The 103,148-nt window shown below is 35.7% G+C and overlaps 11 protein-coding genes across 12 annotated transcripts; 5 read left to right on the forward strand and 6 right to left on the reverse strand.

Moving 5' to 3' along the window:
- Nucleotides 1-594: 594 nt before the first annotated feature.
- LOC110795436 (cell division control protein 2 homolog) lies at nucleotides 595-7,281 on the forward strand. Its single transcript, XM_022000478.2, has 9 exons — nucleotides 595-752; nucleotides 1,561-1,601; nucleotides 1,692-1,876; nucleotides 2,659-2,779; nucleotides 3,346-3,519; nucleotides 4,103-4,266; nucleotides 4,591-4,678; nucleotides 4,793-4,846; nucleotides 6,917-7,281. The coding sequence occupies exons 2-9, from the start codon at nucleotides 1,593-1,595 to the stop codon at nucleotides 7,004-7,006; spliced, it is 885 nt and encodes a 294-aa protein (XP_021856170.1). The 5' UTR covers nucleotides 595-752; nucleotides 1,561-1,592; the 3' UTR covers nucleotides 7,007-7,281.
- A 1,375-nt stretch (nucleotides 7,282-8,656) lies between these two features.
- Nucleotides 8,657-14,159, reverse strand: LOC110795358 (uncharacterized). The gene is made up of 10 exons (XM_022000390.2): nucleotides 13,996-14,159; nucleotides 12,460-12,555; nucleotides 12,181-12,363; nucleotides 11,789-11,918; nucleotides 11,624-11,704; nucleotides 11,330-11,529; nucleotides 10,999-11,094; nucleotides 10,813-10,906; nucleotides 10,296-10,409; nucleotides 8,657-9,266 (listed from the first exon to the last, which is right to left on the reverse strand). Exons 2-10 carry the CDS (start codon nucleotides 12,529-12,531, stop codon nucleotides 9,163-9,165), a joined length of 1,074 nt encoding a protein of 357 aa, XP_021856082.1. The 5' UTR covers nucleotides 12,532-12,555; nucleotides 13,996-14,159; the 3' UTR covers nucleotides 8,657-9,162.
- Nucleotides 14,160-16,034: 1,875 nt separating this feature from the next.
- LOC110795272 (uncharacterized) lies at nucleotides 16,035-20,143 on the forward strand. The gene is made up of 2 exons (XM_022000306.2): nucleotides 16,035-16,382; nucleotides 19,926-20,143. Exons 1-2 carry the CDS (start codon nucleotides 16,082-16,084, stop codon nucleotides 19,967-19,969), a joined length of 345 nt encoding a protein of 114 aa, XP_021855998.1. The 5' UTR covers nucleotides 16,035-16,081; the 3' UTR covers nucleotides 19,970-20,143.
- A 1,072-nt stretch (nucleotides 20,144-21,215) lies between these two features.
- LOC110795182 (O-fucosyltransferase 31) lies at nucleotides 21,216-27,761 on the forward strand. Its single transcript, XM_022000203.2, has 11 exons — nucleotides 21,216-21,549; nucleotides 22,857-22,919; nucleotides 23,047-23,125; nucleotides 23,208-23,278; nucleotides 23,413-23,501; nucleotides 23,871-24,074; nucleotides 24,637-24,856; nucleotides 25,608-25,835; nucleotides 26,134-26,331; nucleotides 27,060-27,270; nucleotides 27,455-27,761. The coding sequence occupies exons 1-10, from the start codon at nucleotides 21,409-21,411 to the stop codon at nucleotides 27,267-27,269; spliced, it is 1,503 nt and encodes a 500-aa protein (XP_021855895.1). The 5' UTR covers nucleotides 21,216-21,408; the 3' UTR covers nucleotide 27,270; nucleotides 27,455-27,761.
- A 296-nt stretch (nucleotides 27,762-28,057) lies between these two features.
- Nucleotides 28,058-42,184, reverse strand: LOC110795090 (mechanosensitive ion channel protein 2, chloroplastic). 2 transcript variants are annotated; one of them, XM_056837907.1, is made up of 15 exons: nucleotides 41,836-42,184; nucleotides 41,502-41,623; nucleotides 34,148-34,382; nucleotides 33,986-34,045; nucleotides 33,583-33,740; nucleotides 32,815-32,935; nucleotides 32,600-32,697; nucleotides 32,377-32,490; nucleotides 31,844-31,904; nucleotides 31,393-31,542; nucleotides 31,183-31,293; nucleotides 30,559-30,726; nucleotides 30,333-30,446; nucleotides 29,482-29,538; nucleotides 28,058-29,201 (listed from the first exon to the last, which is right to left on the reverse strand). In XM_056837907.1, the coding sequence occupies exons 3-15, from the start codon at nucleotides 34,223-34,225 to the stop codon at nucleotides 28,608-28,610; spliced, it is 1,884 nt and encodes a 627-aa protein (XP_056693885.1). In that variant the 5' UTR covers nucleotides 34,226-34,382; nucleotides 41,502-41,623; nucleotides 41,836-42,184; the 3' UTR covers nucleotides 28,058-28,607. The 2 variants fall into 2 exon arrangements, with proteins under 2 accessions (XP_056693885.1, XP_021855795.1); XM_022000103.2 differs by lacking the exons at nucleotides 41,502-41,623; nucleotides 41,836-42,184 and adding an exon at nucleotides 35,953-36,149.
- A 3,144-nt stretch (nucleotides 42,185-45,328) lies between these two features.
- LOC110795010 (kinesin-like protein KIN-4C) lies at nucleotides 45,329-54,079 on the forward strand. The gene is made up of 27 exons (XM_022000007.2): nucleotides 45,329-45,738; nucleotides 45,832-45,978; nucleotides 46,254-46,406; nucleotides 46,506-46,750; nucleotides 46,976-47,151; nucleotides 47,240-47,364; nucleotides 47,512-47,548; nucleotides 47,661-47,752; nucleotides 47,831-47,947; nucleotides 48,023-48,136; nucleotides 48,224-48,307; nucleotides 48,401-48,587; nucleotides 48,736-48,833; nucleotides 49,040-49,138; nucleotides 49,218-49,331; nucleotides 49,404-49,520; nucleotides 49,604-49,684; nucleotides 50,167-50,238; nucleotides 50,311-50,404; nucleotides 50,506-50,525; nucleotides 50,658-50,743; nucleotides 50,976-51,047; nucleotides 51,142-51,369; nucleotides 51,638-51,779; nucleotides 51,872-51,916; nucleotides 52,068-52,655; nucleotides 53,305-54,079. The coding sequence occupies exons 1-27, from the start codon at nucleotides 45,586-45,588 to the stop codon at nucleotides 53,737-53,739; spliced, it is 3,921 nt and encodes a 1,306-aa protein (XP_021855699.2). The 5' UTR covers nucleotides 45,329-45,585; the 3' UTR covers nucleotides 53,740-54,079.
- Nucleotides 54,080-54,679: 600 nt separating this feature from the next.
- Nucleotides 54,680-64,805, reverse strand: LOC110794923 (pre-mRNA-splicing factor ATP-dependent RNA helicase DEAH10). Its single transcript, XM_021999917.2, has 13 exons — nucleotides 64,635-64,805; nucleotides 64,514-64,560; nucleotides 64,314-64,394; nucleotides 63,174-63,390; nucleotides 61,528-61,939; nucleotides 60,412-60,615; nucleotides 59,618-59,778; nucleotides 59,035-59,220; nucleotides 58,323-58,554; nucleotides 57,574-57,773; nucleotides 56,445-56,579; nucleotides 55,827-56,032; nucleotides 54,680-55,284 (listed from the first exon to the last, which is right to left on the reverse strand). Exons 1-12 carry the CDS (start codon nucleotides 64,697-64,699, stop codon nucleotides 55,849-55,851), a joined length of 2,124 nt encoding a protein of 707 aa, XP_021855609.2. The 5' UTR covers nucleotides 64,700-64,805; the 3' UTR covers nucleotides 54,680-55,284; nucleotides 55,827-55,848.
- Nucleotides 64,806-67,531: 2,726 nt separating this feature from the next.
- On the forward strand, nucleotides 67,532-71,725 carry LOC110783737 (protein NETWORKED 2A). Its single transcript, XM_021988139.2, has 2 exons — nucleotides 67,532-67,669; nucleotides 69,054-71,725. Exons 1-2 carry the CDS (start codon nucleotides 67,576-67,578, stop codon nucleotides 71,723-71,725), a joined length of 2,766 nt encoding a protein of 921 aa, XP_021843831.1. The 5' UTR covers nucleotides 67,532-67,575.
- Nucleotides 71,726-72,322: 597 nt separating this feature from the next.
- Nucleotides 72,323-79,366, reverse strand: LOC110794833 (uncharacterized protein PB18E9.04c). The gene is made up of 6 exons (XM_021999826.2): nucleotides 79,026-79,366; nucleotides 78,737-78,929; nucleotides 76,775-76,861; nucleotides 75,486-75,782; nucleotides 74,333-74,477; nucleotides 72,323-73,727 (listed from the first exon to the last, which is right to left on the reverse strand). Exons 1-6 carry the CDS (start codon nucleotides 79,097-79,099, stop codon nucleotides 72,613-72,615), a joined length of 1,911 nt encoding a protein of 636 aa, XP_021855518.1. The 5' UTR covers nucleotides 79,100-79,366; the 3' UTR covers nucleotides 72,323-72,612.
- A 2,128-nt stretch (nucleotides 79,367-81,494) lies between these two features.
- LOC110794744 (NADPH--cytochrome P450 reductase) lies at nucleotides 81,495-92,953 on the reverse strand. The gene is made up of 18 exons (XM_021999727.2): nucleotides 92,337-92,953; nucleotides 88,770-88,829; nucleotides 88,560-88,636; nucleotides 88,424-88,481; nucleotides 88,219-88,302; nucleotides 88,105-88,141; nucleotides 86,886-86,955; nucleotides 86,589-86,783; nucleotides 86,049-86,141; nucleotides 84,470-84,695; nucleotides 84,283-84,366; nucleotides 84,005-84,156; nucleotides 83,817-83,913; nucleotides 83,492-83,641; nucleotides 83,328-83,405; nucleotides 83,131-83,253; nucleotides 82,939-83,052; nucleotides 81,495-82,020 (listed from the first exon to the last, which is right to left on the reverse strand). The coding sequence occupies exons 1-18, from the start codon at nucleotides 92,640-92,642 to the stop codon at nucleotides 81,940-81,942; spliced, it is 2,085 nt and encodes a 694-aa protein (XP_021855419.1). The 5' UTR covers nucleotides 92,643-92,953; the 3' UTR covers nucleotides 81,495-81,939.
- A 3,182-nt stretch (nucleotides 92,954-96,135) lies between these two features.
- Nucleotides 96,136-100,161, reverse strand: LOC110794653 (protein ECERIFERUM 2). The gene is made up of 2 exons (XM_021999652.2): nucleotides 99,625-100,161; nucleotides 96,136-97,666 (listed from the first exon to the last, which is right to left on the reverse strand). Exons 1-2 carry the CDS (start codon nucleotides 100,054-100,056, stop codon nucleotides 96,788-96,790), a joined length of 1,311 nt encoding a protein of 436 aa, XP_021855344.2. The 5' UTR covers nucleotides 100,057-100,161; the 3' UTR covers nucleotides 96,136-96,787.
- Nucleotides 100,162-103,148: the final 2,987 nt, after the last annotated feature.

Below are 103,148 nucleotides of genomic sequence, written 5' to 3' on the forward strand. Positions count from 1 at the left end.
CTTACCTCGAGCTTAAAAATCCTTATCGAGCCAGACTTGATAAAAAAAAAATGAGTTCAAACCGAGTTTCGAGCTTTAACTCGATAAACTGATAATCCATATTCTACCAACATGTACAATACTATATTAATAATTTTCTTAATATAACATTATTATACTCCGTTGTATTTTTCTTGGACAAGTTATGTAAATATTATGCTCTATTTGTCATTCAATTGATAGTTTAGACAATGGTATTAAACAATATATAAAAATCTCACAAATATACATTACTATCCTTAAAGTAACGAACTCGTGAGCTTTTGAGCCGAACACCATTGAGTTTGAGTTTAGTTCGTTTAGTTATCGAACCTTAAATTTAAGTTCAAGCTTGATTCATTTACAAACGAATCGAGGCTCGAGCCGAACTTTTATCGAACCGATTCCCAGCTGTTCACGAATCGATTCCGAAATGTTCATAAACAGTATTATTTGTGTCCACCCCTAGTTGTACCCAAACGAAAATGATTAGTTTTAGGTCATGAAAATTAGCTTAAACTTCGTACTTTGCTTAAACCACTCTTTGATTCTTAGTAATTACTTACATAATTAGGATAGCAAAAACCCTAGATCGATTTTTGTATTATTTCCCTCCTAAGAAACTCACATTGACGCAGCACACTACTTTTTCTTCCACTCATCTTCTCAACACCTTTGCTCTCAATTCTCCGCTGATAGTACTGGACACAAATTCAAGCTTCATGTCAACCTAGGTATGCGCGCCACTCTCTAGATTTTCTCTCTCCTCATTTTTCTCTTGAAAAATGTTCAAGTAGGTCGAGAATTTCCGATTGAGTTCATCCGATGCTGTAGAGTGTAGATTATCAAATTTGTCGGTAGAAAACTTGTTTTGATTGCAGATCTCGACGTATTGTTAATTGTTTCATGTTTTTTGGCGTCGATTAGTTCATACATTTGCATTTCACTGATTCTAAGTTAATTTGGGATGATTAATTGCATTTTACTGTAATCGGATTGCTAATTGATGCTGAAATCACTTTAGTTTAGTTTGGATACTGGAGGTGTTGTTAATTGTTTCATGTTTTTTGGCGTCGATTAATTCATACATTTGCATTTCACTGATTCTAAGTTAATTTGGGATGATTACTCGCATTTTGCTGTATTTGGATTGCTAATTGATGCTGAAATCACTTTAGTTTAGTTTGGATACTGGTGGTATTGTTAATTGTTTCATGTTTACTAGCATCGGTTAATTCATACATTGCGTTTCACTGATTCTCAGCTAATTTGGGATGATTAATCAGTTTACGGTAATCGGATTGCTAATTAATGCTGAAATCAGTTTAGTTTAGTTTGGATACTGGAGTTATTGTTAATTGTTTCATGTTTTCTAGCATCGATTAATTCATACATTGCATTTCACTGATTCTAAGCTAATTTGGGATGATTACTCGCAGTTTACTGTAATCGGATTGCTAATTAATGCTGAAATCAATTTAGTCTTTCGTTTGGAGACAGGAGGTATTGTTAATTGTTAAATTTTGGCTGTTTTTTGTGCAGTTTTTTTCCAGTGGTGAAGATACTGGAGCGAAATGGATCAGGTTTGTTGTAATTTGATGCTGATTATTATGATTTTTTGATAATTTGTGGAGGTTTTTGTATGAATTGTGAATTGATGTTAATGTGGACAGTATGAGAAAGTGGAGAAGATAGGGGAAGGAACCTATGGAGTGGTTTATAAGGCGCGGGACAGGGTTACGAACGAGACTATTGCTTTGAAGAAAATCCGGTTGGAGCAGGAGGATGAGGGAGTGCCGAGCACGGCGATCAGAGAAATCTCGCTCTTGAAGGAGATGCAGCATGGCAACATTGTCAGGTATAGATTTGTCGCTGTATCATTTATGCAACTCTTACTTAACTGTTCACGCAGATGTTGAAGTAGTTGAATTTCGGTATGTTGTGCTCTTGTGCTGCTTCTAGCTACGAGCCCCGTGCTTTTTGTTTAGTTTTAAGATGTGGAAGAGTATGTTTATCCCAGTTAATTGATACGCATATGCAACTTTGGTGACAGTTAAGAGATTACCAGATTCATGTAAAGATTCATGCCGACTGGGATATACCAACTGTAATCTTGTTTGCTTCAATCACTTTCAATCACCAATATTGACTTACAATCTCATATGTCAATCAAATGCCACATAACCTAACTAATCCGTCTCACTTCCATGTCATGAAACTTAAATCTGATTCCCTTGGCTTAGCAAAGGTAAAGCTCACTCTATTCATCTTCAATTTTCTCACAGCCTACACTGGAATAAACAAATAGCTAAGAAAACGTTGGGTATGAATGTAAAGAGTACCAGATTCATGCCAGCTGGGATGTACCAAGTGTAATCTACATTAGCTCATCTTGTCCTATCACGATACAACTGGTTCTTCCAGCATGATGTTAATATTAACATCATCCATTCATCCCTAACGGTGCATGTTTCATCTGTTCCATCACAGGTCCTAATCCGGTGACTAATTTTGAGTTTTGGTTGATGTCGTATGTAGAATAAAGAGCATAGTTTGATTTTTATTTGTTGTACGTTCGTTTTTATTTGATTGCGGCATGGGTCTATCCAGTAACTGGTGAAAATTGGTGAAATTGGACAGGTTACAGGATGTGGTGCACAGTGAGAAGCGCCTATATCTTGTTTTTGAGTATTTGGACCTTGATTTGAAGAAACACATGGATTCGTGCCCTGATTTTGCAAAGGATCCACGCATGATAAAAGTAAGATATTTTGACTGGTTGGAAATTTCTGAATACAGTGCTCGCTTTAGTTAGTTTTATTTTTGCCTGGCTGCTTACTTATTCATTAGACTTTTGTTCCATCAATTCTGGGGAAATGGGAATGGTCTTTGTCCATTATTTGTTTTGTTTCTCTGACAAGATAACTTATCCTTTCGCCTGTTGCTTTACTTGCAAATCTCCCTTTGTTTTGTATTTGATCTCTTAAGAGTAAGATGTCATGTTTTCTGTTTTCAACTTTTCATACCTCTATTATGGGTATATGGGATGCGTGTGAGCAGTGTTACCTAATTCTCTAATCACCTCACGAACCGTGAACCAAAAAAGCGAATTTTAACATGAAAATGGTACAATTTAGGTCTAATTTAGCAAATTAGGTAGAGAATTGCGTGCCCAGTCTCATACTAGCGAATCAGGTAACAGTGTGTGTGAGACAAGGTTTCTCTATTGGGTTAGCAACATTACTTAACATTTTTCATGTGCTAGAGTGTTGCATCGAATTCTTTTCTGCTTTCACTGACATGGGAAATTGCCTTTATTTTCTGCAGAGGTTTCTTTATCAAATTCTCCGTGGAATAGCGTATTGTCACTCACACAGGGTTTTGCACCGTGATCTGAAGCCGCAGAATTTGTTGATAGATCGCCAAACTAATGCACTAAAGCTTGCAGACTTTGGATTGGCGAGGGCCTTTGGTATTCCCGTGAGGACTTTTACACATGAGGTAGGGTAGGGCCAGAGTATGAGAATGCTGGATTCTCTGAACTTGTACTAGTTAGATTGACAAGCATTGGCAAGTACATTGTTCTGTCCTTATATCCATAGAGATCAGCATTAATAATTTTCACTTATTTAGTTATTTTTAAGTCTTTACACCAGCTGCATTAACTATGGGCTCAGTGTAGATAGATATAATTTCCCATCTTAAACAGCTTAGGCTCCTCTCAACTCTCAACGTGCATAGCTACTTATACAAAATCAATATTTTGTGGTTTATATTTATTCAAGTCACTTGTTGACAACAAACTCGCCCAACATCAATCCCTTTAAAAAGAAGGCCTATTAGGGGTAGAAAAATATTTGTGAATACGTGAAGGAGGGATGTTTTTTGTCCTTTTCTTATGGGTGGGGGCCAATATACTGTTAGCTCTTCCCATTCTCAACTCCAGTCATGAGCTAACTAAGTGATGACTAACATGCATTCATGCTGTTGGCTGTTGCTGGCGAGATGGAATATGGATGCTTTGCAAATTGTGATTGGTTGAACTGTCTTCATGTCAGTTTAAATGTTTAGTGGTTCTCTCTAGGTGGTGACATTGTGGTACAGAGCTCCTGAAATATTGCTCGGATCTCGTCATTACTCTACTCCTGTGGATGTTTGGTCTGTGGGTTGTATCTTTGCTGAGATGGTGAATCAGAAGCCATTATTCCCTGGAGATTCCGAGATTGATGAACTTTTCAAGATATTCAGGTCTCCTTTTTTCCTCCGCTTGCAATAGTAATATTTTATATGTACAAACAATGTCCGCATTGATGCTATATCATGACTTGCATTTGTTGGAAGTTGTAATTATTTTCTTTTGGAGATGTTATCAGCTTGCTTCATTTGATTACGAGTAATCACCTAAAATTATGGCAATCTTTCTTCTATTATAATCCATCTCGATGCCAAGGCAGAAACGTTTTCACTTTAACCCGTTGACACCTCTGTTTTTGATGTCTTTTGTTGTCTCCTTTATCTTTTCTTATAGCACTGGGATTTCGTGCTTTAATATGACACTGTTTCTGTACACAGGACCTTGGGTACACCAACTGAGGAGACATGGCCTGGGGTGACCTCCCTTCCTGATTTCAAATCTTCATTTCCTAAATGGATCTCCAAGGTTTTGCCTACTTTTTGTTTCTTAGCTTTTCTTTTTTCAGCTTGTCTGCTATTACTTCTGTTAGGAGTTACTCTTTTTTTTTTTTTTTTTTTTTTTTTTTTTTTTGTGTTGTAGGATTTGTCAGATATAGTACCAAATCTTGATCCAGCTGGTATTGATCTTTTATATGTAAGTACATTTATATCGTTCTCTACTTTGTTGAATTAAATTTCATTTTTTTCAGTACTAGGACCACTTTTCACTGCTGAGTAGTGACTTAATGCATAAACTTGGTTTACTTCAGATAATTGTTTTCCCTACTCTATGGTCCATGAGAATGGAACACATACTTTGTTGAGCAATTCCAATTGTTTTCCCAATTTTGTTTTCTTTTACTCTCTTGTTTGAACATTCATATTGTAGGATTTGCTCCATTAACCTCAAACCTGTTTCTATCAAGGGATATATTGTTGTACCTCCTATAAGCCTAGCCTTACTAGTTTCTATCAATTCTGGAAGAGAGTTTTTCACGTCTTTGTGTCTTCAAGAGTGTGTTAACACATTTGCTTGCCTCGTGTATACAAGTTTGAGATCTCTTCTTGTAACAAAATACCCGAGTTGGTGATAAACTTAGTTTCTATTCCTTGGTTTATCTTTGCAAGGCCCCACGTCGCCCCCTATCCATCCCCGTGAGGACGGAGTTCTTTGCCCCACCCCAAATAAACAAACTGTTCACCTTTATTGGCGCTACAAAGCTCCAGCCTCACCCTACCTCTTGAATCTTGAAATTGTACCTCTTAGTATATCCGGAACACCAAAAATCAAAAAACTCGGAAACATTTCTCTAGTTAGTAAAGAAAATTAATAGGGAGAGGAGAATGTTTTGTAGTTTCTCCGTCATTCTGAGGCTGCACTCTTACTGGGGGGGTTGGAAGTTGAAGAAATAACCTCTTGGTCTTATGTACTTCCTTCGTTTTTTTACTTGCACCATTTTCCTTTTATGGAAGTTGCATATTAGTTGCACCATTTCTTTTCATGGTATGTTTTCACACTAAATACCCACTTTACCATTACATTTACCATTACTCCCTCTCTTTTGTTTGTTTATCATATGACCAATTTTGACATCTATAATTTTTCTTAATCTTTGTGCCCAACCCAAATGGTGCAAGTAAAAAATAACGGAGGAAGTATCTGTTTTCAGGTTCAATTGATCCATTTTATTTTAAATAGGACAGGAATGTTATTATTCTTTGCATTGTTAATATTTGCATTATTTGAGGCATTGCTTTTGCTGTGAGAACTAGCTAACTTAAATAACAGTCATAAGATTGCTTTTGGTATGTTCACACACTAAATACCTACTTTACCCTTACTCACATTTTACATTTACCATTGTTACCTAACCTTTTCCCTGTCTTTTGTTCGTTATCATATGGGCAACTCTGATATTTACAATTTTTCTTAATCTTTGTGCCCAACCGAAAATGGTGCAAGTAAAAAAACAGAGGAAATATCTGTTTTCTTGTTCAGTTGATCCATTTTATTTTACATAGGGAACGAATGTTATTATCCTTTGCATTTTTTTTTATATTGCATTCTTCGAGGCATTGCTTTTGCTGTGATAACTAGCTAAACTTAAATAACAGTCATAAGAATCAAAGTATTTGCAACAGGTCCCTTTCTTAATACTTTTTGGTATTTTATTCCAGAAAATCCTTTGCTCGGATCCGAGCAAAAGAAATAACCTTCATCTGCTCTCATTTCCTCGTGGTCTTATGTACTCCTGCGTTTTTTTTTCACTTGCACCATTTTCCTTTTCTAGATATTGCATATTAGTTGCACCATTTCTTTTTTTTTATTATGGTATGATTTCACATACTTTTTGGTGCATTCACACACTAAATACCCACTTTACCCTTATTCACATTTTACATTTACCATTGTTACCTAACCTTTTTCCCTCTCTTTTGTTTGTTATCATATGGGCAACTTTGATATTTACAATTTTTCTTATCTTTGTGCCCAACCCGATGCAAGTAAAAAGAACCCGGAGGAGGTGTTTGTTTTCTGGTTCAGTTGATCCATTTTATTTTTAATAGGAAAGGAATGTTATTATTTTTCTTTGCATTTTTAATATTTGCATTATTTGAGGCATTGCTTTGCTGTGAGAATTCTGAGAACTAGCTTACTTACTTAAATACCAGTCATAAAGTTAAAAGGATGTCACTTTCTTATATATTTGGTATTTTGTTACAGAAAATGCTTTGCTTGGATCCGAGCAAAAGAATTACAGCAAGGAGTGCTCTAGAACATGAATACTTCAAGGACATTGGTTTTGTACCCTGATTTGAAGTCGAAGTCGAAGTCGCCTTCTTCTAGGGTTTATGTCGTGTGAATATTGGAAGTTAAGGAAGAAGAAAAAAACTGTTGATTTTATGTTATTTATTCGCGGGTGAAAAATGAGTGCTACTATTGTTGTAGATCTTTATGTCAAGCTATGCTTTTCATTGGTCTTTTTTTTACCAGGACTTCATATCGTGTAAAATTGACTGTTTCTGCATTTGGGATTGAGGACTTGTGCAAGCCCCATTGTTATATGCAAATTATCCCCGTCTTCCATATATTCTACAAAAGATGGCTGTGGGTTGGGCCGGCCCGAAGTCCGACCTGACTCTGTACGAAAAAAGCCTGGCCTGGTCCGACCATGAAAAAAAGCCGGACCGGCACGGGCACGAAGTTGTGGGTCGGGTCTGAGCCTTAATTTTTTTGGAAAAAACACGACAAGTCATTACTCGGCCCGGCACGGTGCGAAAAAGCACGCTAAATTTAGTAAAACTAGCCTTAGGCACGACGTCGGCCTGGCCCGACATGAAAGCCCGTGGACTTGGGCTAGGCCTGGTCCTTGTTTTGAACTTTTCGGACCGTCCTGTCCTGATACAATGTGGGTCTGTCATGGGCCCGACCCACGGCATGTGGTCTTGGCACGAAGCCCGACCAGGCCCATAACCATCTTTATATTCTACATTCGTTTCGAAATAACAGAGAAACTTTGACTTTTGACACTATTCACAAATTTCAATTTGACTATCATTTGTGATTTAAGAGTTAGGAAAAAAGTATAGTCGTGTCACTCGTGTGAGGTCTTGTTTGATTTGTCGCTCCCTCCGTTTCGAAATAATGGGGACATTTTACCTTTTTACACTCGCCAATGTAATTGTCTGGACATTAATATCACTAAATTTGTATTTGTAAAAATTATAAAAAGTTGATATTTCGAAAGTACATATCGAGACGAATCAATAAAATCATACACGACTATATTTTTCCTTACCTACAGATCACAAAAAAAAAAAAATCAAATTGAAATTTATGAATAATGTCAAAAGTCAAGTGTCCTATTATTTCGAAACGGAGGTAGTAACTCGTAAATTGCTTGGATGCGACTAATACAGAGTGGACACCGTACAGCAAGAAGCTGGCATTTTGGCTAGGGCATGATGAATGAGACCGCAGATTTTTGGATTTTGTTAAATTTTTGTTTTTTCATTTACATCGTGTTTATTAATTGTTCAATCTAGATTGAGATTTTTTTATTCACTTTATCGTTACAAATACTTTAATTACAATGTTTTTCTTAGAAGGTTAACCTAAAATAATATAAAGTTTGCTAATATATTATTCTTAAGAAGGTTTAACAAGTTATGAAGTAATTTGAAAGAGAAGCCAATAGTACCATATGTCCATATGCATCCACATCCTCTAGTCTCGATTGACTATGCTTGACTATTACACTGAGTAGGGTGCTAACGAGTCGAATCGAGCTGAGATCATCGAGCTCGAATTTCTTGGGATCGGCTTGAACTCGCCGAGCATGGAAAATTAAGCTCGACCTCGAGCTCAAAACATTAGAATTGAGTTGGTTTGGCTCAAAGCTTGATAAGCTCGGTTGAGGCTCGATAAACTCAGTTGAGACTCGACAGCCTCGTTCATCAAATGTTTAATTAAGAAACATGTTTATTAAAAAAAATGTTTTATAAGTTCAAAATAAGGATATTCACTCTTTTACAACCTAAAAAAACACCAATTTAATTTTACAACCTACGAATTCAAAAGTTTTGATTTTACCGCCTAAAAGAATATGGATTTTACTACCTTTTAACGGAAAAATTTGACAGAATTGCTTTTTGGGCTTGGGCCACTATAACGGGATAATTTACGGTTTGCTTGTAAATTGTCCTGGTTTCACATCAATAATCTTGCTTATTTTACATATGTAAGGAACTAAGGACTAAACACTTGACCAGAACAAAGCCACACAAAATCAACCCAAATTACTGGTCCCGAAAATCCCTAATCCCGAAAATCCCGAATTGTCTTTCTACTTTGATTGGTGACCATGACGATCTCCTACGACGATTCATGTTAGCCAGACCCCAAAACGTTTTGGGACTAAGGCTTTGTTGTTGTTGTTGTTGTTGTACCTTTCCACCAGCTAATTGATATTATGACAGTTCGGTTATGATACGTTCGCACTTGTCTTCCAAGATCTTCACAGCTTCAGTAAATAGCACCTCAGGAGGCAATGCTCCGGTTGATTCAACAGTGACTGGGAACCATAACAACAAATAAGGTTAATTCCCAAACCATAATGACAATGTACAAACTTCAAGGCATTGAATCTAGGTTCGTTTGGTTTGGCGGAAACCATTATCAATGACAAATATGATTTTCCATGAAAAAACTCAATTCCAAATTAGTTTTCTTTTGTTTGGTTCTTTACAAGAAAATTCATAAAGAAAAGGGAAATGCGGAATAGATAGGTGAGGATTGATGGGAAGAGAGAAGAGGGAGGTGAAGAGGAAAACTGATTTCCCTTTATTTCAAATGGAAAATGTTTTACACCCTTGCTATAACAATTAACAAACGTAAAATGATTTTAGAAGGGGAAAAAAACATTTTTCAGGAAAACGTCTTACACCAAACCAAACCAAACACTCCCCTAAAGTAAAAGGATCCAGTACATCCACACAAGAGATATGACAACATATAATGTAAAGAAACCTACCACAGTGACAAGTATGCAATTCTTTAGTAGAGTAAAATATACAGTTGCCCACGCGATGTGAACTTTCTTTGAACTTTTCATATCGTATATTCTCAAGCTAAAACAGTACCCCTCGAAAAAACACTTCAACGAGAAGTAAAAGACACAAAGAGTCAAAGATGAAACCTTTGGCTCCAACTAGACCTGATCAAAAGGCAGGCCGGGCCGGTTTTGGGCCGGGTCGAGGGAATAAAAATCTGTCATTATGTCGGAACGGGTCGTGCCAAGCTTCGGGCCAATTTTGTGTGCACAAAACCCGCTATTTCGGGCCAAAATTAGCGGTCATTTTGGGCCGGGTCAAACTTACAACTAAAAAGGTTGTTTTACGTTGACCAAAGCCCGCAATTTTTTAACAGCTTGGGTCGGGCCGGGCCCATGATGATCTGCTCTAGCTCCAACTATATACGGAGTGGAGTACAAGATTTTTCGGTACACAAAGGAAGTTACTGAATGAAGATGCATTAGAAAAATAACAGGAAGCAACTTTTTCAAAGCACATAAACATTTTATAATTGGATGAGCAAAACTTACATATAAAATGATCTTTCTTCCGTCGCAGAGCAATCTTTTCGTCCCATCCTTCCTCTCGAATGCATTCTCTGCAAAGGGTGCAGGCCCTTGGTCGTGGGGCTGTTGCTTTTTTACCTGTTCAGGCACAAGTTTCGATAAAGAAGCAACAAAAGGTATGTACTTTCAAAGTTTCCAAGTAAAAAAGCAAAAATCATAGACCTGATCAAGATCAGACCGGCCCGAAATTTGTCGGGTTTGGGTTTTCGGGCCAGGTCCAATTTTTTTATAAAAATGACGGGTTTGGAAAACGTAAAAACTACATATTTTTTGTTAAAATTTTGGCCCGGCCCGGCAATCCCAATGTTTAGGCCCGAAATAGCGGGGTTGGGCATGGAAAACCGGCCCGGATTTTGACCCGGCCCGAGATAAGGGTTGATTTTTAAAGCTTTGACCCGGCCCGAACCCGGCCTGCCTTTTGATCATGTCTAGAAAATCATCACAGTTAATGTGCAGTGATTTAAAATGAAGAGCACAATACCAGTTGGAGTGTCTTCTATGTCAAAAACATTCGCTGGACATTTTGCAACCAGTTTTTCTGCTTCCTCGTCACAAATATCTTGCAAGAGAACAACCTATACATAAAAAATAAACGTATAAGCATATTCACATAGGAAAACCCCCATCGGGAGGGGGGGGTCCACGTAGCGGTGTAGCCATTGTTTACCTCAGGAAGCATCCGGTACCAAGCAGTGGCAACTGGAGACCACTTTGCGTGTTCTTTGCCAACACCTTTAACAGCATGTGCTTCAAGTTCGATTTCCTGCACAGATGACATGAATGCCGTTTGTTGATATTTAACTTCAAAACTTTGCAAAGGAGTTTAACAAAGGAAAAAAAACATAAGCCCAGAGATACAAGGCACGTGAATCACTCAATCAGAGAACTTCCATCTATCATTATACAACCCTAGTAATTTTAAGTATCAAGCTTCTAAACTTGATGATAAAAATAGACGGTTAAACAAATATGTAAAAAGAAAAACACATGAAATTTACCTGCCCTGGCCCAATTCTAGCAATAGTGATATCAGGATGCTTAGGATGAATTGGATTTTCAGATAGTTCAGGTTGCGTTTCTTGGCTAGACTTAAAATTAGTATAAGTTCTGGGTGTTGTAGTTGAACTTGACACTTTATTTTCTATCTCCAACAAGAACATACTCCCATTTGGCAGCCACTTTAGTTCTTCTGACTTGACTGCAACAAAATGATAGCAATTATTATTCAAACGCACCATAAGCAAGTGAAACAATGGAGGTGAACATGCCAAGGGAATGAAGTGAAGTTGTACCTGAACGCCGTGGTTCACCTCGGTTACACTGAGCATGAAGTCCAAAAACAATGGTATTTTTCTCATTTGGTTCATCCTTTTCTAATAAAAAGTAAAAATAATCCGTTAAAGCACAATCTTATTTGGTAAACTCATGTATCGGCGTCAAACACCAGTAGATCATACCTGACTTATAAGAAAACATCCTTGGATCAACTCTCAAGGGAATAAGCCCCAATCTGTGCGCAAGAACCTCATCTTGAACCACTGATGTATTTTTTGCTATAAAAACCTTCTCAAAGGCCATTGTCGGAACCTGAAACACGAGTTCAAAGCTAAATATGACTATTATTTATCCATACGTCCCATGATAGTAAATGTGACTATTATTTCCGAACTTAACGAATATACATTTCTGCAAATCCAAGGCCGTTTTTCTCAAAAACCCATTGGCTTACACTAAAATTAAAATCCACATAGAAAAATGCATAGAAAAGAAGTAAAAGTTGAATTCAAAACCAAATTAAATTCACAAAACAGATGAAATATGCATCAAACCAACATCAAAGTTATTTTACCTCGGAAATGAGAATTCGTCGAAAAGCATTAGCCAAAGCAGCATCAATACCAATCATATCAAATTCAATATCATCTTCACTAAGACGATTAACTACGACATTGAATTCCTTGAAAAAACTCTCCAAACTCGAATTATCAACGCCCATTGAAGCGTATGCTCCAGAGTATAGAACTGACTCAGTCTGAAATAAAAATTCACAAAAATAAAATAAAAATTCAAGCAAATGAAAAGACAATTAATCGCAGAAATTGAACGAAGAACGGGAGAGAGAAAGCACGTCATTAGGAGCATCGAGTTTGCAGGAGACACGAGTGCGCTTGAGCTCGAGGTGCTCTGGTAGTTTTGGCATCGTAGATTCTCCCCAAATTATTATCTGCGTATATTTAGCCGTCAGGTAGAGAGACAAGCACTCAAAATTGAAAATCAATTGACAAATTTTTCAACTCAATACAAGCCGTTCAAATTTTCTACCATTTTCCTCACCCCTACTCGGCTATTTACCAAGTGGGTCGGGTACCCGTGTTTATGTACGTAGTGAGTAGTAGGGGTGTTCATTATCGGGTACCCGCACTTGCGGGTAGTCAAAATGTTGCCCCGTGACCTGACCCGCCGCTTAACAGGTACCCGATTATAACGCGTCGGGTAAAAGGGTACTCGGTTTGTTTAACTCGTTATTTTTAATTTCGAAATTCAGCTCTTTTAACATTATCCATAATATTTGACGAACTCCCTGTATAGCATATAGCATATAACCGACTCCCTGTATACAACAATAAAAACTGCCATTTATATTTAACAAGTACTCAAGTTGACCGCCATATTTCTGAGATGCATGGCAGAAACAATTATAAGAGGGGCTACACCATCAATTTCAACAAACAAACAAGCAGCCCCAACTCACAAGTCCAACATTTTCATCTAAAGTTCAAATAAAAACAAATCCAAACATAGTTCTTGAGAGCTACGCATCCAATCTTGGCTACAAATAAGTGCTTCCACCATTTTAGAACTCAAAGAGGTACGAAAGTTATCTAGCACACGTCCTCCCGTACTAAAAGCAGACTCCGAAGCAACACTTTAAACCGGAATAACAAGAATATCACGAGCCATTGCCATAAGGATTGGATACGTCTTTCCTTTTTTTGGTCAGTAGTAAGACTAGGGATTAATTACTACGTCTTTGTACTCTTTTTGTACTCTTTTTCTTTAGGCAGTGTATTCAATAAGCATATTACTTCTTATTCAATAAACATAGTGTATACTGAGTAATATTTAGGGATGAAAGTACTAAAATAACACATATAATTATAAATTCTGATAAGACTAAGTTTGTATTCTCTTAAAACTACTCCTGTTATATATTCAAACTATGAATACTTGAATTTATAAAATAATAAACCAATGACTTTGAATTTTGACTCCTAAATCCTAATGATTCAGTTTATATGTACAATCATCAGTACAAAGAAAGTCCTTACAATCTGGAAACAATCATTATTATATAAAATTTAATGTCAAAATCCTATGTTAACATCATTTTATATGTACTCAACTTTCAAATTTCTGAGTTTTATCTGCTTTATTATGTTAAAATGTCAAAATATTTACAATTAAGCTACTCTATCAAATATTTAGCAACAAAGCACCAAATCACTAAATCAACAACTCAAAACCTAAAACTAATCTCAACGTCATTCGTTCGGATTTAGCATAGTTAAACCAAAACATTCATATTCATATATGACAACATCTTAATTGATTCCTTCTATTAATTTACTTATACGACTTAAAATTGCTGTACAAAATAACTCACCTTAAAGGATGTTACAGAAGGAATAGAGAAGAAGACAGGTACGGCGGAGGAGAGGCGGCGAGCCGGCGAGCGACACCGTTTGAGGAGGAGGTTGGCTCACTTGGCTGCCGTTTGAGAGTGGAAAAAACCTAATAATGAGTAAGAGTAAAGGAGTGTATACAGAGATTTCACCTTAACAAATTCTAACCGGGAATACGGGTACCCATTACTCCATTAGTGAGAAATCTTAACCCGTACCCGACCCCCGTACCCGCATCTTTTAACGGATGGGTAAAGATGTCTGTGGGTCGGGTCGGGTCGGGCTGGGTCGGGACCGTGTTGTATAGTGTCGGGCCGGGTCGGGCAGTTAAAAACAGGGCTCAACCCAACCCACGTGTTTTCGTGTCGGGTCTGCCCGTCGCTTAAGGCTAATTTTACTAAATTTAGCGTGCTTTGTTGAGTCGTGTCGTGCCTTGTCATGCTTTTTCCAAAAAATTAAGGCTCAGGTCCGGTCCATGGCCCACAACTTCGTGCCAGTGCCGGGCCGTGCTTTTTTCGTGTCGGCACAACCATCTTTAGGGATGGGTACCCGACCCTCAAATTCCAAATATTTTTATTAAAAACAACCGGATAATCTGAAGCGGCTTAGCGGGTCAGGTATTTTTTAACATCCCTACTCCCTAGTCCCTACTGTAGTGTAGGCTCACAAAGCCACCATTGTATCTTGCCAAAGAACAATAGTGGAATTTTTGGACCTTTGTGCGGGTTTAAATTATTCAATTTAATTACTAAAATTACCACTTGAGTTAGATTCAAACAGTCTCACATGGGAGGTTTTGTTAGATTCATTTCAAACGTTTTAAAACCTCAACGTATAAGTTTCAATCTATATAATATATTAAAAGGCGTTGTGAAAAATGTATATGTGCCACATAGTAATCTCCCCTTCACGCCACATCATCCACTCACCAAGTGTTATGCCATGTCATAGACAACCAAAACTATTGCAATGAGACTCGAACACAAGACCTCATGTGTAGAAGATAAGTTTCATTACCATCTTAACCAACCACCAATTGTGGTTTATATATTCACATTAATTTATAAATAAATGTTAACATAAGTCTTAACACAACTAAATTTTTACATGACATTTTATTTTCTTTGGACTATTTTGAAAAAAAGTAATGACAATTATAGCATTAAAACATGAAAAACATGTTGACGTAAATTATATATATATATATATATATATATATATATATATAATTTGGTGTTTAATAATTTGAAGCACTTAGTTCCACTAGAAAACAAATTATACAAATGGTAAAATGATCTAATTGAAAAATTACTTAGCATGATAAATGACGTAGTGTGTCTTTGTAATTGACGAACCTCATGGATGTTTTCACTTTATGAAATACATGTATTTTGGTCAAATATTGAGCTCAAGAAAAATCTAAAATCTTAAGTATTGAATGTAGCAACCGGGGCATCGCCCGGGTCACACACTAGTTTTATTACTAAAACGCTGCGTGTTCGGCAGTAGCGTTTGAGGTAGCGGGTATCATTTTGACCTAGTCAAGACGTTACATGTAAAATTTGTAAGCGGCCGGCAAGGTAGCGTTTTAGGTAGCGGTTAGCGGGAGAGGTATCGTTTGGTAACTTTTGTCAAACGTTAAAATGAGTAGCTTTTAAGGTTACGGGTAGCTTTTGACAAATTTATAATAAAGTTTAAAACAATATTCTACCTTTTATTTTATTTTATTTTAGGATATCAACCGCTATTTTTACCGAACACACGTATCAATTAGCCGCTACTTTGACAGCTAACTGTTACTCGCTACCATTCACCACTACCCGCTATTCGAACCGCTATTCGCTACTCAACCGCCGACCGTTACCCGCTACCGCTAGTTTTACCGAACAGGACCTTATAGGTTAATATTGAAAGCTTGTATACGAAAGGTCTCGTGTTCGAATCTATCATTCACCTTTGTAATTAAACTACTCCATAATTAAAAATAAAAAAACTAATTAAACTTCCATATAAAAAACCAGATGCTCATCATCATCGTCGTTTCAACTTCCAAGGAGAGAGAGAGAGATGGATTTAGCAAGCAAAGCGATGAACATAGTGAACAAATTGGTAAACAGCAACACATTCGTCAACATATGCTTAGTGGGTTCATTCACAGCTCTTGGAATCAGATCATTGAATCAAGAAAACCTAATTGCAGCCCTTGAATCAGAGAGACAAACTCTTTCCAACACCAACAAAGCTATGAAGAAATCAATTTGGGATTGGAAACAGAAGCTTTACGCTGAAGCTTCTTCCTCTGAAACCGCCATTGTTCCTCTTTCTCGGCTTAAAGCCATCTATGGCGAAGTTGTCACTGCCCCTTCTGGTAATTCCAGTCTTTTTTAATTTTAATTTTCTGGATTTTATTGTTTTTTTTTGCTGTGTTGGGTTGATTTGTTTGTTTGTTGGGGAATTGTGACTATTTGAAGTTGGGGTTTTGTGTGGATTGTGAAAGGGTTTATGGTATTTTTGTAGAATTTGTGAAAATGGAGATTTTTTGCGGAATCAAAAGATTGAAGTTGTTTGATCTTGTCAAGGGCTAGTAGCTGGATATTATTCTGTGTATTGTGTTGATTGAATTTTGAAAATTGAGAATGTTGAGGATCATGATTGTACTTTTTAGGGGAGATGGCGAGGCGAAGCGTTGATTATTGAGAAAAGTAGTGAGTAATGATGTAGCTGGTTTCCGAGTGGAGCTGTTAAATTAACTGTTGAACAAAAAAAAATGTTGGCTTTGCGCTCTATGCCTGCTGCTAGGTGTTACATTGGACCATGTAATAAGCCTCGAAACGATTTCTAGGGTTTTCGTGTGAAAAGGGGTGAGAATTTTGAATAATTTCTGAAATGAACTTAGATGTGCAGCCCGATTTTTAGGGGAGATGGCGAGGCAAAGGCTTGATTATTGAGTAATTTATTGAGTAAGCTAATGACTAATGATGTAGCTAGTTTCCGAGTGGAGCTGTTAAATTAACTGTTGAACAAAAATATGTTGGCTTTGAGCTCTATGCCTTCTGCTAGGTGTTATATTGGAGCATGTAAGTAGGCCTCAAAGGATTTCTAGGGTTTTCGTGTGAAAAAGGGGTGAGAATTCCAAATTAATTTCTGAAATGAACTTAGATGTGCAACCCGATTTAAGAGCTAACCTGATCAAATTCAACTCAAGTATTGATCAATAAAGCGTAATAGTCACTAACATAGTTTAGAAAGGAGGGTATTCCATGAGACTTTCTTACAGATGGAGACAAGAGACAGATCTTTCTTTGCATATCACCCAAACATAATGACGGTTTTATGGCTCAGCATATAACCAGAGTCAACTCCGTAGAGATGTACATCTTCATGTTTACACTAAGCTTATTTGCTAGAACAGAATGACCATGGCTGTGAGCATGGCCAGGTTGATCTGGTTTTTGTCCAACTTACTTCAAAATGCTCTACAGGGTCAGCTGTGGTATGCTAGAGTATGTCATATTTGGCCTATCCCGCCGTTTTCAGGCTTTCAGCCACTTGCAAGTTGCAAGTCTTCTTGTAGCCTTGATTGTCCGCCAAACCACTCAGCTGCCAGCCTGCCATATTCATAGCTACTAGGCTCATTTTCTAGGATGGTTGAGTCAAACTCCCCTAGGAGTTGCCTTTAGACACACCGCACTAGCCTAATAAACTATCCATGCCCACAAATGAATTTTCTTAAGTCTCCTCAAAAACTTCTTCACCATCCAAAAAAGATACTCACATTTATATATTTTGGAATTTGGAGACATATGATAATGTAAAGTTTATAGATCTGTGTTCTGATTCTGAAATTCTGTGAGGGACTAGATACTGCTGGAAAGGGGCTATAATGGTTTATAAATGATTCACCCTCCCGTTTGAACAACATGAATGAAAAGGCATCTAATATACACAACAGCTTCTTAGGATTTATTATGTCTCCTCAATGTGCTATGTGGTTCAGTCTACAATGTTCTACGGCAGTGGTGAGAAATATCCATTTTCACTTATTTATCCGCTTTCCGCTACAATGGGATAGGACCCAGCTTGTTTTCTTGGAAGTTTGTTTATCAGAATAGGCTTTTTTTTTTGTTGTGGCTTGAATTAGTGCATGCGCTGCATGGCAGTTGAAGGATTACTATATCCTGATTAGTGGATTCTAATGAAAGAATATTTGAACTCTACCCTAATACTCCGTATTTACTAGTGGATAAAATATAAATTGTTTTAATGTGAAATCTCAAGCATGGGAATACCAGATCACAATCCTATCATTTGGAGGAAGAGGGATACTTAAAGGGTCTGTCATCGAAAAATCTATAGCATGATGACTTTCGTTACGTATGACCTGAAGATTGAAGTTTCTAAAGTTTGTTTACAGTTTGGGGCATACAATATCAGTGGTTCACTAGTTCTACACTTCTACGTACATATTGACAACTAGAATTCTATTTGTATGAATTCAACTCCGCTGAAATAGGCTCTATCTGAATCAGAATTTTAGTGCAACATACTGAATAGAATTTTAATGCATTGTGTCAACATACTGAATCATAACTTTCAAGCTTAGTTATAACATACTGAATCAGAATTTTAGTGCATTGTGTTCCACATTTTAATTCTTGTGAACTAGCAGAGAATTCACTAGCTTGTTGACCGGTAGATATTCCTTTATTGTTTACCTCCGAAGTACGATGGTGCAGCATATTGCTCTTCCTTTTTAAGCCAAGAATTCGTTGAACTTCCACAACTTTATCGAAGATGGAATTTGATTTTATCACATCCAGAAAACAACTACTCTAGGTCTCTAGGTTACATGAAACTGACCCCATTTTGGACCACAGGCACGAGTCTTATGATACACTAGGGTAATAACTTAGAGAATTGATAACTTGAGAATGTTTGAGGAGAGCAAAAGGTTTTAAATGATAAGATCTCCCCTTGTTCAAGTTTATTGATTCGGGTATTACTTTGGCATCTAATATTTAATGTTTGCTGAACTAATTGTGTAGTTTCCATGGGTTCTAGGCTGCTAGTCCGTATATTGTCCTGTTTTAATTCTAAATTAAGAAGTAATATGTCCTTGAATGATTTTCTACATAATATTGGTGATAGATTTCACATTGTTCTTGTTTCATTGGTTATGCGGGAAGCGTAGAGGTAAAATACAGATTATCTTTTGGGTTAAGAACTGGTGCTGTGGCCATTTTCTACTGGTCATTTATCTCACCCATTTCTTTTAACAAACCTTATAAGCATCTGCAAGAAAGGTCATTTTGTGAGTGCTTGGTGCAGAATCATGCTTTTGTGGTTGACCAAGCCCGCCAAGGCATTTGTTGACTCTTAAGGATAATTGACTAATTGCAAGGATTTATCCATCTAGTTTTATGTAATGTAATATGAAGTTACTACCGGATTTTAGAGCACTGAATTTAGAAATTCATAATATAAGGCCGAACAATTTTGCTGTCATGGAATATTTTGTATACAATGCGCTATGGTGGCACCTGAGTGGAATTGTTGTTAATAATAGTCCCTCTATCTCAGGCCTTGTTCTTTTTACCTGATCTGGTCTGATGGTGTGGTGTTGGTCCGGTCTCTGTGAGTGTTTTTTGTTGTTTCTGATCTGATCTGATCTGATATGATTTTTCTGGTCTGATTTAATAAATAATAATAATAATGTGAAGAGAACAAAACCTAAATCTTGCGAGGCACAATGACCCAAGTTCATTGATGCACATTTTTAACAAGATGAACTACGAAAACAATAATGAGCCATTTCTTGATTTCTGCACTTCTGTATGTTTCGTTTCGTTCCCCTGTTAAAATTTCTGCTTATTTGATTTTGAATTGACTTCTTTCATCCAAACCTTTGCAGATGAGGAGAAAACTGCAGAATCATCGACTAAGCTTCTTATTTGATGTTGTCTTTGTAATGACAAATGCTACCTTAGTTTCAGGAGCGACATTTTGTTCTATAGAAGATTAGATATAGAAATCCTGTAATTGGTGCTGCCATGAATTTCTGAAGGGCTTGATACTTTGATATGAAAGGAAACTTGTATGCCAAAATAAGGAAATTTTGACAGATTACAATGGTGTTGTTGCCACAAGCTGGGCTAGACATGATCCTCAGCCATAAACAAACAAATAATTCTCTATATAAATCCAATTTAAGCTAATTACCGAAACCGATACGAGACCAACATGAAATTACTGAGAGAAAATATGAAGTTGACATGACACAACGTGAATAAAATTGAACACAATCCGCTTGGATCAATGTGTAATATTATGTAGTGCATAACTGCACATTACAATTATTTAATAAAAATGAATGAGAATAAAGACAAGCATGACACGACACGCTTGTCCGCTCTACTTGAGACTAATTTCTTTAGATTCTATAAGATTAATGCTATTAGATTAGAGCGTTTGATTTAGAGGTTTGTTGATACTCCGTAAGATAATACACTGCAATATCAATTTAAAAAATTTCGAACTGGTTGAATTTCAGATTAACTTTCAAACATAAAATTTATGTCAATTTATCCTTATAGATTTATGAGTTGGTAAAACTTATGTTAGGGACGCTTTTGTGATCAATTATCAATTTTGTTTACATGAGTACATTTGGTGATTTTCTTACACCGATAGGTCCGTCACCGGTCACCACCAGCACCACTCCTTCCTTTACCTCGCTCCATCTTTGAGACTTTCACTACAACTTTGTCATTTGATTACCATCGACATGTAAAAAGAGTGAAAAAAGCGCAAGACTAAACATGATAGTAATGACACTAATTCAAATAGATTAGACCTAAAATTTTTAAGATCATTTTTTAGCTCCTCTCAATTTCGAGTTATTAGGATTATCAAATCAATCCTTCTTCCATTTCAAATCACTTGTTATGTTTTGTTTTAAAGTTTTCCTCACTAGTTTTCATATAAAGTTAGGCCTCACACCTATCCACATACGTATTTATTTCTAATTTTTCTTTCCTCGTAAATGACATAAAAACAGAGCGAATAAATCGAAATAATAATATGTTGGACCGAACTTGTGATAATTATCCCCTAATTTTTTTTCTTGTGATTTAGAAAAAGATTAGTCCAAAATGTCCAATCCTAGCACTCTCATAAATGATATAAACTGATTTAAAATTTAGAAAGTCGCTCACACTCTTCCAAATTGGTCTAGAAGACTAGAACACAACCACCCAAGATCTTGCTCTAGCTTTCAAAAGAATCAACATCACTACATAGATTGTTCATAATATTCCGTACCATTTTTTGTTCATCCCGAATTAATTGCAAATGTAAAAAACAAGTGCACAAATTAGCAGTTCTTGAATTCCCAGATGATGAAGGTGCCACAGTGTCATCGAAGTTACTATTCCCAGAAATCACCGGCATTTATATCTCTGATTCTGCTCCTTCTCCCCATCTTTTCTCCTGATCTCTTCTCTCCCTTATCTCGCTCATACCCTTCTCTTTTCTCTGTAAGTTTCACTCTAATTCATCTCCAATTTTTGCTTTTTTGAGAAATTTGACATTTATTTACTCATTGATTATGTTAATTTTTTTGGGTATTTGGTAATTGTGGTGGTACATCAATTTGGTGTTGGATTCTTCGTTTAAGTAGTAAAGATTCTAGCTTGAACTTTTGTAGGTCGATGATGAAATTGATTGAAGTTGTTATTTTTGTTTTGAGAAATTTGACATTTGTCTACTCATTGATTATGGTTATTGCCACTATTTTACTGTTAATTTTTCTGGGTAGTTGGTAATTTTGGTGGGTACATCAATTTGATGCTGGATTATTCGTTTTGAATAGTAAAGATTCTACCTTGAACTTTGTGGGTTGATGATGAAATTGATTAAAGTTTACAAGTTCTTTTATTTAATAAATTAGCAAAATTATCTGATGGGAAATAATGCTATTATGTCTTATAGAACTATCTTTTTGATTTATAATGAAAGTATTTAGTGGGATTTTACTTTGAGTTTATATAATTTGGTTGAAGATGATTGTATTAGCATACTTTATAGGAGATGATGTTAAAAATAATGTTAGGAATCAGGATTCATATAGTTTTCCCCTCTGTTACATACATGGACTCTTCATTTTACCTCAAATACCCGTGCCGGATCCTCAACACTCGGACATAGATATGGACATTTTGACACATCATTTTAGACCAAAATCATGCATTTTTCCCCCAAAATAGCTGTTTAGGACACTTGGATACGTACCCGTGTCCGGTATGGGTATCCGAGTCCGGGTAACGTAGGTTTTCACCATTTATTGAAGTTGGAGGTATTGATGGAGTAAGTGATGGACACATCAAAGATTTATGGTTTTGGTGGGATTTTACTTTGAGTTTATATAATTTGGTTGAAGATGATTGTATTAGCATATACTTTATAGGAGATGATGTTAAAAATAATGTTAGGAATCAGGGTTCATATAGTTTTGCCCATTTATGAAGTTGGAGGTATTGATGGAGTAGTGATGGTCTGATGGACACATCAAAAAATTTGGTTTTAGTGGGATTTTACTTAGTTTATATAACTTGGTTGAAGATGATTGTATTAGCATATACTTTATTGGGAGATGATGTTAAAAATAATGTTAGGGATCATGATTCACATAGTTTGCCCATTTATTGAAGTTGAAGGTATTGATGGATAAATAGTGATGCATCAAAGATTTATGGTTTTTGGTGGTCTATGGTTTGACTGATGTGCATTTTCATGTGATGGATCATAATTCTATTGTTTTTAACTATTCTTTTCCAAATGTTAGGAATGGAACGCGCCCCAACCAAGACATATGCGTCTCTTGCAGGGTGCATTACAATGTAAAACTGTGAGTATGTGCTTATTAGCCATGAATCATTGTGATTTTCTCTTACCGTATGCAAATTGTAGTAGTAAACAATAGTTGTTTACTTGCTGAGTTGCTGGTTTTAATAAAACTCTTTGCGTTGTTTCAGCCGATTAGACAGCAGCTTGAGTTGTGGTCTCCTTTGCCCCACCAAGGATGGAAATCATGTCATGATTCTAAAAACACTCGTACGTACTAGAAACTATAATGTGTGTTATTGTTACACAGGGTTCAACGTAACTGTATTGTTCCTGATTTTTTTTTTGGCAGCATTGCCCGAGAAGTCGGGTGGTTATATCCAAGTGTTTCTTGATGGAGGATTAAACCAGCAGAGAATGGGGGTATTTTTTTTATTTTTCTTGACTTGCTCCTGGAGTATTAGCAATCATTTCTTCGGCTTTTTTCTTTTTCCTGTCACTAAATTGTGTTGGTGTCATGCTTGATTGATCCAGTTTGATGGTACTTCTTGTTTCAGATTTGTGATGCCGTTGCTGTTGCTAAAATTTTAAATGCAACTCTTGTAATCCCACATCTGGAAGTTAACACTGTATGGCAGGATGCAAGGTACCTCCTCACAAGATTGATTTTTTTAGTTTAAAACTTTTTTTTTTTTAGACATAGGCTTAATTTGCATAAATAAAAAATAGTTTACATATTACAGCATACTAACCTACTAGGGTCATTAGAACCCCTTACATAGATTACACAACAAACTTCCAACAAAATATTAGAAACAGACGGGATAGCATGTTCTTCATTTTCCGACCCTTGATTGCTGCCATAACTCTGTTTCCCACGCCTTACATAGGTCACCGAGCTAGAGCCATTTTTGCTATTAATCTCCTTATTGAAGATTGAATTGCAGCGTGTTTGGTAAACATTGAGAGAAACCTTTGAAAACCTGTGGCTAATATTGCTATATGTGTTTTGCAGTTCATTCACAGAAGTATTTGATTTGGATCACTTTATCAATAGCCTGAGTGATGAAATCTCCATAGTTACAGAGTTGCCTGTTGAATACTCTTGGAGCACTAGGGAGTACTATGCTACAGGTATACGAGAAACCCGAGTTAAGACTGCTCCTGTCCATGCTTCGGCTGAGTGGTATCTGGAAAATGTATTACCTGTATTGCTTAGGTAAGTTTCTCTTTCTCATGTTCTTATGTAATCCAAAACACCCGATGCACTATAGTTGAGTAAATAAATCGAGTCATTTTAGACTGAAATGATACAAACAGGCGGAGCAAAGGTGCTGGGGTGGAAATTCGGGTCAATGGGTCTGGTTCGTTCGGGTTTGGTTTCAGGTCGATTTCAGGTTGTGTCAAAAAATATTAGAAATATTGTAAAACTTAATATTACTACAAAAATGATACATGGGTCAAATTAGGTCGATTTCAGGTCATTCGGGTTCTGTTCAGGTCGGGTTTGGGTTTCCCTCATTAACTTCATGTCAGGTTCGATTTGGGTTATCGGGTCGGGTCAGGTCAGGGATTACCAACCCTAGTGCTGAGCTGTTTACTGACATATACAACTATTTAATGCTCTTCTCTTTAATACTACATGCCTTATGCTTTTCTTTTACTCTTTGCCCGAAACTTGCATTCTTTCATTTCTTTCTTTTAGGTTTTCTCTGATAATCTTGCATTCTTTCATTACCATTAACGAGCTCTTAGATTAAAATCTTCTTAAACTGTTGTAGGTATGGAGTTGCTGCGATTTCCCCTTTCTCCCACCGCTTGGCTTTTGACAACTTGCCTAAAAGCATTCAACAGCTTCGTTGCAAGGTCAACTTTGAAGCATTACTCTTTGTTCCTCATATAAGAGAATTGGGTGACACCCTTGTCAGCCGACTGCGCTCTTCTGGTGAATTTTCTCAACAGAGGGAAAAGTATGTTGTTTTGCATCTCCGGTTTGATAAAGTAAGATTCTCTCTAAGTTTTGTCCTTCTCACTATCCTGTTATATAATTGGCTTCTTGTAGCTTTGTGTTTTTCTTTCTCTTTTCTGAGATAAGGAATTCTACTAAGTATAAAGATTTAAGGGAAAATATACAAACTATAGTCCACGAATTTCACAACCGTTTAGACTTTAGACAACTCATTTCTAATTTTCTATTAGGAAAGCCATATCTCTCCATATTTACATTTACATGCTCTATTCTATCTTTTCACTTGCTAAAAACCACAATTTTCTGCCTCCTTATCTCTCGAAGTTAATTGGCCAACCTGTTGAATAGGTTTAGACCGGTTTAGAGATTCCATACCCGTTTTTCCAATATAACTAACCAATACACTGCCTAGAGTTGTCTACTTTAACACTTTTTTTTTTTGGGGAAAGGAATAGGAAAATTATCATTTAGTAAATCGTCATACGGCATCTACAACATAATTATCCTTAAACAACATATAATCTAAAACATCAATATGAAATTCTTCATCCAATTTACTAGTATGAACGCTTCGGAACTGCTTCTTTGATATGGTAGTATTCCAACCATAATCGTTTTTCGATGACTCAACAGTTTTAACTTTATGTCCCTGGATTTTATGTTTGAAACCCGTATTTTAAGTTAGGTTCACATTCTAGCACAATGTATTGTAACTTCTTGCTTGATCATTCGTTTCCGAACGGTTTTCTGAATAACGGTTGGCTTCCAATTATATTATCTCAGGATATGGCTGCACATTCAGCTTGTGATTTTGGTGGGGGGAGAGCTGAAAAACTGGCTCTTGCAAAATACCGTCAAGTCATCTGGCAAGGAAGAGTTATGAAAACTCAGTTTTCTAACGAGGAATTGAGAAACCAAGGACGTTGTCCTTTGACCCCGGAAGAGATTGGATTGTTGCTGTCAGCTTTAGGCTTCACTAATAACACTCGCCTTTACCTGGCTTCTCACAAGGTTTGTGTCATGACATCATAATTAACCCTTAATTATAATTAGAGCTGAATATTAGGCTGTTTGTTCAGGTACAATGGCGGATCTTCCCTTTGCCTTGTGTGGGCCCGCCACCCCCACCCCCCCCCCGGCGGAAAATCCCTTAGTTTTTTAGTTACGGCAATCCCCTAAAATTTGTGTATAATTGTTTATACTTTATACTATATTGCTTAACTCTTCTATTGTCCCCCCCTCGTAAAACTGTTTAAGATTCGCCACTGTTTAGGTAGGTATTATACAGTAATAAGTCTATTTCATTCAGGTATATGGTGGTGAAGCAAGAATATCAACTCTACGTAAGTTGTTTCCTCGTATAGAAGACAAAAGGAGTCTTGCAACTGCTGATGAGCGCGGAAAGGTCGAAGGCAAAGCTTCATTGTTAGCTGCAGTGGATTATTATGTGAGTATGCACAGTGATATTTTCATCTCTGCTTCACCAGGAAACATGCATAATGCAATGGTAAGTAACTCAATTGTCCACTTTAACCTCATAAGTCATATTCCCCATGTTTTTAAATGACTGTCATTTTTTATGTTGCTCAGACACGGTTTTAAGTATCATGTCTGACACCGATGTCGGAGGATCCAACATTTCACTCCAAAATTTTACAGACACGGCAACACGGTCAAAAGAGTGTCTTGACTAGTTCTTTTGACATGGTTATCATATAAAGTGTCTGAAAATTTCCCACCCGGTATTATTTTTAATGTTATAAAAACCCCGACGGGGAATTTCTTGGGAAAGGGAGCTCGAGCCGAAAAAAGTGATCCAAAAATGGATTTGACCTAAAGTTAAAAAAGAAAAAGAAGAGGAAGGCACTATGTTAACCTAACTTTTTAGTTTTATAGAGCTTTTTAGTCCGGATAACATCTGGTAAGACTAATTTATTCGCTGATGATGCTTATTTTCATCGTGGCTACCAAAAATTGAACTTTTTAATTCTTTTTTTTTCCGCTTCTCCTCCGATCACGAGACTTGATTTCATATCCTTTTCCAACATGGGTGTTGAACTTCCTCGGACACCTTCAGAGTGTCATGTCGTGTCGACACCCCAAGTCAACTAAGGTGTCGAAGTAACATAGGTCATTTTCCCTTTCTAAGTCGATCTTTGAATAAGTTTCTCTCAAAATATAACTACCGTTATTTTGTTACAATGTTACCTGATGTGAAATTTATCGTATTTACAGTTGGGACATCGAGCCTATCAGAATCTGAAGACTATAAGACCAAACATGGCACTTCTAGGCCAGCTTTTCCTGAATGAGAGTATAAGTTGGCCTGATTTTCAGAATGCTGTTGCAGCCGCGCATAAAAATAGGCAAGGACAAATTAGAGTGAGAAAGGAGCAGCAATCCATATATACTTACCCTGTTCCTGATTGTATGTGCCAAACCTAATGTAAGTAAGACTTGAGCATTTCCTGTCTCATTCTGTCATTCACTTTGTTCTTCCTCATTGATAGTTTAGCAATGAAAAAAAAGCTGAGTGTCATTTATCAAATCAGACTGTTTTTAGTGCATTTCTGAGTGATAGTTCATAGTACTCTGGAAAATGTCTGGGTCACTCTTTTTCGACATGACAGGTTATGTACAAACCATGCCAAGTCGGTGGAGTTGGTGGGGAACTCGTCTTGTGACTTGGAGGTCACACGGTCGAGCTCCATCAGCTGCGAAATGCTTGGGAGAGGCTCAAGCATGTACATGTGTACAATAATTGTTGTATGTCGGAGTAATAGTTAAGCGAGTGTCATTTATCAAATCAGTTTTATAATGTATTTTTGTATGATAGTTCATAGTACTTTGGAAATATCCAGGTCACTCCTCTTCAACATGACAGGTTATGTACGGAATACATTATCACAAATTTTTATTTAGAGGTGGTGCAACAAATATTGTACAGCGGAGTAAAAGTTAAGTAAAAATGTTTATAAGTTACCCACTTACCCCATTATAGTGTAAAAGTTATCTTTTTTTTTCTTTTTTTTTTAAAAAAATAAAACATAGGATCAAAGTGCAACTAAAAGAAAAGAAAACACTAATCAAGGCCCAAAGGATGGGAATGGGTCTCTAGGGGCCTGAACGAGGGCAACCCAAAGAAATTCTTCTTACCTTTAAAAAAAAAAAAAAAACGACACGACCTTTTATCGCATTATACATCTATAACTATTATATAAGGAAACAAATAGTTAAAGAGTTGCCTTTTCTCAAGGCAAAATCCTAGTTTATATTGAAAAATATGATCTAATTACAATATTAACCTAAGCTAATCTCCCTATGGTTAGGTCTGAGATCAGCTACAGCTGCGGGAAAATCTGCAACTCTATTAGCTTCTCAGTAGACATGATAATATGATATACACTAATCATTGGAGCTGTATTCACTATAAACTTGGCAACAATTGCCTAATTCCTACACATTTCTCTCTATTAACATACAAAAACTAACATCTGTAAATCTGTAATATACAACACTCTGGAAGTAAGGTACCCTGCAATATGCCATCCCTGAGAAAAACAGACAGCAACCTATTCTGTATTTCCTTCGCAGAGTTATCTGAACAAATTGTGACAACCTATGTTACTCCAACTTTTCATTTTACCTCAAGTACCCGTGTCGGATCCTCGACACTCCAACACTTCATTTTCGACTTAAATCCTGGAAACTTTTCACACTTTAGCCGAGTCAGGCACTTCAACACTAGTACCCGAGTCCAAGTAACATAGGTGACAACAATGTTTACCCACTGGTCTTCTCGCGGCTATCCCCTGTGTTCGTGTTTCCAACTGATGAAACCTGATCATCTTTCTTGTCTTCCAAACTTGATGAAGAAGATCCGATTCCATTTCTAGATGCAGTCGCCAATTCCTTTGATTCCCCGTTTGATGGAGAAGATGGTGAAATTTCTTCATCTTCAATTGGTAGGGTTCGCTTTGAGCCCTCTAAAGCAACACCAAGAACAATATTGTCATCTAATGTTGTTTTTACTGTTGGTGAAGTAGCTTGGCTTTCTTTATCAGTGACTTCAATCTTATTATCTTGCTCATCGAGTTTGGCATCTACCTTGGAAGAATCGGATTTTGGGGTTATATCGGACTTTTCATCTTTCCGGGGTGAAGTTTTGGATTTGGGGTCACTGTTTATTTTGTAAGAAGGTTCAATTAGTAGGAAAGGGTGGTTGTTAACAGAATTGGGATTATTGTAGACAGTTTCAGAAAATGGAACATTGTTAACATCTGTTTCAGTGTACACTTTTCTTATGGTTCGAATGGGGGTGGCGAGTCGAGCTCGGTGGTGGCTGATTACTCTTAGAAGATCTAAGAGTATGGCTTCCTGTTCCAAGAAAAAACGATATTCATAAGCATGCTAGTTAAACACTTAAACTACACAATAATTGACGGTTGATTATGATATTGATTAGTGACTAATTGTCCGGAATATGGATTAAGGTAGTAATTGACAACAAACCTAGGTAGTAATTGACAATTTTTAACAAGCTAGGTAGTAATTTGCAAATTTACCGAAAGCCTAATCATAAACCATCAATATTTCAAGAAATGTTCAAATATCAAACAAACAGGCATACGTTATTCTGACAGTGATGAAATCGTACCTTAACACAAAGGTACTCTTCAAAGCGAGAAGTCTTCACAAAGCAGGATATCATAATCTGCAAATTGAGATGAAATAACTGTTAGATCAAAACCCATGTTGCTGCTCATAGAGGACTTGAAAGTTAACTAATTCAAGATCCACCCAAAAAATTAACCAAAGGGAAAAGATTTCAAAACGTGGAGGGGGGATGAAGGCAGTTTCCAACAGTCAGTCCAAAACTTTCCAAAAAGACTCTCGCAAACTGGTTGGGTTTCTTTCACAAACAATTATGCAGTGATGCAAAAACGATAACATCATTGAAGGATAACAAGATAAAATTTGTTGTTTTCACTGTCCACTAATCTCGATAAGTATAGATTACTGTTAATGTACACAAAAATAAGGAGGCTTCATTCAACTTTGGACTTTGGAGCAAGAAAAGATGCCCTAATCTCAACTCATTAATGTTCTCCAAGAAGAAATAAACAGCGATATTTTTTTGCTGACAGGTTGCTATGAATTAGCATAGATAACAGACCAAAATAACAAGAGACTAATGAAGATTTGATTAATAAACTGAAAGTACAAGAAGTAACCAATATTCAAGCATTGAGAGGCTTGATTTCTCTACCAATGAGCTCTTAAAAGCTCAACCAAATTACTCCACAATATTCAACATGCCTTTCTCTCTCTAATTATCCGTATATATAGTGTAATTTCCTTAGCACACTTACCTAGCTTATTCCCCAAGGTACTAATTAAGATAATATCTAAATTACCCTCCCCCATAGTATCAGTTCATAGCAACGGGCTCCTAGCTTAGCAGGGAAGCAGGGTTACAATAAATCAGCGATTCAGCGTTATACTAACCAGAAGTGCCTGATTCTCATGATGGATGTTGTCCAGGAATATTCTCCTATGCAACTTCTGCTGCTCTATTTGGGGGTTTTTAGCTAAAACCTTGCGCATATCAGCTACAATATTCTGCAAGAAGGAAAAAATAGAAAATTATATGAATTGCAAGAACAGATTAGCAAATACTGACTTGGTTTCGAACTAGATCAATAGAATGCAGATCAAGTTTAGTTGTACACACATTAATCTTGTTGACATCCAGGTGACTAATAGCAAGATGGGTCTTGATTCGCCAGTGAGTCTTTTGGGTCAGATTTCTCACAATACTAACAGTGAACTTGTGGTTTGGAATGTAAACTGCTTCACGATCATCTCCTCTGATGATTGTTGGTGACCACCATCCTACATGCTGAAATGATAACAAAACCATTTAACTAACATATATGTTCAAACAACAGGTAAATATCCACCGACCACCACTAAGGGCCCGTTTGGTAGCCGGTAATAAATGGTGGGAATGGGAATAAATCTAAGTGTTAATTTGACAAGAAAATAACATCATGATGTCCATGGTAATGAAATTTTGACACAAACTTGGTGTTTTTCTTCATAAATTTGCAATCCCATCTAATACCACTCCCCAAATAGTAATGGATGGTAATGGAAATTTATAAAGAAGAAGAGATAATATTGAGTAAACAAGCATTACCATGGGAATAGATATTGATTTTCCTTACAAATTTGCATACAAATTCATTCCCATTAACACCATTTATGGCCAAATCCATTTTCTGAAAGTGAGTATACGGAGCTTATACAAGATATGGTGATTAAATACTTCTTATATCATCAGAGAAATATGCACCTCAACTGTACCAGACACTTCATAACCTTCAATCTTTGTTTGAATCCATTCATTCAAAATAAATGGCCGTGTTGCATGTATCATCACACTTGACAGGAAGTTTGTGAATATCTGTTTCAATAAAATAAGAATAGGTCAGATTGAAAAGGTTTGTTGAAACATGCATTGAGTTACTGATGATTAAATAAGAACAAAGAAAACACGCAGCACCTCACGTCCGGCAAGGGTAAGCAACACTGTTCCAAGACCCCCGGCAGTTAACCACTTCTGGGTAGAGAAACCCAACAGTTCCATGAACAGTGAAACCGATGCCACCCATACAGCTGTATAGATAGCCTTCCCAGCAAATTGAAAGCCCATCTGCTCAGAATTCAATTAAAATGAAAAGAAATAATTTAAATTTCAGAGGCAAAGTTCTCCAATCAAAAGGAAACTGGAACGATCTATAAAACCTGCCAACTTGTACTCAGTTCATCAAATTTTATGCACATTGACTATAAGGGATTATGGAAGTGACACACACAATACCGGAAAACAGACTCAATGATTTTGAAAGTAAGTATACGAACAAGAAAACCGCTTTTTGTTTTCATACAACAAACTATATAAGGAAAAATGGATGCTACCAAAAAGAAAAAGAAAAAGGGAACCTCGTACATACACTTCTTGTGTCATTAGAGTCGCTAGCTTCCGAAAAGTATTTTTGCACTTGTTGAATCAAGCTGCCCAGAAAAAGGGGAAGAAGGCAAAAACAACCATTGTAAAAAACATGATGAAGCCAAATCCCTATACCAGATATGTCACAAGAATCCTGAACGACAGAATCATGGCAAATAATCACAGCTAGCAACAGAAATCAGTGTGATACAGCAGAAACGAGACATGCTATCAATTGAATTCTGCAGGCATATATTCAAGTTTTTACAAAAAGAAACAGTATGTAAATATGAATACATAATAAAAACTATAATTACAAGAAACCATGCTAACATAATTACATGAATACGTTCTTGAATCCTAAAGTACCAATATGAATAACTATTTTCTATCAGGATTCAGGAAACCAAGTTACTCCAATGTGTAAAGACTAGTTGCGCATAACTACATACATTTCACACATATTTCCAAGAGTCAAAAAAGAAATCCAGCTTCTTTTAGCACTAAATCAAAGATTAAGATAGGATCGAAGCTTACCAAGATAGACAATAGGCAAAGGCTACCGTCGTCGAAAATAATCGTACAAAATGCAAAAGCCGCTGCTTAACAGCCTGGCTTGCTTCTGTAGGCAAAATCATAGGATCCAATGCTCTGGAAAAGACAACATTGGCTGTTATTACCAGTTGATTTTCCAGTGAGACATAATTTGAAAGAAGTCAAAAGAAAGAAGATCAATGCTAAAAAATCATGCTCCATGCACCTGCAAATAAGCAGAGCTCCAGACCATATTAGCAATGGCTGAACATATGAGGTTGCAAAAAAGTAAGTGCTACTCTTTTTCCAGTTGCCACCATTTTTCTGGACGGGAAAGGCATGGAGAAAAGGAATTCAGAAATGAAGATTTAGTAAATACAAGAAGTCGCCAACTTAAAATGAAATCATGAGGCGGACAAAGAGTAAAACAAAGATAAATACATGAAGGAAAACACTCCAGCCAAGACGCATAAGTGGCAGAAGTCCCCATGCTAAAGCAATGACACCAATGGCTGGGATTAACTGATATACAAGCGACTTTGAAGAAAAACTGTCACACACCCTGCATATACACACAAATCTGAGTAAAACTATCCATAATGAACACATGAGAAACCATAAAAGGGGGAAAATGAAAGAAAGCGGAATATATTGTGGCATTATTTGGATCTCAACAAAGAAGTTGAACCTCTAAGTCAATTGCATTAACAGTTGATATAAAGTTATGAACTATAGGCAATGACCCAAGTACCCAACACAACTTAATAAATAGTAAAATCTGATGTTCAATTCCACAACTCTAGTTGAGTAGTTTCTTTTCATATAAGGCCATCAAGAAGGGGAGAAAAACAAAACAAAGGGGCATAGATACACACAAAACAATTGTAATAATAATTTGAATACAACTTGCCATCATATTCGAGCCACAATGACCTTGACTAATAGCTCTTTGTTTCCAGAGAGCAAACGAAATAAGATAGGGTGGCTCCTGAATTTCTAGGCATGTCAATTGGATTATAACAAAAACTCACAAGATTCAACTCGATTGTAGGTAAATTATAGAAGGATAGTAGTAATCAACCACAAGTCCACAAATGAGTTGTATAATACTTTGATGGCACAGTTAGCAATTTTGTAACAAATAAATAAATAAACAAATGATTAAATGAGGAAGGTAAAAAAGACAAAACCCAACACCAATGTCGATACCTCTTCAAAACAACAGGAGCATTTTGCATTAGAGGAGAAGAATTTCCTCCATTTGGTAAGAGAAAGGATCTGCACAGAAACACCCTATGTTTGGAGGAGGCAGGGATTTTCTTATTGATTGTTCTGCTTAAATAATGAAAATTCCAAGCATCCTTTACCTGACAAGAGAATCAAGTGAGCTTTTAATCCTTACAAAAATGCGACGGGAAATTCATTCATCCACGTAAGAAAAATAGAAGATACAACATTGACATATTAAAATAACCATTTGCTTTTTTCCCACTCGGGAGTGGGAACCTCTCAGTAATACTGTAATACATGGCCGCTACAGATAAGTTATACTTGCTTCAAAAACAACTAATGACATAAAAATCAAGTTTTTGTTTTCCATAGGTAAGCTTACCACATTATTCGCTGAAACGGTACTGACGGAGAAAGGAAATCGACCATTCTGCATTATGGGCTGAAATAGATGTGTTTTAGTAATAGAACTGAGGCCACAGTAAGACACAACTTCCGATAAAGAATTGCAATGTCATATTATCCATCCAGTAAAAGTTTGTACCTTAGACGGATATGGTAGTCCATATGAACTGTACGTTCTGAATTCATGGGCAAATTGTAAAGAAGAAGCAACCACCATTTTTCAAAAAAATTACGAGTGACAACACTTTTTAAATGCTATCAAGGCTGTTAGCAATCAACTCCCAGCTTCAGAAGAAAACCCCATACACTTAAAAATAGGGCAAAGTGAATCAGTATACAAATCGTAGGTATACACCGTGCCGACGTCACAATACCTGCCATTTAAAAAAATAAAGTTAGTACATGACTAAATGAGTGCTGAGTACATGTTAGTTCTTCAATTTTGTGATCCTAGACAACCAGAAACAACCCACAATCACAATTAACCCCAAATGACAAATCAAATAGTACCACGTTGCGATCTTTGCTAACACTAGTGAACATGGTAAAGAACCATCTGATGATTGATAATTTGACATAATAAATGAAAGCATTTAGGATACAAGTTGTTGACGGTTATACGACATTATCCATCCTAAACCGGTAATGCTACCTCCATTCAATACTCAATCCTTTCTAAGATTCAACAAGAAATCCTTCTCAGTCTTAGTGAGTAGTTAAATAAAAACTTAACAATAATCCACTCTTCTAAATCTCGACCTAAAATATAAGTATCGATTACTAAAACAAGACAAATTCTAACAAATTTTTAATTTCCAAAAACATTACAATAAATCTGAGCTCATCTAAACAGTATTTCACGAATCACAACATCAAGTTATCCACTTATCCAAATTTTTCACCAATAATTTATTTTATCATAATATTAACTTAATTCAAGTAAACCAAAAGAAAATTGGCAAGAAATAATTTCCACTTCCACGGTTCCAATAGAAAGTGCAAAATAATACGACTAAGTTTTTTTCTCCCATAACATCTAATACGCACCCGGGCACACCTAGTTGTAGATGCACCCTTTCACGTTTGAGAGTGCACCTTAATTCCCGGGAGCATATAAGTAATTTCAATTTGATTGACATGAACTTCAATAGAAATTTTGTGAAATACCCGCAAAATTATACTATGTACTAATTACCTCAAGATATAAGTAACATGGCTAACCAATTAACAAAATTAAGCAACATAGATAATAAATTAACGAAATTAAACAACATAGATAATAAATTAACGAAATTAAGCAACATAGTTAATCAATGGACATAATTAAGCTACATAACTAATCAATCAACAGAATTAAGCAGCATATATAATAAACGAAAATGATAAAGGTCGCAACATGCGACCTTTAAGCCGTGTCACAATAATGACATGACATGCTTATGTGTCATGATTTCAATTGGAATCTAAAATATTTAACTTATATATCCTATTATACATGTTTAAAATAAAGGTAGGAAAATGTTAATATTCTAATTTGTTTCTTTTTTTATATCGATTACCTTATTTATATATTTTCATAGTAAATTTTTTGCATTGATAGTAAAAATATTATGATGACTCATAGCCTACGTGGCGCCTATATGTACCAATTAAACTCCGACACATAAGATTGCGACAACTAAATGTTATCGCAACTTGCTACCTTTATCATCACCCATAAACTATAATAAATTAACGAAATTAAGCAACATGACTAATCAATGAACGAAATTAAGCAACGCGGATGATAATTTAACGAAATTAAGTAAAATAGTTAATCAATTAGCGAAATTAGGCACTGATTGATCATAATTCACACTCATGTACAATTCTACTTCAATAATCACTAGTTTTAACTTTAAATTCAAAAACCAAGCAGTAACTACAGAGAAAGGAACAACGAACTTGAAGATTATCGAGGAGAGAAGAAAAGCGAACTCCTGTTGAATCAAATCCAAACCAACAGTGGCAAGCAATCAAACTTTTCGCTTTTCTGGGTTTGCAATTGCAGTTGAAGGAGGAGGAGAGAGAAAGTGGGAAAAGATGAAAATAATCGTAAAAGTTTATTTGGATAAAATGATCGATAAAACGCAGCGTTTTGGTATGTTCGATGAATTAAAAACGTTATCTTTTTTATTTATTATATTCTTTTTATTAGTTTGTGGATGCTTACGTGGCAAAGTCCGGTCCAAGTTCCAATCTACGGGGAGGATGTTTTGGTTTCTTTTCCCGCTGCTTCGAGACGCTGCGTTTTGTGATCTTGGCCGTTAAAAGTGGGACCCACAATTTGGTTAAATTTTCACTCTTTTTTTCCTTTTTTTTTTGGGTTGATAACTGAAGAAAAGGCAAAAAAATGTCATTGTTATTATCTTGTGAATGTTGTGATGTTTTGAATTGTCAATCTTTTCTTTTGTGAATTCGTGACGGAATGAAAAGCCATGTGAATGTTATGTGTAAAACACTCTCTTTCTTTATAATATTTACTAGTATAGTACCCGTGCGATGCACGATTTGTGATATGAATATTAAATTTGCATATCTAAACGTTTACTAAACTATAACTATAGACAATTATCATCAAAATAGAGCTTATAGATAATCTTATTATTGAAACTAATGATGGATAGATTTGTTACTGCCTCATTTCTTATCTTATTTATTTAACAAATTCAAAATAAAATAAAATAATGGTACATAGATAAATTTACGTTTTTCCCCTTTCATAACCCATGTCAAACATAAATTTATTCTCATTCGTTCTTTACTTTGATAGTCATACCCACTTAATACTCCCCTACCATCTACATCATTATCCGATCATTTAACACTCACCCCACCATATACCTTATTCATCTAGAGATAACTTCGAAGCGGGGTGGGTTAGTCCCTCAACACCTGTTTCTGCCTAAAATTATCATCCCCATGCTCGTCACCACGATAGGTATGATACTCATCCCCGTCTAAGCCCCGCCTCACGGACGGAAAATAAATTAACCCCCATTCATCACCCGTATGTGCACCCACGCCCGACTCAAGCCAAGCCCTAGACAACTGAATTCGGCATTATTTTTTGACAAGAGAGTTTTGACCTTTAAAACTTTAAAGTATTTCACAATTTGTTTCTCTGATTACATTATACTTTGGACACATATAAGTTATTGTTAGGTTATGATACATATGACATTTACATAAATCATGCGGAAACAACCATTAACCCAGGAAACATATTATTTACACATAATCATTTAGCATAGTTTAGATGCATACTCTTTGTTGCGTGCCTTCCCTAGCTGCGCCCGAACCGAACAAGAACAAGTCTTTTAGGACTCCAAGTGTCGTCCCTCCGTAGAAAGTCCACAGCACGTCCGGATCCGCCTTAAGATTGACCAACTAGAATCGCCCTTAAGGTACTCAGAAAATTCGGCACTTTTGGGGCAAGATGGGTTTTAATTTTCTCTCAAAAAACTCACTTTTGAATACTTTGAAACTTGTATATAAATTATGACCCCTAGGCCTTTATTTATAGAGTTATGGAAAGGAATCGTAATCCTAGTAGGATGCGAATTAATTGGAATTAGAATCCTATATGAATTCTATTTAATTAATTTATCCAATTAGGAATAGACATTTAATCATACACTGACTCTTGCAGATTCAGGAATCACGCATGAGCACAAACTCACACACACACGGCAGCCACAAGGACTGCCCATGCGTGCGAGCTGCAGCCCACGCAGCAAGGCCCACGCATCCGTGGCCTTGGCGCGCGCTGGGCTTGTGGCGTGCGTGCTTGCTGGGCGACGGCCTGGCTTCGTGCTGGGCCTTCGTCCGGCAGGCCTCGTCCGATGCTAATTCGTACGATACGCTTCCGATTAAATTTCCATTTCCGGAATCTATTTCCGATACGAACAATATTTAATATTTCCGATTCCGGAATTAATTTCCGTTTCGAACAAATATTTAATATTTCCGTTTCCGGAATTATTTTCCGATTCCGGTAATATTTCCGATTCTGACAATATTTCCGTTTCCGGCAATATTTCCGATTCTGGTAATATTTCCATTTCCAACAATATTTTCCGATACGTACCATGTTTCCGTTTCCGGCAACATCTACGACTTGGATAATATTCATATTTCCGATACGATCCATATTTCCGTTTCCGGCAATATCATCGTTTCCGGAGTATTCATTTCTTGCCTGTGACGATCTTAGCTCCCACTGAAACCAAGATCCGTCGGTTCCGAATATTCATAGATGGAGTATTTAATGCCATTAAATACTTGATCCGTTTACGTACTATTTGTGTGACCCTACGGGTTCAGTCAAGAGTAAGCTGTGGATTAATATCATTAATTCCACTTGAACTGAAGCGGCCTCTAGCTAGGCATTCAGCTCACTTGATCTCACTGAATTATTAACTTGTTAATTAATACTGAACCGCATTTATTAGACTTAACATAGAATGCATACTTGGACCAAGGGCATTATTTCCTTCAGTTATAACGTATAAATATTTTCCTAATTAAAACTAATGATGGATAAATTTGTTATTGCCTCATTCGGTGTCTTTTTTATTAAAAACAGAAAACAAATAAAGGTACATAGACAAAGTTATTTTCATTCTCACTCATCACATGTGTAAAACCTAGCCCTAGAAAGCTGAACTCGACATTATTTTCTGGTAAGAAATATTTTAATTTTAAAACTCTATTCTAGAGTATTTGACAATTTGGTTGTCTGATTAGATTATACTTTGGACACATATAGCTTAAAGATATTCTCCTAATTAAAACTAATGATGGATAAAATTTATTATTACCGAATTTGGTGTTTTGTTTATTAAAAATAGAAAACAAATAAGGGTACATAGACAAAATTATTTTCATCCTCATGCATCACATGTGTCAAACCTTGCCCTAGACGGTTGGACCCGGCATTAATTTTTGGTAAGAGAGTTTTTAATTTTAAAACTCTTTTCATAATTTGATAATCACTTACTACACTATACTTTGGACACATGTACCTTATGGATATCCCCCCAATTAAAATTAATGATGGATAAATTTTTTATTACCCCATACGATGTCTTATTTATTAAAAAAGGAAAAACAAATAAAGGTAATAAATAAAATTATTTTCATCTATTCAACACATGTGTCAATCATAGTGTTATTCTCATCAACCTTTCACTTCGATAGTCACACCTATTTAATCATTTTATATTTACACCATTACCCGATCACTTAACACATACTCTACCATTGCCTTTATTCATCTAGTCATGACTTCGAGGCTGGTCGATGCCTCCGCACTCGTAATTGTCTAAAATTCTCATCCATATCACTGTCACACACAATGGGAAAGATACTCACCCTTACGAATCTCCTCATTAAAGGGTAAAAAATAAAACTCATCCTCGATCTATCACCGACATGTGTATCCATTCTCGCCCCACACTCACCCCTGGACTAACATATTTATTTTTGTTTTGGTAAGAGAGTTTTGAATTTTAAAATTCTACTATAGAGTCTTCTACAATGTAAATGTCTTATTATAATAATTGAGTAAATAAACAAAGCGTTATATTATGTACTCTCTCCGTCCAAATTTAATCGTTGCAATAGTCTTTTCATGGAGTTTTATGCGATAAGTTATTGTAATCTTATATATTATAATTTAATAGAAAAATAGGCATGTTGAGAGAGAGTGGAATTCCTTTTATAGAATCAAGTATAAGAACGACAAATCAGAGAGCGACATAGCTCCACATCGATTTCGTTATCCAAAATTACGCGCAAATATTTTTTATTAGATTACAATGTAAAATAAAGGCAAACATATTACCCATCAAATAATCAAATACAAATAAACTAATAATATAAAATGAAACTAAAAAGCTCTTAAAAATATTTTTCGTTTAAACGATTAAGGAACTATTAAATAAAAGGATACATAGAAATTTAAATTTCGAGAAAAAAAAATACAAAGTTATTAAACAATTGTTTTTTTAATAAGCATATTTTACACAACATTGATAAATGCTACTTCAAATATTAAAGTAAAGGTAAATATTTGTTATACATATCCGCAGTCAATATAAGACACATATTTTAAATAAAAATTGACAATACATGCAATTAATCATTAATAAATTTAAATTCAATATTTTAATACATGCTAAGAGATGTTAAAATATTTTAAATAAAACGATATTTTGGACAACCTAGTTAAAATATTTTTATTTTAAATAGATTATTGTCATATTGTAAATAAGTCTATTTTTTTAGTTAATAATCTTGATTTATACATATTATATTTCAAGAATTAGCCATTATCGATCAAATTTAGCATTTTTAATATTAGAACTCTGAAATAATGAATTTGCCATTAATTAGCCATTATCGATCAACTGTTAACATTTTTTTCAAAACAATCTCATACTTTATTCCAATACCACTTATTATTAGTATATTAGGAGTTAGAATTCATAGAATATGTTATTAGTATATCCGAACCCAAAATTTAGAGATTTAGGTTGGTAAATCATAAGCGTTGTTGAAGATCATAATTTTGAATAAATCATAATATATAATAAGGGTTGGGTGCAGATGTCCAATATCGATACGGCTAGTAATACTTTAACAAATTATTCTCTCTTATTTGGAAAATGAATTATACTGGTATGTTATTATTTCATTATTAAATTTTGAATAAGAATTTTGAACAATACTACGATATAAGATCGTTCTATACTTAGGTGTAAAAAAATAAAAATAAAATATTAGCAATCTTCGCATATGAAATTTATTGTGATGAGATTAAATACTTAGGCAATAGGGATACATATCATTTTGCAGTTAGTGTTCTAACAAAAAATATGTACTTCGTATAATTTAATATATAAGTTAAAAAATTCTTTATGGGTCATACTTTTGCGATGAGTTTATATTATTTTCTATTTAAAATATACTAACTTACTAAATTATATAACTTGTAAAATATTATTTTTCCGATGAGATTATTTTTTGTGATGAGATTATTTTTTGTTCTTAGTATATACTAACTAAGTTATATAACTTAGTTTAATTTTCTAACTTGCGTAGTAAATATATACTAAATTGTATATAGATATACCAATTTCCTAAATTATATCATTCTTTATGTAAATTTTTTTATGGATTTTTCCATATTAGTAATTGTTACCATAAAATTCATTAAATTAAATATGACAAAATATTATCTACTCAATTAGTTTTATATTAAAAGAGAGGTGAATCAATGAGTGACATTGGTCATCACCACATTGATTTCCTCTCTTTTAGTATATTATATAGATATAGATTAGCCATTATTAAAAAAATATCAACAATAATAATTTACACAAACCATAAAAAGACAAAATCGACAAAAATAAGAAAACAAAAAAAATTAGAATTTTGGAGTTATTTACCTTTTCATCCACCAAAATCAATTCATGAGTGCCGATTATTGTATGGTCCTTGAAATCCGGTTGTTCCCAAAACCTAACAATCCTCACCTTCAATCTCCATGATTCTTTGAGGGGAGTGATGTCTTTTTATCATAGTGAATGCCATAATATTTAGTGTTAGTACTGATAATAGTTGTGTAGAAATTGATAATTTAACCCGGAAATGTGAGTCATTTATATAGGGCTTATAATAATGTAGCATATTCTGTATATTATTATTATGGAATGTATTTTTTGCTTGAAGGTGAATTATGAGTAAATATCTATATAATAATAATCATCTAATATTTCATACCTTATATGTTGAAGAAGTTGAAAAGATGTCGTATAAATTTCATCTCTGGAATATTCTTTGCTGACAAACTTTTGAAGAGCCGAAGATTTTAATGAAAATTTCACAATATTATACCTAGTGTCACTACAACATAAACGATCAAAAGCAACGCCTAATAACCGTTGCAAAAAGGTAAAAACCCGTTGCAATATGTCTATTGCGCGCAACGGTCTTCCAACCGTTGTTGTTGCTCGCGTTGCATTAGGTCAAATGTAACGGTTCTTTTCACCTATTGCAATGGTCTTCCACACTACACTATTGACCGTTGCAATAGTTCTATTTCAACGGCGTTTTACTCATAATGCAACGGCCTTTGCATTTCACCAAGAACCGTTGCATTACATTTATGCAACCATCATTCAGACCTAATGCAAAGGTCTTTCTATTTGCTAGAAACCATTGCATTATATAGGTTTAGCAATTACTCTTTTGTGATAATGCAACGCCTATATTTAGCACAGGTCAAATCCCTGAAATTTCAAATTTGATTTAATTCTAATTATAATAAGAAAAAACAAAAATTAATGACCATAAAAATTTAATTTCATTAAAAATATCAATAATATCTACATGTCCAATGGTTTTGCAATATACAAAAAGTAGTACTACGGTAGTACCTATATAAATACAAAAGGTCTTGCGCGCACAAGGTGTACAATAAATTTATTGTACACCAAGATAACTTTAACCCTTTTTTTTATAACTTTAACCTAGTTTTGATTAACTTTTATATTAGTGAAAAAAATTGATAGATAAATATTTTAAAGGGTTAAATGATTAATTTTATACATTATTAGTGATTTTGAATAAATAAGTTATACTAAAATGAAAAAATCTATCACTTAAAAATAGATAACTTTTACATATATAAGCTTAACTTTTAAGCATTATGACTTAACTTTTATTCCGGTGTACAATATTTATTGTACACCCATTGTAAATAAGAATTTGTGATATAAATAACCTAAAAAAGAATATTATATACTCTCATTTTACATGTGATATATTTTCAGCCTTATTAATATTTTGTTTTAGGTTGTTTCCATTATTATAGCCTAAAATATAGAATAATAGGGATATAAAATAGAATATTAGCCTTTATTTTAACATGCCTATTATCCTCACGTTTGACTAAGATGTGAATTTAATATGTTGCTTAATTTTGTTTCCATTGTTTTAAGGTTTAGGGTTGTATATTTTTGCTCATGCGTTTTGTATGGGCTGCATCCGTTAATTACTTATGGGTTCTATATTTTATTAAACAATCTGATATATCTATATGGGCCCTTTATGAGTTATGTTTTTGGTAAAAAGATACACGTCGTTGGATATGGCCCCATATATTTTTGGATAATTAACATAAATTGTGTTATATTAGCCGGCTGTGAAATATTACTTGCTTTTAAAAAAAAAAATTATTCTATATAATATATTAAAAGAGAGCCAATCAATGAATGACAAATGTCATCACCACATTGATTTCCTCTCTTCTAGTATATTATATAGATGTTGATTAGGAAATTTACGATATAATTAGGGAAAATCTCGTAGAGCCATATTTACCACATTAAAGGGTTTGCCTCAGTGGCTCAATGGTAAAAGAGTTGACATGTGTTCTATTGGACTTATTTGTATGAGCTTATATTATTTGAATTTAACTAAATTTATCTGAACTTAACTTTAACTTATTTAAATTTATCTTAGTTTTTGAAAAAAAACTTATTTGTCTAAAATTAATTTAATTTTGTGTAAAAATGCTAAAAACTTACTTTTTTATGAACTTATCTGAATTTAACTTAACAGCTGAATTGAACTTATCTAAACTTATTAAAATAAGTCGAACAAAATAGAGTCTTAGTGTTGTCTTTGTGCATCGATTTGAGATCTAAGGTTTCACATACCATACTTAAATTAATGTCTACCTTTCAACCGACAACATTTTCTATTGCAAAAGTGGATGTTTTTATTTTAATTTGTTTATAGGTACTCCATAAGTAAATATTTACTTAGTTTTGAATAGAATTTTGTAACTTAATTAGACATTTTGGTCATTTAATTAAAACTTTAACAATTAAATATTACTCATTTTAGTCCGAATATACTCTTAACTTTATATCACGGTCACCGTCATATCATTTAGCACTTGAAAGTTGGTATTATTTGCAGCAAAATACTTAAGGTTGTATTATTTAGTAAAAATTGGCCAGATTTTGGACAGCCTAAAATGTGAATTTGAGTTATGAATTTGTTCCTGCTCGAAAATGGCCCCAAAAGATTATTGTTTTGCAGCACATAAAAAGTGGCCCTCTAGCCTCGCCCGACATATTCGGATGCAAAATGTATTGTGGCTTGGAAAGACCTGTCATTTGATTAGGTCTACTACTATATTGTGCTTTAATAAGAAAACAAATATGTCACCCTACTGCGTACCTAATGAAGAATTAAGCAAAGAACAAGAGCTAATGTGGTGCTATTTTGCCTCGTCAACTAAACCTGGATTATCTAACCCGTACCCAATTACTTGACCCGAATTACCTTACCAAGACTCGAACTGTAGCCGGACCGACCTTGACCCGATCGACATGACAAAAAAGCATCCAATAATGATTCTTGTATCATAATAATCCTATTGGAAATTAACCTTATTTATTTTTCACCCAAATTGACCCGAACTGAATGGGATCGAACCACACCAATCCAATCGACCCAGTTGCCGACCACCTTTACCGTCAACGTAGGTGCATTATGATGTGTGTTTGTGTTTATTTGTTGGTGCGAATGAACCACAATGACAATGCAAATTACGAACCCAGTGAGAAAATTTAACACGTGACCTACTTCATACCTCGCAGTTTAACAAATTTTACCACTAGGTCAATACGATTTTGTTCTCTTCGTCTGGTCTGATTTTTCTAGTTTCTGGTATGATCTGTACTTTCTGTGAGTTTTTTTTTTTTTTTTTGGTATGATCTGGTGTTAGTTTTTAGATCTCATCTAATAAGCAACAACAATAAAATGAAAAGAACAGAGCTGTACCTAGGGCTGTCAAATCGGATCATCAGTCAGTTACGAATCGAGTATTATTAGTTCGGGTATAATTGGATAATGTAGTTGTGCGGGGTCATTGTGCTTATGCGGATTGAATAAGTGATTTTTTTTCCGGGTTACTTTAATTTTTGTCGGATATCTGTTGGATCCAGTCAGTTTTTATTGGTGTATTTTGTAACAGACGGGCCAACTAGAAGAAGCCCATTATCCCATTTGCCCATTGGGCTACCCACACAATGACACAAGGACACAATTACAATTTACAAAGTCAACTCACGTGACATACAACACTTTAGTACTTAACCGTTGTAAAAGCACGTGACCACTTCCCCCACAAAATTTGAATTCGAACGTACCCAATTAAAAATAATTAAAAACAAAAAAACCTAATTTCAAAATCAGAAACATTTTCCCCCAAAATCATACAAACTCCATTAATTCAAATTTCTCCATACTGCCAATTTCAAATCCCTCTCCATTCCTTTCTCTCTCTCTCTAAAATTCGCCGTTTTACCCCCTTTCTCTCTCCTCCCCAGCTCAAATTCCAACGATCCAATTGGATGTTCTTCGTCTCCGTTTCACTTTCGCCTTCGCCGTAACCATTTCGTCATCGGAAAATTCCATTTTTAATTTCTAGGTTTTAATTTCAATCGCCAATTTTACATGGAGAACAACAATGGCGACGGAGGAAAGAATGGATCGTCGCCGAACGACAAAGAATGCGTTCGTGTCGCCGTTAATGTTCGTCCGTTAATCACTCCCGAGCTTCTTCTTGGTTGTACCGATTGCATTTCCGTCTCTCCTGGTGAACCTCAGGTCAATAACTAAAGACCTTTTCATTTGATTTCTTTTCATTGGATAACATTTCGAAAATTAGGGTTAATTTTATATGATTCTTTGTGGAATTAGGTGCAAATTGGTTCACATTCTTTCACGTTTGATTACGTGTTTGGAAATGGGGGAACGCCGTGTTCTAGGATTTTTGACGAATCGGTTGCCCCTTTGGTAGATGCTTTATGCAAGGGCTATAATGGAACAGTCCTTGCTTATGGGCAGGTTAGTTCTTTTGTAATTGCAGCTCAATTATTGGATTCATGGTGTTTTGGATGAAATATGTTAGCTGATTGTCATGTTTAATTTCCCAATTTTGCATATTTTTATTGATTTTTGGTGTTGTGATAAGCTGAATGTATAGTTTGTAGGCTTGTAATGATTCTTGCTCGAATTATCAGCTGGTTGTGATCTTTTGGTCTGAATGTTGCATATTGTTTGTCTTTTTTGAGTGTAGAGGGTAAGCTAATTGTAATTTGTATTTCTTTTTGTTACTGAAGACGGGATCAGGGAAAACTTACACCATGGGAACGAACTATAATGGGGAAGACAATGCTACTGGAATTATCCCTCAAGTTATGCAGACAATTTACTCTCGAGTTGAATCGATGAAGGGTTCAACCGAGTTTCTAATTCGAGTGTCATTTATAGAGGTAAACTTAGTAGGGTATTACATTCTTCTTTGTTTTTCATATTGTCTGAATAATAAATTATGCTGTATGAGTATGTTAGTAAGCAAGTGTTTGAAACAGATTTTCAAAGAGGAAGTGTTTGATCTTCTTGAAGCAAGCCCACCTGCAATATCTAAAGGCGACACAGCTAAGCCATGTGGGCCTGCTAGAGTTCCCATACAAATTAGAGAAACTGTTAATGGTGGCATTACATTAGCTGGTGTCACAGAGGCTGAGGTGAGGTCAAAAGAGGAGATGGCATCATACTTGAAGCGTGGGTCCATTGCTCGTGCTACTGGAAGCACTAATATGAATAGCCAGTCAAGGTACTTGCACATTAGAATTTAGTTGATACTTGTGAAAACAATGACCTGAAGATGTTTATTTGGTTGATACTTCTCCATTCAAGGACTTGTTTTGTTTTAGGATAACCTAGTTTTGTATTCAACTTTTTCAATTGTGCAATCTTCTGCTCAAAATGAGCTGCTATTTCTTGCATCAATCAATGTTAATATTGATGATTCTCATGAAAAGTTTTCCTTTGGTTTCAGTCGATCCCATGCAATCTTTACAATTTCCATGGAGCAAAAGAAGACCGCCAAATGTGCAGAAGGGTCAAATGGCTACAGCACTGATGACATTCTGAGCGCGAAGCTTCATTTGGTGGACCTTGCTGGTTCTGAACGAGCCAAACGGACAGGTGCAGATGGAATGCGTCTAAAAGAAGGTATGAAGAATTGACTTCCATTCCTATTTACAGCAATGTGATAAAAATGTGCTCAAATTGAATTTTCTTTTGCCATGGGCTATTGTAGGCATTCATATCAATAAGGGATTACTGTCCCTTGGGAATGTGATTAGTGCACTTGGAGATGAAAAGAAAAGGAAAGAAGGAGGGCATGTTCCATACCGAGATAGCAAGCTCACCCGCCTACTACAGGTTGATATTAAAATATACTTGTACCTTTTGAACTAGTTTCTATTATTCCTTACCATTTTCGTTGTCGTGTTTAAAGAATGCTGTATGTTATTTACTTCTTTGATTCACAATTTTATGTTCATGGTGATTGTTCTTTCAATCTTCTAGGATTCGCTGGGAGGAAATAGCAAAACCGTAATGATTGGTATGTTGGTCTCCTTATGCCATTTTGTTAAATAAACCAAATAAAAATGAACCTAGACTATTATTTGTGCTTACTTTTTAAAATAATACCTATTGCTGCTTCTTCGCTCCAGCTTGTGTTAGCCCTGCTGATACTAATGCAGAGGAGACTCTCAACACTCTGAAGTATGCAAATCGTGCTCGTAATATTCAAAATAAGGCAGTGGTAAGCTTTTGTTCTGTTAGCATCCTTGCTTTCCATCACTCTGCTGGACTTTTTATCCAATTTACTTTCATCTTGCAGATAAACCGTGATCCCATTGCAGCTCAAATGCAAACAATGCGCAGTCAAATCGAGCAGCTTCAGACAGAGCTGCTTTTTTATCGTGGTGACTCGGGTGTATCTTTTGACGAGCTTCAGGTACAGCAATGAGTTCTACACTTGTACAGTTGTACTCTATGATGACAAATTAACTCACCCTCTTTGGATATCTAGATTTTGAAGCATAAAATATCATTACTTGAACAAAGCAATGCTGAACTGCAACGTGAACTTCAAGAACGCCACATTAGTTGTGAGCATTTTGCTCAACGTGCTCTTGATGCTCAGGTTTGTCCTAAATACAACACCTTGAAATCGTAACATATATACGTTGTTTGATTTTGGCATTTGATGATGTGCAATTCTCTGATTTAGGTCGAAAAAGATCAACTTATCCTGAAACTTGAAGCAGCAAGGAGTGGAAAACCGTGGGATGAGATTGAATCTCTGGGGAGTCAGGTATGGACCTCTAGTTTACTTTAAAGTGATTTGTAAATCTGTTCATGTTAAAGACATAGATCTCCATTTTGAGATTCCTAAAACGTTTTACAGGAAATTGATATGGTCAAGAGTTATGTGTCAAAAATTCAAGAACTCGAGAGGGAGTTGGTGCGACTACAACATTTGAATAGCATGAAACGACAGCGTTTTCCTGATTCCTTAGACACAGAAGATGAAGTACTCCCTTTAGCCAATCTCAGTGATCTCTCATCTATTTCAGAAGCAAAGGATATGCAAGGTAAGTTGGAGATACATTGATGTCGATACTTTATACAAGTTCATGCCTGCTGTTAAAATGTGTGGTTTTTATGCTACTTGATTTTTTTGTTATTTTCTGTCTAAAGTTGAACGTTTCAATTATGGTTTTCTTTTCTTTTTCATTACAGGTGATGAGATTGAGGAGAAGGAGCAAGAGCATTCCTCTCTACAAGAAAGACTAGACATGGAACTAAAAGAATTAGACAAGAAGCTTCAGCAAAAGGAGGTATTTTTGATCTCACCCTTTTCCTTTCACTCTCTTTCTTTGTCTTATTTTGTGTGGGGGATGCTTGATGGTAGACCTGAGATAGTGGATACTGAATGGAGCTGAATTCTATCCTTGCTTAATTGTGTGTGTATTTGTGTATAACAACTTGTGTACTCGTTTTCTACTGCTATTTAACAAAATTGATCCTTGCTTATGCTACTCAGGCTGAGATGAAGCGGTTTTCTGGTGCTGATTCTTCTGTTCTGAAACAACATTATGAAAAGAAAGTTCACGAATTGGAATATGAAAAGAAGACATTGCAGGTGAGTATGAAATACTCCGTATCTGTTGTAGATTCCTTATTTGAATATTTATTTTTCTGAGTCCTTACATTGTTAACAGAAAGAAATTGAGGAGTTGAGGCATAAACTTGGTGGTATTTCATCCACCTCTGATGATGGTGCTCAAAGACTCAAGGAAGAGTACCTTCAGAAGCTAAACGTTCTAGAAGCTCAGGTATGTTCTCTAGGCTGTAAGTCTTGTTATAGTAACTGTGTTTTCCTTGAGCTAAACTTCTCTGCCTTTCAGGTTTCTGAGTTGAAAAAGAAGCAAGAAGCTCAAGCCCAGATTTTAAGACAGAAACAGAAAAGTGATGATGCAGCTAGGAGGTTGCAGGATGAGATACATCGAATAAAAACTCAGAAGGTTAATTGGTGGTTTACAAAAAAAAATTCCTAATTTCATTCACCATGAATATACTTTCCTTTTCTGACTTGGCACCCAAACAGGTTCAATTGCAAAACAAGATTAAGCAAGAGTCAGAACAATTTAGGGCATGGAAGGCAATGCGGGAAAAAGAAGTGCTTCAGGTATATAAAATGTATTAATTTATGTTTTTTTATGAAGTTAGGAAGTTTTGAATTGAAGTGTAAGGATTGCCTCTTTTATTTGTTTTTTTTTTCACTTCAACACGATTCAAAATTTGTTCAAGGGCTTGGCTGAGTTGGGTTTTACTTTTGAGCCGTGGGGTATTTGTGGGTGATAAGCCCAGTGATGAGCCTTTTCTCATTTGCTTCAACATTTGCTCTCAAGTAATGCCATTATGGGCTATAATAAATGAATAAGATTTTAAATATCGTGCGAACATGCACCAATTTGGCAAATTATTTTGTAGAATGTAAATGATCCATATGTTTTTGATAAATGACTCCACAAAATGATTTTATTTTTGTATTTCTTTATCCATTCTAAAACTTCTCTGGGCTTTGCATACATTTTCAACTTTTAAGTCTGAAAGTTTTATGAATTTGAGAAAGGGATTAATTCATTTGTATGACTTATTGTCCCACAGCTTAAGAAAGAGGGAAGGAGGAATGAGTATGAGATGCACAAACTATTGGCATTGAATCAGAGGCAAAAGATGGTAAGCTGAAATATTCTCCCTCTGCATAGATGTGATGGAATTTTCTTGCTGAAGTTCATGTCTATGTGCCAGGTTCTGCAACGTAAGACAGAAGAAGCATCTATGGCGACAAAAAGACTGAAAGAGCTCCTTGAGTCTCGAAAGGCTGCTTCTCGAGACACCTCTGGTGAGAACAAAACCTTGTATAATTAAGTACCACTATGAACATAATAATCTTCTAACTTGTGTTTAATTTTTGTCTGTTTATATCACTTGGTGCTGGTACAGCCAATGGTCCGGGAGCGCAGGTTAGCTTTTTCTGGATTTTAATATCCTGGATGTTCATTTTCTGGTTGATTTGTTTCGTGTTTTTTTCAATGAAATTTCTTTTACCCGTAAATTGCTGCTAGCCTGCTAACATGCTTCTCTATCTTGTGAAGGCTTTAATACAAGGAATTGAACATGAGTTAGAAGTCACTGTTCGGGTACATGAAGTCCGCTCTCAATATGAGCGCCAAATGGAGGAGTGAGTTACTATTTTCTTTTATCCTGTTTGGTAAATTTACCAAATTTCTTGTATGATGAACTTTGGAAAGGTTGCATTAGTGGCTTGGAGATTTGCCATTCTGATGTGTAGCTAGTGGCTTTAAGTTTGTTTGCTTTATATGAACTAGGAAGAACATTTTACTAGATTTCCCTATTCAGGTTCCAACCCTCCTATCACATTTGACCCAATCAAACCTGTTTTGATATCCCAGGAGAACCAAGATGGCACAAGAGATTGCAAAGCTGAAAGAAGAAGCAGACCGTCTAAAGCAGAATATTTTGAGGTGCAGCATACTTTTCTTTGCTTTTGGAAGTTTGATTTTCTGATTTTTGATAAATCTCTCAGCCATATTATCAACACTTCAACTTTTGATGCAGTGAATGCCCCGAAACCATGTCCCCTGGTGCAAGAAACTCAAGGATCTATGCACTTGAAAATATGCTTGCAACTTCTTCTAGCACCTTAGTCTCAATGGCTTCACAACTATCTGAGGCGGAAGAACGTGAGCGTGTATTTAATGGTAGAGGACGTTGGAACCAAGTTCGTTCTCTCGCTGAAGCCAAAAGTTTGATGAATTATCTATTCAATTTGGCTTCATCCTCCAGGTACTGATTCCTTTAATGTCAGTGTTGATTTTGTGAAACTTGGAGGGAATGATGTATTCAATTTGATACATGGGATATGTGAAGTGAGCTAATGATTGATCTTCCATCACTTCTGTAGGAAATATTATTTGAAAAAAGCTTTGATTATGTCCCATTAAATTTGCTCCCATATTCTATTAGATTATTGATATGGTTTTTGCTGATAACAATGAAACAGTTATCATGATGCTTGTTTGTCCAATGACTAATTTTATGGTTTCAATTGAAGATGCATGGTACGTGATAGGGAACTTGATTGTAGAGAAAAGGACTCTGAGATAAAGGACTTGAAAGAGAAGGTAGTCAAGCTCAATGGTTTTGTGAGACAATTGGAAAAGCAAAATGCAGAAGTCAAGCAGCAAATGCAACAGGTGCATACTTCACAATTCCCTACTTTTTCACATAATTGTTGGCATTAAGCTTGAACAAATTGTCATTTGCTTCCATTTTCTTGCTGACACAGGCACTTGCAACTCGTGGTGAAGTGCGAACGTATGACTTACGACAGGTATAATGCTTCCAATCTCATACTTTCATTACTACTTGGCCTTTCTGTTATTCTGAAAATTCCTTTGCAAAATTGGAGAATACCCGGTTGTAGTGCTGCCTACTTTGGCATTTCATATGCTTATAAGGGACTTTTCCGTGGTTGATTTTAGGGTCCTAGAAGTTCAGCATTTTTCAAGTTTCCTGGTAGCAGCGTGGAGCTATTAGAGGACATGGATACAGATGAATCAGAACATTCTTGCTCTGACGAGGAGTCTGCTGATGATGATTGGGTGCATCCCATGTTAATGCTAAGGAAGAGAAACTCTGGGAATGAGAAAGGAGGTCGATCAGGGTCTGATTCTCGCTCATTGGTGGAAAATGATGGTGTTGATAGTTTGAAAAAAGAACAAGATCCAGTTGTTGATACTACTGTCAGTAACAGCTCTTTAAAAGAGAATCAGACAACTACTACTACTGTTTGCTGTTCATGTAGTAGACAGTCATTTTGCAAGACCATGAAATGCGAATGCCGTGCATCTGGTGGGAACTGCTCAGCTTCATGTGGCTGTTCCTCTAAGAAATGCAGTAACAGGGAAGGTGGGGTGTCTGATGAAGCGGCGGAGCACAGTTGTGATCTTGCCTCTCAAGGTGCAACATTACTTCAGAGTGCATTAGCTGAAAGAAGGCCTGCTGAGCAACATGAAGAAGGAAATGATGCTGCCAAAAGGAAGCCTTTGGCTGATATTGGAAATACAGCAGTATGTTGTTTTCTCACTACAATTTCTTTCCCCTATAATAGACCTGATCATCATGAGCCCGACCCCAAAAATAGTGGGTTTTGGGCAGAATGCTTAGACCTGTTTGACGGGCCTGGCCCCGTCTGATTTTTTAATTTTTTGATGGGTTTTGGGAAACTCAAATTTACAATTTTAGTTATAAATCTGGCCAGGTCCGAAAAGCCCGCTATGTTGGCCCGAAATATATCGGGTTTGGGTAGAAACTTTCGCCCCAAAGTCCTCCCCAGCCCTACATATTTGGCAGAATTTTAAGCCATGACACGGCCCGAAATAGTGGGTTTGGGCAGAATGTTTAGGTCCGGTTTTCGGACCCGACCCGGTCCGATATTCAATTTTTTTGATGGGTTTTGGGCAACTCAAAATTGCAATTTTAGTTATAAATCTGACCAGGCCTGAAAAACCTTCTATATTTGAAACGAAACGTAACGGGATTTGGGTAGAAATTTTTGCCCCAAAGTCCGGTCGGCCCGACATAATGGGCAGAATTTTAAGTCGTGACCCGACCTGAACACGAACCCGACCCACAAAAATTGATCAGGTCTACCCTATAATCCTTTCAAGATATATCTGTATTTTCATTTCATTGTTAACTTGAACTTGTGTGTTGCAGGGAAAATCAAATGCACCAAGACCAATCCAGAGGAAAAAATGGCGTAAATCCACCATTCAGCTTGTTCCAGTAACCCCAGCTCCAGTACAAGGTGAGAATACTGAACTACCACCAGTAAAGGTAGAAACTGCAGTTGAAAATGTAGCAGCAGTAAATAAAAACACAGACAGCAGTGAAAACATAACAGTAGGTAAAAAGACAGGGAACAGCAGCAGCAGTACAGCTGAAACAAACATCCCATTGAAGTTACCAAGGGCCATGCGATCTGTTGCTTCCTCGAACAGCAACAGCAACAGCAACCTTTTGAGAGTCAGAAACTCTGAACATGGTGAAGAACCTGTTGTCGTACAACACAAGGAATCTGGTGAACCTGCTCGTAGAAGTCCTCTACGCAGACCGAAGAAATCAGAGGAAAAAGAAAATTTCGGGGTTTGATTAATGTTAAGTGCTGATTTTCCTAACTTAAAATGTAGGTAAATTGTAGAGAGAATTTGTTATTTTGATGCTATGTTTGTCAAGCTTTTGCTAATGGGGTAAAGTTTGGAAGAAGAAAAGGGATCGATCGATCCTTGTATGATTGGTATTCTTTTGGGCACCTGTTGTTGCATAAGGGTTATGTTAAGCTGTAGTCTGTAGAGTAATTTGTTATTTTGATTTCCATCGCGCAAGTCAGTGTGACACATACAGTTATATTTTGATTTATCTCATTGTTGTATGTAAGAGATTTATTCAAAAGGAAAGAGGTTTGCTTGTTCTACAATTTCAACACAGAAAATCTGAGTTTCTACATTTTGTTGATAGAATGTTGGTTGTACTGTAAAGGAGTGGAAAAAATGGTGCTAAGAACAGCTGTGTCTGTGGATGCAGTGAAGTTTAAACAAAAGTGGTGTATGCTGCAGTATAAATTTAGACATACAGACTTGTACACCAATTTAACTGCTTTGATAAGTGTCAGAAATGAAATGAGACAGAATCACGGATCCCTGTGTGCTGGCCCGGCCAAGCCCGACCTGAAAATTAGCGGGTTTGGACAGAATTTTAAGGCCTGTTTTCGACCGCCTGATTTTTAAGTTTTTTTGACGGGTTTTGGGCAACGTTAAACTACACTTTTAGTTATAAATTTGGCGCGAAAATCCCCCTACTTTTGTCCCGAAATAGTGGGTTTTGGGCACACAATGGGCCCGACATAATGGGCTGATGTTTTATGTCGATGTCCGGCACAAACCCAATCCGGCCTGCCTTTTGGTCAGGTCTAGGCCATACGAAATGATCATCCTTCTTTCTCTATTTCTCAACAACTTCAAGGTAAAGCACAAGAGATATCAAATAAATGCTCTTATTGGTTAAAAAAAAGAAAGAAAAAAAACGAGGTGACTAAAGACAATAACTTTTTTTTTTTGCTACCATTGAGAAAGTGTAATATTACAGGGTTACCATTGAGAATTTCCCCAATCTTACATATAAACTCTCATTAGTAATTAATACCCTAGTTCCTATAAATAAATAACACGAGGTTATCAAAGACAATATATAGTTTTTTTTCCTATAATTGAGGAAGTCTAGTAGTACAGGGTAACCATTGAAAATTTCCCTAAAAAATATTATGCTTCCGAAGGAACAAATAACCTTGGATACGTCGGCAGTCATTGATGACGTCGTGAAGGGATCGCCCTGCTTCCATCCTGAATCCTCAATATTCTTACCAAAGTTCGGTAGTTTTAACCATCATCATAATACTCTCCTTTTGAACTGCTTTTTGATGAAACTGTGCAAGTGAATGCACCCTCAGCACCTTCAAACAAAACACGGCTTGAGAAATGCGCAGATTCAACCCCCATTAAGGCATTAGCACCCAACCATATCGATTTTCACACGAGTTTTGAGTGAATAGATCATGTCATGTCCCATAAGTGCAAAAACAGGCAAATGTGTAGGCTACAGCCACTTAAATTGTCTGATGCAGTATAATCTACAGCTGCTCTGCATGAAGGAAGAAGCAAATGTAGGTGAGTTCAGATGTGAATAAATCTCCAACTCTCTCTCCCTACACTTTTGACAGAAGGAGAACTAATATTGGACACAATGCGAAAATATTTCAGGAGAACAAACAGCTTCAGTGCTAGGTAAAACATTGAAAAGGTAGAAATCAGATTTTAAGCAACACCATCAACAGAAACCTAAATATGCAAAAGATTATTTCATCAGCACAGATCGTCTGTAATTCAGCCACCATAAATCGTTTGTAATTTCAAAGTAAATTCAGTCAACCATCGTAAATCGACAGGGCCTCCAATTGCAACGAGAAAAATAAGCTGAGTTTTTTGGCTTATTCCTTAATCAAAACAGAGGACAATTGTACATTAGATCATGCTTCAATTGAGTTTAGGGGAGCAAGTTAAGCCCGTTACTAAGAATATTAAGACCCAGCAACGTTTTTCAGACCAGGGAAGGGATCAAAGAATGTATAGGAACAAGACAACAAGAAGAAAAGGTATTCAATATGCAATAGTTATAGTTCTGACCTCTTTGTACGTGTACGGAATGTTAATCTTGTCTGGCATAGAAATGAGGAGCCAACTCTGTCAACCACATAGGATCAATTCTAGTAACATCACGGATGTAGTTCTGGTTCGTTCTGACCAGTTCATTGAATACTATGCAGTCTGGCTTTGCCCGAAACAACACAGAAGTTGGGTGGATTTGCACTATCTGACTGCTTGCCAAAGCCCTATACCCAGAATGATACAAAAAAAGCAAGATACCAATACTCAGGATTGTTATATTGTATAAATTAGATAGCATTATTTAGAAGAAGACAACCTATAAAGATTTTAAGAAAAGCTACAAAAAATACTTACAAAAAATTAACAAACAGAATAACTAAGGATTCGTTCGGTATCACAGTTTTTGGTTTTACTTTTTAGGTTTTGTAAGGCATATGATTTATATTGAATCATGAACTAAAAAATAAGCATATTTTGGGTTTTGAAAACTGGCAACAAAAAACTGGAAACTACTTTTTGCGGGCTTCATATTTTGGTTTTTAGTTTTGTAAAAAACAGAAAACTGGAAACAACAAACGATACCAAACGGGCCCTAAGATAAAGCGATAGGTTCAGAAAACTTGTCAAGAGAAATACCTATATGTACCATCAGGCTGTCTCAAAGCAGCATTGAGGAAAAAGGAAGCTGCAAGGCATCTGCGAAATAGAATCATATCTTCTCCACATGAAGCAATACGAAGGCCCATTTGTTCGACATGTCTTCTAATTTGACTGCAAACCATAGCAAAGGGTAAGAAGCCATGAAACCATAATATTCTGTAGTACAAGGTAGTGAGGATGATTTCCATATCACAGACATCAATACCATCAAATTGTTCTATAACAACTATGACAAGAAGATTGACTGCAATAAGACATGTGAAGAGCATATAAGCAATCGTTGGGTTTCTCATTCCAAAATTGAAAAAAGTAAAGATAAGCATTCTACTTATTTGTAAAAGAGGGTATAGCAAATAGTATAGCACCTACAGTTGGCCAAGGTTAAACAACCATGATCTAAATAATCAAGCACTGATCAATTGGGAGTTTTAAGAATGTTAAAGTTTTTCTATTAAATATTTAGGTAGAGTTGTACAAAATAAGTTAAAATATAAAAAATAAAAGAGATTTTAAGGTGGTGACAAGTGGCATGCAAATCTTCCTACTTTAAAATATTAAGATAGATGTGACACGATCCACACTGAATGGTGTTATTGCTGTAAGGTTCACAAATCAAAATGCAAAAACATCTTATTGTAGATCCTAAAAGCACGAAGGTACACGGACAATCAACATATTCTCAGGGCCAGACCAGATTAACAAGGAAGCAGTTTGGAAAAGACCTATAAATTAACTGATTACCAATACCTTAAGCAGCTAATTTTAAGATTTAAAGGACCTAGATACTCCCTCCATATTTAATTAAAAGATACACTTTCTAAAATCAGCCGTATTTAATTAAAAGATACACTTTCCTTTTTTGGCATTTCATGGTCTCCACTTCCAATTATATTAATATTTCTCTCCTTCCTTGTGGTCCCCACACTTACTCACATCATCTTTTTACTACAATAAATAATTCATCCACTATCCCACTTTCATGTTATTTTAATAAAATCAACTCATTCTCCTAAAAATACGTGCCGGTCAAAGTGTATCTTTTAATTAAATACTAAGGGAGTAGTTCATCTCTCTTCTGACAAATGCTTCGAGAGAAGAGCCATACCTGTGTACATCACGAGCATGTCTGAGTGAGCGGCCATTTACAAAGTTATCTTTGCACCATTTCTTCATATTCTTGAAAATTTTGTCCTTGCTGTTATTAGCATTGCCACTCTCCAAGAACTCATCGCATGATCTATACACGTTAATCAGGGTTATGTGGTCTCCTTCAGTACTAGAAAATCGCTTGATTGCAGTCCTAGCCTGGCCATTGGAGGATCAAGAAATAAACAGTGACATAAAGTTTACAAAAGTGAAGAAATATGTCAAAAGGCAACATACAACACCAATAAGATACCGTGAAGACCTGTTGGGATTTTAAACCTCTACTAACCCCATTAAGCAGCAATTCTAGAGATCTAAACATTTAATTAAATTTATTCAGTCTCATGTATGCTGTTTCAGACACAACCCTTTAAAAAGCTGTAATTCCGACCTATTCAGACCCCAACTCAGAAATAAGCCACACTGCACAAGGTGAACACATTTTATTTTAAAAAGATAACTAGTATAGCTGTAGATTACCCTAACATTTAGTATCAGAACAATAAATACGGAGTTGGCTACATGTTATAATATCTTAGGGATATGAATGTAAAAGAGAGATGAACAAGGAAAAAATTCAGTTTATTAACATAAAGCCTCCACAACCACAGCAGTGGGGCTATTCACTATGCCAGACCTGAACTATTATACTTCGTATTAAAACTCAAAAAAACACAATAATGTTTCAAACTAGTTTAACATTCACACCTCTTCTTGCTTTTCACGTGGTGTAAAAAAAATTGATTCAACAGAGAGCATTGCGACGGCTATTAGCATTTCCTCCAAGCAGTTGAATTGGCTAGACAGAATAAGGGCCTTGGAATAAATTGGGTCTAAAGGAAGTCTAGCCATTTGCTTGCCAATAGGATCTGAAAGCTTATAATCCTCTGTTAAAGCGCCGAGCAAGAACAATTCTTCCAGAGACTTCACAATTGCCATACTGCCCAAATGTAAAAAGACCATAAATAACCGAAAGGCTCACTGATTCCTCAAACAGATACACAGAAAAGTAATATGCAGATTGCAGAAACAAAAATAACTCTATCACATTTCATACATCCCATACAGACTTTAGAAACTCCGATTGATATTATCTTAAGCTACATACGGAATCTCAATGTAAAAACAATATTGTAAGTTTTGAGCAATCAACTTTTAGTAGTATAAACATGCAATTGCCAAAGTTTGGTGTTGATTCATGCAAATAATATAACGGGACAGACAAGTTACCCCTCTGGCAAGTTTTTTTATGTTTTTATATGTACATATTCTTTTTTTTTTTTTTTTTTTTTTTGTGAGAAGAGCATATATGAATTGAAGATCCCCTAAAATAAGAGTAAACATATCAGATTACATAATCCAGCAGGGACAACCAATGAATACAAAATCAATAATTCACTTCATATCTTTCATTCCTTACCGTGAAGGTTTTTCCATGAAGTCAAAGCCAATAATATCATCAACTCCTAGAGCTTTGAGTTGTAAAATGACATTTGAAAGGTTGCATCGCTTTATTTCTGGCACCGTGGAGTCCGCAAGTTTCTCAAATTCCCTCTCTGTATAAAGGCGGAAGCATTTTCCTGCTCCTTCACGCCCTGCACGTCCACTGGAAAAAGTAAAACTACCATTTCAGATGACTGTTCCTGAAACCGCTGTTTACTAATTTGTCTATTTGAGAAGGAGTCCATATAGATCAGTGACTAGTCAAACTACGCAGATACTCTGCAAATCAAGGAAAGGACCCCCACCAAATCTTAGTCCTTTGAACAGTAAAAGAAACTGATATGGTTTGGCCCTGATCAGGCAATAAACTGAGATGGCATAATTTGTCCCTAATTTCTGGCATGAGGCCCATCAGTGTATAGGCTATGCTTAGGCCGGAATTTTGGGTAGGAGGCATGAAACAACCCATAAATTACAGTAGCTTCTTTACCAAGAGCAAAGTTAAAAGAGTAATTACTTCTTGGAATGCATTGAAACAAATACAACTTAGGTATCCTTACCTCCTTTGAAGAGCTTGTGCTTTTGAAGTAGGAATAACGTTTAATGACTCTATCCCTGTACGAGGATTATAGTTCCGGGCTTTCACCACTCCAGGGTCTACAACATACTTAATTCCCGGTATTGTCACTGATGTCTCAGCAATGTTTGTTGCCAGTATTACCTAAATAAGAAAGTCGAATCAACTTATGATTTATAACACAAGGTGTCAGAAATCTAGATATAACAGGGGATTATTGCACAAACAATGCATAATAACAAATATACACACACAACAACTTCATTATTTATGACTTCACATAGCTACAGTATATGCCTCTATGGACTAAAATTTTGGCTAGATTTGCAGCCTAACCAAATCATCCTACATTGACGTATGTACCATTGTACCAATAGTGCTTCGATTGATTTATTCTGCAGCAGATACATGGGAATCATGTATTCATGTGCGTGCTTTCCATTTGCAGTCTTGAGAAATGTAAGCCAATGCAGTTATCATGTTCTAATTCTTATACATACCTTTTCAAGGAATACTCTTTCATTACACAAGCATTAAACAACAGAATTCTGCATTACGTTTAAAGTTTTTTATACAAGTGAAAGCCCTACAACTGAAGCTGTGCAGCTGAAGATTAGCAGCCAACTATATCTATATTAGCAATGCTTCATCAATTCACTAACACGCTATAATGGTCTACTTTAGTTAAATTCCAGCACAACATCCTTAAAAATCTTTAGGCAAGAAGTTACAAATGCTTCTATCTAAAACAAACCTTAGAAGGAAATCTGGATGTACCTTACGAAATCCAGCTGGGGCAGGCATGAAAGCTTTCATTTGCTGTTCTGAGGGAAGAGATGCATAAATAGGAACAGTTACAATATTTCGATTGCCTTCAGGTAATTGTGGCAATTTGTCTCTCACAAGCCCTTCTACAGATTCAATCTCTTCTTGACCAGTTAAAAACACAAGTATATCACCAGGAGCCTCCTCTGAATGAATCTAAAAAAACAAAAGATATTCATCATTATCATCATTATCATTACCCCATTGCCTCAAAGAGGCTCCCGCAAGAAGCGGGGTAAGGGGGGGTCGGACGTACGCAACCTTACCCCTGCAATTGCAGAGAGGTTGTTTCCAATTGACCCAAAAGCGATAACGGGACAACAACGGGACGACCATCTTCTACTTCAAGGAAAGGAAGCGAAGAGGTATTAAGAGCCATTTTGATTTAGTCCATCACATCCCACAGCCAAAAGAACAAATGAATCTTTGGCTCCATCGGAAATGGACAAAAGATATAAAAGACATAAAAGATATAACAAAAGATATAAAAGACATAAAAGATATAACCCCATGGAATACATAGCAACTAAGAAAGATAACCACTTGGAGTTAACATTCTTGAATATGCACAAACAAGTAGAACACGGAAAACTGAAAGTCGACCAAAGTATGAAACTATAACTGAAAATATTGTGGAATGATCTGAAATTTCATACAAAGCATAGCAACTGAACACACCAGCAGATATCACAACAGGCATATTCCAAACCACAAAGAAAATCTGATTAACATGCCACCAAACATACATTTAAAAAAGTAGGAAAAAAGGAAAAGAAAAGAAAAAGAAATGACAACTGGATTCATCTTTAGAATCATCATCCACCGTCACAATTTAAAATAGCATTCATATTCACTCGCCATCATATAAAGCATTGTGCTTTTTTCATAATATGATAGTTCACTCTGTTAAATCAACACGAATAAACATCTGCATGAATCCAGTTACGACAAAACTAAACACAGACGTGACAGAACATCTGGGCCGATTGACATTATTTGTAAAATTCATTGGCGGTTGACCAGAATCCAAAATAACTTACAGCTTGATATAGAAAACCAATTTTCTACCTGAAATATTGTCACCATTGCTGCCTCAACATAATCTGTCTCAGCATGCAGAGTATAAAATATATCAACAGGGAACTGTCTTCCCTGAACATGAACAGCCTTTGCACCACCAAAGTACTCGGAGAATATTTGTGCGTCTAAGCTGGCAGACATAATTACCAGCCGTAGAGGAGGAAATTTTGCACCCTGGCCTTTCTTGAGTGGGCCAGTCGTTTGAGCTTCTTTGCCTTTCTCCAAATTTGCGTCATTACTTGAGTTTTCTCTACCAACCAACTCATTTGCAGTCTGAGATCTAGCTTTCTGAACACTTTTCAGCAAGGCAAGTAACACATCAGTGTGAACAGTTCTCTCATGAGCTTCATCAACAACAATAACTGAATACTTAGATAGATAAGGATCCAGTAATGCTTCCCTGGACATAAGCAAGGATCACATCATCAAATAGGAAGACAAAGCTGAGAAATAAACTTGCATAACAAATAAGCAGCAGGACCACTCACAGCTATCTCAAAGATGTGATTCTGTGATATACAGAAATCACGCCACTAGATGCTAAACTGCACAAAGTTTACTTATAATCCACTAGGTTATCTATATCTCTTTCTTAAATCTTTGGTAAATAGGAGATATTTATCAACTTTATAGCAGAGGTGGAGCCATAAAGAGGACTTTACAACTATAGCCCCTTAAGTATTCAAACCACAGTCTGACTTGTAGAACATAGTCACTGAGTGACCTATAGTCAGCTCCTACATTTTCTTTTATTTTCTTTCTCCTCTGAAAATAAAATCTACACTTAAGCATATCATATCACACTTTCCCTTCAAGAACATCATCTGTTTACTAACAAATCTTTCTCATTCCATATTATTTGCACTTAATTATCAATGACCAATTACTTAACATTTTTTAAATGCCAGCGTAAAACTCTGTAACTTCTTAATATGTGTAATGTGTGCATATCCTTAAAGACAACTCAAATGGAGGGAGTATTATCCAATATACATTGCTTCAAGGGAGACACATTCAAGGCTTCAAGGGTAAGGAGGATCAACAATTCAACATCCGCATCCTGAACCCTGTGACTTGTCAAGGGAAAGTGGTTATTTATGTTATAAACTCAACATAGAGGCTTGTCCATTTTGAACGTAGTTGAACTTGAGAGTCATTATCCGCAAACTTTTAATTACTGAATTATAAGTTTATAATGGACTGTATTAGGCATTCCCCAACATGTGCTATATTTATCACTTCTTCGTGAAGTTGTATGGAATTGAAATGCAATCAAAAGGTCAGTTTGTAGCCTAGGCATAAGCCTCAGTGAGAGCATTTGGTAAACGAATGGTATGGCATGCTCCTTAAAAGCAAAGGTAGACAATTTATAAACTTTGGCCAACACCCAAATTAAACATACAATTAAGTAAAAAAATGAATACGAAGTATTACAAAAATTTCGGAAAATATAAATTTTATTATTTGATTTTGACAATTTAGCCCCATACGACAATTTTCTGGCCCCTCCACTTTCTGCCACATTAACAGTAATAGACAAGTACACTCAAATAAGTCATTCTCAATTCTCGGTAGTCAGTGCAATCAAATGCACACATAAACAGGAAACTTAATCAAATAAGAAAAGAACTTACCTCAATAATAGCCCATCTGTCATGTACTTGATCCTAGTTGATCCAGAAGTCATGTCATCAAATCTAACTGAATATCCAACCCTTTGTCCTAATTGCACACCACACTCCTCCGCCACTCTTTTCGCCACAGTAACAGCAGCAACACGCCTAGGTTGAGTAACTCCAACCAATTTTCCATCGTGGCAGAAGCCGGCTTTGAACAAATATTGGGGTAACTCTGTTGAAAACATATTTCTTCAAATAACAACACAAAACTAAGCTACAAACAACTATAACTAGAACATTTCATTTTCCAAACACAGTAATCGCTTATGATATTGGAGCGTAAAACACTAGCAAAAAAAGAAGAAGGTTCTTTTCTACAGATTTCTGTTCCTGACAACCTAAATCAAGAAAACTCAAACGTTCCTCACATGAGTATGTGAGCTTTTCTACACCCGGGTGTGACGGAAATTGCCTTCTTCGATATCTCTCGAATATCAAAGACGGGAATAGGGTTGATAAATTATTCCAATAGCGAATATGAAAGACATGAATAACTGGAACATTCCATTCTCGAAACACGGTAATCACTTATGAGTTATGATGTTCGAGGGTAAAACCATTCAAGCAAAAAGAAAGGTTCTTTTCCACAGATTTCTGTTCCTGATAACCTAAATCAAGAAAACTCAAATGCTCCTCACATGAGTACGTGAGCTTTTCTATACTCGGGTGTGATGGAAATTTCCTTCTTTCGATATCTCTAGAATATCAAACACGGGAAGCTTCAAAATCAATAACTGCCTTTTGCCAATAGTACAAATCACATGACAGAATCGTAAATAAATTGAATTTCAAGTTGAACCAAGTTATTCATTTGTCACAAACTTTTATCCATTTAAGCTCCAATCTTATTCATTTAAGTTCAAATTCATTCATTCAAGCTTAAACTGTATTCATGTAATTCACTTCTTTCTTTCTTCTTGTTTATTATCATCTCTTTCATCATTTTCTTACCTGTTTAACTAAGAAAAAGGCATGTAATTTGCACTTATTCACAAATAACAGTTATTGATTTTCAATTTCCCAACCGTAATAGGGTTGATAAATTATTCCGATAGCTCGAAAATCAAAGACATGAATAGGGTTGAATAAACTTACGAGTAGTCTTGCCACTTCCAGTTTCACCAACAATAATCAGAATGTGATTATTGCGAATCTCCTCCACTAATCGTTTCTCAACTACAATCACAATTCAGTCAATTTCCCTATTAATTTCTCAATATTTTCTCAACAAAGTTCAAAAATTAAATTGAAAAAAACTGAGAAATATGTATATATAGAGAGAGATTAAAGCGTACCAGTAGCAATGGGAAGGGATTTTCTCTGCTGCAAAAGCTTTTGCCTCCTGCAACAAAAATTAAATTAGAACTCAATTTTTTTTCCAGAAAATTGAAATTAGGAAATAGTGAGAGAGAAAACCTGGAATCATTGTTGGAAACTGTGCCGTTGGGTTGTTTGAAGTGTGAATTAGCCATTGTCGGCATCTCCCACCGCAAGCCGGGAGGGTTTTGAGAGGAGGAGGAAAGCACAGTTGCAGAGCACAATAGAAGAAAAACGAAGTACTCCGTTCTAAAGACGGTACAAAAAATACTAATGCATGATCGCTTCTGTAACCCGGGCCGGGTCACAAATTATTAGGTACACCCGGTTGTATGTAGCTCTACATGCAACCGGATCGTTTTGTATTTTCTAATCCCTCAAAAAAAAAAAGCACATTTTTCAGTTTAAAAGCACATTTTTCAGTTTAAAATCACATTTTTACAATTTTAATGCACATTTGTTTTTCAAATATTATGATTGAACATCTTCTTCCAATTGGGAAAAAAAAATCTAAACTTAAAAGGTGAGCAACCAACATCAGTTTACATATCCTCTCAAATTTTTCGCGCTCGTATGTTGTTTTGTACTAACAATGTGTTATTTTGAAATATATCTGCTTTTAAGCTATAAAAAATGTACTTTAACCTGTAAAAATGTGCTTTAAACTATAAAATTGTGCTTTTTGAGGGGTTAAAAATCATAACTACCCGGTTGCATGTAGAGCTACATACAACCGGGTGTACCATTTACCAATTAGGGTTAACCCGTGCATGATTTTGGCCCCATAAAGATAAAGATGGCTGTGGGCCTTACTGGGCTTCGGGTCGTGAGTCTGGACGGGTCTGGTCCATGTCAAGCCACTATGTATCGGGTCGGGCTGAAAAATTTAAATGTGGCCTAGGCGCACGATTTGTCGGGTTGGCCTAGGCTTAAAATTTTTAAAAAATATGGCTCAGGTGGGTCGAGTTGTCGTGTCTAATCTTAATTTTACTAATTTAGTGTGTTTTGTCGTGTGGGGGTGGGTCGGGTCGTGTCGTGTATTGTCGTGTTTTTTCCATAAACATGTGGCCCGGTTTGAGCCCAGACTTCGTTCTTTTATCGGGGTGGACTTTTTTCGTGCCAGGCTGGTCGGACAACAACCATCTTTAGGTAAGGCTCTTCGCCTTAAAAAGGGAAAAAAGTTGTTTTGACTTTTAGTTTTTAGTTTTATTCGTCCTAAATAATAGTCCGGCAAAAATATTGGACAAAAAATAAAGACTTTTTAGAGTTGTTAATTTACAAGTCATTAAATAGTATAGTGATTATATAGTTTTTGGATGGAAAAATGTTTAGATTAGAAGAAGGGCAGTTTAAGATAAGAGCATCATCATTGGTGAGCCTTCCCTGAAGGCTCAAAAAACTTTTATAATTGCTTCTTTTTTTTTCTCTTCTGCGATGGTGAGTCTTTGTTTTTTAAACCCGTTTCGGAGACTCAAGCATACAATAGTGAGACTATTAAAAAGTACTCCATAAGTTTTCATGTATTAAAACCGACTATAATTAAAAAAGACTCTAGATTTAACGTAGGAAATAAAAACACTCTCAACATCCCAATCCCGATTGCTGACTCATTACTTCAACTCTGAATAATCTTCTCTTTAATAACCACCAAAATTGTGTGCGCAAAGATGAGTCGTCTTACGGTCATTAAGGAATAGGGCATGAACAAAGACAAAAAAACACGTAATTAACAAATTCGAGTTTATATACACTAATAGGAGTAACTAAAAACTAATCATGCATCACTCTAAACAACATTGGTCACATGCAAAAGCCACTTCCTTAAATTACACGACATGAAATACAATTCAATGTCAATACTTGACTCTAGACACCAACTCTTGACGCAAAACTTTGAATGTACTTCCTTGGCTTGGATTCAGCATCGAACGAGTTTCTGCCTCATTGTGTTTAAATATGGGTAACAATGAGCGTTATCTAAGCTAAATAAAAATAAACCTAATCACCTATTACCGAGGGAGTACATACTTTTACATATACTTGTTCTGTTTCGGAAATATCGCACCATGGTTGACTTTTACTCCTTTAACCATTACTTTGAATCTTAATATCTCAAATTGTGTGCAAATAAAAATTATAAAAAATTAATGTTTAGAAAATATATATCGATACGAATCTAACATGACCCCACCTGACTAAAATTTTCTTACGTACGAATCACAAAAAATGGACAAAGTCGTAGTGTGAATAGTGTAAAAAATAAATGGTTATTAGGAGTGGCTTAAGGCTTCATTTTCTTCGCCGAATAAAACTTGGACTTATCTGAACATGGAATTGAACTAGTTAAACTTGATTAACCTGATAGGGCCTGATTGAAACTTATTGGACCTGCTCAGTCCGATTATAAGAGAGTAAACTTGATAGAGTGTACTATAGAACATGATTGAAACTTATTAACCTGATAGGACCTGATTGCTACTTATCTGAACTTACTAGATATAAAACTTATTTTTTAAAGGTGAAGAGAACGCACAATAAATTTGCAACGAGGCGTCTTACTTGTAAATATAAACCGGTAAAAAAAAAGACAATGTCATGTTTTCCTTTTATAGATCATCTTGACAACAATTTTATAACTAGCCTAATTAAGGATCAATTTTTTCAAAACAAAAAATTAAATAAAAAAAGAAGCCAAAAGGGAATTCAAGTGTAATATTGTGGCACTAACAGAATTAACTCCCTAAAAATAAGGCGGTATGTCCTCTTTTCCAAATTCAATGCAAAATCTAGGAGCACACAAAATTTGTGCATTTCCCCCCCCCCAATTTTTTTTTTCTTTGATAGGTAAAAAATATTGCTTCTTTTCCGCCCTAGAAAATCCACAAAAGTTGTCTTAATTTGTATCAAAAAAACAAACAAAAGAAAATGTTGGTTTAGAATTATATTCATATCTTGCTTGGTTAACATTAATAATTTTGTCATTTGTTCATAAAAAGCACAAGCATACGAGAAAACAAAAAGGAAGTAAGAGAAGGGAAAGATGCTGCATAGGGCAGCAACAAGTGCATATTCATGGTGGTGGGCTAGCCATATTCGAACGAAACAGTCGAAATGGCTCGAGCAGAACCTCCAAGGTTTGTTTCTTCTTTTCTTTTATTGTCTTCCTCACTTTCAAAATCAAGTCGCTTATGAAACATCCATACGCATAAAACCGCTGATGTCAGCGATAAAAAGTTTGCAAAAAATTAATTGGATCTTGTCATATCACAAAGTTCGAAAATGATAAAGGTCGCAACATGCGACCTTTAAGCCGTGTCACAATAATGACATGGCATGCTTATGTGTCATGATTTAAATTGGAAATTAAAATATTTAACTTATATTATCTATTATACTTGTTATAAAAAAAAAGTAGGAAAATCTTAATATTCTAATTTGTTTCTTTATTCATATCGACTACCTTATTTACATATATTTCATAGTAGAAATATTGCATTGATAGTAAAAATATTATAATGACGTGTATCCTACGTGGCGCCTATATGTACCAATTAAACTGCGACACGTAAGATTGCGACAACTAAATGTTGTCGCAACTTGCGACCTTTATCATCGCCCCACAAAGTTATACTCAGTCATTTTAGATCATAGATCATATACAAAGCATTTTGAATGTCTTAGGGTTAATGACCAATGCACATTTACAAACTAATTGGATCTTGTCATTTGTCATAAAGTTATATTGTATTGTGTAATTTATTATACTCAGTATTTATATTGAGTAATTGAATATCATATTATCATCTTTCATTAAATAACGAGATAAAACATTAAAAAAACATTTATGTATTTCCTTACATGCTACTTCGTATTCCACAAATTCAAAATAACTTAGAATTTTTTGGTATTTACTTCCTTAAAAACACATCATTCTTATATTAACCTTGTTCTGAATTTTTATAAGTTTTACTACCTTGTATGTTTTTGTTTTAGAATCAATACCGGTGTTCTCATTTTAAAATTAAGACATCTTTTTGAATCGTTTTAAGTGATTCATATAACTTAAACTTTCCAATTCTCTACACGTTTCTTAAAAAACTTAAAGATATCGTGACATTAAATTTTTTAGGACATCTTATTTTTCTTCATTTTTCGTTCTGGTAATGAATTTATGCATGGAACTATACATCAAAAATTACAATTATAGAATAAGGGGTTACACTTTTAATTTTGTTGATATCAACCTTCTTAGTTCTTACGCGTATGAAGGTCTCATAGGAGACCTGCTCAAGACGCTACATACTACATCGTATTCCACAAAATTCAATATAACTTATGTATGCATGGAAATACATCTTAGTTTCATATGTATGCATGGAAACATACATCAAAAGTCACAACTATAGAAAAAAGGTATTAAAACATATTGACAATTTCAATTTTGTTTCTCATTTTAAAACTAAGACATCTTTTCCGTTTCTGAATCGTTTTAAGTAATTCAAAATAACGTTATTGCAGATATGGAGGGGAAAGTACAGTTCATGTTAAAGATCATAGAACAAGAAGGAGACTCATTTGCAAAAAGGGCAGAAATGTATTACAAAAAAAGACCAGAACTCATACAATCAGTAGAAGAATCATACAGAGCATACAGAGCACTAGCAGAAAGATTTGATCACATATCAAAAGACTTACAGTCTGCTAACAGAGCAATTGCTGCTGTTTTTCCTGAACAAGTTCAAATGTCTGTTGAAAGTGATGAAGAAGACAGTTTAACAGGCTCAACTTCTTCACCTTCACCATCACCTGATCGTTTAACTACGAAGAACACGTCCCCTAAAAACTTCCCGAAAGCTCCAAAACCTCCAACTCCTAGGTCAAAGAACGCGAAAGCACAAGCTATGTTAGCTTCTAGAAGAGAACAACTCAGGAAAAATCTGAGTACTACTGGTACTGTATTGACAGCAAATTCAGGGTTAAGTAAAAAGGAAGCATTTAAGGAAATTGATAACTTTGAAAAAGAGATTTTGGTGATGCAGACTGAGAAGGAGTTTATGAAGAGTAAATATGAGAGTTCATTGGCTAAGTTTTTGGAGTTGGAGAGTAAGATTACTGAATCACAGACAAAAGTTTGTAATTTGCAGGATGAGTTTGGGTTTGGTGCTGTGATTGAGGATTATGAGGCGCGTACTTTGATGGAGGGTTCTGCGTTGAGTTCATGCGCGAAGGTGTTGGCCAATTTGCAGGAGGAACAAGAAAGGTCTATATTTGAGGTTAAGGAAGAGTATAAAAGGATTAAAGAAGCTCATGATAGGATTGAAGATCTGAAAAAACAGTGTGGGAGTAATAATAATAATGATGCAGAGAATTGTGAAGAAGATTTGGTTTGGGGTTCGGGTTTTAAAGAAACGCTTGCTGGAATCGAGGGAACGGGAAATGTAGATGAATTAAGGGAGAAAATTAAAGAACAGTTGAAGTATAACTCTAGTAAAGCTTTGACTGAACCAGAAATGGCAGAAAATATTGATAATTTGGTGGATAAAGTTGTTTGTTTGGAGTCAACAGTTTGTTCACAGAACGCGTTGGTGAAGAGGTTGAGAGATGAGATTGATGGACTTTTTCGGCATATTAAGAGTTTTGAAGAACAGAAAGAAGAATTACAGGAAGATTCTGTTATGAGAAAAAGGTTGAGAGAATTGGAAGATGAACTTGTGAAAATTAAAAGCTATAACAAAGAAGTTGCTGATAAAAAGAACAGTATTGTTTTAGAAATTACTGGTGCTAGTTGTAATCTTGATCATTTACAGGAAAAACTACATGATGTTAAGCCATTTGAAGGGGTTGTTAAATCTGAACAAGAAGTTGCAGAGATAATTCAGAAAGAACAACAGAATCATTCAGAAAAAGAAAATAGTTCAGAAAAGGAGAATTATTGCAGTGATTCTGAGAATCATCAAAATGAGGTGATGATGAAAGAGGTAGCAGAAGAAGAGGAAAGCACAATTGAGACTGAATTGCAATTAGGGGGGGAAGAAGATGGGATTAATTGGAGGCAACTTTACATGAACAATATGGAGGAAAGAGAGAGGATTTTAGTAGAGGAATATACCGTGATTCTTAGGGATTATAAGGATATGAAGGTGAAACTTAGTGAAATGGAGAAGAAAAGTAGGGATAATGTTTTTGAATTGGCAACTCTTGTGAAGGATTTAAGGGATACAAATGATGCGAAAGATGAGGAAATTCAAGTTCTGCGGAAAAAACTTAGTGCTTTTGAAGGAAATGGTGATGATGAAGTTACACGTTCGGTGGAAAAATGTGATATCAAACCAGAAGAAGAAGAAGATAGGAGTGACAACAAAGAGATCATCAAAAGTAGTAGCAGTGATCCAGAAAGGAAGCCGCTTTTCCATCATTTGTATGGTCCAGACGGGTTAATCAATGAAAACGAAGATGAAAATGAAAATGAGAAAGAAAATGAGAATAAGGTTACTGAAAGTAGAGTAAAGATAAAGGAAGTTTCTAGAACTGAAAACAGGTTTAGAGCAGAACTTGATAATTTACTAGAAGCAAACCTTGATTTTTGGTTAAGGTTCAGTACTGCGTTTCACCAGATTAGAAAGTTTCAGACTTCGATCAAAGACCTGCAAACAGAGTTATCAAAGTTAAAGAAACAAGGAACTGATCATCTGTTACAATATCAAGTGAAATCTGATGCAAGACCTTTATACAAACATTTAAGAGAAATTCAGACTGAACTTACATTATGGTTAGAACACAGTGGAGTATTTCAGGAGGAATTAAGAGGTAGATTTTCATCATTAAACAACATACAGAAGGAAATTACACAATTATGGAGCACTAATACTAAACAAGAATTGAGTGATTATCAATCAGCAAAGTTTCAAGGTGAGATTCTGAACATGAAGCATGAAAACAGTAAAGTTGCTGAGGAATTACAGGCCGGTGTTCAGCGTGTTAAAGCACTTAAATTTGAGACAGGAAAGGCTTTGATGAGGTTAGATAAAGAGTTTGGTGTTTCTGACTTGAAGTTTTGTTTGATGAATCCTTCTGTAAAGCCAAGAATTCCGTTGCATACTTTTTTGTTTGGAATTAAGCTTAAAAAGCAGAAGAAATCACCAGCACAGTCGATATTCTCATGTGTCACCAGCCGAACATTGTCAACGTAGCCTTTGAATAATCCTAGAGTTCCTCTGCAAGAAGCAATGAAGAGTTTGATCAGCACGTAATACTTCCTCCGTTCTTATTTACATGACACGGTTTCCTTTCAGGGAAGTTTCTTTTTAGTTGACACAATTCTATTATGGAAATTTTGTATGGTGAATTGTCATATTTACCCTCACTTTTCTAGTGATCTGGTGAAAGTGATGGTTGGTTGTTGTTAAGGGGTACTTTTGTCCTTTAACTTTCTCTTTTACCTGTCCTTAATACGTGTGCCAAAATCAATTGTGTCATGTAAATAAGAACAGGGAAAGTACGCAATAGTGAGGCGGTGTTTATGCTTCCAGGAAAAAACTTCGAATTGAGAGGGCGATTCTCCTCCCGGTGAACTGGCCCTACCCCAAACCTACGGCAAAAATCAAATCTAGGTCAAAGGACCATTTGTATCACTAGATAAGCCACAATAGATTGTTGTCTTGTTTTTTTTTTCTTATTGTTTAGTTTGTGGACAATTAATGTATTTTTTTTTCAATCTTTAGACATGTTCTCTTGTAATGTTTGAACTAGCAGGGTAAGTACATCAAATGATTTGAACAGAAGAAAAATAAAGGTAGAATAGCTATATCAATTATGTTTTTTTTTCCCAAAACAAGTCTTGAATAAGTTACAAAACGCAGTTTCTTGCATAACAAAAAAAGGAAGTGGGGGTGTTTGATTTCTTTACAATGAGAGGGATTAGAACAAAGGAAAAACAGATCATGCACAAATTGACTTCCAATGTCATATTTCACATGGAACCCTAACAGAATATCGATCACGATCAATAAACACAAAGACAGAAAAAAAAAACAGAGAAAGATAAAAGACATTTACATAATTTGACCTGACAGCAGTACTATAACCTAGTTTGGTTAGATATTTTGATATTTCTCGAATCATTCATCTTTTCAGCAACCCCGTCAACCTCTGTTGTTGGATCTTCATGTGTACCATTCACATTTTCAGCAACCCCATCAACCCCGGTTGTTGGAACTGTTGTACTCTGAAGAGTCTGAACAACAACAGAGAGATTCTCATTAACAATTTTAACAACTGCATTATCTGAAACCTGTTTGCAACCATCATCTTTCTGTTCATTCCTGGCAACAGTCTTAATAGTTTCACATTGAGAACTGCCAACATCAGCAATTTGTTTACCAACACTCACAACATCTGCATCAGAAGTTGTTGCCTGACACTTATCAAGTTGTGTTTTTGGCAAACATTGAGGAAGAGAAGGATTTTTATCTTCTTGTAGTCTAGTTGCTGGTTTAGTGTCTGAACTTTGAACTTTAACAACAGTTGAAGTTCTATTTTCCATCTGTTGGGCAGCATTAATTCGCTCCATTCCTGCAGCAGACGTGGTTTTTGCCGGAACGGGAGGCTGAGACACTGCAGCTGGAGGAACGGGAGGCTGAGACACCACTGCAGCTGGAGGAACGGGAGACACTGCAGCTGGAGGAACGGGAGGCTGAGACACCACTGCAGCTGGAGGAACGGGGGGGCTTAATACAGAACTACCCTTGGCTTGTTGACCTGCACTTAAGGATGCAGTTGCAGTAGAAGTAGATGTTGAAGCTAACCCAGTTCGTATGAAATGTACATTAGGAGGTAGAGGACTTGAACTTTTTGCAGCAGAAGTCTTGATTAAAGAACTACCTCCTCTAATATGAACTGCATTTTTAGACTGTACAGCCATGAATAGAGATGCAGCATCTGAGGGACTGGCAATTCGGGCCCCAGCAGCTACTGCAGCAGCATGAATGGAATCTGCACTGATATTGGGTTGTGCTGCCTTTTTCTGAGGACGAGACTTGGGCGTGGAAGCCAGTGGTGCCGATTTCAGTGCTGATGTGGAGGTGAGTGGCGAGGGATGTTGTTTTGAAGGTGGGACAGTAGCTCCAGAAACTGGCAATTCTGATTTCGGCGCAATTGTTTTGGGTGTCTTAGTACCGGTAGTTTCGTTACCAACTGCAAAATGATGATATGTGTGCAAGCTATCAGCAGTCAGAAACTAAGAATATGTGATAAGAAAGACAAAAGGTAGGCTATAAAAAAAAAACAGAGCATTTTTAAGGTTTTTTAAATCATCATGTTAGAGGCAAGTTAACCTAAACTAACTTCAATAAGGCCCTAGGCCAGTGAACACCAAAAAGGAATTGAGCATGCCTTTCCAAAGTTGGAAAAAAAATTGGTAAAATAATCTATTTTATGAAATGCTAAAGCATTTTCCCATTTCCTAAAATATAAAGAGTATGTAAGTAATGAAACACCTTGAGAAGACATTGGAAGAGGGAAGGAGACATCAAACAACAACAAAAATGGTAAGGAAACATAACTTACTATCTAAACGAACTAACATGATAGCTGAATAAGGCTAAAGGGGACTTCAAATACGTAGACAAGATGTTAAAAATCTTACATGATTATGGTGTCAACAAAATGAACACGGGGTAGGGATGCTGAAGTAAATGCTACTTAAAATCATAGGAAAAAAAACAATTTTCTTAAAAAACAAAAAATCGGGAGCTCCACATACTTGAGCAAAAATAAGATGCATAAAAAAGAGAGCATACCAGTGCCGCAACCAGTTGATATGTCCTTGAAAGCCATGTCAAGTGCATGACGAGTAGCCAGCTGAGCCTCCGTAAGTTGTGGGATAGCTATTTTGGTCCCTCCAATATTCAAGCTCCCCTGTCTCTTCCTAATAACACTCCACCTCTGCATATGGAGAATAAGTCAGTAATAAAGCACGTGAAGCAGATATCTGCGTATTTTTACAAGAGAAGAGGCATACGACAACAATATGAAACCTTGTTTGAATTATAAAACTAATGTAAACATTTTTCAGCAATAGATTTCAGTGAAGGTGCGAACTTCCGTTGCCGGGATTTGAATCCAGGATACCTGGGATAAAACCCAGACATCTTAATGATAACGGACCGCAAAGAAGTTAAAGGAGAATGGAAACAAATAAGAAGGGGAAAGGGTAATGACACATCTTGTCATTATTAGTTGTTTGGTATAATTTACAAAAGGAATCAATTTGTATCAAGAATTTCTGAATTTATTGTTTGATTTTTGCAAAAATTAGCTTGTCAGATCATATTTCTTGCCTAAAAAAGTTGTCAGGATCAATGAAGAGAGATGAACAATAAGAAAAAGGGGATGACAGAAAAAGAAGAGAAATTGTTGCCTATTTTCTTTTAGGTTAGAGGGTAACATCCTTGTTAGCGGTGGGTAACGACTGGTAACAAAGTAGGGATAAGCATTACACCAAAGTATTGGAGCGAGTTACCACATTTGTCATACCAAACAAGTCAAAACGGAAATAAGCTTGCTCATTCGTTTCCAGCACTCTTTTTTGTATACCAAACATAGCCTAACAGTGAACTTAATCATCCATAACATATATATGATTATATGGTCATAACCATTAGGTTATTTACACCCTCAGTATGTCCATCCATCCCATTGTGATTATTAAGTTCAAAGAATTCCGCACTTTCAGAAAAATGTTGTTGTTCCATATCCATGCGTCTATAGAAAACCAGAATGAAAGAATGTGACATTCTTTTGGGGCAGAGAATTGTTTTTTTTCTAAATAAGGGTTAAACCTTGAAATTAAAAATTGGATTCTTGTCACTAAATTAAAATGCACCATTACTACCAGCAAAGAAAGAAGCATAATATGATATACAGTACAAAACAGGGTAAAGTTAGTAAAACCTGAGCTAACTGATTTGCACTTCTATTCCCCTTGAATTCTGCTTTTAAAATAGCCGCCCAACTCCCCTCGCCAAATTTTTGAACTGCAGTTATCAGTTCTTGATCTTCCTCCTCTGACCATGGTTTTCTTCGCTTCCGATTGATTGGTAATCCATTTGCATCCAATCCTTCACCAAATGTCCCCGCAGCTTGCAGATTTTCTGAAGGAACATTTGACGAAGGAACATTAAGTGTCCTACCCTCCGCAGTTGAGCTGTTGGGGACACCTGACTCGTTCGCCAATCCAGACGCAAGCACCTAAACAGAAAAAATAATCAGCATAAAAGGCAAGCAATAAGGAAACAGCTTACAACCAGAAAAGATAGAGAAGCAGCAACACAAATATTACAGCAGAAAATGTCTTGTAATCAGAGACAAATTACACATCCATGAACTAGTCAAATGAACTCAAGAACAGAATAGTCCCCATTCTACCAACTATTTTCCCCTAGTCAGTGCTGATTTAAATAAATATGTTTAAGCGACAACTTGACAAAGTCTCTCTCTTCTCATCTTCCTGCCACATTTCCAGGAGTCAGATTCCTGATTAGCTTCATATTTCAGTAATCTCTTTCAGGTGCAATTCGCTGTTTTTGTTTAGCTCAGATTGCTTCTGGCTGGCTCTAGTTCAATCAGCTCAAACTGCTTGAGGGTTACCGACTTACCGTACAGTTGGTGTTTCTAAATCCTGGTTGTGTTGATCAGAATTTGAGTACGAACAGCAAATTCCTATACACTGCTTCCGTTTCATCTCACACTAAAGAGGAGAAGACAACTTTGATGATGAGCAAAATCTTGCTCTCCTAAAAATTTGAGCTAATTCAAGGATTTGAAGAGGCTGAGAATCCATGTTACATAGTTTAGCCTTCTCTTTGAATCTTAATCTAGCCGCTTGTGCGCTGAAACTCCGTGAAGTATGTTCAAGTTATCAAATATTGAAACACCGAAGGCCTGCATAGGAGGGCCCTTTAGCTATTGAAGAATTGGATAATCCTGTGTCAGCCCGGAGCAGCCTGATTAAGGTTGCTAACATTGATCCAAAGTATCGGATGAGTTAAAAGAATTGCATATAGTTGAAATTTTTGTTGAATTCAGGAGCAAGACAGCATCAACACTGAAGCAAATATTGTGCTCCAACTCCAACAATCCTGGACCTATACTTTGAGTGGAACAATAAAAAAGAAAGAATAGAATATTTTTTGTTCAGGATAGCATAACTGTCATCAAAAAGAATTTATGTCGAATCTAACCTTTACACAGTTTGAAGCCTCAATTGCAGCTTCATCACTGACTGGGGGACATGCTTCCAACTCATATTCCAAGTCACTATCATCATCCTGCACGCAATTGACACCTACATTAAGCTAAGAAACTGTTACGTCTGAAATCAAGAAAGCAGAAAGACATACAATGCTGATGACACTATGCAGGGCCTGTCATGCAAATTTAACATTTATTATTACCACTCGCTTCCTATTAAGAAAAAAATCGCCCAGAAATTTTACTTACATACTTTTGCCTTTGATATACTTCGTATGTTGGAGGAGTGACTGACTCAAGGACTTCTGAGGATTTGCTTTTCCATTCAGCAAATGTATTTAAAATATAGCATATTGTTTCTGGTAAGTCATTAAATTCTTATCTCCAAAACACGTAAACCATGGAGGAGAAAGGCGACTAGTACAGAAAAGGGGTGTTTCTAATACGTTGATTAGTGAAAATTGGAAGTTGAAGTGGTGTGCGCATAAATACAAAAATATATAGAGAAAACTGGTAGATTTTCAAAAGCATAGCTTGTTCTGGTGTAGCATTCAAATCAGCTTTACATTATTGAAGCAAAGAGCTTCATTGGGAGCTATGTTTATCATTTCTTGCTTTCAAAGATAAGATTACGAGCAACACTCTGTGACAATACTGTTACTACTTTAGTAGTTAGTACTTACTAGTACTTTAAGCTTCACTCTAGGCTTTTTTCCCCTTAGAAGTGGAGGGTAAATTCCCCCTTCCGCAAATGGATGATACTCCCTTTTTGTGGTTCCCTTACATATCCAAATCTCTTAATTTAGTTAATTACCTTAACCAAAAAAAAAAAAAAAACAAGTCCAACAACTCTAAGTTAAAAGAGGCTAGGCCTGGGGCGCCTTCTTGGCTTCAATACCAACTATACATTGCATCATGTGACATGTCAACAAAATGATCAAAACATCAAACAACAATCTAAGTACATAATTCCACAAATTGAACCAAGCCTTCACCTTTCTCATTCCTAAATACGAAATTACAGATCCGAGGAAACGAAAATATTTCCCAATGAAATACTACAAATTATTTTGCTGGTGCAATCAAATAAATCAAGGCATTGGAATGAATCAATCTAGGTTTAACAACAGAAATTATTAGAAAGATACTCAAAGGGTAATCATTTTGAGACTTCAAACATCCATTAAAGATGAGAACTTCCTAATCATTTACTCCCTCCGTCCCTTTTCAATTACCCCATATGCCATTTTGGGGTGTCCCTTTGAGTTTGCCGACTTTGCCTCATACTTTTTATGGCATGCTCCCCTCTTGTTCTCTCTCTATCTCTCTCCTCGTGTGAACAACTTTCCCAACCCATATACACAATTTTGCAGCAATCTTTAAGTGACGGAGGGAGTAACATAGATGAGGTTTTCCCTAAGCTTCCCAAACCCGAAAAAAAGCTCTGAACACAGTTTCTGCGCATCAAATCAAAACCAAACCCAGATTATTCTCATATGCTAACTACAATCACTCAAAACTCAACCATTTACACATTCCTGATTAAAAATTGGGTATGTAGCCATCTTTAAGAGACGGGAGGAGTAACATAGATGAGGTTTCCCCTAAGCTTTCCAAACCCGAAAAAACAGCTCTGAACAAAGTTTCTGCGCATCAAATCAAAACCAAACCCAGATTATTCTCATATGCTAATTACAATCACTCAAAACTCAACCATTTACACATTCCTGATTACAAATTTAATAAAACACACACTAACAGCACTCAATACAGTTTCCACGCATCAAATCAAAACCAAACTCAGATTATTCTTTACAATCACCCAAAACTCAACCATTTACACATTCCTGATTAAAAATTTAAATAAAACACACACTACATCTCAATACAACATAATTTCACATCAACACAATGAAAGAGATGAATAAAATTAAGTAATCAGAAAAACAAACCATAGGTTGATCTTCAGGATCAACACTCTCAATCAAGGGCTTACGATACGCCAGATGACGCCATAACATTTGACACTCCCTAGCAGTCTTAATCCCAGTTTTCGAATTCTCAACCAACGCCTGCCAATCAATCTTCACCACCGGAAACTGCGCCACTTCTCTCAGTAGCGCTAACACTGTTGTCGCCGTATACCTAATTTACATCACTCAACATCATCAGATTATCACATTCAACCAAAATCTTACAAAAATGGCGAATTAGATGAGGGGAGAGAGAGAGGGGAAACACCTTTGTAAGAGAGTGCAGACGTCTTCTTCAGTGACAGCAACTTTCTTCAACTTCTTCTCTCTGGCGTCAACCATGGCTTCCGATTGAACAAATTTCTAATGCTTTACTAGAACATGATTTTTTTTTTTTTAAGAAGAAGATGATGATGATTTTTTATTGTTTTACAATTTTCCCCCAAAATTGAAGCTAAAGCCCTAAAGTTAGGGGTTCAAGTTCAAAGGTTTAGCAATGGCGATGGGATAAGAGCGATTTTTCAGGGAAGGAGAGAGAAGTAAGGGGTGGGAGGAGAGAGAAAGTATCCGAGTGATGACGACTGGGCGTTGAAGAACGAGGAGACCGCAGGAGGAAAAAAAAAAGGAAAAAAAAAAGGAAATAAAAAACAAGAGAAGAAAATGGAGAAACATGGGAATAAAATAAATAAATAATGGAACTTTTTTATTTTGGTTTCCCGATTGAACCATAACGGCAGTATAAATGGCAGCAAGGAATTCGAACATGGGATTTATTAATAGCATATTAGTAATGAATTTAATCTATCCTACATAGTTTACCAGTGTTAGCTATTAAACCAAGACGTTTTTAGTACTCTGCGTAAAATAATGGGAGTTTAAAACAAAAAATTAATTATTAGGAAAGCTTGTAATTATTGCAAAATCTAACTATATGAAACAAGATTAGTGTTTCACATATCCCACATTCGTAACTAAGTTGGTCTTAACATAGTGATTGCTCACTTTGTCTCTTAAATCTTAACCAATAGGTTGGGGGTTCGATTCTCAACCTTTGAGAATGAGAACAGGTCATTAATCAACCTTTTACCCTTCTTTGGAATATGCGGGGGTGAGAGGGTTAGTGTTGGTGGTCGACACCTTGGTTAAACCAAAAGAAAACATATCTCACATTCGGAAGCTAGTTCTTCAAATGGATAATCAAGCATGCATAGTGGTTCTTAAGATGCGGAGTACCAAGGAGGAGAGTGTTTCCACATTCTTAATAACTGTCAGGACTTAATCAACTCTTAGAAGTGGAAAGTCCAGCTCATTCATTGTTATCGTGAAGGAAATAGGGTAGTTGATACTCTTGCTAATATAGGTAGTTGTACATTGATGTTCCACACATCAAATCGTTAGCCTTCTGCACGAGGACATTATATGTGTAAAAGGCATGTAAGACCCTACTAAACTGATACCTCGTCCTTAATGCGATTTGATTACATGACCTTGAGATTATGATGTCAACCCTTTATTACTAGGTCAATCCTTGCTTGGTGTATTTGTGCAAGACTTATGTTCCATTTCTAGTTGATTTCTATGTTGTTATTTTTTATATTAATGTTGATCTTATAATTTACTCCCTCCGTATTTATTTAAGAGATACACTTGCCTTTTCCGGCCGTATTTATTTAAGAGATACACTTGCCATTTTTAGTAACTTATCAACCCCACCATCTAATTAAATAATACATCTAATATACCCTATCACCCACCATCCTATTAAACAAATATTTTCATAAACCCACCCCACCCTCCACCCACCAAAATGACATGGTCCCCACATATTTAATTATTAAAATATCTATTCAACCCCACTTGCTTTATTATTTTATTTCATTCAATTATTCTTTTTAATACCCGTGCCCGGCCAAGTGTATCTCTTAAAAAAAATACGGAGGAAGTAGTGGCAATAGCACTAAAGTAATGGATAATTACTATACCATGTGTGTTCATAAGCGTGGGGATTGCTTAGCGGTCGGCCGTTAAGAGGTTTCCTCCTCGAAACCACCGTATTATTCTGAACGTAATCGTCATAAAGAACCTAGTGTAGTGGTGGGATTAATCATGTACCTTTAATTAACAAATTAAACAACACATGTATCCAAAATGTACCCTAAAAGTCACAACTTTTGGATGGATTTAAACAAAAAAATTAGTTGAATGACATTGCATAAGGTTTTAACAAATATTGTGTGAGTATGGGTTAGGTATATTCTTCCAAATTATTTTAAGTTTAAACCAGATTAGATTCCGTATACACGTATATTTTATTTTTATTTGACTAATTTTCTATAATATATTTATCTTCTTAAAATTGCTGCATGATTAATAAATCTTGAACATAATGATTTACGAAAGATTTGACTAAAATATATTACAAAAAAATCATTTTTAGGAAATTATTGTTATATAAACATATACGAAGTACTTTTTTTGCTATACACGAACAGTAACAGTAACATTAAATTAAAAAGATAGAAACAAAAAATTCAATTTTTCTTTTTTTTCTTGCGTGAAAATTTTGCATCATGAAGTGCCACGTTTCACTCTTGGTGTCTGTTTAGTGAAAGGTAATAGATAGATGATCCTATAAAAAGAATATTCATCGGCTTATAAAAAAAACAAGGTGCATCAGAGTATCAGACCACCAGATTGTCATATACATCAATACATGCAAAAAAATAGAGCTACAAAATTACCAAACTCAGAACCCTTTACCTAAACACCATAACAAGAGGAAAGATACATAATATCCCTAACAAAAACATAAAATTATAATAAGTTGTAATTCTCATCTTATAATATTAAACAAATAGTACAAATCGCCTTCAACAAAGCGTTTCCCTAATATAACCTACAACAATCTCTTGCGATTATATTCGAAAACTCCTGCAACTGAATAAATGCAATAGAGATTTAACATTGGTCTAACCTGTAGTTCACCCAAAAAGGGTGAAAATGGCGATATACAGTAAAGTGGAGTGAGCATACGGGTTTACTTCCCACCGGTTTGTTACTGTTACCATCTGCTTTAGGAATTTGGAGTTCGGAATGAAGAATATGAGTCGCGAATGTGTTCAAAGAACTCCTTTAATTACTGCTTGTAAGAGAAACGAGGTAAACTTGTTGCAGAGTACAGATCACCACACATCACGAAGGTATCGTCCATCTGTTTGTAACTTTTTCACTACAGCCTCTGCTTTGGAGGAATCCACCTTTTCCTGAAACCGTATTTAACAAATCAGTGTAAAGTTTGGTGTACAGGCTTAGCTATATATGACTGCCATACAAAGTTCAGGTGAGTCGGCCTATTGAAACAGGAAACTGCACTATTGGTCAAGCCATTGTCCTAACCCACCCCTATATTCAACCTCTCACCCAGTAAAAAGAAAAGCAAATAAAATTATGACAAAGAATAAATATCAGGTATAGGAAGAATAAGAGTATGAATTAGAGGTGATCAAAATCAGAGCCAGGAGGGGCTTTAACAAAAAAAAAACTCATGCCGAAACCCATAATTTGGTGCGGGCTTTTCGGGCCAAATGGGCTTTTTCGAACTTTTTAGAGCGGGCTCGGACGTGGTCTAAAATGTGTATTTGAGGCTGCCCAGACCTGGACTTTTTTAAGGCTGGACTATAGCTGATCAGGTCTGGGTGTTACTGGATATGGGCGGGCCTAGACGGGTCAGCCAGCTAATTGTTTGTTTCCCTTTCTTTCTACTCCACACCTGAAATCTCTAACAAGCTAAATCTGCCCCCATTTATGTCGATGGGAAAAGGCTTACAGGGAAGACAGTAAAAAGGTTAAAACAACATATTCAAAACAGTTAAAACAGAGAAAAACCTAAAACAGCGCTATTTATATTGAGTGAGGCAGGAGTGTAGTGCGTGCACTTCGTTAAAATTTCTTCTTTGGGTTTCTCTATTGGGAAGAGAAGGCTCCACAGAGACAAAAAGAGAGTAGTACTGTAATGGGTTTTCAAATTATGGAGTTCTGCCAACGGGACCATCAAGGACCCTTTTGTCCCTATAATTCCCCTATAGTGGCAAATCCTTTTTTGAGATAACCAATAAAACCCCAAAAACAATTGCTTGACCCTCTTGTGGGGTGGGGGGTGGGGGTGGGGGTGGGAGTAGTACCTGCTCCTGAACGATATTGTGCAAAGTTCGATGAACATCTCGAGCCATGCCCTTGGCATCACCACATACATATAAGTAACCCCCAGAAGAAATCAGACTCCACAAGTATGAGGCCTGCAAATCACACTATTAAGGTAAATCACTGTTTGGCGAGATTATAAATAACTCGGAATTGATTGTGAAAGCGCACACCTTGTCCACCATCTTATGCTGAACATACTCCTTTTGAGACCCTTCTCTTGAAAATGCAAGAATCAACGCCGAAAGAGCTCCTTCTTCAACAAAGTTATGCAGCTCTTCCTCGTAGATGAAATCCTACAAAATAAGCATTGTATTGGCACTAGTTCGGCAGGTTATCTTCCACAAAACGTAGGAAGTTTTCAGAATACCATTTTACGATTTCGACATCCAAAGAAGAGTATAGCAGGACCCAGTTGAACACCTTCCTGTTTTAAGGCCAGTCTTTCCTGCAAAATAGATACACAGTGAAAATTTGAAAACCCCAGTCATCCAAATAACGCATCTATGTGCAGAACAATTGCGGAACAAAAACCTGTAAAAATCCCCGGAAAGGAGCCAAACCAGTTCCAGGTCCCACCATGATTATTGGAACTGAAGGGTCTGCCGGCAACTTGAAGTTAGATGCTCTGATGAAGATTGGAGACCAGCTACAATTCTGGCTTTTCTCTAAAGGAACTGCATTCTGGCCATATGAAAGGTAAATTCAGAAAGCTGTCATGGTTTGACATTGAAGGGCATGCAGTCCACAAAATTCGCAATACAAGACATAATTCACAGGTCGAACAAAAAACACAGCATATTGACATGCAATATCTGGGTAATTCAATGATTGCATAAGAAGAATTTGATCCTATCACCTTCATCCATGTAGAACAAACCCCTTTGTGGATTCTTCCTGTAGGGGTAGGACCATAAACCAAGGCAGATGTTACATGAACTCGGGTTGGATATAGCCTGCAAACATGCGTTAAGCAGTTTAGAATCTCCATATTCTTCATGTAAACTAATACCACTATAAACTAAAATAAGCCCAGAGATCAGCCACCTTGGTGAGGATGAAATAGAATAGTAACGTGGCTGTAACCGAGGAGCCACGGAAGCAAAAAATACACCAAGAGGAGGCGTTGCCGATGGAAATTCAGACATGACCTCCAGAAGACTTCTTTGACTAGCAACAATCCAAGCTGAATACTCATCCTAAACAAATATAATTAACAAAGAGCAAGATTTAACATGATCAGAGGGAACCGAAGACCACAAAAAGAAAGAAAAGATCAGCCATTCACGGCAGAAAGACCAAGTCAAAAATATAAATATATGAACCTTCCCCTCAGGTGATGCCAAATGCCTCAATCTTTCTGCCTCACCAGGTTCTGATGCATGAGCAGCCAAAGCAAGCAGAGCAGCCTGGGTATATCAGCTAATTAGAACCGATAATGCGAAGTGCCCAGTATGAAACCAAAAATTACACTAAGCTTTCTCGGTTTAAGGGAAAAGGAAAAAGAATAACCTTTCTAGGAGAAGTCAAGACATCAGCATATCGTGCCAAAGCAGAGCGAAGCGTACAAGGACCGGGAAAAGGTGGTGGTAGTGAGCCACCCATAGGTTTGCCATCTTCTGCATCTGTGTGAATCGTGAAAAGCAGATCCAGTGGCTGACCCAACAACTTTCCTGCTTCTTCCACAATTTCATCACAATTCTCAGCATACACTCCAACATGATCTCCAGTTTCATAACTGAAACAATAATGATAAACGTTAAGGCTTCTCTTTACAAGGAAAAGAAGACAAACTGGTCTCTACCAGCAAAACACATGCGAAAGAAAGTGGCCGTGCAGAGGTCTCTTACTAGAAAGAGAGAAAAGATAGGAGAAAGTCCTACAAATAGGATACCATAGAAGTAAAGCGCAAATTATTTTCGAACTTCTGATAAAGGAAATCATGAAATATTTGAGCCTTCAGGGACAGGGGGTGTTGGTGCTTTCCCTAGCATTTGAGAGAGCTTTAGACTTTAAATAGATACTAGACCTAAAACCTTATTTAGAAGGAACTGAGGGAGTATAACTCATAGATCAGTTTTCATTTCCCATAGTTAGCCTTCTGTTAAGAGAGCTTCGTCTCATGGACACTTGAACTGGCATAATTTTGGGGAACTTGGCCAATACCTCTACCTACATAACTATACATGCCTATACCAGTCTTAAAACACACACACACATTTCACTTACCCGCATCAAAGCTGCAGGCTCCTATACGTAAAAACAAAATCAACAGAGACCTCAGGATACTCGATTTCAATATTCTTAACATCAATTTGGGCCTAATCTATCGTATCCCATACGTTACACTGTTACAGCCAAGCCCACCGGGATATTCACATTTATAAGTAACAGACAAGAACTCAGCATTTAAAAATGTATACAAAAACTATTGTTCTGTAAATTCTTGTTAGATCAGAATTGATGTGTATTTTCAAACTATTAACTTCTGATTTTTTTTTTTAAACATGTATCTTTCCTTTGGTCAAGGGTGTGCACTCAAGATGGTGAAGGAAAATGAAACAAGTAAAAACACAGAGACATATGGCCTACAGTGGTCATCCATGGTTTCCTTTGGCACCGAGATGACGACTAGCTATTAAATAATTATATATAGATTAAAAAAAATAGAATTGAAACTGTTTACGAGAGAGAAAGAGAAAAAAGTTAGAGGAAGTGTTGGGATAAAGTAAGAGACAATCAACAGGCAGTAGATAGCGAGATTTTAGAAACACAAAACGTTACCTTCATGTACGTTTCATATGCATCAAAGGTTTACATACCACATAAAATTCAATAAGCATTAATTTATCTCAGCATGCTTTCAGCAAAAGGCCACCACCAAGAGAGATGCCATTGTTTACAAGGAAGTGGCTGTGCAAAGGTCTTAAAACTATGACTAAGACAAGAGTTCTAGCCTACAGAAAATGCACGAGTTACTAGTTATAACTTATAACTGCACTTTGCGAAGGCAAAGGGTGTACAAGAAAAGAAGAAACTCAAGCATAAATCTCGATATACAGCAAGGTTAGTCAGTTGATAAAAAACTTACGTTATTCCAGTGCCTGCTATATCAAACTCCAAGTGTATACAAGAACGGTCAGATTCCAGTTGATGAAGCTCCTTTTGCACAGCCACATTAGCTCTTTTGGAATTTGAAAGAATAGGAAAGAAATAAATTAGCCAGACAAATATAGCAAAATTATGAAATAATACTGTGTCATCTACTAAGCAAGCTATAATGCGCAATTAAAAAACAATCCATTGTTCCAATATTAGTTACACATGAAAGTAAGCAACAAGCTGGAGAATCCTAACTCTTAGAGAAAAATAAAACTACAGATCAATAAAAATATAAAAATAAAAAGCCTTCAACTGTTGAATAAGCTCGTCAATTCAAAGGGGCAATAAAAATAAAAATTTTGAAAATATCTAGAACAGAGGAATACTAAAGTACTCGCAAAAATTATACCACTAAACTTTTATGAGATATGGACTAATAAATATATAAATGAATTTAAAAATCATTGTGAACTGCAAGATCTAGGCAGTATCTAAATATACATAGTAGACCATTATTAGGACCCCATACCTGCATGGATGATGAATATCAAAAGATGCATTGCCATTTGTCGAAGTGTTATACTGATTCTCAAAGGTTGAGACAGCAGATTCATGAACGACTACACGGTATTCAAGGATAGCAGCTGTATATGGTGTTGACACAGTATTCGTATCATCTTCGTCTCTCAATATCTTGTCCAACTCCGGCCACAAAGATTCCCGCCTAAAGGGAGATATACATGCAATCAACATAGCAAAACAGACTCGGTCAATAAGCATATTTGCAGATGACCAACATTAGAGTTAAAATCCAACTAATACACACCAAGCAGAAAAATCATCCTCGATACATTGATCATCATCGCCAAGACCAACAGGAACCAGACGCTTTGCACCTGGCACATTGAACACATATTCAGCAATTGTGTAAGAATTTAATAAAGATATATTAGTAAGAGCGGACATATAATGATTAAACACAAAAGATGATGAGAACTTGAGATCATGAGAAGATGACAATCTACAAGTAGATAATTTACATTATGAAGAGCGATTGGGTTGGGTACGTCAGTTTATACAATTTCGCAACACTTGGAGTTGAAGTGAGGTACTAGAATTAAGCTAAGTGTTGCCACTTGCTAAGTTAAGCTTAATACAAATTCATGTATCCAACCTAATCACTCTCTATGATGGCAATATTAATGGGAAAATGTACTTCAACTGGTACGGAATATTCAGCAAATTAGAAAAGGACTCTTATCAATAAGAGTCCTTCCCAGAAGTTCAAGACCGATCGACAAGCAAAAATCTGCATTTCATTATAATTACTCTTTGATTTATTTTTTACCCCTGTGTAACAATAAGATGTTTTGTTCTCCTGTTTACTTAAATGGATAAATTTCGATGTAATTGTTAAAAGTCATTCATTATCATTACCCCATTGCCTCAAAGAGGCTCCCCAAGAAGCGGGGTAAGGGGGGGTCAAACGTACGCAACCTTATTGTAGAGAGGTTGTTTCCAATTGACCCAAAAGCGATAGCGGGACGACAACGGGACGACCATCTTATACTTCATGGAAAGGAAGCGAAGAGGTATTAAGAACCATTTTGATTTAGTCCATTACATCCCACAACCAAAAGAACAAATGAATCTTTGTTCTTTTGTTACAAGTAAATGGATGGATTTTGATGTTATTGAAACAAGCAACGGATAAATTTTGATGCAAATGTAACAAGAAACACTCAATACATTAGAATGCTTAAAACAGATTAGGCAGGTTAGATTTTTGTTACCCGTCAATTAAACGGGTCGTGTTCATGTCAATGGTTCTCCAACCCATCTACCTTCGAAACAAACACGACCATTCACAACCTGTTTGAAAGCTCTATAAGGACAAATGTTCTATTTGCAGACCTCATAGCAAGTGCTAGACAAAATGAAAGCTACTTAACAATTGCATGGAATTTTGTCACAATTGTTAGTATATTATTGACTACATAAAAGTATGCAATAAGAACTTTAGAAGAACACAATTTTTTTGGTACCTTGTTCGATGAGCTTTTCGTCTATGTCCTTTCCGATCTGTTCCATAAAAATCGCCACTCCGTTACATTAGTAAAAGGGAAAGGGGAAAAAGCAGCCTTTGAAGTATATTTCACCTTGTTGAAGTGCTCATATTGACGATTACCCAGGCCAAAGACACCAAATGTCAGTTGCTGAAGCCATGGTTCTCTCTCATCACCCTACAAAATTTACAAAGATTCACCATGTTACAACTCAACTCCTTCCCTTCAAGAGCTCCCCACCCCCACAAAACAAAAATAAGCTACTGTAGAAGTTAAAATGGTGGGAAGAAGTCAATACCTCTGTGAACCATTTGTAAAACCGTGCTGCGTTATCCGTAGGCTCCCCATCACCATAACTACAGTGTCAAGGAACATGTAACAATCACTTTACAACTGAAAAATAATTAAAATACTCAAAGAAAAAGTGATCTTACGTGGCAACCATGAAGAATGCTAAAGTTTCTTTTTTTAATTTTTCTTCATATTGGTCATCATCCGCAGCATAATCATCCTAGTTTAATAAGTGAAAACAACATTACAGACAATTAAGGAAAAATAGATCTAAAAAGGGACAAAGGAAGTACCAGTGAAACTTGCAAAGAACATTATCAATCAACGATCAAAGCGGCAACAGCCTTACTTACCATGTCAACAACCTTTACTACTGCCTTGTCATATCTTGCCTTGATTTCTTCTGCTAAAGCCTGCAGACATCACAAAAGAAACAAAAAATAATGGTAATGATATCTCACCCACCACAAATATAAAATAGAAAGTCACTTAAGGCAGAGCAACAGACATAAACCATAATGATGTCAAAACATTGTTCACCTATTCTAAACCCACTCTTTTCCAATTTAAAAAACTACCTCAATTTCTTGTTATTTGTCAACTTAAATAACTTCTCTTATTTCAAATTACTTTTCCCTATATCAATAAACTGCTATTTGTCAATTTAAAATACAACCGCAATGTTACTTGTCAACTTTTAATATCAATTCAATAATAAAAATCCTTAATGTGTGTCCATGAATGAAAAGAGTAGTGATTAGGCTTTATGATAAGCACAGATATTAAGGCAACCTTAAATACCATAATAATTTAGTAAATTCTAGTTCTTTATGCTTATTCGCGTTTATAAGTTTCCAAGTATGACACTTGGAAGAACCAACCTTCCAATTTTTAGGTTGTAAGTATGAGGATTGGTATGACCTATAATCTCATTCAACTTTTTTAATAGGTTATAAATACTCCTCCTTGAAGTTCTTCTGACTTTCCATCCTAGACAGTTTCTTAAAGTTTCTCCCCTACAGCTCCATTCCTTATTTGGTAAAAATATTTCCCCTTTTTTCCCTCTCTTGCCCCACCCTGTTCAACCCATTTAATTCATCAGACGCTCACAACCAACATTCTCTCCTATTTTTGAAAAGCAAAAAAGGAGCCACTTTCACACCTAATCTCCTCATTCTTTAAGTTATCCAGAATAAGTGTGAACATACTGAAGGATATTGTGAAAAGAGGAAGTGATTTTACAACAAATCCACAATCCATGAACATGCATGATCTTGTAAAAATCATGGAAAGACAAACGATTCTCATGTTGAAGCGCTTGACTCAAACTATACAAGATCCTTCAAAAATGAAGCTTGGAGTAATAAGGTTTTCCCCTCAAAAATCTATTATCCATCCAAGTACATCACCAAATAGCCGACAAAACTAGCTTCCACAGTGTGAAATTCATTTTCCCTACAACCTCGTCTTCCTAGCAACGAGAATACCATTGACTAGTCTCTCATCTCACGGGATAGTTCAATAATGTTGTACCATTTGCATGTTCCACGTAAAGTGTACTACTCCCTCTATCGTAAAGTAAGTGCAACATTTGACTTTAAACAGTCAAATTTTGTAAATTTTGACCTTGTATTTAAATTAATTACAAGGACGAACATTATCATTGAGATCGTCATCTTGTTAGTCTATTAGATTTGAATATATGTATAGTTCCAACATATGGAAGTACTAATAGATATTAAAAGATACAAAACTGTCAAAGATGTGCGTCGACACTTCGTAGACCGCGCAAAGTCAAATACTGCACATAATTTGAGACGGAGGGGGTATCAACTATCAAGTGGAGCAAACCATGTGGCAAGGTTGTGATTTCTTTAGCGTGCGCTATCCAGCCATGTAATTTCACCTCTTCACCAGTACGAGCTGAACATAGAGGCAGAGAAACTTAAGTAACAACGAAGTTAGGTGGTGTCATGGTGAGCCGAGTTGCCTCCTTGTGCATTAACTACGGTGTTAGTGTAAGCCAAAGACTAACAGCTGTACTCTGTAAATCATTTTCAGGGACATGCTAACATGTACTTATCTAATGTAATATGTCATATACTTCAATGCCGAGACTGCTGCCTGAAAGTTGAAAGTCACAATCTCATTCCCTCATGTATATTTATTCCCATCTTCTTCGGCGGAATTCTGCATGTCATCTTTCGAATTCGATCATAAATGCCAGACTAAAGTGTTATTCGTAGTAGTTTCCAGTTCATGATTCCAAGGAGTTTCGTATTTTCCACAAGATCTTACCACATAACATTCAAAATAAAACCATCGAGTAACTAGTAAAAAAAAATGAAGTCTTTAGTCTTTACACACACATGAGTATATTATTACTGTATTTGATACAATCCGTTCTAGGGTACAGGAATGTGGATGCAGAACGCTAACAGCTATCGTTTAGAGAGAGAAAAGGAGAAGACTTGAGCAGCCCGAACGCCCAAGTTGGTGAATCGTATTGTTTAGAGAGGACACACCAAAATGCAGGTGCTGCACCAAATGCTGGGGAAGAGGATAGCAAGCAAGTGGGAATTAGCTAGTTGTTTATAGGCTATATCATATTCAGTCGGAAGAGTTTAGTTAATAAAAGTAGCTCTTAACCCACATGGGCCACGTCATAATCACTTGACTAATATCAACCTTTGTCCCTTCGTTGAAGGTATTAGGAAATCAAAGAGACTTCAATAGTGAAATTTATTGTCTTGGCTGCTAGCTATCCTCCACCCCACCCCCCCTTTAACACACTTACATGACAAGGGTCAACGAAACTTCAGACAGACACTCGTCACTCTGACCATCCAGGAACCAGAAAACCTAGGCTTTTATGCTTCATATTCGTCAGTAATGCTACAAATTTCACGTTGAGGGGTTCTCGATCTGAACTCTAATCTCTTCATTAGGGAGAAATAAGAATATTAGTAGGTCTCTAGGTTCGATAAACCAGTGGTGTCTATTTGTGTTAAACCCCACCTTCTGAGACATGCAACCTACTCAGCTACTGTGTGAGTACGGGATCCGATCCACACCCGGGCAATAGAGCTATCAACCCCCAAATATTGTCCCCTGCCTCTCTAAGATTCAATGAAGTACTAAAAATTTATCTCATCCTAGCATCTTTTGAAATGCTAGATATTCCAATCGATCATCTTCTGTTGCTTAATCCCCACCTAAACCATTCAGAAATCCGCTCTACAACTTCTCATGTTTATTTTTGCACAACAATGGACGCAGGAAACCTCATAGATATCTTGTGCTGAGTACTTTCCTGAACTTTCAGTCCAACCCTATTCAATCCAGTGCAAAGCCTCGTTTATACTGGCATTACAATAATACTGTACCCAAGTTACAATTTCCAATAGTTCCCTGTAATACAAAACAAATTCAAGCATGGAGTCAAACCTAACTATACGTGACTAGGTTCTGTGGTGATTAACTTCTCCAATTGTTCAACATACTAACACTAGAAGAAATCATCAGGGAGCCACATTATAGTTCCAGCGTCCATATACAACGCAAACAACTTCTTCGAAGCTAATCAGGGAGGTTAACTGACATAGTAATGTGGCATTTCGCCTTCTCAAAGTTCCATTCTCTCTCAGTTCTCAAGCATGTATCTATTATACAATTCGGCTTCTCAAATACACAAAATTCTATTCAAGCAACAAAATCCCAACAAATCAGCTGAACTAATGCTTTAAACACCAATTTTCTACCAATCAATCAAATCACCACGAGTTCGCTCTAGGTTAAGTTAATTTCCAACTAATTACAACATCCACAATTCAAATAATTATAGAAATGAATACAATCAACAATCAAATCTCAGCAAAATTCAATCAATTTAACAAAACACAACAAAACAAAACAATTACCTTAGCAAATCCCTCAGCAGTACCAGTCTGAGTACCAAAAAACACAATCACCTTCGTTTTACCAGCAGCAATCTCAAACTCATCTTCATCAGGCTCAACCTTCAACGGTTTAGGAGCAACAACAACCTTAGAATCTCCACCACGATCGTTCGATCTTCTCCATAGAATAAACAACAATCCTACGAGCACCGCAATCGACGTCGTCAAAACCAAAATCGCAGTAGAAGAAGAAGTTGAAGCTGGATCCGATGAAATTCCGAGCACCGATTCGATTGATCGGATCAAATCGAAACTCGTAGACGCCATTGATGATGATGATGATGATGATGATGATGATGATGAATTGAAGGTGATTGTCTCTCTCCTCTAAGGTTTCTGGGAGGTTCAAGAAACCCTAGAGAGAGATTTTGAGAGATTCAGCAGAAGCCACAATGAAGCTTCTTCAGTCTTCTTCAGTCCTCTTCCTCGGTTTCTCACTCGATTTTGGAAAATGGGTGGATTTTCTATTTATTTTTTAATAATCCAAAAAGGTTTTTATTTTTTAAAAAATGGATATTTTAGATTTTTACTTTTTGGGGAATTCTTTTGTTTCGTGGGACTCGTGCGAGTGTTCAAAAGGACTAAGGAGTGATCAGACAGATGGGTGTTAAAAAGTTTGTTTTTCTTTTCAACTTCTTCGTTGGAAAGAAGTAGAGATGATTAAAATTCGGGTTGGATTGGCTTTAATATAAAAATTATATCTAAATTTATAAGTTTGGTGCGGGTTATACGGGGTAAAACGTGTTTTTTTTGTCCGGGCTTGGGTAGGTCTAAAAGTGCATATTTTAGGCTACTCAAACTCGCACTTTTTTCGATCAGACTAGCGGGCCGGATTATAGTTGATCAGGTCTAAAAAGAAGGAAATGGAGCTATTTCCATGGGAGATGCTTTGATATTGAAATTTTTGAAATAAAATGTGACTTTTTTAAAATTACTGAAAAGTACAAAACCGTCAATTCAATTGACCGGTTTAACTACATAAATCGCTAATTGGCTTGCCATAAAGTATGTGGTGGATAGTATTCCACTTCACTTGCCATGTAGAAACCATGGAAAACCGCCAAATGAATTGGCGGTTTTGTCATAGAGCGTCAATTCAGTTGGCGTGTTGGATTTGGTGGGGAAATAGTTTTTTTTTTTTTTAAAGACAATTGATGGTGCGGGCGGTAGATTGAGAATTATGTTAGAAATATACATATTTTGGAAATTTCAACTCTTTAAGCATTTTCACTAGAAATCGCTTAAATAAATAAAATAAAAAATCTAAAAAATTTAAATAAAAATGGTGTACCGAGGTCTAAAAAAATGTTCACAATTCATTTCTCGGAGAAATTCCTGCTTTTTGTAGAATTTTACTTTTAAGATGACATCTTCAACTCGTATGAATGTTTTATGCGGAACACCTTCACCAAACAAGTAAGAATGTTTTGTTGATTGTTTGTAGGTGAAAGAGGTAAACATGAGTAGGTGTTCGATGAAGGTGTTCCACACAAAACAGTTGTAGGTAAATATTGAAAGATATATTACATGTAAATTTGGTAGCATTTGACAAATACTGCTCAAAAAGTCAGTTTGAGTGGCTTTTTTGATACATTACTTTATACTACCGTAGCTAAAAAACTACTCCGTACTTTGTATTACCCATCACTTGTAAGTTGTAACTTGTGAGTTGTGAGTTGTGAGTTGTGACATGCTATTAGTACTTGAATGAAGTTATTGTTGGTATGCCCAAAATATTTGCACTTTGATTTATTCTAATGCATATTTGTAAAAAAAAAATCTCTAAAAGCTGAACATTATGGAGTATATGGGTATCTATTTACATATACTAAAATAAACACAGTGAGTGGCACGTATCATTTCGTGGTGCAAAAAAAAAAAATTGTGGGAGTATTTTTTTTCCGCGGATTTTTCCTTTTGGAATCTTTCTTTATTTGTCCAACATTTAATTTACACCCTTAGAAATATCCAAATGGCGCACCGGGTAAACATTTGTCTTTATTAGACCTCTTAATTATTTATTTCTCTTACCAGCATAGGTAAATTTTTATTAAGATTCATGTGACATGTGTATTTATGTTGAAATGCCTAAAATTATAAAATTGACTAACATTTAAGAACATAGAGATTGTAATATTCCATACTCTTTCTTTTTTTTCTGTTTAAAAGGAGTACCTTCTTAAATTAAAGAACTAATTAAGTATGTTACATCATTGTTGTTGTTTGTTAAGTGTCATCCATCCACACGGTTGGCCAAATCGTTACAACCTTGAAAGGCCATTTCATTAGTACTAGAAATAGATAGAGATCACTTTGGTGGTGGACTAACATCAATCTCTAAAGAATGTGATTATGAATTAAGTATAATTAAGGTAGGAATTGACATTATTGGCTAGAAAATTAGGTAATAATTGACAACTTTTATATATTAAGCTAGGTAGTACTCCCTCCGTTTCTTTTTGTTCGATACGTTTGGTTTTTTACACGTCTATTAACGACTAATTAATGTATATTGAGATTCTTCTAATTTTTTATTTATTTAAATAAGGCAAAATACGTTTATTTATAATGTTTTCACTTTTATCAAAATTCTGACATTGGAAAAACGAGAAAAATTTAATATCCCAATGAGAAAATGTGAAAAATAAAATGACCCAATGAATTTAATTGGTTAAAATAATCATTGGACTCAAATTCTGATAGAATATTAAAGCATTTATGTAATAATATAAAAGGAAATGTAAAGAACATTTTGAAACACCCAACAAGGAAAATGTAAAGAACAAAAAGAAACGGAGGAAGTAATTGATAAATTTCCTAATAATCTAAGTAATAATTCTAAACTCCCTAATAAGTTAACAAATTTTCTAATTAAAAATACTACTTTTTGCATCATTAAATGATTAGTGGATGAAAGATCTAAGACAAGGATTTGTAAATGAAAGAAAATGAAGCATGTGTTTAATTAGGTGGTGGATCAAATCTAGGCACATCAAACTTAATTAGGTATAGTTGGCCGATGTAAATTGCTGCTTAATTAATGCCCATCAATTAGAGTACAATATCATCTCATCTAATTGCTAAAACAATTCGACTATATGCAATGAGAATGTTCACTTTATTACGGTATAATGCTACAACTAAAAGTATTGGTTAGTCCCAAGTTTGGCCCGATCCGACCTGATACAAAGACCATAATTTTTTACCGTGGCCCGGCCTGAATCCACTCTGACACGTCTTTTGATCATATTTAATTTATGAGCAAGGAAAAATAAAATTGTGTATGATCTTGTTTGATTTGTCTCGATATGTACATACGAATATCAACTTTAAAATTAGAGATATTAATGTCGAAACATTTAAATAGTAAAGTATAACTACTTTATCGAGCCAGATGGAGTATTAAGGAACCAAAATGAAAAATCACATAGTAGTGAGTATCGTATACTCGTATATCTATACAACATATTGAAATTTTGCATGTACGGAGTAATCATCAACAGTGGCGGTGCCAGGAATTTTCCGTTAAGGGTTCGAATTTTTTTTTTTAAAAGAAAAATACTTAATTGATATCAATAATAATCATAAAAACATATTTCAAATATTATTGTCCTAATTGCTTACAGTCATAATATCGGTTGCCAATGTGATGTTAGTGCAAATATACAGTTATAATTTATTAGGAGAGAAACCTAAGCGTTTTTTAGATAACACTTACTTTTATTTATTTTTGACTACAAATAAGAGTATGGATGCAATCTCAAAGCCTTAACTCGTCAGTCCGTCACCATAATCCATTAATTAATAGGTAAACTAGAGAGAAGAAAAAATTTAAAATACTAATAAGTAAATTGAAGAAAAGATAAACTTGTAAATAGACAACGGAAAGTAAACTAAAGTAAAAATGAACTTAAAATACAAAAGGAAAGGAGTTATGGCAGGGATAGAAAAAATGAACTTAAAAATACAGAAAGGCTTGAGTTAAGCAGGGAATCGATCCCGCGCCCATTAGGAGATACTACGTATAACGCAGTTAGAACCACTGCCTCCTACCACCCATTTGAGTTAATTATGCTGCAATAATTACTAATAGTTTCTTTCTTTTATAAACGAATAACATTTTTCAAAATCCAGTAGGGGTTCAGTTGAACCCACTGAACCCCTACTGGTGCCGCCACTGATCATCAAGTCAATGTACAACATAACAATACGAAGTATTATCTTACAAGAAAAACAAAAATAAAAAATTCCGAATTGTAAAATACTAAAATGTGAACTCTTAATCCTCGTTTTTTTTACTTGCACCATTTTCCTTTTATAGAAGTTGCATATTACTTGCACCATTTCCGTTTATGATATATTTTCACATGTTTTTTTTGTTGTATTCACACACTAAATACACAAAGTAAATATTATGTAATGTACCATTCTTCCTTTAACTCATTTTTCAAGGATACAATTTCATTTTCAGGTAGGAGTAGCACAATAAGTTTGCCACCATTGGTATTGTCTCCATCTTTTGGGCCCGGAAGTACTAGAATTGCTCCTTTATCCTCTATTCCATCAATAGTGTAACTAGCAAACGTTGGACGATTCCCCTGTATTTCGAAACCATAAACATCAACTTCTTCCATGTCAACAAACGTAAGATTTGCCCCATATACAACGTAGTCAGATGTACTCATCTCTTTATTCACCAATTCTTCAACAATGTTGCTCTCGTCAAGTACATTTTCAACAATCAATTGCACCAGCTTCAAAGGATCTACACTTGATACTGAAAAACCAACCTCGACTGTCCCTATTACTTGTCCGTTGTAGGGCACCCCTTGTTTCCTCTTGATTCTTTTTGGTCTACAAATAGTCACAACTTTGGTATCCAAATCCTCCCTAATTTTTGCAATGGACCTCCATAAGATTGATGTAATTACCTCAAAACCTTTACTTGTATCAATTTCATTCTTATTGGAACCATATACCCTCAAATGAAGTTGTGCAAGTTGTTTTGGAGTAACATGAAAAGAATGGGTACCTATCTTACACTTTGTAGGATTGACCCAATGGTTACCCACCGGGTCGATCCGTTTCAAGGAAACGGGCTTTTGGGACGGGTTCAAAGGCGGGTATATGGGCTTTGATGGATTTTGTTGGGCTAGAGTTTTTGGTTGTTTATGATGACCTTGCATGTATTGACTCCACATATTCATGAATTCTGAAGCTGAGAATGCATCACCAAGTATATGAGCCCAACTTAGGCCCATTGAAATACCTCCACACTTGAACCATGTCACCTGCAAGCAACTTAGAGTTATTTTTAAAGGAAACATATTACGCAAAACGTTACTCCATATATAACTATTGTCTAATTGGCTCTGTTATATTCGACTTTTTGACTTAATTCAGAAAAAAAATAAGTTTAAATAAGTTCAGCAAATATAAGTTTTTTCAGACATTTTCACATCCATATAAGTTTTTCCAGACGTTTTCACACCCAAATAAGTTTTTTCAGACAAAATAAGTTTTTTTTTCCAGATAAAATAAGTTCATATAAGTTCAGTCAAAATAAGTCTGATAGAACGTAGCCTAACACTTACTTCCTCGATTTCTATTTAGTTGCAACAATTTGATTTTCGCATTATTCGCCTACTTTGATTGCTTATGGTTAATATAATTCAAGAAAACAAAAATCATTTGACCTTCTAGGTACATTTTTTTTGCACTGTTAGACACATGACATGTCATCATCTCCTACTCAACTAACATATTATTAGGCACAATCTGACGAACTGATAGGAGTCTAGCTATCTTTTCCAATACATCTCAATGTGTATTTCTACACGTCTTTTGGTAGATAGAATGATTTGAGCAAGTTAGCCAAGTTTGGGATACAAATTAATGGAAGTGCATGGCATGCAATAAATTAGATACATGCATGGACGAACTAAGGAGTTATTATTACACAGGCCCGAAGTAGTTGACGGTTTGAATTTAAAAATTATGTAAAAAATACTTAATCATTTAAGGTTTTGTTCATCTCACCGGATCTGGTCTGAATATTTTATATGAGTGTTTTTGTTTAATCTAGTCTGATCTGATTTTTCTGATCTAGTCTAATAAATAATAAAAATAAAATGAAAAAAACTCGATGTAGCTTTTTAGCTGTAAAAAAAAAAAAAAAAAACCAACTAACTTCAACACCCAAATTATATTTGATGTAATTTTATTTTGATGTAATAATTATTTAAATTGAAACATATTTTTGTGTTGGTGGATTAATTTGAAGTGCTTCTTCCCTTTGTTAACACTTCTCTTATTTCGTATCCGAAAGTTTTTGTATGCTTCAGGTGTACTGCTTGAGTTGAAATAGCTACCCATCTTTTGTAGGTGGGTTGCTCCAGTTGTACTGTAATGGCAGTTTGGTCACTTAAAAATAAAAACGAATAGAAACATCTTATTGAAAAATCATTAAATGGCATTTTTGGGTTGGTTGGTTGGCTTTTATGGCTTAGTTTATTTGTTAGAAAAAAAATACTTTTGACTTACTGTATTTGCAAAATAAACCATTATGAGTATTAATTAGACTTAATATGGATTTTGAGTTAGCCTTTTTATTATTTAATAATTGGTCCGATACAACACAAGCTTGTTGACTTGTTGTAAGCTCGACACGACACGAGATGCACGTCATGTGCCATGAACCATGCATGAAGATCATTTTAGAAAATTGGCATGACCCCACTTTTTTTAAAAATAATCTTAAATTCTTAGTTAGGAAGTCAGCTAACACAACACGACATTACCAAACTCAGCACGACACTTAGGACTAGCAATGCACAAGGCATTCTATATAAGAGAGACACCAACACGACATGACACGACACGACACGACCTCACCAAACTCAGCACGACACGCAGAACTAGTAATGCACAAGACATTCTATATAAGAGAGACACCAAAACGACACGACACGCCACGACTTACCCTTAATCCGTAATAGGCAAGACCCCTTGTGGGCCTGGCATGTGGGCCTGCACGGCCCACCACGTGCTCAACTCTAAATATCAGTCAAGATCAAACCATTAATACTTTTAATAGGACTTCACCATCATGATCTAACAACTTTATCCGGTCCAAATCAACAATAATCCAAAATGAATTAGCAAGAATGATAAAATTTTACTATATTAACGTCTAAACTAATTAAGCTAATAAATAAGTAAATTAATTAATTATTATAATATTAATTACCTGAAGGCAAACAAGAGGAGAAAATGCCAATTCAGGACCAATATCATGGTTATAGACAAGGCAATCTTGCAACGATAAAAAATCCTCCATAGCAAGCCATCCCTCGACCGTCTTGTTCGACCGGGCCTCGACCATCCGTATTCCGGCGTCGTTAAGCTTGATCGAGGCCCGGTTGCCGGTCTCATCGGACGAGGCCCGAACCCGCCCACAAGCCATGAAATAAGAGACTAGCCAATCATACATAGGCTCACTTTTTATTTCTTCAATACCAATTTTGGTATTAGTGAAGAAATATAACCCTTTAAGGTGGTGCATTTTCATGGCCAAATCTATGCCTTTTAACTCGTACGTTTTGTTTTCACCACTAATTTTACCTGGCACGACTGTTGCTAGTCTTATGTCGAAGACCAACTTCTCCTTTGAAATTGCCATATTATTTTAATAATTTTCTACTTAATTGTTTTGGAATTTGGTTTTTTGGTAGTAGGATGAGGGTTTGGGGTGAATAGGTAAACTATATATGGGAATGTCACATGAATTTATAGTTGCTTTTGATATCATTTTGCAATTTATTGCTAGGACTCTAGGAGCAAGCTAAGTTGAGAGTGTCATTGTCAAAGAAAAAAGTTAAAAATTTGTTGGGAGCTAAGTGTCTTGATAAATATCAATGGGCCAGGTCGAGTTGAGTTTAAGACGGAAGAGAGTTTGATCACATATAAGTCTGACAGTGTTCCTTCCTAAAACTAATACCTCACTCACTAATCTTATATGTTAGTCATCCATCATTCTTCCTTCTTTTTTTAAGTGGGACAATGAGTCTCAACTCACACGTGAGCTATTACTCATAACACGTCTAAAATTAATATTTGAAATCAAAAGAAGAAGAAGAAAGAAAGACATCGTCTCAAAAAAAAAAATGTCCAGAGAGTATCTTGATAAATCTCATTGGGCCAAGTCGAGCTTGGGTCGGAGGAGAGTCTGACAAGATTCCATTATATTCTAAAATCAACCGGTGGTAGACTGGTAGGTGAAATAGCATACCAACTTTGTTGGGAGAGTATCTTATAAATCTCACTGAGCCAAATCGAGCTCACGTCGAAGGAGAGTTTAACCACATACAAGTCTGACAGAATTTCATCCTAAACTCAATTGATAATAGGTGGATACTAATATATTAAAAGGCGTTATGGAAAATGTATATGTGTCACGTAGTACTCTCCTTACGCCACATCATCCACTCACCAAGTATTATGTAATGGACAACCAAAAATCAATACAACGAGGTTCGAACACCAGACCTCAAGTGTAGATGATAGTTCTCATTACCATCTTAACCAACTACAAATTGTGATTTATCTTTTCACATTAATTTATAAATAAATGTTCACATGAAATCTAAAACAAATAAATTTTTATGTGACTTTATAATTTCTATGGACTATTTTGAAAAGAAAAATTTTTAAAGCATTATGACAATCATGAAGAAACATGATGTCATAAGTCTCATAAGAATCAACTATATGATTGCCTTACATAGCTATATATATATATATCTAATTTGGTGTTTATAAATTTGATGCACTTAGTTCCACGAGAAAACAAATTATACAAATTGTAAGATGATATGATTGAAAACTTACTTGCCATGATAAATGACTTAGCATGTCTGTGTAGTTGATGAACTTAACGAATATTTTTCATTCTATAAAAGACAAGTATTTTGGTCAAATATTGAGCTCAAAAAACATCTAAAACTTCAGTTATTCAATGTAACAACCGGGGCATCGCCCGAGCCACACACTAGTTATAACCATTAAAACAAGAGTTTTGTATTACGGAGTAACATATTTTTAAAAAATACAGTTAACTAAGCATAACAATTTGTTTATAAAAGAACGAAGGATACGTTATTATTTAACAATAAAAGTGCAACTTTTTAATTATAAAATATAAGTATTTTTGACAATAAAAAAATGTAACTTTCTAATTGTAAAGTATAACTATTTAATCATAAAGTATAACTGTATTCTTATAATTATTTGATTATAAAGTGTAACTAACTATACTCCTATATTTATAAGACAATTAATATTACTTAAAAGTTTGTTTAAAAGGAAAGTTTGGTTATGGACTTATGGACCACGATGGTGTCCTAACTCCCAACTGTCCTAAGAGTCCTAACTTGTAAAGTCTCCTAACCACCACGACACACCAATCACCCATGCTTAAGAAGTATGAAATGTGACAAATTTAATGACACACATCAAACTTTATCGGCAATTTTTGTGTGAGATCGTCTTACCGAAAAAATCACTTTGATTGCTTAACTAATTCGTACAATTGCTTAACTAATTAGTTTTAGTGCTTAACTAAATCAGTTTCATTGTTTAACTAATTGTTTCCCGTGCTTAACTAATTAGTTTCAGTGCTTAACTAATTAGTTTGAGTGCTTAACTAATTGATTTTATTGCTTAACTTATATGGCACTAAGACGGTATTTTGTGTAAGACCGCCTTATATAAAAGTTTGTAAAACTTTATTCACTACAAAATAATCATTTACAGAGATGAGGTATTTCGTCTCTTATTTAGTCCAAATCTGTTTTATTTTTTTTATTTTTTTGAGGGAAATAGTCCAAATCTGTTTTAAGTTGATAATTTGAGACGGATTTGAGACGGAAATATGGCGTCTCTAATCTCTCTATAGAAGGTGTCTCAAATTTTTTGATACGGAATTTTGGCAAATCCATTACAACTTTGAGCAATTTTTTTTGAAACTACTCCGTATACAATTTCATCTCAATTTTAATTTAGAGACGAAATTTTAGTATTCCGTCTCAAATTTGAGATGTTTATAGTATCTGTTTCAAAATCCGTCTCTAATAATACATTACTCCGTATTTTGTAGTGATTGTGTACGCCTCTCTTTCTCTCATGTTTGGCTAGGTTTTTTTTTTTTTTTGACATACAATATAGATACAAAGAAAAGAAAAGAAAAGAAAGAACGAAAATGATAAAGGTCGCAACATGCGACATTTAAGTCGTGTCACAATAATGACATGGCATGCTTATGTGTCATGATTTAAATTGGAAACTAAAATATTTAACATGTATAACCTATTATACATATTACAAAAAAATGTCTGAAAATCTTAATATTCTAATTTGTTTCTTTCTTTATACCGATTACCTTATTTACATATTTTTATAGTAAAAATATTGCATTGGTAGTAAAAATATTTCGATGATGCATAGTCTACGTGGCGTCTATATGTACCAATTAAACTCTGACACGTAAGATTGCGACAACTAAATGTTGTCGCAACTTGCGACCTTTATCATCACCCAAGAAAGAAATAAAACGAGCTAACTAGCCACTAGACATAACAATGACTTGCCTCGTATTATTCGTAGACTCTTAAAAGGTGAAAATGAATCCAAATGAAAATGAACCTTAATTCTCTCTATCCATATATTTAAGGGTTATATCTTATCCGGATTTTATTTATCTACTTGTGAGTTGTG

The sequence above is a fragment of the Spinacia oleracea genome, chromosome 2, assembly GCF_020520425.1.
Source record: "Spinacia oleracea cultivar Varoflay chromosome 2, BTI_SOV_V1, whole genome shotgun sequence".
NCBI classification, from domain to species: domain Eukaryota; kingdom Viridiplantae; phylum Streptophyta; class Magnoliopsida; order Caryophyllales; family Amaranthaceae; genus Spinacia; species Spinacia oleracea.

What these genes read in the sequence shown, in the direction of transcription:
- LOC110795436 (XM_022000478.2), top strand. An exon ending in CAGCATGGCAACATTGTCAG is followed by an intron (nt 1,877 to 2,658) that starts GTATAGATTTGT and finishes GAAATTGGACAG; the next exon opens with GTTACAGGATGTGGTGCACA. An exon ending in TTCCTAAATGGATCTCCAAG is followed by an intron (nt 4,679 to 4,792) that starts GTTTTGCCTACT and finishes TTTGTGTTGTAG; the next exon opens with GATTTGTCAGATATAGTACC.
- LOC110795358 (XM_022000390.2), bottom strand. Translation starts at nt 12,531, where the DNA reads ATGCCAAAACTACCAGAGCACCTCGAGCTCAAGCGCACTCGTGTCTCC. An exon ending in GGTACCGGATGCTTCCTGAG is followed by an intron (nt 10,907 to 10,998) that starts GTAAACAATGGC and finishes TTTTATGTATAG; the next exon opens with GTTGTTCTCTTGCAAGATAT. An exon ending in GAAGAAAGATCATTTTATAT is followed by an intron (nt 9,267 to 10,295) that starts GTAAGTTTTGCT and finishes TATGGTTCCCAG; the next exon opens with TCACTGTTGAATCAACCGGA.
- LOC110795272 (XM_022000306.2), top strand. Translation starts at nt 16,082, where the DNA reads ATGGATTTAGCAAGCAAAGCGATGAACATAGTGAACAAATTGGTAAAC. An exon ending in AGTTGTCACTGCCCCTTCTG is followed by an intron (nt 16,383 to 19,925) that starts GTAATTCCAGTC and finishes AAACCTTTGCAG; the next exon opens with ATGAGGAGAAAACTGCAGAA.
- LOC110795182 (XM_022000203.2), top strand. Translation starts at nt 21,409, where the DNA reads ATGATGAAGGTGCCACAGTGTCATCGAAGTTACTATTCCCAGAAATCA. An exon ending in CATACCCTTCTCTTTTCTCT is followed by an intron (nt 21,550 to 22,856) that starts GTAAGTTTCACT and finishes TCCAAATGTTAG; the next exon opens with GAATGGAACGCGCCCCAACC. An exon ending in TGCATCTCCGGTTTGATAAA is followed by an intron (nt 24,857 to 25,607) that starts GTAAGATTCTCT and finishes ATATTATCTCAG; the next exon opens with GATATGGCTGCACATTCAGC.
- LOC110795090 (XM_056837907.1), bottom strand. Translation starts at nt 34,225, where the DNA reads ATGGTGGTTGCTTCTTCTTTACAATTTGCCCATGAATTCAGAACGTAC. An exon ending in CCGTTTCAGCGAATAATGTG is followed by an intron (nt 33,741 to 33,985) that starts GTAAGCTTACCT and finishes TTCTCTTGTCAG; the next exon opens with GTAAAGGATGCTTGGAATTT. An exon ending in AAGAGTACCTTTGTGTTAAG is followed by an intron (nt 29,202 to 29,481) that starts GTACGATTTCAT and finishes TTCTTGGAACAG; the next exon opens with GAAGCCATACTCTTAGATCT.
- LOC110795010 (XM_022000007.2), top strand. Translation starts at nt 45,586, where the DNA reads ATGGAGAACAACAATGGCGACGGAGGAAAGAATGGATCGTCGCCGAAC. An exon ending in TGGAATGCGTCTAAAAGAAG is followed by an intron (nt 47,152 to 47,239) that starts GTATGAAGAATT and finishes GGGCTATTGTAG; the next exon opens with GCATTCATATCAATAAGGGA. An exon ending in TAAACGTTCTAGAAGCTCAG is followed by an intron (nt 49,332 to 49,403) that starts GTATGTTCTCTA and finishes TCTGCCTTTCAG; the next exon opens with GTTTCTGAGTTGAAAAAGAA.
- LOC110794923 (XM_021999917.2), bottom strand. Translation starts at nt 64,699, where the DNA reads ATGCCGACAATGGCTAATTCACACTTCAAACAACCCAACGGCACAGTT. An exon ending in ACAGATGGGCTATTATTGAG is followed by an intron (nt 61,940 to 63,173) that starts GTAAGTTCTTTT and finishes GCTTATGTCCAG; the next exon opens with GGAAGCATTACTGGATCCTT. An exon ending in CAATGGTGACAATATTTCAG is followed by an intron (nt 60,616 to 61,527) that starts GTAGAAAATTGG and finishes TTGTTTTTTTAG; the next exon opens with ATTCATTCAGAGGAGGCTCC.
- LOC110783737 (XM_021988139.2), top strand. Translation starts at nt 67,576, where the DNA reads ATGCTGCATAGGGCAGCAACAAGTGCATATTCATGGTGGTGGGCTAGC. An exon ending in GCTCGAGCAGAACCTCCAAG is followed by an intron (nt 67,670 to 69,053) that starts GTTTGTTTCTTC and finishes ACGTTATTGCAG; the next exon opens with ATATGGAGGGGAAAGTACAG.
- LOC110794833 (XM_021999826.2), bottom strand. Translation starts at nt 79,099, where the DNA reads ATGGTTGACGCCAGAGAGAAGAAGTTGAAGAAAGTTGCTGTCACTGAA. An exon ending in GTCTGCACTCTCTTACAAAG is followed by an intron (nt 78,930 to 79,025) that starts GTGTTTCCCCTC and finishes GATGTAAATTAG; the next exon opens with GTATACGGCGACAACAGTGT. An exon ending in GTGCAAATCAGTTAGCTCAG is followed by an intron (nt 74,478 to 75,485) that starts GTTTTACTAACT and finishes CTCCATATGCAG; the next exon opens with AGGTGGAGTGTTATTAGGAA.
- LOC110794744 (XM_021999727.2), bottom strand. Translation starts at nt 92,642, where the DNA reads ATGGCGTCTACGAGTTTCGATTTGATCCGATCAATCGAATCGGTGCTC. An exon ending in TTTACAAATGGTTCACAGAG is followed by an intron (nt 88,303 to 88,423) that starts GTATTGACTTCT and finishes TAAATTTTGTAG; the next exon opens with GGTGATGAGAGAGAACCATG. An exon ending in CTTTCCGGGGATTTTTACAG is followed by an intron (nt 83,406 to 83,491) that starts GTTTTTGTTCCG and finishes TCTATTTTGCAG; the next exon opens with GAAAGACTGGCCTTAAAACA.
- LOC110794653 (XM_021999652.2), bottom strand. Translation starts at nt 100,056, where the DNA reads ATGGCAATTTCAAAGGAGAAGTTGGTCTTCGACATAAGACTAGCAACA. An exon ending in CTCCTCTTGTTTGCCTTCAG is followed by an intron (nt 97,667 to 99,624) that starts GTAATTAATATT and finishes AGTTGCTTGCAG; the next exon opens with GTGACATGGTTCAAGTGTGG.